This window comes from Aplidium turbinatum, chromosome 5 (genome assembly GCF_918807975.1).
Source record: "Aplidium turbinatum chromosome 5, kaAplTurb1.1, whole genome shotgun sequence".
Classification (NCBI taxonomy): Eukaryota; Metazoa; Chordata; class Ascidiacea; order Aplousobranchia; family Polyclinidae; genus Aplidium; species Aplidium turbinatum.
The window spans coordinates 27126698-27270876 of NC_137476.1; the positions used below are offsets into that span (position 1 = coordinate 27126698).

Below are 144179 nucleotides of genomic sequence, written 5' to 3' on the forward strand. Positions count from 1 at the left end.
TCAAATGCAAACAAGTCTGTCATGAATCAAACTCAAAGTTTGCACAATGCATTATTGAGGTCTGTATTGAAGACTTCCATGATTCAAACATTCTAAGGCTTAGAATACGATAATATCTACGCTATATTGTTGCAGTTTTGAGCAATCCAAAAATGGCATAGTCACTTCAACTTGGTAGGCATATCGACCTACATTCAACGCTTATTAGTTGGCCTAATGCAGTGTTTTTCAACCTTTTATGAGCTACGGAACATTTATTCACTTTTTATTCCCTTTCATACCTGGGCCTGTTTGGATGAGCACAAAGTTGATATTCAGGCAGGAATTGCAGAAAGACAAACGCGAAGCTTTAGGGATTTTGATTTTTGACACTTTTGACAAAGAGTCTTTTTGCTAAAACTTAGGTGATGTAGAGCGACAACCGACAACAAACAAATCATAGCATTACTTTCAACTGTCTATTTTTAAATTGAATGAGTGTTACAACGTTTTGCTGTCGTCAGCTTGCCTTGATCAAGACCCTATAATAACACAAATACGCAAACGATTAAGCTCAAAAATTCGATTAGCAAAGATTGACGTTTCCTCACTTGCAGTAAACACTTGGATCTAACTCAGACAGCAATTCAACCGCTTTTTACACTGATTCAACGTCTGCAGACGTTGAGTCAATGTCAAAAGCTGTTGTCTGTAAAGCTAGTAGGTGCCCTATTGCATGTATCTCCCGAGAGCGATGTATGCCAACGTGATTGCTTTCACAAGGTCTTTCGCAAAAGTTGATTTAAGTATCTTTCGATTTTGTGCTTGATCACAGCGCAAATGATGTTTTTCATTTTGTGACAATGTTTTGCAACGTCATATCAACTTGTTTGCTTCGACTTTTCTCAAAATTTTATGATCGACAGAATTCTTCCCTGAAGCAACAAAGCAAAGTTAATGTGCTTGCTACTGCGGCCATGTTGGAGAGCATCCATTATCACAGCTGTTGCCAATTTGTTTTGGCACGCTTAACAACAGCGACGTTTGCAAACGTTGATTTAACGACGTAGAATTTTACGTGTGAATTTGAGTACAAAGCTCTAGTCTAGAATATGGTTGAAAAACAGATAACTTGAAAATCAAATGAAAGGCAATAAGTTACTTCGTTGTCATGAAAAAAAAAATAGTTTGAGTAGAAATCGCCATGTTAATTGAAGTCTAAACCAGTGGTTCTCAACAGTGGTCCGTGGACCCCACGGAGTACGCGAAGCGATTTCATGGGGTCTGTGAAAGTTTCCGAGTTTGCAGTTACGAAATTGTAAAATTGGTTGTGCTTTATTTGTGTATTACAGTGATTCCCAAAATATACGTCGCAACGCACTGCGGTGTGTCGTTTGAAATTTCAAAGGGTGTACACTGTACAAAGGCTTGGTTTCCTAACTAAAAAAACACATATTTGAGTTACATTTTTTAATAAGGCGATATTGGCTATGTATTCAATTGTTCAACCTAATTCTTTCGAGACAGCAGATTGTTGATCAATATTTAACTTACAAATGCAAACGTTAGTCAGCAGTCTATTAGCACTTACAGTTTTGCCATGACTGTGGTTATAACGATTTAATATTGATTAATAATGAAAAAAGGGAGAAATTATTTTCTCTTTGCAACGGTCGCAAAGTTTTATTAATTTTGAATAAAATTGATAGAAAACGTTAAATCAGAATATAGAATTATAGATTACTGGTTTTTGATCCTTGTGTGCCAACAAAGACAGTAGCTCAAAACATAGCTTTGTCAATGTCTTCAATCGTCATAAGTGCGTCTCGAGCGAATTCTTCTAAGTGTTTCGCTTCGAAACTTATGAAACATTTGATTCCACTAGGAGACGCAATATACCAAAACTTCCGACAAATTTTTAAGGGTCTGCGACTGCTTCGAAGGCACCTAAAGGGGTCCGCCAAGACAAAAGCGTTGAGAACCACTGGTCTAAACATTTGCTTGTGGTTGAGGTTGATTTGTTTCAGCGTAAACTTCTGGCAGCACTTTCCTCTGTGCCAGAGGTTTTTTACTTGGAATATCTTCACATCCTGGTTAAATTACTATTTATCAATCGCACATGTTTTTTGAAGCAGGGAAGACGGACTGTTGCTAAAAAGCTTGTCTGTCAAGTTAAAGTTAAAAAAAATTGCCTCCTTTACCTCCCCTGACTACACCCCTGGTCAAAATAGTTTGATATTGTTAAATCAATGGAAACGAAAATGCATGAGAGTCCAGGCCTGGAATAGCTAGGGTGATTGAAAATGATCCATCGAGACAATGTCTAACAACGACAATTTTAACTTTGAAAGGTAGGCTACTACTTTGACTGTTTTAGTTTTAACTGTAGGTTTATTCATCGCAGCCAGCAACAAACCTCACTTGTTGATTTAATTGTTTGGTAGAGATCGTAAAGTGGCTTTTAATTTGGAGGCGTCCCCAAAGAGGGTTTTAACGATTTTTCAGGGGGGGCACGAGCTTTACAACGACATTAAATCTTAAATTGATTTCAATGTTCCGTCTTATCTATACGATATATTGCCTAAAACAATGAAAACTATTAATACTACAAAAAGTGCTCAATGCCAAGCAAAAAGTCAAAGCAGAGCGAATTAAATCAAATATAGTTATTACTATCTGAAGCCTTTACAAATTGTTTCACCTAACGGATCATCAGAAGGTCTTATTCAAATAGAATCTCTTATTCTTATAAGGTCTTATTCAAATAGAATCGATATATTGCCTATATGTTTTCCCACTCATTGTTACGTCAAAACTTTTTGAAGAAGACCAATTTTCGTGGGAGCTGAGAATCAATAGCAGGGTCATTTTCAGATGGAGCTTTTGTTGTGCTTGGTCCACAATCTGGCTTTGTTATAAGTGACAACACATTTAGCGTTAGTACTCATTGCATTATTTATTGCAAAGCCGTAGCGTCCAGAACTTTGTCTTCCGTGAAGCAATAAAGACTGTTCTGAACTTAATTATCGAGGTGGCTTTACAAAAGCTGGTGTCCTTAGCAATCGTTGTTGCAAGGTTTATCTTTTTAATGTTCTGCGCCAATTATCTTCTTAATTACCCACTTGTGTCAACTATATAACAGTATCTTGGAATGCTAACAGAGTTCGGCTTGTGATCATGGCATGCGATCAAACCATGCGATCATTGCTAAAGGCAGGTGTGGTAGAAAAAAAAGTTGGGAACCACTGATTTAGGATATCAATATCATGCTTTGTTGTCGTGACCATTAGCTGCAGTAAATTGTATTGTGAAGTCGCATTTTTATGTGAAATTGTCTTCATAAAAAAAACTTGACTTTATACCTTAACTACATAGTAGATCGGCTCAAATAAATTTTGAATAACTTTATTAAAAGTGTTATAAATAATTAAATATTGCAAGACAAACTAGCTGCTGCAAAATTGCAGAAGAACTTTCCTAAACGCGCAGTTTCTACATAAACTCAACGTTTTTGTGCAAGATTTGAGCAATAACCTGGACCTTATGAAGATCATAAGAGGTCTAATTGCTATTTTTGAATTGGCAGCTTAAGTTGGTGCCTGGCAACCCTTTTTTCAGACAAGAAAAACTTTTAACCTTTCAACTGCACACCTTAGCTAGAAATGTAAAGGGAATGCAAAACACACTATTGTTTATTCAATCAGATATTTAGGCCTGCGCTTCTTTTGATGAGCACAAACACAAATCCAACCTAATGAAAATCATAGTGATCCAAACTGAAGTTTATCGAAAAGGGAAATAAGAGAAACTGCAAATTGCATCTTTGCGTTGCATTTTATTTTGCAACACAGCATTGTGGTTTCCAGCCAGTAAACCACTTCATTTTTGCATTGATTCAACGTTGCAGACGTTCAATCATTATGAAAGAGAGTTGATTTGCTGGCTGAGTTGAAACACTGACTGTCCGGCATTGTAGTAGCAGGACTGTGTGAGATCAAGTTGAGATCACTGCAACGTTTAGAGATATTCTGTGTTTTATTTCAGACAGTATTTTAGCTATCCGTGTAAGAGAAAATTGAAGTGTTGAATGTTTTGCTGCGTTTACCGTTTGATACAAGTCGCAGGCTAATCCTCTACAAGCATAAATTTTTCCAGGCTGGAATTTAGACATGCAAGAGTTTTGTCAAAGTTGGCCCATTTGAGCATACTAATTCGGCAACTGAATGATTAGAACAAAGAACTTTTCACTTGGAAGACAACATCCTGCTATTTCAGGTTTTTCCAAAAGCCTTCAATAAGTTTTCATCCTTGGGAGAAGAGAATGCTGTTACTTGAATAAAGACCTTTGCAGAGTCGAAAGAAGTAAAAGCAACCTTTTTAAATGAAAAATGACTCCCGATCCCATCCGTTATTGTGGACTAGAAAATTAGACAATAAAACACATCCTTTCCAACTTCCTCCTTAGCCTTTCCTATTACGAGAAAGACCTAAAAATGTTACAAACAATGCTTTTATCTGGTTTGGACACTGACGTCCTTGTTTCGTATAAGAAGTTGTTGTTTTTTCGACTACATTTCATCGGGGTCAAGTGTCCGGTTACTCCTCGAGCCGCCATTTGATGGTAGAGTCCTTCAACATTGACTGACCAACCGCCCTTGGTGGAGTAAAAATTGGGGAGTGGTAGAGTATATGGTCTGCTGTCTGTTCCTTTGCACCACAGTTGCATGCCGCAGATGCTGATAGGCCCCACCTGTGCACCAAGGATCCGAAGCACCCAACGCCCGTACGAAGGCGATTTAGCCGCACCCAGGCAGGTCGGATGAGATTCTTTCCTGGAGGCATGGGTCCAGCGTCGGGGAGAAAGGAGTGGAGTCTGGAAGTGTTGTGTCCACTATTCTTTCCAGGTGTTTTGATCCAAGATAAAGCACTGGTGTTATGCTCCAGTACGGATTGGGCTTGAGCAACAAAGGGGCTTCTTGATTTGAGGCGTTTCTTTGTCGCCGGTCTGGTGAAGCGCATGTGGTGGCTCTAGTGACCGGCGAGCCAAGGAGAATGTGGCAGCTCTGCGGTGTAGCTCGGCTGGGGCGATACCTGCTATTCTAGGCGTGACAAACTGTAAATGAACATGCTAAAATAGAGATATTTTCTTGGCATGTTGATCTGATAACTGGATCTGTTGATTTATTATGCAATTCAAATTTCAACTTAAATCAACGTGATTATACCTTCCACTGCATGGGATAGTTTCTACAACTAATTGCAAGCTTTCGGATACACGGAATTAAGAAAAGTGAAGAGTTGAAGAAATTTTTATCATAAATATATTTTGTTTCTTGCTACCAAGGCCCAAAGCCACTAAATGGTTGCTCTTAAAAATTTGTTCCGAACAATGTGAAGATCGGAATGCTAATAAATAAATGATCAAGGTTGAACAGCAAATAAAGGAGAGCGTAGTGCTTACATGCAAATAAATTTCGTTCGTAGTTCGTGCAGCATTAGACAGTGCAATCCGAAAGGGCTTGTATTGAGAATTTTCTGTGCTTTTTTAAATAAATTTACAATCGTTTACTTTCACATAACGGCTTTTGAAGAGAAATGCTTGGATGTTTAGTTTTTCATAATTAATCAATGAGTTGAAGAGGATACAGTTGCTGGCTTGAGCCATGAGCAACTGGGTCGCAGCATAGCCCACGAACTTCCCCATGACTGAATGCAACAAATAAGAACTGTTATCAAACAAATATGACTAAAGTTTAAAAAAAAAAGCTGAAAGTTAACGACCAGATGGTATGATTGGGTAAACTAGCCTACTCTTGTTACATCTTTTCTGTGGCAAAGGCAGAAGCCATTTAAAACAAAATTTAGTTCACGATTTCCACAAGATATTTGCATCTTTATTAGACCACCTCATAGAATTGTATTCAAAATTTAGTTGTTCATAATTAACTTAGCTTAAGCTATTTGGTTTAGTAGTTTACACTTAAATTATTATTTAGCTCAATTTCGCTGGGTTAGACATTTCAGTTTTAAATTTAAATTACCGAACTGTTGAAGACGTACTATAGGGTTTAGACGAATCTGAAAACTGTCATAGACTTTATAGCCTACATTGCAGGGTTTGTATTGGTAGTTTTGTCAAATATAGGTAAAGTATAACTGCGATTTTGTTATTTTATTTATCAGCTTTATTGCAAAAGTTAGGAAGATAGTCTGAAGTAAGGCCTACTTGATTGTCGTCAAATTATTGAGGTTTCATGGTTTCTTTGCAAAGACAAATGGAAAAATTAACAAGAGAAATTTTTGCCTTTTCCTGCAGTTGAACAAGGAATATCAAATTGGATATAACTTTCAAACACAATGTCATGCTCTGAAGAAATAAGCACAATAGATGAAGAGGGGTATAGGCCTTTCACGAAGCAAACCTTCAGTGCTTTGCGGAAACGAAAGGCTCAATTAAAAAGGGACAAAGGGACAGAAAAAACGTCAGCGGCCAAACAATGCATTTTCAAAGGTAGGCAAATGAATAATTCATTTTATAATTTGTTTCTCGTTATTTTATTGGCGCAACTTTTCAGTAGTATCTGTAAGGATCATACTACGAAATTATTGTTTTTTTTATTATATAGCTGTTTAAAAATTACGCTGCTTAAGTCTTTGATAAAAGCTGTTTCTGTATTTATCTTGTTTTATGTATGAACCGTGCATAAGATGCAGCAAGGATAAAAAAGTCTTTTTCAGACTTTTGTTTTGTTTTTCTATAAATCTTTTTGCAATATTTTCCTTTTTTGCAAAATTTGTTTTGTTTTTATGTTGCAGCAAAAGCGAGCAAAAGGTTCTCATTCGATGACCCGGAATTATTAAAACTTATGTTGATAGAATGTGTGTCTTTGAACTGGCTGTGAATGTTCATCATAGGTTTTTTCATATAAAAGCCTTGATTTTGGAACCAATCGTATTTTACGTTAAGGAGACAAGATTGTGAAAACTTGCAGTCAAATTTCTTTATTAGGCTTCGAAGAAAGACGACATCATTTGTTGTGATGAAAGAAAAGCAGTTTTGTTTAGTTTTCTGCTCAAAAGAAACCCAAAAAGCATTAAAATTTTTAAAGACAAAAAGCTTTTTGGCTACATTTCGAAATAAATGACCTTGTACCTTGCAATTGGAAGAACAACCAAATATCACACATGCCAAAGTTCCAAACAAACACATGTAAAAAAAACTTAAAAAACAAACATCCCAGATAGCTAAATTCGTCATTTTTACATTGATGCAACGTCTGCAGACTTTAAATCAATGTAAAATGACAGATTTTGCTGTCTGGGATCCTAAAAAAAGATTTTTTCGTTTGTTTAAAAATCCCTTTTCCTGGTTTCATTTTGAATTAATTATTATCTATCTTGTTGAGAATTTCCTTTTATTTCGGTCAGAATATTGTCACATCCTGACTAAGATTTGTACTGTAATCAGTTTGCTTGCAATTCTTCCATACATAACTTTTCTATTATTTAATAATTAGATATTTAAATCATGGACTGTAATTATAGTAGCTGTTAGCTTCAATTAACAGATTGACCAGCTGAAGAAATTCTAGCGATTCATGTTGACTCAACGTCGTTAAACGTTGTTGGAAGGGTGTTTGCTATGTTTTTTCTGTCATTGGTGAACAAAGAAATTGCAAGAAATTGTTTTAAAACAATCGTCTGGAGACGTTGAATCAATGTAAAAACGATTAATTTGCTGTCTGGGATTTCACTAAGCAACTGGGGCAAACACATGCCTTGCAAGAGTTTGAGTTTTTAGGCCATAGCCCTAAGAAGGGCGTAGGCATTTCTGGAACAGCGTACTGTTCGTTATAATTAAAGAGATTAAGGACTTTTGTCGAAAGGGCGCCACTATGCAATCGATGGCACGCCTGTCTTGCCAAAGACACAGCCACATGCTCTTGAGCGGTGTCGAACCGGCGGCTTTTCGGACGTCGAACCAGGTTTCTCATCACTCAGTTATGCAGCGAACGAGTGCAGTGGGTACACACTTTTGCAAGCAGCAAGAAGGAAACGGTTTATTTAGGGGAATGTTATGGTAACGTAAAAATTTAAGCTTATTTGCTCCCAAGGGGACAGCATGGTCAAAGAATTTGCATTGCTTGGCAATTGTACAGGACTCCATCAATGTTTTTCATGAAAATATTAATGCATAATAATGTAAAAGAAATCGATAAATGCAAGTAACTTGACATCCTCGCTTTTGCGTAATAACTTTTTACTGTGAACTTTTTAACGTTTGAACTACATCTTGTCAAACTTTTTGTCTAGCGATGAGAGAGCATGCCCAATGTTAAGAAGAACTGATACTGACTCCCAGCATAACCAGGTCAATGTGGCATGCTGGAAGGAGGCCATGATTGGCTTCTTCGATTCTTGTCCAATTTGTCAACCCTCCGACTTAACCTTAAATACAAAAAAACAATAAACTGTCATAATTCTTGTGATTTGGATTGGTTTCCTTTTTTCTAACCATTTTTTTTATACAACATTGAGGTTTATGTTTGGTTGTTGCTTGATAGTTTGAAAGAATTCTTTTTTGGTGTCATATGGCTCATACCGTCAAGTTTGTATCTCAATAAACAAAGCTGTCACGATGTTTTTTTGTGGGACATTACAAACCTTTATTGTAATATCTTCTGCCATATTTGACCAGACTCATGGCTGCAAAATATGCGTTCGTAGGCTATACCTTTACATTTCTGATGCTATGCTGCACACAGTATAAAAGTGAAACTGCTGAACGTGGTTGCAAATGTGTGTGAGTGTATGAAACGCAATAGCCTACTAGTTGGACAATGCTGCATCGGGTTGGATGAAAGAGTGTTTTAAAAATTGGTTTCACTTTGCCTTTTTGAGAGTGATTTTTATCCCCTGTGTCAATAGGAAAGCTTAATCCACACCACGTGTTCAAGCTGCACCAGATGATCTCGCGGTATCGAATTTCTTTTCAAATTTGATTAAACTAAACATGACGTAATTTGATAGTGAATATTTCTAAAAACACAAAATCGATTGCTGTTTGTTGTCAAAACGAATTATTATTGTTGCAACACGTTGAATTAAGCGCAAAGTTATATGACTTTTTTTTGCAAAGGAAAAGCCGGTTGCGTTTTCAATGTCAAGCAATTTCGAATATGCAGCAATGTGAGCAATTAGGCATTTGAACGTTAACAAATCATTTCACAAATTTGCAATGCTATATGTATAATCGTATATGCTCATTTTAATTGCGTGTGGTGTTTGGCTACAAATTGTAAATTACTTTTAAAATCTCAACCATAACTAACTTTTGAAATTAACTTTTTCTTTCAATGCAAAGAGATTAAAATAACCTCTCGTATCAAGAATATTGCAACCGTGCCATATTTTAAACTGATGTTTTGTTTTGGTATCAAGCACGTTGCTATGTTTGGCATATATTGTTTTTCGTTGTGATGGTCAGAAGTAAAAAACAAACTAAGCTGAGCCATTAACTTACACGAAAATTCAAGATAAGTGGTTAAAAACAGTCATTAACTAAACTAAAAGGGACTGTTTGTGTTGCTGTGGCTGCATAGCCGAGTAGTGAGAGCCATGGTTCGATGTTCGAAAGGCCGCCGGTTCGACACCGCTCAAGAGCATGTGGCTGTGTCTTTGGCAAAACACATAAAGGCATGCCATCGATTGCGGAGTGACGCCCCTTCGACTATAGCCTTCGATTTCTCTCATGGTTTCGAGCAGTAAGCTGTTCTAGAGAGAAATGCCTACGCTCTTCTTAGATCTGCGGCTTGCTGAACTGAACTGATGTTGCGGAAGAGTAACAATCAATAAAATTAAAAGGGCTCAACATAAAGAAATCTGAAGCCAAATAGACATAATTGATTGCAACTACAATATGATACATTTGAAACTTTTCAATTAATAAATGCATGCATCTCGTTCGTGGTGTTAGCAATGATGTTTCATCGTTTGATTTTTCAGCGATTAACAAGTTTTGGATACCACCGGGAGTTGAGGATGAAGAGTTTGCGTCTATTCCCGATCCATCCTTGGAGGACGGACAGGAATTGCCCCAATATTATGGAAAATTTCCCAAGGAAATGAACTACCAAATCTTAGAAGATATTGACCTGTTTTACAAGCAGCGTGGTCATGAGGTAAATTACAAAGAAAATATATTAGTTCAATGACATCTCGGCTTATACAGAGCAGGATATTTGTTAAAAATACTTTACACTTTATAGGCCTACCATTGTTTTAAAATTAACATTATTTGGAGTTTTATTTCAAGTGTGTTATTGCAAGCGTGTGGCAGAAAGAGACGTTTCATCTAACTGATGTGATGTCCTTTGAAAAGAACACATTGTTGCTAAAGCTAAAGAAGTGGTTTGTTTGGCATGAATTAGTAAATAACACCTGTCCCATGTCATATGCGTATTTGCAAGCTATGTTTCTTGTATGAAGAACTCATAACGGCATTTATGAAGCGTGAAAGGGTTAGCAGTTAGGGAGAAATGACATTATCAAAGCATTTTTTTTTCACCTTGTTTTGATCTTCGCGAAAGAGATGACATCATTTTTGTCCCTGATGTATTCATCGGTATCGTCCAAGTTGAGTTAGAGGAAGTTAGCCTTGTTATAATTATAATCAACTTAAATCCGTGGAGAGATCTTTTTAAAAATCACAATGCTTACATCTTAAAGATTCTATAATTTGCATGCGGTGCAACAACAAAGAAACGCAGAAACAAAATTATGCATTTTGAAATGAACCTCAGATGACATCCATGTCTTGATCATGGTCAAATGAATTAGATTTAAATGATTGTAAGTGCAGCAAGCTAACCCAATGCTTCCTAACCGAGGTCACGCAAAGCTTATGTGGTATATTCTTTTATTATTGTTATTTTTTATTTTTGGTGAAAATCTTTATAAATTTGAGATTTGCTATCTAGCATCACTACAGCTAGCCTGTGCTGATCTGTGTAATAAAAAGAAGAAACAGATCAAAAGTTTTATCCTTAAAACGCGAATACAAAAGTGTTTTAAATTATGACTTGATTTCATCAAAGATATCATGATTAATCAACAGAAATACAGTAGTTTAATAATTTATCCAGAGAAAAAACGATTTTAATAAACCTTATAGGCTACAATACTCATTCGTGCTAATCAGCCGAAACTCAAAAACGTTAGATCAATGTTTCAGAATTTTTAACACAACCGGTTTTATTTTTAGTTAGATTCACTTTTTGCCAAAACATTGGTCCTTAGTTTTTAATTGTATGAAGGCTTTGTTACGAAATAAAACAGATCATCGCCAGCATCATTATCGTCATTTAAATGCGGTTTAGTCCCCAATAGTGGGAATGGCCGATTCTTTCCTTGCAGTGATTGCCTTCACTCCTATTCTTCATGACAAACTGAAAACAACAGAACATGAGCATCATGTTAATGAGAACATCAATGCTGGTGATTTCATCAATGACGCTGATGATTTTAATGTAGATTTTCTGCAATTTAAACTTCAGACAATAAAACAAATATCTTTTAAAGATATCAACATCAAAAGGAGAGTTTAACCCCCCTCCTTCACTTAGCATCACTCCTTCTACATCGCTGACTGAAGCGACATCAGCTGCGATTGAAAATAAGAAAACTGTGAACACCTGGTCTAGGTTCATTTGAAATTTTAATAAAAACTCTCATGGCATATTCTCAAAAGATCGACAAGCATCATTGCGGAAGTGTTAGAATTCATGAGGGTTGAGAATGTGTTCAATTCAATAAAGACCGAATAGTTTTGCATACCAAAATGCAGTCAATTGGTAATTATAGCTAGATTTTATAAATCTTGCATTAGATCATGATTTTCACAACCTTATTCAAAAAAAGTTGGTTATCTGTATATGTTTTACTGAGATGCATTAATTTTTAAACATAATTGAAGTTATGAAATCACTTAAGTGCTTTGTGAATTAATTTGGGTTAAGCCTAAACATTTTCTGAAAGCAGTTTTAATTATTTTTAGCATTACATAATTATAGACATGATCGGTGCAATTAAGTTGATATTTTACATTACACTCTCGATTTCAATGCGTTTATCGGTTGATTTATGCAAGATTATCGTATATCCGTTTTTTCTTCCAATGCATTGTGATTCATCGCACACAAGCACAATCCTTTTCCTAAAGCACTCTTGAATAATACTTGAAACAATAATTTGCTGCTAATACTTTTACTTCAATATGTATACTTTAGTAGCCTGTGTAAAACGTACTTTTTCTTTCATGGTCACTTTGGTAAATAAACCTTCCTTTAAGTCTTTCTTTGATTGGTTGTTGGGCTGGTTATCTTAAACTGGCCTTGGATACTTTATTCTTTAATTTCATTTTTTTTCTTTTTAACCACCAAAGTGAATAATAAATACATGCCATGATATAGAATAATTAACATGGAATTTTTATGTAATTTAAAATATTGACCCGTTTTTGAAACATTGCAGTCGCATATCTCTGAAACAATGTGAGAAATATCTAATTTTTTTTCATATGAATGAGTGAAAGAAATTTTAACATATGCGCTTGAAACGATTAATTTAGATTTATAATGATTTAATCGTGTTTGTGTTTAAGAAAAATTTTGTTCTTATGATATTAAACTAAGATAATATCAGAAGTAGGCCTAAAATACAGGCAATACCGATTTGTGCCTTTAAAATTGTTTTCCTTAAGAAGCAGTTTAATGATGCCTAGAAGTTAAAAAATTTAAAGAATAACAAAGCGTACTAACAAACATTCCTTGTGATGTAGTGTTGCCCAATGTAGACTACTTGAAAAGTTGTTTCAAAGTCTAACGATCTGTTTCAATGTGACGTTTGATCGATTTTTTTATATTTGATTTTACGAGCAACTTGAAGGCAATCTTAAACTTGAACCTGTAAATAAATAATCACGTCGAAATTGTTTTATATTGATTTTCTTCTTTTGTGTTCATTTTCAGACATTTTGTGTTGTATCGCGAAAGTTCGGCAAGAACTATTTGTACAGATTCAGCGCAACAAACGGATTCTTTGTCTTTTCTCCGTTTCTTCCTCTCCGACAGTGGGCCATTCGTACAATACTTCATCCGTATCCTTACTCGTGAAAATAATTTTACTAACTTTAAAATGTTACTTTTCTCTTGTAACTTATTGACCTGTTATTCCATGCAAAACGCTGGTGGTACCTAACGTTTTTACTGCATGGTTCATTTTACTATTGAGTTTACTGAACAGCCTACGAGACTCTAACAACCTACAATTTAAAATAAATCTTATGATAGTACGTACTGTAGATGTAATAACTTTAATGCCAATATTGAATTGTTAAGAACCATATCCGACCCCCTGATCTCTCGATGGGCACTGGGCAGTTGGGCATCCTTGCCTAGCGTTATGGAAGCACGACAAAAGAATCAGTCGCCCTACATAATGAAAGCATTGTCTGCAGTTTTAGGTTAAATTTTACTAGATGTGTGTTTAAACTATAGGTATGTGGAACAAATAGAAGTACTGCATTGATTCATTTGAATCCGATTTGTGGTTCAGAGTGATTAATGTTCTATAAAACCATGCTATAAACAATGTCACCAATATAATCAGTTTTTTATTTAGTTGGTAAGTTTGTTTAAAAAAACTATCTCGAAAATTTACCACAACATAAGTTACAATGTATAAGCCATGTCATGTTGTTCACTTCCTTAGCACTTTTCGTGTAGCGCGTTTGATGCAATCGTCATGGCCATTATTCTTGTAAATTGTGTTTTTCTTGCTCTGGACACCGAAATTGAAAACGCCGAGTAAGTACATAATTAACTGCACCTATCATAGGTCAAGATAAGTCGTTGACAGCTGTTACCATACTTTCATTTTTTAGGTTAAATTTGTCAATCAGACAGATTGACGCAAAATCGAGAAACGTTTTATGATTTTCTTAGATCAAATGTTGACAGAAACATGCATTTTTAATAGTTCTATCTTACTTTTTAACGTCATAACAATTCCCTCTTCCATCGTATTCTTATAATTTTCTTATCTACATTTCTTTTGCAGTTAATCTTGTACAAAATAGAAGATATTGTAAAAGGTTTTTCAATTTACACATTGATGGTCTCAGGTACGTTTTCACCGGACTCTACACGATCGAGATGGTGATCAAGATGCTGGCCAGAGGATTCATACTCAACCCATTCACTTACCTCCGAGATCCTTGGAATTGGTTGGATTTCGTGGTGGTAGTGCTTGCGTAAGTGGACATCAATGATTTCGTTTTACGTAGCTTTGTTTTTAAAAAAAGTAGAGGGTATGACACTAAATTGACAAATTCAAGTTTATTATCGAGCTTTTGCCACACAAGTATGCTGACTACATCGGTACATATTTTTCAGCAAATAGGTCATATAATAAAATGCTCTTGAATGATTAAAATAGAAGTCTGCTGGAAAAAAATAGTTTACGTTTTTGAAGCAGTCTTTTTTAAATGATCAGATTTGGTGTAAAATTACGTTTCAACACCAATCAGTAAAGCTTTTGTATACAATGATGCAATGTTTCAATAAAGTAAAGCAATTAAATTAACCACTTTAAATACTTTTTTGCTAGATATGCAGCATTTTTTGGAACAGCAAATGTATCGAGTTTACGCACATTTCGTGTGTTCAGAGCGTTCAAGTCTGTTTCAATCGTGCCAGGTTTGCAAACAAACAATTTTTTTTGTTTTTTTTACAACTGAAAATTAGCTCTGGTTGTCTCAGTAAAATTTTACAAACGTAGTTTTAAACTAACTTTTAAAGCCTACTGCATTCATGGTTTCTTTACTTTCTATTGGAATAAGATATCGAGAAAGCTATCTTTCTTTAGTGAAAACTTTGTTTAAATAAGTAAAAATTTTGTATTTCTGTTCAATCCCGCGATGGTTGAACAAAGGCTGGATGCGTTATCATCTCTCGTATTATTGCATTTAATTCTTTCCCATCCAGCACAATTTTATAAAAAAAATAATGTTTACTTTATACTAAGGTTTTGGCACTAATGAAAGTAGGCAGTTCATTTCTATGTCCACCTCTCCTGCAGCGCTACGTCTATCTAAATTTGTAAACCTTGGGTAGACGTAAGCGGTGTTATTCAACAGCCAGCAGGAGTTGAACCAGGATCATATGATTGGCAAACGAGCGCCTTCTTCGCTCATCCAAGCTATATTTTACTCGTTAACTTCATCATTGTCATCTTTGCAGGATTGAAAACCATCGTAAACGCTCTTTTCCACTCCATGAAACCCCTCGCAGAAGTTATGTTGATCATGATCTTTCTTTTAATTGTTGTGGCTCTTATAGCTCTTCAAGCTTACATGGGAGTCCTCAAAAGGAGGTGTGTCCTTGTACCTCCAGGAGGAATAAACAACATCACCATCGAATACGCCCAAAATTCTTGTATGTTAAGTTAACTTAATCATACTGTAGGCTTATCCAAAGTAAGTGCAAGCATGGAAGTAGACATTCTGGAATAAACTTACATCATTTGAGTATCTTTAATCAAGTCAGTTAAGTGTTTTTATTAGCGTTACAACAAAAAGGATATATGTCAACAGAACCATAGCCATAATTTGGGGGTAATGAAATAAAACATTAATATTTGCCCCCCCCTGCACCTCCATCTCTTACGGCTATGAACAGAGCTACATAAAAAGGTTTCGTTAATTTTACATTTTTTTTACACCTCTGCTATAATGGCATTGCGAGTTTTCAAATGCCTTTTGCAAGATATGAACCGAACAGTGTTTTTAATAATATATTACTTGATAAGTAATTTAAAACTTCTTTTGAAACTTTTGGTTTAGATATGTTGATAACAGTTGAAGTAACAAAAAAAGATTAATTCGAAACAACACATCTTACTCCCATTTTAATCCTTTGTGTGCTTTCAGCCAATTGGTATGATGCCGAAGAAGATGAAGAAGTTGTGTGTGGAACCGCCGCAGGAGCAGGGTAAAATAATGGGATAAGCGTTAAAATAAAATGGTTGGAACGCCTGGTGAATTTAATTAAAAAATAAAGAGCCCAAAGTGTAGACACAAAATTCATGTTAAACAAACGTTTCGAAAACTAGACTGTTTTCCTTTTCAAGGCTTTATACTTATATTTTATAAAAAACAACAACATATTTTAAACACTCAAAATAAACTCGAATAAAGGTACATTCTCGGTTGAAAGAATGTTTTACAGATAGAGTAGGGGTTGTTACTTAGGGGTGCTACTACTGAGGAGTGCGAGACCTGATAATAGGAGGCGGATGAATGCAAAATCATTCGAGTTGGTTATAAAATAACTTAAAAAGTTATTCTTGGGCTTACTAGATTTTTATCCAGCATTCTGAATTGTAAATGAGGATTACTTTTCGTTCATTTTAAATCGGTTGCAAAAACTTGTGGGTAATTTCAAGGTGATGCTCCCAAAAAAAAGGTTAAGGTTAGTCCGCCCCGTTGGCTCAGGGGATACGCGCCCGGCTCAAGATCACGCGGCGCTGGTTCGACTCTCGGGGTGGACGCTTGAGCAACGCATTTCAGGACTGCTCTCCATTTAGCGGCACCAAGTGAATGGAATAATTCCCCGGCAACAACACTTCAACAACCGGAAACTTCACTCTGCCAATCTCGGTAATCGGCCTTGCGTCAAGAGCCTCTACAAGTATGTGAAACTACCAGGAATAACCTAGCAAGGCTTTGTCAGTCCGAGGATAAAGATTCAAAAACCAAACCAAGAACCACTGTGATAAAAGGTAATTTATCTTCGGTTGAAACCCCTCCGCAATAGTTGACGGAATGACTGAAACTCAGACCAGAAAGAGTTGCCGAATGTAAATTCATTTGACAGGTTTTGTAAAACCAATTACGCATGTGTGGATGACGCTGGTGAAAATCCAAATTTCGGTTATACAAGCTTTGATCACATGGGATATGCCCTTCTGACTTCGTTTCAGCTGCTCACCTTAGACCGCTGGGAGAATGTATACAACTTGGTAAGAATAAAATTAATTTCACCTTAAGTATATTTTTATTGAAATAGTTTTTCTTTAAGGAAAGTAATGTTGACATTTATTGGTTTCTAATGATTTCGAAAAGCTAATGTTGCTAGTATGGTAGATGTGCTGCATGTTATTGTAATTTACAGAAGATCAAAGTTAAGGATGAAAAAGGGATAAATGTTATGCTTAAAAAGGGTTTCGAAATGGGAGTTACAGTATATCCCAAGGTTACCTTGTGAGCTAACGTAAATAACAATATTTATTAAAACATACATGCAGATAAAATGCTGACTGTTTGTGCAGTGGTATCAATATAACTATATCGTATAGGCATCTGCCTACAATGCATAAAATTGCTCACAATAAATGTATTATGACAATACCGTATGTTTGCAATTGGGCTTATGTCCGAGATATTTGTCATTACAGAATTAGAAATTTTACAGAATGGTGTGTAGCAGAAAGGTTGGCAAGTTATATCGAACACACTAAGATTAAATAATTGAAATGCAGGATATGGGCTAATGGCTAAAGAAACTATGAAGCATCACTGCAAATAAACATAATTTGGCTATTAAATCCGAGTTTGTCTCAAAACTAAGTCATTTGCAAAGCTAGCCTGTATTAGACCCATAGTCATTTCATTAGCTTAAAAACCGACTGCACAAATATTGCACAAAGCACGGGGGTACTTTACATCTGTTAATTCTTGTTCTTTGTTTATGTAAATTTCCGACTTGCCTGCTTTACTTCTTTTGGTGGTGATCAGCTGCGGTTAAATTCTTCCAGCAATACAGTAATTAATACAGAAATTACACAACAAGACAATACATGTACATTGTACAGCATTAAATAAGCAATGGCAGTACACCGAAGCCAGTGACTCTACCATTATACAACGTGGTTTCGAATTCAGCCAGTTTCCCATCACGAAGTTATGAATATTCTTGGCTTTTGTAAGCACTATTTATGGCTTAATTAGGCGTGTGACAAAGTAATCAATTCGACAAAGCAGAGTGGTTTCCATTACATCCATTAACTGTCTTTCAATTTTATTGCTATTTTGTTACCACATCACTCTGCCTGTATGCAAAAACTCGTTCAAGTCTCCTTCATAAAAAAACTGATATGCTTTTTTTTGTTACTTTTATCGAAACCGATTCAATGTGTGAGATAGTTTACCATTATAGATTCTACGAATAAAAAGAGATTTGTTATGGGTTGTTCGAACATGTTCTTGTAAAGTTTCAGTAATTTTAATTTGTTTGCGACACGATTTTTTTTTTGAGTGCTGAAGTTTGTTTCAAATATTGCAATGATGATTAATCATGAATGAAACAGTGATTGAGTTTCCTTATTGCTTTTTAAACAAATCATCTTAATTTATTAAATAAATGCATATTAAATCTGTAGATAAGTTAGGCTATGATGTCTATATGCTTTTATTCAAATTTAACAACTGCTTTGGTAGTGTTTAACTTTGTTACCCAAGGGGTTTAGAGTTCATACCAATTAAGACATGTAAGCAAAGGAAATAAATTTTATGCAATAGATTGAATTTCGCTTTTAGCAGCATGGTTGTTGCTTGCTTCACATTGTAGATCAGTGGTTCTCAAACTTTTTCAGCACTGGGGCCAAATTCAAAACCTAAATTTTGTAAAGGGCCGTATCAAGATAGGTACAATTTAATGTGAAATTTGACGTTGACTTTGCTTTTTAAAAAGTTTTTTAAAACGAGGAATAATAATATTGAAAGATGCAGTAGGCCTTTTCAATTGCTAGTTAAAGTGATGGTTCGTCAACCAGTTGTGATATCTTGATATCTTGATTTTTCATCTACCTGGCCTAGAGAGTAAATCAACTAGTTTTACATTTATTCAACGGCTGTAGAAGTTAAATCAATGTAAAAAAGGGTTTATTGTGCTGTCTGGGCTAGGTAGAAAGTGTCCCATTGATGACATTGTGCTTGAAAGGTAAAATAATTCGAAGTCCAGTGTATTGTTGTTTCAACTCGACGCGTCAATTGTTAAATTTATTACTATGAGCTAATAATTGCGTTGTTACAGATCATCAGAGCTGAAGGACCATGGAACATCTTGTTTTTTCTCCTGTCTGTATTCCTTGGGCCATTCTACCTTCTGAATCTCCTCCTTGCTGTTGTAACTTTGGCCTACAGTCGTGAGCACGATAAACAGGTCAACTTCTTTATTGAACATAAAACATAACCAATGAAGATTTAATGCCACTGTATAGCGAAGTATCCCACGGGGAAAGTGGTGTAACTTGGACCAGTGTGTAATTTGGACCAGTCCCCTAACTCAAAAAATAAAAATCGTTTTGTCAATATTTTTGAACAGCTTGAAAGAAAAAATAATAATAGCCCGGATGAGAAAAACTCAGCTCATTAGGTTTAGAAACGTGGACGGGAGATTGGAATTTTTGGTTTTGGGTATGCTGATGTTATTTTGGGGAGTTGGTTGCTAAGCGCTGAGACGTTATTGGCATGACGTTTGAGTCTGATATGATGTTGGTATTATCTTTAACCTATAAGGAGATGTTGTGCTCAATTACAAGACTTGTAACCAAGTGTGGAAGTCATAGTTAGTAATTTTTAACAGTGCATGACAGTGTGTAATTTGGACCAGTCATCTCACCTATGCAGCATCGCGTCAGTTCAAAATTCCCAAAGCTGTAGTGTTAAGACATGTCCATAACAGGCTACCAATAAATATGCTACACAAGTGTCAAAAACCATTGGTCGACAATTTGATCTTCCGAAAATATTGAAGATCAACTGGTCAAACATGTTTTGGAAATGGAGTCAAGATTTTATGGTTTAGGGGCCATAGACTTAAGAAAGCTTGCATATGACATTGCGTCTGCCAATAATATCAATACCCGTTTCAACAGTGAAAAGGGTCTGGCTGAAAAAGATTGACTTAAGGAATTCTTGAACCGTCATCCAGAAATTTCATTGCGAAGACCTCAAGCAACTTCAGTTCAAATTACATAGGCTACTCCAATGGTCCAAAATACACACCCCGATGGTCCAAAATCCTACACCATATGTGTAATTTGGACCATTTTTGAACATTTTTTATTGCCTAATTATTCTGTATTTTTTTATTGTATGTGATTTATATTTTCTACACTAGTTTGCAAGTACCTAGACTGTATCTGGTTGAAAAATAATACACATTGACCGGAAGTTGGCTGAGTTGTGCTTATTTTTCTTTAAGGGGTTCAAAATACACACCTTTCCCAACATTTATTGTACCGTGTGTTTGATAAATTTCATTTTTTTTCTTTTGGACTTATTCCTTTTGATAAACGGATTGCCTGAATTTGAATTTATTTATGTAACTTACATTGGCTTAAAAAATATTGTAGAAAGACAAAATATCTGTAACCGTTCTACTAAAGTACCTTAGCTGGTAGTAGCTGTAAATAACACGACTGCAAATTTTTCGACTAGAAAAATGTATTTTTAATGTAACGCTATATAGTTTAAAATAACTTAAAAGCATTGTTTTTTTTCAAGTGCTGTGCTGTAGAATAATAATGCAGATTAATCGTAGTAAAGTCATTATGCGGTAGTTTTTCAATAGCACTACCGAGTGTACAAAAATTCACAATTGTCTAATTGCAGGAGAAACTAGAATTGATGAGGGTCCAGGCAAAAGAGCGTGCAAGAAGAAAAAATCAAAGAAGAAAAAAATTAGAAGCGCGGAAGAATATGAGCTTAAATGCGGTGTCTCCTTCTGAAAATGAAAATCCTTCTATGCTCAATGTGGTGTCCATGATTGCCCAGCAAGCAAAGGCAGAGCAGGAAACGAGTGTTACTTACAGCAACGAGGTTGCGACCATAGCCAAGGACGCGGTATCTGCAACTTCTCAGCCATCATCTTTGAATAACACTTGTGAAAGTGAAGGAGCTAACACAAAAAGAGATCGTTTCAGGACACAGCAACAAGATGTGTCAACAGACTCTGGAGATTCTGGTATGTAGGCAGTGAAGGCTATCCTGATTTTATCTGCAATAGCTTTGTTGGCTACTTTAAGCGGAAAATGATTATGTATCACATGAACATGAATTTGCGATGAACAGCACGTATTGTTATTTTAGAGCATTTTTTTCTTAGGAAGATCGGTTTTGATGTACTTCAATTGGATGCCGACGAAGAAGATACGGTTGTCTATCACAGTCCATTTGGTTTAGGGAGCGTGATAATCACAATTCTTGTCCATACTGTTTTTTTATTGCTGCTTACTAATTTTTTATCAACTTGCTAGATTTTTTAATAATTATCTGTAAATGTATAGTATTGCAAGAATGTATTGAACAAACACTTAAATCTATAGGCTACCAGTTAATTTTTGATCTTCAGATGTAGTTTAATCATAGGCTACAAGTGTTATTCTTTTTCCTGTCAAGAACACGGTGTTCTGTCGAAAACTTTCGACCTACTTCTTGATTTATTTTTTTATTCGTTATTATGCTAAATCCGGTTGTTTTGCTTTGTTTCATAAGATACCGTCTTGATGCAGCGGAGTGAATTTACTAATGCTTTGTAATTACCTTTTCTCTACAATAAACACCTTTTATATTTAGCCAAAGAATTGAAAGGCTTTAGACTGAAATGGCACAAACTGAAGAGATGGTACTCGAAGACATTTTGCAGTTGGTACTGTTCTCCTTGTTTCTTGTTCTTTCAACGTCGTCTGATGAAGGTAGATAATAGCATTGTCTTTGATCTGTTTCTAAACAACTTTTTCAAAACATTATTTATAACATATCCGGTGAAAGGCTACAATCTATGAGAAAAAATCTTTACGACATGACTAGTATTCTTGCATTTATTTGATCAAAAATACTTTTTTGGGGAAACTTTTAGTCGTATCCGAGCAGTTTGGTGTGGGACAGTTCTGTTAGGTTTGAACCAATTCAATGCAACTTTACTTCGCCCACTTTGGTTTTGAAAATATTTTTTTAGGTTGTATTTTACAGTATTCATCTCTACAAGACAAAGTGCTGTCCAATCAGGACATTTAGGTCATTACAGAATCAGGCTATTGCACTAAATAACTGCGATAACATTTTTAGTGCTTTATTTATAATAAATGGTGGGCTATGGATGGAGTGCGACCAAAATTACTTAACTTCTGATTATACAGACCGTCTTCGCCTCTGTAAATACCAGATTTGTTCTGTCATCTCTATCCCTGACTTGGGCTATAATGTTTTATCAAGAAAACTCAAGTCTAGCCACCGCATTATTTTAACCCTATCTTACCTATAGATATCAAAAGGGTATGCCATCTCGGATAGGCAGAAATAATTCTAAGACAAACTTTTCTTTCAACTTTAACTCCATAACCCTAGTAAAATAAATAAAATTTTAATTACTATTACTCTATCTAACCATTGTTTTCTCTTATCTAGATCATCAACCATAAATTCTTTGAGATTCTTGTGATGATATGCATCATCAGTAACACAATCTTCTTAGCTATCGATTACCATCTTATCACGGCTGAAGTAGAAAATGTGTTAAACATTGGAAATCAGGTTAGTCACTGTGCAATTACGATTGCATTGCTACAATTTTTAAACGAATCATTTGCACTTGCCACAATATACATTTTTTTTATATTGAATCTTTTTCTTTTTCAAGTTTTCATATTTATGTAGCCCACTTATTCAAATGCTTTTACAGTATTTGACAAAGGTTGCATATCATATTTAAGGAGGTTATAATAATTTCTTAGCTAAAATGTTTTTTGTGAGCGATGCGAAAAGCATTGTATTATTTTGACTAATCTTTTGGTTGTAATTCTTCTGATCTAACAGCAATTTACAGCTTAAATGATCGATGAAAGCATCGTGTGACTTCTAATGTTCTTTAACTATTGCCAGGTTTTTACAGCAATATTTACTGTCGAGGCTATTCTGAAACTTCTCGCAATGGGACCAGCCACTTATGCTAAAGATCTATGGAATGATTTTGACTTCATCATAGTATTCATCAGCCTTGTTGAGCTAGGGTTGGAATTATCAGGAGGTGGATCTGGAAGCAATGGATTGAGTGTTCTCCGAACCTTGAGATTGGTAAACGCCTTTGACCACATTTTAAAAGAATCAAATTCTTGTCATCTAAATTGTTACCGTGCTTTTCAATTCATTGAAACAATTGATTAAAGAACTAAAAGTTATATAAACTTAACTACAGAGTATGAGAAAATGTCAAACAACACGCTAAACAGGTCAATTGCAGTTTTCAGCTGAATGCTGAGTTTGCTTTAAGGTCAGGTACAAAACAATATTTTATAAGTTGGCATGAACACCTACAGTATTTACTGTTGCATTGTGTTTGGTTTATCTAAACTTGTGTTTGCAGCTTCGAGTATTTCGGCTTGCCCGAATGTGGGGAACAATGCACAAACTGATGTCAATTATATGGACAAGCATCAGTGCTGTTGGCTACCTTACAGTCGTACTTTTTCTTGTTCTTTATATCTTTGCTGTGATAGGTAAATTGAAGAGTGTATTGGTTTCTTATGTGTCATAGTATGACAGGTAGTTTTTAGCATTTTTGAGTCATAACTTGTTATTATTCATGATTAAGTGTTCTTGCAACAACGTGCTGGACAGTAGGTAGGCTACTTCTGATTCGTTAGACCTCAACCGATTGATGGGATAGGTTACGAAACTCTTTCTAGAGGATCACAAAGTATTTTTTGCGCAACGTTCAGAGCATATTCAGAGCGCAAAGCGTTGCTTTCTCATATCTATTCTTTTTTGCAATTTTGCTGTAGTGCTGTAACACATTAGTAGTGCTGAGCTTCTACTACGCTTGCTGGTAGAAGTGGACTGTGAGCTAGAGGTCCGGACGGAGCAATGCTTCAGAACACACAGATCAACAAAATATGGACAATAACAATGTAGACTGTGGTGTAACTAAGGCATTGTGCCAAAGAACTAACCATGGCAAAAACAAGCCTACAGGTTGTAATAGTGACGTCAAATAAAAAGCTAAATACTGTACGTAGCATCAGCGGGGTAGGAAAGCTTGGGTTTTCGAATTAGAGCCGGATTAAAAATCTACCCCATAAAATTTAGTGTGTTTCCTACGCCATTACTCAGCCTAGGTTGCCAATGGGAGGCGTGCCTGGTCAGTTACGCTTTTTTAGTTATTGCAATGTTATTGTACGTTACAATACATCTCCAGATTTCTTAAATTGAATTCGATTTAACATCAAACAACCATTCAACTTTGAATTAAAACCTACAGGAAAGCAATTGTACGGACAAGCTTATTTAACTAGCTCGGGGAAGTTCGATGATGGTTTAATACCTCGATGGAGCTTTATAGACTTTTACCATGCATTTCTCTTGGTTTGGAGGGTGATGTGTGGAGAATGGATCGAACCTTTGTACGACTGCTTACATATAACGGACGGAGATGGCCTGTGCATAGTATATTTTCTGTGCATTTTGGTCATTGCGAATTTCATGGTAAGAATTTAAACTAATTGGTTATTTACTCGTTGTATTTGATTGTGATATAAAATGACGAGTTGATTTTAGCAAGTCTTTAAAGTTTTTTTAACGAGATTACGAGAAATGCGTAGACTTTGTAAATACAAGCAAGGATTTGATGTACCGGTAATCTTTTTTAAGGATTTAACCTTTGATGTCACGAGAAAGGTTAACTATGTTTAGTTTCAAAACTAAATTTAATCAGCATTGTAGTCGAAAAATAAAAATCTGTGTTATAGGGTCCACTGTTGTAAATGCAAAACTATATTTTTGACCCAAATAAAACGATTGAAAACACTCAGGCTCTGAATTTGAACAAACAGTGAGGTCTAACTGTTCTGGTTCGATACCACGAAATGAAGGTTGATATCATAAAAGAAGGTTGCTTCCACGCACCATATTTCAATTACTACCCAAATCCAAAGCCGTAGAGTTATACACCGCCCTTACTTCAGTCAGCTGTCCAAGCATTTGCATAAAAGCAGCAATGCCACGTTTCGGCTTCTAAACTAAATAAAACTTCTAATCTAAACTAGATATTCTAGTTCAAGAACATACACTCAGTCCCTACTAGGTCTGCTCTTATCATCTCGTCACATTATTATGTTTTTCCAAATTCAGTCAACGACGCACTTATTTTGTAAAAAGAATTAACCAAGAATTTGGTTAACATGTGTGAGTAATTAAGACAAAACAACAATACAATTCAAAAACAAAACATGTTGCTTTCAAGAATAACATCACAAAGTTAATCTCCCATTGTTTGTTTGCAAACACAAAGAACGACTACGAATTTATAAAATTTAATAGTGAAACACGATTTTTTTTGTATTTCGAAGCAAGCATTTGAAATGTCTGTTTCTTGGAGCACGAGCTGAGAAAGGTGGGCTGATTGTATTTTGAAAAGAGTTTTTTGATAAAAACTTTTGTTAAATCTTAATGTTTATTGTAGATCTTGAATCTTTTTACTGCAATATTGCTGGAAGCATTCAGCGTGGATGACTTGAAAGGGAAACAAGATAAAAACGATAAAGAAAACAAAAAAGTTGAAGCGACAAAAAAGGTGAAATTTGGATGCCTGTGTTTTATCATTTGATTTTCAATTAACACGCGCGACTACTGCTGATTTTTGCTGTTTACACAAAGGACCAAATTGAAAAACCAATTTGAAATATTTTTAGATTGACTTTACATTACATTGGTTTGCATTGCGTCATTTATTGAGCGTCTTCAGACATTGTTATTCTTACCAAGGGCCGATTTGTAAGCAGCCAGCAAGGATGAAGTATAAAACGTATATTTCAAAACAACTTGCAGTAGCCTATCTTCATTTGTTGATGCTCCGTTTCGAAATGCGCAGTTTTTTTTATAGTTTTGAGTAGGCCTACTTGTTATGCATGAGAGGTTGCGTTTTGTTGCAAGTTTGCTCTCAATAGGAATTTATAACATAAACTTGCAAACAACATTTTTATTGACGTATTTTTGCGAAAACTTTACTTGTTTGAGTCATCCCCGGTTTGAGTTTAAAAGAAATCTTTTGTACTGCAAACTTTTCAGATGAATTTACGATGATAAGTTTGTTTTAGGCGTAAATAGATCTTAGTAACAAAAATATTCATGATTAATGAATTCTTTTGATTATAGTTTAATTTTTTGTTGTTGATAATTTATTAGAAAATAATCGCTCCAGAAAAGCTAAATGCTCCCAGAGAAAGATTATTTTTATTTGAACAAAAACAAACTTACAATTGTCTGATGCGGGAAATGCTTTTATTCTGCTTCTCAGGCCGCAGAAGCATTCAAGAGACTGGGCAAGAAAGCCCATGATGAGAAAGATCCCACAACCGCGGCGAACAACGGTATGAATGGCCACGACGAATCATATCATGGTGGGTGTGCTTACTGCTCAGTCATTCAAGTTCAGTGCTGGGTGTATGCTCAGTTCAAATTTGACAAACAAAAACCAATCCGCCGAGTTCGTTTTAAAATTGTACTCGGCGCTTGGCAAAACGTGACCGAAAAAAGCTAAATTTTTGCAATACATTGTTAAATTTCACAGTGTAGATTCTAACGATCTGTTTTAGCCTGATGCTGCGAGTACGTTGTGGCAATATCGAATTTCACTAGCTTTCGGAACACAGTTTCCTACTCATGTGCTATGACGAATATGCTATGACATGTGCTATGACGAATTCGATATTGCCACAACGTACTCGCAGCATCAGGCTAAAACAGATCGTTAGAATCTACACTGTGAAGTAAGCAACGATCATGCTGCTAAAAGCGAAACTCAATCAATTGCATTGTTAAATTTGTTCATCATCCTGGAGATGACATTGGGCCGCAAAGGGTTAAGAAATAATTATCTGATAACTCTTACAAATCTACAGATACTGTTGTTTTTATATCGAAGTAAGGTAAGAAACAACGAACAGTTAACATCTTCATTAATGTTACTTTAACGTACACATACATTTGGTAGTTTGTAATTGAATTAATGGAGCACAACGTAAGCTTTATATTTTTGCAACCAGGTTAGGTTATTTTTTTTATGTCAAACTTAAATATGTATGAATGAAATACCTCTGCCAGAATACTAATATGCATATTTTATGCCAGTGCAGCTTTCATGCCAATATGATGATGGTAACTCTCTTTTAAACTTTATAACTACAATAACGACCTAAGAAGGTTATTTTTCAGGTGAAACTAGCAATTCTAACCAATCGGCAAAGGTGATTAAATCCAACTCAACGACAAGCATGTTTGAGTTAAGCAAAGTGATGCCACAGAAAGCCAGGGACAGAAATCCTACCAGTTCGATGAACGAGACATCTTCAGAAGTGACACATGAAACTAATTTTTTCGAGCAAGCTTCTTCTAGCCTGCAACAAAACTCTGGGTAAAAATGCATTTAGCAGAACGTTTTGATACTACACCCTGTATTTCTAGGTTTGTGGTCTTTGAACCTCCTAAAACTTCAGCCTTTAAACTGATTCAAATTATTTCACAAGTTGTGAAACTGTCTTCCTAAATATTGCATATCTAAAAAACTGCATTACTTGCCATCTTTTCAAGTCAACACATCCATTGCCAAGTACGTTTTTGCAATTTTAAGGAGAGTGTGATTGGAATTCTGCCTGCTACTTGTATTGTTTATTTTAGGACAACACCAAAGCTCGCAGAAGTTGTAGAAGAGGTACAATACAACCAGATGAATAATTTTTTTCCAACCAACCCTGTTGGAGAAGCAATTTTCAAAAACTCAAATGGAAACACCAATCATGAAAGACTATCTCAAGCAAGTAAAAAATCAAAATTTCGAAGAGGAAACTTGTGTTGCTGTTGCGGACCTAAAGGTCAGGAAACAGTTCCAATGAACGTGACATCAGATGTGGCTTCTATGACAACAGATGACGATGAAACAATAGTGTCTATAGTCTCTGTGGAAGAAGAAAAACAGAAAGATGATGATCTTCCGTATTGCTTTCCTGAGAAATTGCGCAGGAGGTAAGATGTTTCAATCGTGATGTATTTCAATTTCTTTTTGGTGCATGCTGAAAACTTTTGCAACATTTTTAGAAGGCAAAGTCATCCATTTTCAATTGCTGAAATGTTGTTGTTGTTGTACGCGACGTAGGTTGGTTGGTTTTGAATCTTTATCCTCGGACTGACAAAGCCTTTGATAAGTTATTTTTGGTAGTTTCGCATACTTGTAGAGGCTTTTTACAGAGGCCCGGTTACCGAGATTGGAAGAGTGAAGTTTCTGATTGTTGAAATGTTGTTGGCAGGAAATTGTTCCATCCACTAGGTGCCGCTGAATGGAGAGCAGTCCTGAAATGCGTTTCTCAAGCGCACACCCCGAGAGTCGAACCAGCACCGCATGATCTTGAGTCGAGCGCTTAGTCACTGAGCTACCTGGGCAGGACGTAGGCTACATGTGGTATAGATAAGAGTAAAGTGAAGTAGCCTATGTGCTTAAGGTTCTTCGAAATCAACATTTTTTGGTCGAAACGAAACGAAATCGTTCACATCTGTGGTTTGCTGGGTGTATATAGCACCCGCTTTCTTATCAGTTACTTGACTACATTTTCTTTCAACATTGAAATTATTTTTTAACATTTCAAACTGGGTATTCTTCTGATAAAACAAAATGATTTTAAATTTTGTGTAAGGAATGTAGCCTAATATCTAAAGTACTTAGGCTAGTCAAGCTTCATGCGCCCTAGTAAGGTGTGTCGCAGTGCTCGCTGCCACTTACACAGCCTATAAAGTCCACAACTTCATGTGTTGCACATGCTGTGAGCTTACTTGGCATTGAGCAGAAAATAATTCCATTTGTAGGGAAAATATGATTAAACTGTTGTCGACAAACGTGCTGAAATTCAACTTTTCCTTTTTGCTTTCAACTTGCAAAATATAACAAACAGCGAGATTTTTAAAATTAACCTCCGTCGCAGAGCAACCATAACCTATTTATGATTAGGCTATATTTTAAATGTGTTTAATTGGTAGATGGTTGAGAGGTTTCCTGCAAAAAAAAAAGATTTTAAAGTTATTTTGAAGTATCTTTGATACTTTTTTATCTCAACTAATTCTGTTTGAATAAGAGGTTTCTCACAATCCTATCGGAGCAAAACTACAGAAGTATGGAGATTTCTTCAAATTATTTCATCCACTTTCTAGGCTGCATTAAAGCTATTTCTCGCATTTCTTTTCTCTTGTTGTATTGACACTGTCTACTCTACTGTCCTGTCACATTATTTGTGTTGTTGCGTTCGCAAAAGGAAGTCACTGATTTGTTGTTTTTGTCACAGATACTCTTTTCTTGGACGCCCGCCGGCATGTCGTCCATACCAATTCTGGATTTGCGTCCGACGAGCTTGCTTTTGTTTGGTTGAGCACAAGTTTTTTGAATGGTTTATTCTCTTTCTTATTCTGGCCAGCACTGTGTGCTTGGTAAGACTGTCACAGTTATTCTGTTTGGCATTTTTCTTGTTATGAATAATTTATAATTTTTTGCCATTTTAAAATAGGCTATACTACCAAAATTACAGTTACTTAAGTCGTTCTCACATCTGAACTTCTTCTTTAAATGATTTTTTTTTTATTTAAATCAATGCTTGCAATTAGCTTTGATGATGTATTATCATATTATCACTTGCTAACTTACTGTAATTTCAATTAAAAAGTTCTTTGACACAAATCGATTTTAAAATATGATATTTTGGCTGAAATTGAAGACGGATAGTAAAATTTTTAGATGCAATTGAAGGTTGTTTTGACTTGCAAAATCTTAAGGCAGGCCAGCCAAAACACGATAATGAGTATTTAGATAGCTAGTATTTGTCACTTACTTACAGCAGAAGGGTATAATATTAAAATTACTTCAATTGGAATGCTCACTGTTATAGACTAAATTTAAAAGGCAGACAATAATTTTTTTTTAAACACTTTTACATTGTCCAACTTTTTACTGAATGAGTTTCGGTATCTTGAATAGGCCATGGAGGATAAGTACTTGAATGATGACCCAGTCCGCAAACATATCCTCCAAAAACTGGAGTATGTCTTCACTGCTCTATTCACACTTGAGATGCTGCTGAAATGGGTTGGAATTGGCCCGACAAAGTATTTTACAAGCGTTTGGTGCGTTTTGGACTGTGCCATTGTTGCGGTAAGTTGATCCTGTAGAACAATATTGATCAACGTTGTTTGACAGTTACGATTAAAATTATTAGTATGTCAGACTTCTGACTGTTGAGTTCAAAGCTTGAGTAGAACTCGATAGAAAATTTTTCGTGTGCATGACACAAAAAACGTTTTCAAAGAAATGGTAAACGATCGAATCCAAACCGTATTTACAGTAGTGTTAGGCCTCCTTTCTATACACAGTAATCATATAACAAAAACATGTCTTCAGGTTAGGAGGCTATGACTATTTTGCGTTTACCAATACTTTTCGTTCGTAGGCTATTGATAGTGAAAAAATCAATGTCGGCTTAGCCTAATTTAAATGATGCTTAAAATCTTGTCAGTATTAATTTTTTCGGTTTGGTTTGGTATATCAATTGTCAAGCTTAATCTAAATTAAATCCTTTCATTCCCTTCTGTTAACCAAACCCAGTTATAGGATCTCATTTTCGTCTTTTTGCGATAATAAAATTCTTTATATCGTCAGGTGTCATGGGCAGGGATCATTCTTCAAGCAGCATCCAGAGCTTCCCAGACGGGAGCTTTCAGGTCGCTACGGACATTAAGAGCTCTTCGACCCCTCAGAGCTGTTTCCCGCTGGCAAGGAATGAGGGTCGGTAACTTTCCCTTTTTGTGATAACGATTTGGATTTATTTTTGTGAAAGGGGTTGCCTAAAAATATCAAAGAATAGTTTAGCTATCTGAAGCATTTTAACTTGAGAATTTTAGCTGGTAAAGGAGAGGATCTGCTTTAAAACAAAAGCTTTTGTGGAATCAACATCATGTAAAGTTATCGGTTTATAAGCACATAGGCTGCTTGGTTATTTTGTGAGTCTAGCATCTTGTTTCAAGTTGTTTGTCATTGCGTTTTGCCATCTGACTAATGCAGCTAAGTGTATTGATGACTGTTTAAAGACATTTATTTAAGATGAAATACAATCGTTTAAAAATCTTATTCAATTCTACAATATGTGCACTTCCATAAGCACATAAGCATAAATGATAATAAAGATTCTATTTGAATTTTAATAAAAAATTTAATAAAGTTTAAATTTAAATTTTAATAAGGATTCTATTTGAATAAGAACCTTCTGATGATCCGTGTAGGTGAAACAGGTTGTTAAGGATTCAGATAGTAATAACTATATTTGTTTTAAGCATAAATGAAATATATTTTACTAAATTTGTCTTTTGCCACTGCCAGGTTGTCGTAAATGCTCTCATCTATTGCATTCCATCCATCGGCAACGTGTTGTGCGTGTGCTTGTTGATATGGTTCGTTTTCTCTATCATGGGAGTTCAATTCTTCAAAGGCCAGTTCTTCAGGTTAGCGGTAAGCCTACTCGTAGGCTACTGTACAGAGAATGCTATTGTCAAACCTACCTGTATATTAAGGTTTTTAAAAATAGCCATGTGGTCTGAGGCATGTATGAATGGTGAAAACATGAATAAAAAAGGGCACCGTGATATGAATAGTTCTCATGCGTGAAACGATTACTCTCAATTGGACTGTTTTATCTCGATTTCAATGCTCAGTACAATATTGCTCATAAGATTATCGCTTAGTTGGGAAACTTTGTCATAACCTCAATTTTGTTCCAGCGAGGTTGATTGCAGCTCAGTATTTGGTCCAATTGTTTATAATCATTGTTTGTAAAAACTAAAGCGATTGTGTACTATGAGTGATTGATTGTTATAAATATAATATAACAACAATACAAATATTCAATATGCGGTAGTTGTTGTTTAGTTTGTAGTTTGCAATTTTGCAAAGCTATTTTTGTGCAGTCTGAATTCACATCCACGATATAAGCCGAAAAGATCTTCTTTACCTTACATGAAAAAATTTCTCTTCACATTATTCTTGACTGATAGTTGTGGTTCTAGAATACTACGTCATCTACCTTTGCAGGTGCATGAATAGCACCAATGACGAGGAGATACCGTATCCAACCATTACAAACATGAGTGATTGTATCAGCAATAATCACAATTGGGTGAACAGAAACATCAATTTTGATAACGTCATCATTGGAATGGTTGCGTTGTTCCAAGTGGTAAGGAACAGTACATGCAATAGGCCTAACTTGCATGGTAACTCTGTATTCGAGTTTCATAGAATGGTGAAATTGGGCTAGCCTACTATGCTAAGTATTTCATGATATATTGTGTTGTAATTGCTGCGTTATGATATTATTTTGATAAGGTTACTAGAGTACGTTCAGTCACAAGAAAATGAAACCAAACAATGAAATTTATAATGTTACAAAAGAAAAAACAAAACCGCAACGTCTTCGGCATTACATCATCTAGTCCTCGTTAAGAATTTCAAAAACTTATTTGCATTGCATTAAAACAAGAAACACTAGAGAATAGATTAGTTAATGATCTTTTTAATTTTGGTATCTTATGAGACATACAACAATGTATATTGGCGTTTTACAGGCAACATTTGAGGGCTGGATTGAAGTTATGGGGGATGCCAGTGATGTTACAGGGGTGGACAATCAGCCCATAAGAGAGAGCTCACAGTATTACATGATTTTCTTTGTCTTGTTTGTGTTGGTTGGCTCCTTTTTCATCCTGAATCTCATTGTTGGCGTCATAATTGAAAGCTTCCAGACGTTGCGTAAAGGAGTAAGTCTGGGATTCTGTATTGTTTCAGGTTATTTACTCAAAAACACAGTAGATACGAAAGTGTTGCTGCGTTTATCAAGATGAAAAAAATAAAAAGCAGCTAGGTATTTTATATTGGGATACTTTACTGCAAAAAGTAGCTTAAGAAACTATTACAGTGTAGTACAATTTGTATTTTGAATTTCTGACTTCACTCAGGTCTACATTCGGAGGTAATTTCTTGGTTTTTTAATTAACTCTTTTGCTATCTGAACAATGTTTTTGTGTTCTGTTTCAAGACCCAGACCTCATCAGCAGTTGAAGCTTTGCTTACTGATAACCAGAAAAAATTTTACAAGACAATGAAGACAATGCTAAATCGAAAGCCCAAGAAAACCATTCCTCCCCCAAAGGTAAGAAGATCGACTAACAAATAGACTAAAGTTACTGCGTTTCAATCCAGGAATGAGCAAGCTTATACAAAATAAAACTACAAAATAGGTGTGATTTCTCAAATGTTCCTATTTTAAGATAACTGTTTTTAACTATAGACAGATAAAACTAAGCAACCACACGGCATTTAACATCATGTATTAGAGTGAACATAAAACTATAAACTACGAACGTTTTCGGCCATACTCAAGTTAGCCATTCTCAAGTAACGAAAATAACTGATTTTACGTTCGTAGCAGCTGAAAACGTTCGTAGTTTATAGCTTTATGTTCACTCTAATGCATGATGTTAAATACCGTGTGGTTGCTTGGTTTTATCTGTCTATGGTTAAAGAAAGTTATCTTAAAAACAAAATTGAACTCTTTTATGTTACAGAATGCCGTTCAAAAATTCGTCTTCAATATTGTCAACCACAGTCGCTTTGAGCTCGGCATATTTGTTCTAATTGTTCTCAATATGTTGACACTGAGTATGGAGCACTACAAGATGACTCAGGCTTGGATAGATTCCTTGCGAATAGCTGATATCATCTTTACTTCTCTGTTCGTTGTTGAAGCTCTCCTCAAACTGTTCGCCATGCGCTTTCACTATTTCAAAGACGTATTCAATGTTTTTGACTTCGTTGTCATTATCGTGTCAGTGACAGGTAACAGAGTGATATCAATGGTTATTTTTTTATCGTTCCTAAAATGTAATTGCAACTGCGGATAAACATTTGCTTTTATACAAGGAGCTTAATTCTAAACGAAGCTACGTTTTACCGGTCCACGTAAATTTTATAACAAGGAACTGTGTGCCACACAGTTGCTCAAGGCCATTGTGAGATTCAAACCTACGGGGCATACTGTCACGGCGTAAAACTTATATTTTTTTTGCAAACTGTTATGGATACAAGCATACATTTCTTGCAAGTTTTTAAGCCCACGAGATAAAACATTTTTTCTGTTTTCGACATTTCAACGCTTGCGATTGATAGGCCTATGCGACGCTTTTTACAAGAATTGTATCAAGTAATTTTATTCAACGACAATCAAACGTTGTTTCTTAAAATGTATTATTCTTGAATCTATTGTGTAAAATCACTTCTTGAATCTTGAAATGTTTTACGTTATCTGACGTTTCATACTGCAATGCGCCTAGAGTAGCCTAAAATACAAACGTACTGGTTGCTTTCCCAATATAAGGTTTATCGAGTAAGGTAAACCTCTTTTGTAATCAAGAATTTACGAAAATTTCAAACTTTCGTTTGGCAATGATCATGAAATGGTTTGGTCACCGTCGATAAATTTGAAGTTTGTAATTAAAAAGTTCCAATTAACTCTGCAACTGTTTATGGAACTGCCACTATTCAGGCCAAGAAGTGCTTTAAAACTTTAATAAGTGTATTTTTCAAAAATAATTTGTTAAAAAAAATTTTTGAAAATAAAACAAGCTCGGAACTCATTTTACAACCAGCACTCCCATCATTGATAAAAACTAACTTTTCTCACAGTCTGGGTCACACATTAATCAGGTCCACCAGAAAGCGTGTAAAAACATGCAGCTTTGTTTTTTTTTTCTCATCTATTTGTATTGAAATAATCTGTTTAAAAATACTTCCGAGTTGTAATAAAAACTTTCTCTGCAGGTTTCATTCTTGAGAATCTTGTGTCCATCCTCGTGTCACCGACACTGCTTCGTGTCGTCAGAGTGTTCAGAATATTTCGAGTTTTGAGAGTCGTCAGAGCAGCTCGCGGAATCAGAAGACTTATCATGACACTCATGATCTCAATTCCTGCTCTTTTCAATATTGCTGTTCTTCTTGGAGTTTTTCTTGTCATTTTTTCAATCTTGGGTATGTTTTGTTTAACTCCTGTCATTGATTCTAAACAAAACAAAAAAATTAAACAGTGGTTGAGGGTTTTTGAATTTTACCTTTAACGTTTTGTATTGATTGTTTTTATAAACCTACTGCTAAAAAACTGGACTGAGACTTTTTCTAAAGTAGAAATTTATCGCGCTCTCACACAAATTTTATCAAAAATGTTTACGATAAATAGACTACCGTAAATTTATGTTTTCAAATCGATATTGTTTTTAGGAATGACGTCATTCATGAACGTAAAGCAGTCCGGGGCTCTGAACGATCAAGTGAACTTCGAGACATTTGGCAACTCTTTGATGGTGCTTTTTCGATTGGTGACTTCAGCAGGATGGAATGATGTCCTTGATCCATTGATGAACACACGGAATTGCACGCAGTCCACCGAGACTGTGGTAGGAAACTGTGGCGATCCTTTACTGGCTGTGCTTTATTTTGTTCTGTTCATTTTTATTGTCTTTCTTGGTAAGTATAAAGTTATGAGAAGGCTGATTGTTGTGCCCGCGCAGTAGGCTATATATTATTATAAATGTTACATAAATGATATTATCAAAGTAACCTTTATACGGCCGGTTTCTCCCTTTGCAGGATCGTCAAAAAATACTTAACTGCTTATTCAAATTATTATTAGTTTATACAGTAATTGAATATTATACATTATATTACAGTGAAACTACATTACTTTAATTATATAAATTATACATTAAAACAATGAAAACTATTATTACTACAAAAAGTGCTTAGAAATTGGAATTGCGATGTTTTTCAAAGAATATCCGAAGTTAATCTTTTCCAGATCCATAATAACTGGATCGCAGTATCAATAGAGAGTGCTCATTATATATATTAAATTATACATTATTATATTAAATATTCTATACTGGTAGTGGTACGTACCTTAATTGAGCAAAAGGAAGTCATACACTGCATTAGCTTCTTTGTACATTGGTATACAGCATTACAACATAACTAAGCTGCGTTTGAAAAGTCAGCTCTTCATGCATATATCTTCAGACAACTAGTCAATAAAAATATACCTGCAGAAAATTTATACTCTATCTTTGATAAACACATTTCAGTTAAAGATAAGCGTAAGTTACACTAAATATTTTCCTTGATTTACACTTTTCAGTTGTTGTCAACATGTACATTGCTATCATCCTGGAAAACTTTGCTGAGATCTTTCAGCAAGATCAAAATGGAGTGTCTCAAGGAGATTTTGAGACTTTTTACATGGTTTGGGGGAGATATGATCCAAAAGCAACTCAATTTGTAACATTGGAAGCGCTTTCCGATCTTCTACATGATCTTCATCCCCCTTTTCAACTTCAGAAGCCAAACTTGGTTTGTGCATTGTACTCGTTGGCACTACCTAGCGGTGTCACAAAATTAAAGTTTATCTTGTTTGCAAAAAAAACACATTGATGCCCTTGTAATTAAACCTCGTTGGGATTAAGCAGAAATGTTCCAGCTAAGCGGATGATCCTATTAGACTAGGATAATTTATTAAAAAGAATTTATGGCCAATGAAAAAACAGCTCGATTAAGGGTGTGGACAGACTAACTAACTATGGATCTATTCAGCGGAGATAATTGGTTGTCTAAAATAAGATAGACTAAAAACTGTTTTTTTTTGTTTGTTTTTTTTTATAAAAAAAAAGTTTAAAATGTTAATGAGTAACCATATAGACTATAAGTTTTAAATTTTTCAATGGAGAGTTGCAATTTGAGTGAATTTCTAAATTAATAAAGTTATGTTTGCTTTGATAATTCAAACCTGTTGTGCATTAAGCTATTACATTAAAAACTTCACATATTTATTCAGGTAAACTTGTACGTGACGTCACTAGATTTTAATCTCTAACTTTTTTTCATCTAGGTTAAAATTGGAGCTCTGAATCTTCCTGTTCTCCATATGGACAAAGTCCATTGCTTGGATGTGCTCTTTGCTCTCGTGAAGAGGATAATGGGAGACGTAGAGATTTCCAACGACATGAGACAAGAAGCGGAAATAAGACTTCTTAAATCGTTCCCCAATCGGAAAGCCCTTGTTGCGGACACGACTACTCTTATACTCCGCCAACAATCCAGAGCGGCTAAAGTCATCCAGGTCTCTTGTTGTATTTACAAATCTTATGTTCACACATTTAAGATATCAGTTTTTAAACTTTATTGTAAAACGGTTGTGAATAAAATTTAAACAAAATTAGCAAATTTATATTTTGCACGACTGTTGGGTCATCACAAAAGGGTGTTATATCGCGTTGAAAAGTTTTCTCTTACTTGGTGACCTAGCCCTAATAAAGTACATTTCCAGTTGGGCACAGTAGAGTTCATTTTATTTTAGATATGAATAGAAGACAATCCTTTTTTTGCATGAAGTTGAAAAATGGTTGTGAAATTTGGAAAGAGCTGTCGACACGAACACAGAGTTGCTCACACCCGTGTATTAATAAAACAGTATTTTTAAACAAAAAATTAGCTCAAAACACGAATTTTTTGACTCGTGCCTTGTAATAATTCTTTTATATGTTTTGATATACCTGTAATTAATAAAGAATACTTTTGAGAAGTTTGTATCATCTAGGAGTCGAATAAGATCCAATTAACTAGATTTAAAACTAGCGTATAATGAAATTCCACATGAGTTGTTATTACGGTTATTTAATTATATTTATAGATTAATACAGTGGCTAAATGTAATTTCATTTTCTGTTGGCATGTTTAGGATGCTTGGAAAAGCTTCTCGCTGAAAAGGAAGAGAGATCTAAGCGAGTTGGGAAACAGCTCTTCTTACGACACTATTTTTTCTGCTGGTATCAACAACATGAATCATCACACTACTCAAGAATCAAATGCACAGAATGAATTTGAACTTGCTCCTAAAATAACCCTTGTAAGCCCAATGGACAAAACGAATCCTGATGGATCTGAAGTTAATGAGGAGACACGTTCTTCTGGTGCAGGTGTTCAAAATCTTAAACAAAGGAAAATGAATGTTATTGCTCGTCAAGCTTCCTTTGAGAAAGATAAGCAAGATCATGCTCTATCACCAAAGGGAAAAGAGGATGAAGAAACTTCTGTTTCAGATTCTAGCTCCAATAACAACAATTCAAATATCAAAACTGTTTATAAATTACTTCAACAGCAACAAACGGACAAGGCTGATTCAGACATTGAAGAAATTCCGATAAAAAGTATTAATAACTCAGTGGTCAAAGATATGGTCATCAAAGAAAATACGCAAATGAATAAAAATCTAGCCTTAAAGAATAGGCCAAAGTCGGGGCACATACCGAGTCAGCCAATATCCCTTGGGGCTTTTGTTCGACCGCAGTCTAGTAGTCGAAGAACTCAGCCGGACGCTTTGCCAGGGGGTTCTGATGTCCGGGACAAACAAAACGTTTCAAACTTACCAGCAAAGCCTGCTTCAAAGGAAAAACCTTTGGTTCACACGAAACAGCTACAAAATTTTGTTTCTACAAAATCAACGCCGGCGGTAATACCTAGCAAGCCTTCTGATAATTCTGGCAACGATTCTTCTTCTCAAACCAAACAAAATGCAATGAAGACATTATGACAGACTGGTACATACCATCTGGCATAAAAGCGAAAAACAGACAGCTTTCTGTTGATTCAAGGTTAAAAGGTATTAGGCCTACAACAAGAAAGGGTAAACTTTGGAAATATGTACCTTGCTAAACAGTTTACAATTTAGCCTACTCTAAACTTGGCTACTTCTCTCCTTGATGGCAAGGTTTTACTTACGGAAGGAATTAATTTGAATTTGTCTTTGAGCTATTGTAAATCACACATGAATTGTCTGTACGTAGGCTACATGTGCGGCAAATAAGATGATTTGTAGGCTATTAGGCTACATTTATTTGCATTTTTTTTTTCTTTACTTCTATTTCTGTGTCCATGAGACATAGGTGACTGTGCGTTCTTTCGTAATTAATATCCAAGTTTCTATTGAAGAAGTTTTTGTTCGAAGAGTTGCTGTTGTAGTGCAGACTACTGCTGATTGTTTTGTTTCACACTATAGGCTAAATATTTTCCGGTGGTGTAATCTATGGCAGATTTGCATTGATTTTCAAAGCTGTATTAATATGAATTTATTTTTTATATTATATTTTACTTCAGGCAACTCATTTTATTGCAACCGTTTTACTTTAGGAATTTATATAATCATTTTTTTTAAATTGGAAACTCTGAATGCAAAGCAATGCTTTGGGTTGGCTATTATTCTGTAGGTCGACCGTGTCCCATAACAAGCATTGCATTAGTTTTAATACTTTGTGGTTTCATGTTTCATTGTTTGCAAAATTGATGACTATTTGGAGAGTGGTATTCATCAAGTCAATTAATTTATTTATTTACTTCTTAAATTTTATCAGGTACTCTTTCTTTCTCACCCGTATAATCTTTGCGTGATCAATGATCATGCTACTAATCAAATTAAATAGAAGAATGAAAAATGGAGATTTTTTCTGCCGTGTTCGAGAAATTTATTTTGCAGATGTTCATACGTGTATATTGTGTATATAACTGTTTGATCATGCCCAATGCAGAATAATTCACTTCTAAGTTATTGTGCTGTTTTAGCGTTGTTAAGTTTTTGTCTACAAGTGTTACATTTTGGTATAAAATTCTGTTCAAAATTCAAGCTTGCATCTCTTTATCGATTCGATTTTGTTTGGAAGCAGGCAAATTTTTCTTTGTTTCAAAGTTCACAGACATCTGAGCTAAATAATGCCATATTTGAAAGGTTTAAAGCAAACATTTGTTTTATTTTATCTCTAGTTTTCAAATACAAGCGAAATGCACTTTCATGGTATAGTTTGATTGATTTGAAATGTAGCCTACTTAAAGTGACATCTCGAAAAAAAATTAGTAGCTTAATTTGATAAAATAGCAATACGTTTTGAGCATACGGCAATCAACTGAGTTCTGAGCATCAAACGTCAAAATTGAGAACAAATGCTTTGGCTATAGAAGGCCCAATTGCAAAGCAGCAGTTAGATGGAATTAGTTGTGAAGAATAAAATAAGATTGTGACGATTTTGTTTATCGTATCCAGGCTTACATGGTGGTTGACGATTTAGATTATATTAGGGCTACCATATGTCCTATTTTAAGAGGATTTGTCCTCTTTTTTGAAGAAAAATAAATTGTCCTCCGAGGACACCCAAAAATGCTCAAATGTCCTCTTTTTTATATTTTCAGTTTTCTTACTCATATTTTCAACAGGATTTCATTGTAATGTGACTTTTTCGCAATTTCCAATCATTTCTCTACCAATGCAACATGTTGATTTATAGATTTTCGAAAAAAACATTGGCGTAGCCTACTAAGTTATTTGATCTGTTGTTCTAAACAATCTTAGGCTTTCATTGAAACAAACTACATTGCTTTGCGATTGTCGTAGGTAGCCACATGGCGGTCAGTGATGAGTGCGAGCGAACTGCAGATCCACTTGTGAGGGAATTGCTTCATTTGAGGAGATCTGATCAACAAATTTACGAAAAATTGGGACAAACTAAAAAAAAATTGAGAAAATCAAGAAAATGAGTAAATCACAAAGAAATAAAAAATTAAAAAACGCAAAAACTTGCAAAAGAGTTTGACATGTTTACATTTTAAGGTTCTCACACTTTTACAATAAATTATTTTATCCAGATCTATTTTATATTGATTCAGCGCTTGTAGACGTTGCTGATTGCCAACTTAATGGTTTGGCTAATTTGTCAAGTGAAGCAAATCGAAAAAAATAATCCAATGTGCACTATGTATAACATACAACCTATTTCAAAATAAATCGTGGCATGGATAGTTGGATAGCCTACTTACAATTTATGTGGGTGCAAATGTAGAATAAATTTTTATCGGTGATGCGCAGGGGCGCCGGAAGCGGGGGGGCGGATGCCCCCTGCCTTCAATTTTTATGTGAATGGAGGGGCAAGGGGTTCAATGGTGCCCTTTTAAGGTCATGTAAGACTGCATATTTTGCAATATAACAATTTCTACTATTCGCTTTTAGTCTAATTATAATCTTTCATTTTTGCCTCAAAATAATATTCACGGCACAAAATTCTGCAACACAGTAGGTTACGGTACATCAATATAACGTAGCATGATGCCCTTCTTTGTATACCGGACACTCGTATCATTACTCGATAGTGAGCTGATAGATGAGCATTATCGCTATATCTTACGTACTTTAAAACTTTAAAAAAATTGGCCTTTTAGCAACAAAAGTGCCCTTTTTTCATAATCCTGCCCCCCAGTCAAAAATCGTTCCGGCGCCCCTGGTGATGCAGCAACGATGGTACAAGGAAAGAATCAGCCTTTTAGTTGAGTCTGTCCTTAGCATCTCATTAACAGCTGTATACAAAATCAATTATATTTAGTGCAAGTAATTTTATGATTTCGTTAAAGCTGATCCTTTTTTTCTGAAAAAAGTTAAAGCATGGCTACCCACAGATACTGCCTGCCTCACATTTTTATTTTGTCACACAAATGTAACAAATCGGCTTGCGAAAAACAAATTTGTCTGTTTTTTTTGTGTTTGTTTTTTTGCTGTAACTTTTGCTGCATAGGTCTATAATTATCCAAAAGGATGTAAAATATTCATACGTAACATAACATTCTACTTGTATTTTACTCGCTGGCGAAACGTGTCCTCTTTTTAGGGGATGAAAATATGGTAGGCCTAAATTAAATGGACCAGAAGGCAAGGAAGCCAATCTTCGTGTCCACCTTCAGGCATGGCTTTAAGTGTCCTGCCAAAGGACACTTAGGGTTAGGGTTAGTTAAACCGGCGCCCTTTCGATTGCCGTTCCAGCGCTCTCACCACTCGACTATGCAGCGGACGATCAAGGCCGTTGAGAGAATACTTTAGGTCCGGTAACAAAAATAAAAGAACCGGAGCACCAAGAAAAACATCTCTATAGGAAACAGTAACATTTTAAACAATATTGATTGTTTTGGAAAGGTGGGGTACGTGATCAAGTGCCCCTTGGATCGGCTACTGAAGCTATTTGACGATTTGTCAAGACTTAAATTTTCAAAAACTTCAATTCCTGTGATCTTGATCTTCAAAATCACCAAAACTGGTGATCTTGCCCGTCTCTACAAACAACACGCTCTTTACAGCAAATAGCATAAAAAACATTGAAACAGAGCAAACTCGTCAAAAAGCAAGGCAAAATTTGTCAAAACGTAGCCTAGAGTAATTTTTCTTTCCATCAAACAACAAAGTGTATACCGTAGTCCTAAGATCGGTTTGCAGAACAAAATAGTGATGATGATGATGATCACACCACAGCAGCAGATCTAAAACAAATTGGGGTTACCTGAGTTTCATCAAAGTTAAATTTGTCAAAGATAATTAACAATGTGAAAACTGGAGGTCCTAAAACGCATTTTGTTTGGCAAGAGTGGGGAGTTCTCCCCCATAAACTTTGGACATGTTCAGCTGTTGGACATGTTCATTTTTGTCTTATTTTACGCATTTAGTGCCGAATAATGCGTTTTTGTTCAAGGCGTAGGTTGCACTTTGCATCAGACAAAAATCATCAAACTAAACTAGATTTGTGTGCCTCCCCGTATCAGATACTGTCACATCAACCCACCAGTGATAAGATCATTAAAATCATATTATTTATAACGTTGATTTTACATAGTATTAGCTAAACATCCTAACTGCAAATTTAATTTTTAAACAAAAAGAAAAAACTTTTAGGCTAACCGACAAAGTTGTGAAGAGCCACGTGAAAAACATGTTGCCATAAAAAACTGGTAAGCCACTGATGATGCCGCGCAGGCTACAACAGTCCTTCATCCTTCTTTCCACATGCGAGAAACGATATCCAAACATTATAGTCTACACACAGATTGGAAAACTACAGGGTCATCAATAATTAACGTTACAAGAGATCCAATTCAAAAACTGGCAAAGGAGGCAAACGTGGCCTATGGAACCATGTTCACAGTTCTCAAGAAGGATTTGAATATGAGTCCATTCATGCTCTGGAGAGACGTTTCTCAATGGTATTGGCATTTAGCAACTGTTTCTTCATGTGTTTAAATGGACTCATCTTCAAATCCTTCATGAGAACTGTGGACATGGTTCCATAGGTCACATTCTCCTCCTTTTCTAGTTTTTGAATGGATCTTTTGGGATTTCTTCGCACCCTTTCTCTGCTGGTTGCTTTTATCAATTTTGAAGTTCTGGTGCTTCGAGGGCGATCTTGGTCAGGTCGATTTTTGGCATTTTCAGTTTTTGTGCCTTTTGGGAGTTCTCCAGACCAACGTGCTGTTAATGTTTAAGTCCTTGTAAATATCACTTCTTGACTTTCCTGATTTGAAGAGCTCTACAACAGCTATTTTTTTTATTTAAATTTTCATTCATGGCCGATAAAATTTAGGCCTAAAAATATAAAATCAAAAAATATTTAATTTATTAACATTATAACGCTAAATATTGATGTAAAATACAGTTGTTTGAAGTTGTACCGTTAATTATTGATGACCCGTATGTTTTCGTTTTCCGTTTTCATAAATCACTCAAGGTGAGTATCAGTGATTAGTTATCTATCGGATTCATCATTGTTAATAATTATTTTTACATAAACGGTATGAAACACAGTGTATTAATCTTGTCAACATTGCTTTAATTTAATGTTAGGCTACTTGTTGGATAAAACAAAAGATTTTAAAATGAAATGATAAAAAGAGCTTAAAATTAAAGTTAAACAAATAACAACGAACGATAAAGTACCACTGCAGTACAAAAAATAAAATCACGCAATTAAACGAAAAAAACTATTGGGAAAAATTGATGTGGCAACACGGCTCAATGTTCGCGCGTACCAGTGTATGCCTGAAATATTTGAGTCATTTGATTGGAAAAAGTTGAACGTTCTCGCCGGCAAAAAGGCAGCGTGTGCCAGAGGTTCGTATTTGAATACACTATAGCATGAAGCTGCCACTCCGTTGACTAATATCGTTCCGTGACGAGTTAAGGGGGCCACCAATCCATGACGAACCACTTTTCGAATAGAAAAGACTTTAGAAGGAACGGAAAGCGCTTTTTGGCCAACTTCGTTTGTGATAAAAACGTATTGGCCAGCTGAAACATCTTCTGCGAAAGTAGGCTCGGCAAGTCTTAGCCATGTTCTTACTTCTTCCGTCGAATCTTCATGAAAGGTTTTGTTTTTCTTTGATACAAACAGCTGATGGTTTGGAGTTAAAGTGAGGATATTGGTGGCTGTTGAGATTTCAATAAACTGTCCGTCGGTTTCAAGTTGCCTGTCCAACATCATTATAACGTCACTGTATATCAACTGACCAGTCAAGCGATCAAAAGCCAACACTCTGTTGCCAAGTTGAACTTCACTCATGCGTAACGTCTTATTGTTCTCCAGAATAACGGAGCTATCCGCCGGAAAACATCCACCGAGTTTTGCCGCAACGGAATCGTCTGAAAATGAAAATAGGATGCTTCGATGATTTTAATGTTCGCTTGCAGTTGATGGTCGGTGACTTCTTTTTCTCAATAGAAAATTCAAAATGGAAATACGAAACACCACAAAATAAGTTTCAACTATCATCTTTTTTTTTTTTGCTTTGGACTAAAGCTGTCAAGATCAACTATGATAATTAAAAATTAGAGTGAAGAGCACGTTTTTAAGCTTTATGTAATTTCTTCTGATGAATTTAAGCAAAGCAAGCGAAAATACAGAAATAAAATTAACAAATGATTGATACATTTCCCTTTAATGTCTAAAAATGTGGTCAGGCGCCAGCTTAAAATTGATAAAAAACATTTCCCGGCTTAAAGTGAGTTATGACTGAAAGCATGGAGTGTAGCCTACATCAAATAATATTACTAATGAATAGAGGCTATTGTTGTTAACGCCTGCGGAAAATTCGCCTGTGGAAAGCTTTTGAACATGTAAAATCCAAAAGCACACTTTGTAATTTCACAAAAGAAAGAAGACAAAGGAACACTTTTGAAAGATGAAAGAAATGATTTGTGTTTTAAATCCCTCCAAACAAAAAGAGGGCAATCTCTTGGAATAATCTTCTAGTTGAACATCAGCAAAAATTGTTTGCAAACAAACGGAAGGGCCTTTCTAATCTCTACTTATTGATTTAACATGATTGATTTCACCCACTACCACTGTACATTAACTCAACCAATCAAATAGACTTACGTAATTAGTTTTACCAAGTGAGAATTTTGTTAATGTTTTAAAAATAAGACAACAATTATCATTTTTCTTAAAACTACAATTCGTTTGTTTCGGAATAGGATGCTACTCTATACTTTATGTAGTAAAATTGATTATTAAATCGCTAAAATGCTTAGAACAAATATTTTATTGCTGTATTGCATTGACCATGGACAAGATGAAGCCCAATTTACCTTTGTCCAAAACCTACAATTTAGCAATCGCAACGCAAAATCTGTTAGTTTGAAATAGATTTTAAGGGCAAAAGAAAACATTTGTTACAGTATTCGACCTTTGTCAAAATCTTTCATGCTTTAGATTCATGTGGTTGAAAGCACTAAGTGTAAAAATGAAAGAACTGTCTATCTCGAAATTTTACGTTTACAAACATTGAAAAAAGGTATAAAAATTGATTTATCTTTTTTCTCAGAAGATGGAAGAAGCAGCAACGGCAATCTGTTTGATAATTTGATTCACTTCAAGTTATTTGTAGTCAAGAAAACTTAAGGACGTGGGAAAACTTCTCGAGTATCTCCCCAATGTGTATTGGCTCGTTTACGTTACCACTTTCATTAGTTTTGACTTAGAATGTCAGGATTTGCGCGCAGGCACTGTCTTGCATCCTTTGCAAAACATTTCACTTTAATGCAACCCAAATTTGCATCCTTTGCAAAACATCCTTCACTTTAATGCAACCCAAATTTGCACAAAAACATTTTACATTTCACCTTCCTTTGGAATAGGTTTCATCCCTAACGCTTCAACCCAATTCCAACCTACTGTTCACCTTAACGTTTCACTTTCTCTTTCAAAACGTTTCACCCTAACTGGTCACCCCCAATTCCACCCTAAGTTTTACACCAACGTTCACGTTTCCCGCTCCTTTTCAAAACGTTTTAGCCTAAGTATTGCATTAACAAGACTTCAAAAAACACAATATACAAGGATTACTATTATTAATGGAAATATCACCTGATCTCACACTGGCATAGACACGAAATCGAGACGAATAGTAGACCCAGTCAAAACCTGCTTCAACAGCCAAGCGGGCCAACATACCATATTTGGAAAGGTCTCTGTCACTTGTTGTAAAATCAACGGCTCGACCTGATAAAATGAAAGTATTGTATGTCAAATGTAACATTGAGAACACAAATAATTCATTCAATACATTATTCATATCACGTAGAGTTACTACTCCCCTAAAAACTTGACAGCCTGTTTCATCCTTATTGGGACCTTCAGACGGTTCTTATTTAAACGCATGCGGCCGCAGGCCACACTTTGGGTACTCCTGTTCTAAGCTATGCACAAAGAATATCCAACATCTTTGTAATTTGTGCATCTATTCTATACTACAGTATATCGCTAGGGCGGGCGGGACATGTAGCAAGAATGACAGACCACAGATGGGCCCAGATAACCACAGAATAGACACCAAAATATGCAAGAAAAACTAGAGGGAGACCAAAAAGAAGATGGCGAGATGACATAGAAGAAAAGATTGGTATGACCTGGATGATAACAGCAAAAGACAGAATAGTGTGGAAACATATGTGGAGGCCATCTGCCAGCAGTGGCATGACCGGCTGATGAAGATGATGATGATATCGCTAGGGAAAAAAACAAAACAAAACTAGAAGCCTAAAGTGAAAGCCCGCTTTGTTAATATCAGCATGATTTTTCACAAGCAAAAAAAACTTTCAAATTTACATTTCTGGAGCCAGGTGGACTATGGCTCTGATATGAATGTGATCAATATTTCCTATGTCATCGACATGAATGTATCTGAAATTTCATTGGACTTGCCGCCCTTGTTTGCCTTTTCGTATTTGTCAATGTAGCCTTCTACTCTATATAAAAGATACTATATTATGTGTAAAGATTATTTACATATGTTGCATTGTTAAATATTCACTTGAACTTTCATTGCTAAGAACAGTCTGGAATTAACCATAAACCTATTCTAGACGCCAGTGCAAACAGAATTTAAATATTTAATATTAATTTTTTTTCCTATCTTTTTGTAGCACACTGAAACAGTAGGCAATGAATTGTGCTTGTGGCATCATCTAACAAATAAAAAATAAGTAAAAAGCTAATTTGTTTCCAACACGTTTGACAGCCTTAACATTTGAAGCGAAACGTTTCGCTATTTTATATTCCTTTCATACAGCGATAGCCTACAATGCTTAACTGAAGCCGGAACTTCTTAGCTAATGAATCACTATCAGAATACAGGCCAAGGTTGTTGACAATGTTTTTTTTTTATAAGTTTAGAGGTGAAAGCTATTTTTTCAAGTATATCAGGCATACTTACTGCTGGTTGTTCTAGCTAATGGCATATTCTTTATCTTAATTTTTCTCTGCAAGTTTTGTGAAAACAGTAATTATCAGTTTTCAAACTTCAATCTCAGGTGTGAAGGGTACGACCATTCTTTAACTTAAGTATGATATGTCTTTGTTTTTTTACACAACGCGACATGTTTACTCTTCATAATAGACACCAGACTGTTATAAACGTAATTTGAAAGTGTGTATTTCAAAGTCTCTTTTTTGGCCTTGTAGGCTTACCTTCATATCGCAGCGAGTCTGTACCGTGATGTTCCTCCGGTTCCCAGGCGTCTATGATACGCAGGCGTACGCCGGGCCATTGATTGGCTACCAGTATTGCAAGTGTGTCAACCTTGTCTTTGCATCTCTGAACAAAAGATAAAATATCTTAAATTTACGATCTCCGTGACTTCTTCTGTGCAGTGTTGCCGCCTATAATTTTTAGATATTAAAGTTGTAAAGTGTAAAAATAGTTGTTCAAACAATCTTTGTTTGAGAAAGTATGTCATACATTTTTTTGTTAAAAATTGAGAGTAAAGTTTAACTACATAATGGTAAAAAGTTTCTCTGTAGTGACCGGTCCAGGTAATTTAACGGCCAGGCAAACTCCTGTTGCCATTTACTTACTTGCACTGCTTGTCGTTTTTTCTTCAGTTTACTTTGCGTGTTCTAGTTTATAAAGAAAAGCAGAACCCTTTGGGCAGCGTTGTTCGAGGAATTCATTGTTAATACAGAATGAAAACATTCCATTAAAATGACAAACATTATCATGTTTGTTGAACATTATAGTAAAATATGGGCTGACATTAACTGACACTTCGCCTTGGCCAAACACAAATATTTAGCTTTCGAGCATTGAAATGCTTTTGGGTCTTAATAGTATTCAATGTGACCGGGCTTTCAATGATCTGTATACGATACAGTAAAAAATATTCGATTTTGTTGATATTTCGTCATTTTCAGCTCAAGCAAGTATTTGAAAAAAAGGTAGTAAAATTTATTAAGAAACACTTTTTACTTCAAAAATAAGAAAATTGTAAATGGTTTTAGGTGCATCAACGCCAAGCTCTTCGCCCCCAATTACATAAAATCGTTAATAAGTTCCAAAATTGTAAAATAAAATATCAGCAGCAAAATTTCTGTGGTGATGTAATCTATTGGAGCAAGATACGCTTGTTGGACGATTTAACCAAATCTGCTGAAATTGAGTGCAAAAAAATATTGATGCGTAGTTGGTGTAAAAGAAAGTCGGGTTAGGCTTTCTTTTGGTGGCACTTTGATGGTTTTAAGGTGTGACTAGGTTGAATAGTCTTTAAAAATCTTGAACAACATAAGAACAAGTTTACTGACTACTTGTCGAATCCGTTAAGGACTTCCCATCTGCATTCAGCCGTGACGACGAAAGCACCTGATGCGACCGAGTTATTTAACATGAAAAGATTTAAAGGTAAATTAATGTTCCGCAGTCATCAATGTCCTTCACTTGGGCGATAATGGGAATATTATTTTAAACGCTTGGCTTAGTAAGTCAGTAAGACCATGGCTTCAATACATCAATGCAATTCTGTTTTTGTAGTAGAACTGAAAATACACAATAGAATACTACAAGAAAGTATCGCTTTCAAGAAAAAGCAAAGAAATTCACTAACAACACGAGAAAAATTCCACACTTTGTAGATCAAGCTTTTGTTAAACGCTACAGAGAATTATACTGTGCTTGTGATATCATACGAAAAGTGTTTTTTTTAGAGTACTCATTAGCTCCATTAGCTCCCGGGTAGGCTACATAAATTCTTAAATGCTAGTCGTAGTCATGTTAATTTAATTTAATGAATTACGTCAATTGCTTGACAACACAATCAGTTGAATACAATCATTTCTGCTTGTCTTCACCGCACAGAAGCTTAAACAAATGTACATGGTAATGTAAAATTTTGTTTATTTTTTGTCACCATCATTCTGATAAAAAAAAAAACGGCCATTTATGTTCGTTTGATTTTATGTGGTTTTCATTTTACGGATGTCATTTATCATTTTTGTAATCAGCAAATAGCAAACACATGGCTGAAGTGGCTACTAAATCAGTCCCTTTTACATCGATTCAGACAATGAATCGACGTAAAAAAGACTGATTTGCTGGGTAATGATTCGCAAACAATTGGCCAGTGCCCGCTCTAGTTTTATATTTAATCTCTTATTAACTGATAAGGGTTTTGGTTAAAATAAGAGAAACTAAAAACAGAGAGAGACTGTTCACCAGGCATTTGGTAATAAAATTAGTTTGCGTTCTTCTGGTGACTATATACTAGGTTACCTCGTGATGTTAAAGATGATAACTAGCTTTTGTATTTCCGACGTTTCGTCAGTCAGCACGACTGACTTTATCAAGGTGGCTAAAACAGGTTAACACAACCTGTTCAGCAACGATTATCATCTTTAACATCACGAGGTAACCTAGTATATAGTCACCAGAAGAACGCAAACTAATTTTATAAGAGAAACTGTTAGATGAATTTGTCCGTCACAAGAATATGGCGACAGCTTTGCGGTAAAATCACGTTTTGTTCTCAGCACATCACCAAATGAAAATATAACAAAAACCGTTTGAGTTCCCGTCCGTTATTTTGGCATGTGTCACTGAGTTTATTTGAAGATGAAAGGGCCACACGCGCTGTACGCAATGGCTTACAATAATCCACACTAATAGTAAACAAGTGTTACAGAATTACAAATGACCAATCGACAAATCAATTGTTAAAGAGTGGACTTTCTAATGGGCCACCTGTGGTTTTGGCCAATTGTGGAAAAAAGCACAATCAACGAAATTTCAGAAGGAATAAAAGGTACCATGTGCATAAATGAAGGGGCCAAGATTTAATTGAGAAGAAATCCTCTTAAATTTTTACAAATTTTCAAATACCAACAAAGTAAAGGGTAATTGTTTGTGTTATAAAATACGCTTAAAAAATAAAAACAACTTTCCCAATGATTCAAAAGTATTAGCCTACTTTTTAGAGATCAGAAAGAAATAAAAGGCAATGTTTGTTTACAATATTTCCTATTGTTTACTTTTTGGCTTTGGTAAAAATATTGGTCTAACGTTTGTAAACTTTATCTTTATAAAAAAATTGAAAATGTAGAAGCTGTCAAAAAGTAAACTTGCGCTTTTCAAGCGATTCTGCGCAATCCACTATTTCATAGAGCAAAGTTTCATGGGTTGTTTCTCTTTAAAAATGTAATTGTGTCAAAGAGAAGGTTTTTGATACAATACTGCGTTCAGATTCAATGCAAATGAGCAATCCTACAAACAAATAACTTTCAACAAATATTAACAAATAACAAAATGTTTATTTTTGACGAAAAGTCTTTAACAGAAGTTGCACTAAAACTATGAGCAATCATTATGCATTTTTTAAGTTTTGCCGGAGATGATTATATTGTTACAAACTCTCTCCTCTTTGCATAATTAGATAAAATTTTGATTTAGACTTAATAGTTTTTTGTTGTTGCTTGCTTCCTGTATTTTTACAAAATTGCGATGAAAAGGCTGTTTGAAATTTCCAAATTTTAGCTAAGGTGTCACATTTTCAAATAAGCGTTGAATGTACAAATGCGTTACCAAAACTATGGGCATTATGATTTTTGTTTTAGCTTGCTGAGCAAACCTCTAGTTAGTTACATGTGACCCAGATCAAGGTCTAACTGTGTAATGTTTTGATACATTAATTGCAATTTCAACCAGGACAGGATGCTTGATGTGGTCGTCAGAGCAGCTCGAACCATTGTTTGTTTAGCTGTTAAAATTGTGTTGTCAAGAATCTGTTCTTTGCCCCTGTTACACGGTGACTCATGTAATTTATGAATTTTCCTATAAAACAATTAGAGCTGCCGAATTAGGTTGACAGCTTACTACCTCTTTACATGAGATTTAAATCAACAAACCATGATTTATGACATCGGTAAATTTAAGTACATCCCCTGGATCAAAGGTTTAAATTTCCGCCCAATTTTCAAACTTTTTCGATGTTTGGTTGACAGAGCAATATTAGAGTCTGTAAATCATTCTTGGACTGATATTAGGTAATCGTATAGGCGCAAACAACGTATGATTCGAAATGTTGATATTTGCAGATTACAAAAAGCAAATTTCAGTTTTAAATGTGTATAACTTAGTAACTACACAAGAAATCAATAACTCTCTAGTAGCATAGTCAGTTTGGAAGAATTTTTTACCAACCCTTTCAAATAATATTCTCTTGTGATAAATTGTAGCCAAATAATCAATTTAAAAACACTGTTTGCAATGTTTTGTTTTTCCATACTTGACCAAGACGCTAGAATTTGTTTTGAATAAACATATCAGCTATTTTACATGTTGATTAATTATTAGTAGTAGCCAATTGCTCTTTTATTTCATGCCAAAGAACCCCCAATCATCAACCTTGCAGTTGCTGAAGTATTTGCTTTGTCCTGACAATGCAAAACGATTTTGAAAAATGTACCTACTGTAGACTAGCCTACTAACTGTTGTTTGGTCTATGAATCAGCATTCAAATGCAAACGTCACTTTGCTACAGGATTTTGGTCATTACATAGTAAAATAATGCGCCATAACTCCATGTTTCACAGATTCTCCTTGCTTTTCAGCAAATGCGCTTTCTATATAGGCCTAGCCTATATCTATGTGGAGTCCGAACCAAAAGGATGTTGTCAGAAACAGGCGATACCCTTAAAGTATTGTGATGTCATAGTGTAGTATTTAAAATCTAATTTAAAAGTCCTCTCAAGGCTATGGAGTCGAAACTGTTTTAACTTTTCCAAAGTTTCGATCACTTTTTAAAAAGTTACCGAGTCTCGTAGTTCTATTCCAACTGCAGAGCTCGGATAAATTGCAATGACTCAGCTAAGTGGGAGCTGGTAGTTGCGTTACAAATAAGGGTTGACAAGACCGTTGATAGGATAATTTGGGCATGGTGTTAATGAGATCCTCATGCCCAAGTCAAGACACTTCTAAGAAAACTACACTATATCCAAAGAATAAGCAGTAGTTTCTTCAAGATTCGAGCCCTTGGGAAAAGTTACAGCTCTCTAAAATCAAAAGTAATCCCTGGACCTCTCTATCAAGACTAATGAGTGTTGAACACAACCCAACTCGAAAGAAAATAAAAATTTGTCTATCTACTGCACTGGATCAATGTTTGGGTGTAATACTTGAAGTGTGTAAAATTGTTAGTGTTTTTATCAACGCTATCTTGAATGATCTTTCACAGGGTACACGCTTGTGTATAAAATGCAAAAACACCACTTGGTTTAGTTGGTTAAAAAATTTCCTAATTTGAAAAAAAAGGAATTTTATCTGGGAATTATGCTTTTGGTATTTTATATTGATTGAAAGTGATTAAATAAGTTAAGCGTCAAGTCAGCTTGTATGATAAACAGCCAGATGTTTTCTAGGCTAAATATAAATCTATTCCCCAAAACTCTATTTTAAAAGTTACAAAATTATTTTGAAACTTGTTTAAAATTAAATTCACTATCGACCATTGGCTTTTGTGACGGTCGATTGTAACTTTAAGAACTTGCAATTGGTTATCATGAAATGCACTAAAATAGTGTGTTTTTTCTGTTTTCTTTAGCTTTTGGCTTGAGCGCGTGAATTGAAATAATCGTATAATCGATTAATTTTTAACATTAAAAAATAACTTTCATTGAAGGCTACATCGTGTGAAAAAATGAAAAAAAAAACGCGTCGAAAGAAGAAAAATATTAAGTCTGTGGCAACTAGGGAGGTTTAGCAACCAACTTGTGCAACTTGACCAAAACCTACCTGACTCAATGACACAAGGAACAAAACTGGTTAGTCAATTACAAACCTTGAAACTGTAAATGCTTCGAATTATTGAAGGACAAGAGTGCTAACGGTCAAAATCACGGAGCTAACAATAGGTTAACGACTTTGACTACTTTACAGACAGATAAAATACAGTAGGAATTCTGTTTTCACTACCATATCAAAACTTCTCTAATTTTTTAATCTATCATATAATTATACAAAATAGCAAATAACTTTCATCTTTCAATATTCGCTGCAAATGCCTGTTAAGCCTAGCTTTAAACTTTTTTTTTTCAAAAGTGACTTTTTGGCACATAAAGCTAATTGAATTTCTGTAATTGTTTTTTTCTGCACATTTTCGTAATATTTCATTTTTGGCATGTTGCTCCTGGATGTAGTTTATAGGGAAATGCGATAATAAAATAATCTATCTACAATAAATTCAAAAAATACCTTCATAGGGTGAATCACTTAATGTGTGACTATGAACAAACTGATAGTGATATAAAAATGTCTTCAAAAGCACAATTGTTATATACAGTAGAACAGGTTTTATTACAACTATAAGGCACCATTTAGCAAACATTTTCACGCACTGTCACAAGTCGTAGAACAGTATTAAAAGGAAAGAGTAAACAAGCTCAGCTTCCTTACTTGAGTCATGATACGATCCGTTCCATCCCTCTCTTCATCGGAGAAAATTATGCTGGGATTGTAGTTGTGAAGTAAATTGGAAAATTCCGGGCTGTTCCGAGTGATGCGGCCCTCAATTGGCCCACTGGCCCCAATTGTTTTTTCAGATATAGAAGGAATAAACTGGCCACGGAGAAGCGGCGAAAGAGGACGAAGAGGATGACGGTATCCAAATCTAGGTCCGGGATTGCATGCAAAGATGCAGCTGGATAACCATAAGAAAATTGCTGCTTTGATAAACTGTCGCTTCGATAGCATATTCTTTTCTTGTTGCTGGAGGCAACTACTATAACTAACTTTGTTAGTCGTCCTTGAAGCAGTTGAAAATGTGACTTCAAAAAGGTAGTTTTAACAAGAATGCTTTTTCTCAAAATAATTTTCTTTTTTATTTTCGCAAGATAGATGTAAATCTCGTCTTGTCACTTCATAGAAATTACACACAAAGCTATATAGATTTGTTTACTCTGTTCCCTTATTTCATGTGTTCCGTAAGACGTCGAGCAAACAAAGACAAAGTATTTTTGACAACACGTCTTATTTTGTGCTACTTTTTTCTCCGACGCGACACAGCGGTCAGTACTTTTTTGACAAGCCTTTGAACTGCTAATTGAAAAGTTTTTGTTAAAGATTGTTAAGTGAACGAAAAACTTCTCGAAAACTTTGTTGTGAAATGTAAAAACCTAATCCTAACTTTTATGAGCCGACGATAAACAAAGCAAATAAAAACCGTATAGAAATGGCTGTTGCAGCAAGCACTATGCTCTGGGGACTTCTAGCGACCACATCAAACAATCTGCGGTGGACATACTGCAGAAAGCAACTTCTTCTATCATGACTAGGCCTACCATATTTATATTTTCATCGCCTAAAAAGAGGACACGTTTCGTCAGCAAGTAGAATTTTACGCTTGAAGAATCTTTTACATATTTTTAGATCATTACACTATAGGCATACGCAGCAAAAGTTACAAAAAAAAAAACAAGAAAACAGATTGACTGAACGTTTAACTTATTTTTTTTTCATTTCTAGTGCTTCTTCAAGACAACAAATGATTTTATATTTTTAAGAGTCAGCAAAAAATGAAAAAATACCTAATTTTTAGACAGTTTCAGTCAGATAGCAATGATCGCAAAAATCTGCAAAATGTGACAAATCAGGCGCGACCTCCAGGTTAAGCCTTAACTTATTTCAACTGAGGAATGGTCAGCCCGAAATTGTTAAATTATTTGCAAGAAATATGACTAAAGCAGTAGGCTGGACGTAACCGTTAAGATGCTAAAGCGGAGTGAACTAAAAAGCTGTTCCTTTGCTTGCAAAGCTGTAGGCCTATCCAATCCATGCCACCATTTCTTTTGCTGTAGCTTAGGTGTTATACACATTGCATTTTTAGACATTTGTTTCGATTTATTCCAAGAAACAAACCAACCAAACTGAGTTGGTAATCAATAACGTCTACAAGCGTTGTATCAATATAAAACGACTGTAGGTAAAAGAATAATTTTTTTGTGAAAGTGTGAGCATGGCCTTTAGAATGTCGTTTAATATCTTCCAGTGAACCAGGCAATGAACGTTCAACAACAGTTCCATAAAATGCGCCAAATTCTTGTAGAATTTATAAATCAGCATGTTACATTAGCAGAGATGGGCAAGATCACCAGTATTCGTGATCTTGAAGATCAAGATCAAGATCACCAAGAATAGGTGATCTTGAAGATGAAGATCAATCAATGAAAATCAATGAAATCAAAGATCAATGAAAAAGTCACTGAAAAAGTCACAAAATTTGCAATTAGTTTTATACTTTTTATTTATAATAAATAAATAAAAATAAACTTTGAACTGCATCATTTATTACCAAATTTTTGTCTGGTTCATGTGAGAGTTTTTATTCGTGTTACTAAGTAGTTTTAACTTTCACTGTATTATGTCAATGTTTATTGCATCATTTACCCATCTGGCAACCTTGACACTAAGTTCAGAGGTTTGCGGTCAGACAAACCGCTGCATACTCAGACCTTAAACAAGTCTTGGTCTGGTTGATTTGCTACAATAAACCACTTTACATGACCAAAGTCGGCTAAAGTCCAGATTTTTTAACACCGCCATTCTAGACTTTTGAAACATCTAAAATTGAGTCAATGAAAGCAAACATTTCTTTAAAATTCACACATGGAAATTGTGAACAAAGTTAAATCATTTTTTTATTTTACGTCAACATAAAGTACACGGAAGTTGACTTCTTTATTATGACCAACACAGAAAACTTTTTTCAATTTTGAAATGGCAACACTGACCAGATTGGATGGAGACTTTAAATCGTCTTTTGTTGGACACATATCATATTAACAGTGGCTTAATGTTAGTAGTTGCCACTAACTGCTTTGTACAGAACGAGTTCTAAAAAATGCCTCTATCTAGTAAGTAAACTTCAATTTAGTGATCTTGATCTTATTGTTCTTCAAGATCAAGATCACACAAAAAAATGTGATCTTAGATCAAGACCAAGATCACCAAAAAAACAGTGATCTTCAAGATTAAGATCAAGATCACGCCCATCTTTGTACATTAGTAGCCTATACAAAAGGTTTAGAAAACAAATAGCCTACAAGCCGTCGCTGAAACGTCATCAAGCAATATAATCCCGTTGAAAATATACGCATGAAAACTCAAATTGTCAAAAAAGAGGACATTTGAGCATTTTTTAGTGTCCTCGGAGGACAATTCATTTTTCTTGAAAAAGAGGACAAATCCTCTTAAAAGAGGACTTATGGTAGCCCTAATCATGACGAAATGTCAAACATGAATTTTCCACTAATTTCATACCGTTAACAATTTATCGTTGTTATTTTTGACTGGGTTCGACTTTCTTTTCGATGGAGCTCTAATTTTGTTGAAGGCGTGGTGAATGGTGTAGATGTCAATAATTGGTCGCTGCGTAGCTGAAAGAAGGGCTGTGGAGTCGGGTAAAAAAGGTACGACACCAATTCCTCAGTTTATAACTGGCCCACTCCGACCTCAGTATTACCAAATTTTGGAAAGTTGCCAGTTTTTTTTAATTTTTTTCTATTTTTTCTTTTTTAAACTTTAATTTCACTTTAAGTTTTCATAGAAATGGAAAAGGAGATTTTCATAATAACTAACCAGAACAATCACTTTTATTTTTCGGTTAAGTTGTAAAACTCAATACGGAAAACAAGAGATAATATTTTGAAAAAAAAAACATTGCGAAAAAAATATTGTTTTGTATCCAGTCGGAGTCAGAATCGTAATAGTTTTAACGATAACGTATATGACGTATTCTAGAAGGGTCCGGGGTTGTGCTCCTCCAGAATTTTTTTTCCAAATTACACTCAAATAATGGATGGCTTTCTGGAAACACTTTTAGGGTTATATTTGTAAGAAATTTATTAGCAGATAAACAGCCAGTAACTTATTAAAGGTAGCTCTTACACACAAACGGAAAAAAATTGCGCTAAAAATAGAGAACACCAAATACTTAGCTACACACAACCTCAAAAACTACACAAAAACCAATACAATACCCAACAGAGTAAGCGATTCTGAAATTGCTTCCACAGATTAGTTAAAAGAAACGTAAATCGCGTAAACTTTGCGCTGCTTTCTTCGTTTGTTTTTCACTTGTTTCTTCGTATAGAAAAAAACGAGAGCAATGGATGCGGTACGAATCTCTGCTTCCGTAAGCTTCCAACTTTTTTAAAATTAAAACCGAGTTAAAATCATACGGGGACATATGAGTTAGAAGCTGTTTTAATTCGAGTTTAAGTAAAGAAATTAAGAAATCGTTTTACTGAAAAATATCATCTTTATTTTTTTGAATTTTGACAGGGGAAGCAATGCTTCCCTTGCTTCTATTGAGGATACGCTTCTGTCTCCACCACTAGCCTGCAGGCCCGGATTTAGGGGGGGGACAGAGGGTGCAGGTGTCCGGAGCCCCCCTTTTAAAGGGCCCTTGACGTGAAAAAAATGTGACTTTGTATTATTATTTTTTCTTTTCTTTAAGCTTTTGAAGTTTCTAAAAAATGCTGTCCAGTTAATGCTACTGTAGACGCAGAGGCGCTCTTTCGCGCCGTAGGCGCAAAATTATTTTGCACCGGGGGCCCCCAATCTAAAAGTGCCCCGGGCCCCCAATTAGCTAAATTCGGCCCTGCTAGCCTAGCTGGGGATGTTGCTGCACTAACCATGTAGTGAACGGCAACGTAACAAAAGGGAAAATAAGTAAAACGTAATTTGCCGATGCTTGACGTTTGTCACATTAAGAACAGTGAAGCAGCTGACTTGATGACTGATGTGTTCTTTCGCTGCTTCCTGTCTGTTGTGATATCTAGATTGCTATGGTGCTATTCCATTCATATTGTGTATAATTGTACCGTGTTATTCTCGCAACAGACGAAAAAGAAGTTTTTTCGCTCACTCACTCACTCTCACTAACCGCAGCTGTGTAGCCTATGGGTGGATTACTGTCAACAGTGCTACTACAAATGCAATTAGGCTAATGCTTTCACGCTTCAATGTAGTCCATGCTCATGTTGCAATGTTGCATATCAATGTTTGTTATGGTTTTAAATATAAACATACGAAAAGGTATTAAATATAAACATACAAAAGGAACATAGGCTACACCCTACAACTGCCTATGTACGCAATTGTGTGGTATATGTTTCCCTGCGGGGAGGGTCGCTAGTCCTCATGCCCGTTGGTCGACGTTACCTTACATGCGAGAGTGGGAGCTCCAGATGTTGGGGGTGCTCAGCGAAGGCAAGTCGACCCTGATGGTCTGTCAGAAACAACTTAGGTTTGTGGTACGTAACGAAGTAAAACAAAATCCCGCAAACGGATTTAGCTGCTTCGTGCCACACCCCAAAGACGATCTATGTCAGCGCAACAAAAAAAAAATACCGTTGAAATTCTTTATTCAAAAATTTTCAACAAAAGCTTGGGCTAGTCGTGTTAAAATTAAAGCGATCTGTACCAACAAATAGTGGTTACGTGCCCGGCTCAAGATGACGTTGCGCTGGTTCGACTCTCAGGGTATGCGCTTGAGCAGCGCATTTCAGGACTGCTCTTCATTCAGCGGCACCTAGTAAATGAAATAATTCCCCGGCAACAACACTTTAACAGTCGGAAAACTTCACTCTGCCAATCTCGGTAACCGGCCCTGCGTCAACAGCTTCTACAAGTATGCGAAACTACCAGGAATAACCTATCAAGGCTTTGTCAATCCATGGATAAAGATTCAAAACCAACCAACGATCTAACATTTTCCTTGTTTGGCATTTTTTGTATTATTTTGGCTTTTAGACCCTTTTATAGTCTGGCAACTCTTCTTCTAAATGCTGATATTCAACAAGAACAAATCCAAGCTCTGATTCTGCCACATTGAGCCACGACTTACCATGCTTATTCTATCTTGTTTGAGTTTGGCTTATTTTTCACCTATTTGGCCTCATGTTGTTTGGCAGCAGTGGCCGAGTGGTTAGCGCTTTGGGCTCGCAGTCGAGAGCCTGCATGTTCGACTCCAGCCACCCGCACTTGCTGTAGTTTCTCTGGGCAAGAAACTTTACAATAATTGCCTCTACCTAGTGATCGATTTCGAATAATGGGTAGTACTAAATTTAAGTCATAAGTACAGTAGAGTAGACAACCGGAAACAGACATTGCCGTCGGCTGCAGCGTGGGTCAGGTGTAGGCTAGGCCTACGTCGGAAGGGGTACACCGCTGCATAGCGCTCAAGTCCGGTTTTCCGCAATGCAGGATAAAGATATGACAAACAAACAAACAATGTTGGCCTATTTTTTTGGTAAGTTTGGCCTTTTTTTCAAATTTTAGTCTGGCAACTCTGGCCACGATTAAATATTCAGGTAGCCACTTTAACAAGGAAAAATTCTGCCACTGCAATTGACTAGAATGCACCGCCAACCAATCATAAGCTACGTTTTCTATGACGCGAAAAAGAGCGAAAAGATGATGATACAAAGCAAATCAAGTGATGGATTTTCTGTCAGCTGGTTGGCTTAGGGCAGGAGTGCACAACCTTTTTGCTATTGCCGGCCGCATTCCGATTAATTCTATAAAGCACGGCCGCCAGTGAGTTTTAAATGATCTTTTTTTTCAATTTGCGTTATCTAAGAGAAGAATTTATTCGTTAATATTTACTAAACTTATCATACTTAGGCTATACCCAATAGTACCATGAAATATCAAACATTTTGAACTGAATTTATTCAATAAAAGTCTGCGACATTGCAACTCCCTTGATTTTGCATACGAGCACCGGTTAAGACACCAGTCTCAGTTAGCCTGATTTGTTCGGTACTCGTTTTTGTAGGTAGCCTACTTCATTCGTGAAAAGGCAGACTCACACTTTTCTTCAAATTTTCGACACAGATTTTCCTAGACTCGCCTTCCAATTTTGCATAATGGTGTGACATATGACGACAAAAATGCTGTTTTGCATTATTTCCTTTAACAGTTTTAACCACTTGACTGCATATTAGACACATCATAGTATGCGCTGCCGTCTCCATCATGAAATAACTCAACTCCCATTTGGAATTGAATACCCTTTTCTCCTCTGCTAGTGTTCTTTTTCTTTTTAAGGACATAATGCAATGTAGGCAGTGCCGGTCTTAGGGTATTTCGGGCCCTGTGGGGAATATGCTTTGCGGGCCCTAATGACAATGATCCAATTCAGTAGCGTAGCTAGGTATTTGAAAGGGGAGGGGGTTTTGACGGCGTGTTCGCCGAAGGCGACACCCAGCGTCTGGACTGGAATACCTCAGAAATTTTTGAAAAATTACTTTGAATTTAGTGCATTCTGAGAGCATGTTCAACAAAAATTTGGGTATGAATATTACTGTAAAATGGTGCTTGCCTCACCCTCAGCACTTGCCTCACCCTAAAGCCGCAACTATGACTTCAAGGAATGGGCTACCGGTACTTGCTTGCGAATCGAATTGAATCTTTTTCCATTGGAAATGACAAAAATTACTGCATTTTTTGAGTAGCCTAAATTGCGGGGTCCCCTAATTTTCGGGCACTGTGCGATCGCACGATTTGCACACCCCAAAGACCGGCACTGAATGTAGGCTACCGTTACAATGAAATTAGGTTGAGGAAAAAGTTTTGTCTCAAAACGATTTTAACAATATAGCCTAGCTTCAAAAACTTATGATGAGAATGTTTTTCAAGTTTTAAAATTTGAAATATTATATATAATTACAAGCTACAAGGGTATCCAGTGGTTCTAGATATCCCTGTATAATATTTAAAATACATTTCATTTTTATTAATGAAATAATTTTTTTATTTTAAAAACAGGGCACGGCCGCCAACACATGCTTATTAAATTACGTGTTAAAGGCCGCATGCGGCCGTACGGCCGCAGGTTGAACACCGTTGGCTTAGGGGTTAGGGCTAGAAAGTAGTTATTTCGTTGACGCGGGTTCGATTCCCACCATTGCTATTGCCCTTTTTTCTTCTGTAATTACCAAATAGAGTTCAAAACAAGCATTAACTCTGTGGCTGAGTGCTAGAAAGATCACAAGTGGACGGTAGCCTCTTATAACATGTTCTGATTGGTTGGCGGTTGCATTCTAGTCAATTGCAGTGGCAGAATTTCTACTTGTTAAAGTGGCTATCAAATATTCAAACCTGTGGTTTATCTAAGTTGACACTTCACAGTGGCCTAGTTTTTCTTCAAACAGTCCAACTAGGCTTTTTACTTTTTGTCACGTCACAAACAATTTCTGGTTCTTATCCCAGCAAAAATACTTGTTCCATAACCTTGGAATACCGGTACACTGAAACCATTGATAAGTTGCACTGATGAAGAAAACTACATAATAACTAGTGTAACAAAGCCATAATAAGCAGCAAAACAATAAAAAGTTGCAATAGAGTTTTTAAATACCCAGTTCCATACGTGTATGCTTGTTTAATTGAAGATTATTTCACTTCATTATTTATTTCCGATTCTTTATAGTCCTTACTAATTTATAAATAAAAAGAGACTTCAAAAGCCATGTACGGTTACCAGAAATTGATTTATCACTATGACGACTAGTTTGGCAAATTTTGCCTAAAATTACAGCTCAAGGAAAGCCTGAGAACTTAAAAATTCAATTCAATTCAATTCTAAAAAATATCTATTTGTTGTTTGCGCAAGGAGTATAATGATTAAAAGCATGTTTAACACTTGACAGAAACGCTAATTTGATTAGGCTGCACTGGATCTGAATTCTTTTTGATTGTATTTTGACAATCACAGATTGACAAAGTAAGCAGCAAAGATTTTGCTCTCCAGGTCTAAATATATAAATTGGATTAAAGAAAAACTTAGGCCTGGAGAATAGGTAATTTTAGACATATTAAGAAAGGAATTTAATTGTGGTCATTTCAGTCCAAAAATATTCGAAATTGATAAAGAATTCACAAAGACAGAACAATTCAAAGAAACCCATGTCAAGAATCCAAGTCTGCGGTTGCCGCATGTAGCAAACAAGCAATTGACTCGCCAGCCTCAGCTCTGAAAAAATAAGGATGAGGAAAGTAAATTATTATCCAGTGAAGCAATTGAAGTACAGTACGGTAGAAATTGATCAAACAATGATTAGTAAGCCATGTGGATTAATTGTTTTACCGGTACATTCTATTGTGTAACATCTTGTTTGCTGCCCATTATCAAATCCGTTCAAAGTTTGTCCTAAAATTTTTTGTTTTAAATTCAGTTGTTTTTTAAACTTTTCTCTATTAGTGTGTGTTGTATCAGTATAAATCAATTTAATTAAACCAGCGCAAGAGTTTTTAATGATAAATTACTTAGTTTTTGACATAAAAATCGAACGTTGGCCAGCAATCAAGCCTAGTCAGTTTTTAAGCAGGGCTGCCAGACAAGTTTGGATCAATCGCACATAGCCTAAATCCACAAAAGTGCTTTTTTTTCTTGTTTTTATTTGAATGCGAAGTGTTTGATTTTTTTTTAATTGATTTTAAATTTTGTTGCTTTATGTCAGTGGAAAAGTGACAAAAATTGTCATAAATTGTTATTTTGGGCTCAAACTTTGTAATGATACGTCGCCTGGATTTGATTTGTTAAATTTCGTCTGAAGAAAACATTATTGACCTATTGTGTTGTTCGGTTACACTCAAATCTTTCTCATTTACTAGTTTCAGGATTGTTCGCTAGTTTCATGCAGCCTAACAGGTCACACTGAGAGTCACTCAGCCATTTCTTTTATGACAGAACAATAGGCCTATACCTTTTTTTAAATTTTGATTATTTTTGTATTGTAATACTGTTACTAAAAATGTTTTTACTCGTATAGTCTTGTACTATTTATTGGCTTGAACTTTTCTCTGTTGCACTGAAGTTTAAACGCCCTTGCTACAAGAGTTTATTGATTTTAAAAGTTTTTCCTATTTTTAATCACGCGGAATAAAGTTTATATTTGAATAAAAAACCACAGGACTTCACTTGAGGATCGCAGCAGCACATGATTTTTTTTTCTTTCATTAATATTACTCAACATCAGCCTATCTTGTTTCAACGTAATTTGCCGATGCTTGACATTTGTCACATTAAGAACTGGGAAGCAGCTGACTCGATGACTGATATAGTCTTTCGCTGCTTCCTGTCTGTTGTGGTATTTAGATAGCTATGGTACTACTGTATTTTATTCGTATTGTCGCAATTGTCGCAACAGACAAAAGAAAAGATTTCTCTCTCTTCTCTCTCTCTCTTGTAAGCTTAGTTTAAATGGCAAAATCGTCATTTCCGTAGGGTGGCAATTGACTTGTAGACCGTATGGTCGTTTCGTTGTCTCCCAGTCGGTATGGGAACTTGTGTAACTTTGCATTGTGTACATTAATTGCATATTTCAAACATCTACCTATGTTCCTGTTACTGACAAATAAAACATTGATTGATTGATTGATACTGTCGGACAGGCTAAACTAGCCGATATTTTAAGCCAGGGCTACTCAACTAATGTTAGCAAAGGTCCATTTTGACAAGTTGAGTATTTTTGTGGTCCGGTGAATATTTCATATGCAACCACAAAAATTAAACAACCAGTAGCTTACGAGCACCAAAACACTCGTCAGGTAGTATGTAACACGACTTGGATTTTTGTTTGACACAAACAAAGAAATAAAAAGGAAAAAAATGTAATTGTGTTTCTTTGTAGTGTAGCTGTGTGTAGCGTTGCGGGGTCTGGGGCGATTAACGACTAACGATTAACCAAGCCCCCAGCTTCTTGGTTAATCACAAAAAATTGCTTTTTCTTAATGGAAATCTGTTTTAAGAGGCTCTAAAATATGGCAATGAGGTTATTCTTCCAGAAGCCCAAGGTCCACCTTCAACACCCAGAAGGTCCGGATTGGGACCGCGGTCCACCAGTTGAGTAGCCCTGTTTTAAGTCATCCATGCAAGGTTGCCAGCCTATACAGTAATACAATTTGGGTAGAGAGGTAACTCTTTTAAACCATAAACAGACATAACTCAGCAACAACACTACATTTAACATTATAAAAACAAAAAACAAAAAACGAACGTTTTCGGCTAGTCATATAGCCCTTTTCAAGCCTATAAGAAAATACATTATTAAAAGAAATGCTAAAGAATCATATAGTATCACAGCAAAAATATGGTCAAAGCTAAACATTTGAGAAACTGCCTCGCTCACACAAAATGATAACTGAAAATTACACAGCACAACGGGTCAAGTATTTCAGAGGTAAAATTAATTGATTGTTCAGACAAGGACTCAGGCAAATTACGCAAGAAAGACAGAAGCACAAGAGATAGTGGCACAAAACAAAGTAAATGCGAGAAACACAAGACGTGATAATTCAATCAAAAAACTGCTAAAAGGTAAGAAGCTCCGCAAGCAAATAATTGCCTGTTGAGCCCTGGGTTTAAAGATTTGATGATCAATGCCTCGTGAATCTTGGTGTCGAATTCGGACAAACACTTACGAACAATTTTGAAAGACTGCAAAGACGGTTCATTGTTAGAGCACGATTGGCAGTTTCTAATATGGTCTTTAATTGCACTGTTTTTATTAAAATTAGCTAAATTCAAATGCTCTCCCACTCTCGTCACCAAATGTCGTGTGGTCATACCAACGTATGACGATCTCGCATCATGCGAGCAAGTGAACTTATACACGACGTTAGAACATAAGCGGAAAGGAGTTTTAGACTTCAACTGAAAATAATAACCAGCTTTAAATGTTTTATAAACGGGAAAAATCTTAACGTTAAACTTCAAGGCAATAAATCTGGACAAACTTGTGGCAAAACGTTTGGATTCCTTGCCAACAAACGGGATTGTTAGAAAGTTTTTGAAATCAGGTTCCTCAACTGGAGGCGTAGTGGAAACCGAATTCAAAAATCCTCTAAGAACCTTGTTAAAAAACCAAGTCGGATAATGAATAGCACCAAAGTATGAGCGTAATTTATTAATTTCATTGTTGAAACAGTCATTGTTCGAGCAAATGTCGCGAGCTCGCGAGATAAGGCACTTGATCAAAGCAGATTTGTAATTAGACGGGCAAACAGCGCTGAAATTAAGGAAAAGATTAGTGTTTGTAGGTTTACGCCAGACCCAAGTATCAAATCCATTACCATTTATCTTGATTTCTACATCCAAAAAAGGTATAGTCTCCGTTGCTTTTTCTACAGTAAAATTTATGTTTTTAAATTTTACGCAACATTAAATTTTACGCAACATTTTAAATTTTACGCAGTCAATACGCAACATAAAAACATAAATTTTACTGTAGAAAAAGCAACGGAGACTATACCTTTTTTGGATGTAGAAATCAAGATAAATGGTAATGGATTTGATACTTGGGTCTGGCGTAAACCTACAAACACTAATCTTTTCCTTAATTTCAGCACTGTTTGCCCGTCTAATTACAAATCTGCTTTGATCAAGTGCCTTATCTCGCGAGCTCGCGACATTTGCTCGAACAATGACTGTTTCAACAATGAAATTAATAAATTACGCTCATACTTTGGTGCTAATCATTATCCGACTTGGTTTTTTAACAAGGTTCTTAGAGGATTTTTGAATTCGGTTTCCACTACGTCTCCAGTTGAGGAACCTGATTTCAAAAACTTTCTAACAATCCCGTTTGTTGGCAAGGAATCCAAACGTTTTGCCACAAGTTTGTCCAGATTTATTGCCTTGAAGTTTAACGTTAAGATTTTTCCCGTTTATAAAACATTTAAAGCTGGTTATTATTTTCAGTTGAAGTCTAAAACTCCTTTCCGCTTATGTTCTAACGTCGTGTATAAGTTCACTTGCTCGCATGATGCGAGATCGTCATACGTTGGTATGACCACACGACATTTGGTGACGAGAGTGGGAGAGCATTTGAATTTAGCTAATTTTAATAAAAACAGTGCAATTAAAGACCATATTAGAAACTGCCAATCGTGCTCTAACAATAAACCGTCTTTGCAGTCTTTCAAAATTGTTCGTAAGTGTTTGTCCGAATTCGACACCAAGATTCACGAGGCATTGATCATTAAATCTTTAAACCCAGGGCTCAACAGGCAATTATTTGCTTGCGGAGCTTCTTACCTTTTAGCAGTTTTTTGATTGAATTATCACGTCTTGTGTTTCTCGCATTTACTTTGTTTTGTGCCACTATCTCTTGTGCTTCTGTCTTTCTTGCGTAATTTGCCTGAGTCCTTGTCTGAACAATCAATTAATTTTACCTCTGAAATACTTGACCCGTTGTGCTGTGTAATTTTCAGTTATCATTTTGTGTGAGCGAGGCAGTTTCTCAAATGTTTAGCTTTGACCATATTTTTGCTGTGATACTATATGATTCTTTAGCATTTCTTTTAATAATGTATTTTCTTATAGGCTTGAAAAGGGCTATATGACTAGCCGAAAACGTTCGTTTTTTGTTTTTTGTTTTTATAATGTTAAATGTAGTGTTGTTGCTGAGTTATGTCTGTTTATGGCTATACAGTAATACTGTCTAACTTATTTTGTGACAAAAATTAGACTTGAGTTTGCAAAATTGATTGCCTTTGGTAGGTAATGTTGATCAGTTGTCACAAAGATTTGTTTGAAATTAAAACAAAATAATACCGTGTAGACCTCGTCATGTAAGTTTCTGTTTTGATTGAGATTTTGACTGAGATATAGTTTAACAAAAAACTTAAATTTAAGAATTATTTTGTATGAAAACAGTAGACATTAAAATAAGATTGAATTCATGAAATTTGTCAAAACTATTTAGAAACATGTACGGTATGGTAATCCTGTATACATCAAGATACTAAATCATAAAAAATACATTCGGCTAACTTATTATGGATGCTTTAAACCAAAAGATTGAAGTGTTAACTTATGTTTACTTGTGGCCACAAAAATAAAAATTTCAATTTTTCATTTTTATTCATTCAAATTGTTTGCAATAAGGTCACTACCGTATATATATAGTATAAATAACCACAGCCTCATGTAGGTGATAACACACCATATTACATTATTACAACCATAAAAAGATAAAGGTTGTTTAAAAGGTTTACGGTATCATAAGGTTTGTCTTTTTTGTTTAGTTTTTATATCTATAATTTTTTTGTATATTTTGTTATATATAAATTTAGGGCATTGAGAATCGCTTGCCACCATACACTCATAAGTATGCCAAAGCTGATTTTTCATAGATCTAAATTTCATCAAAACTGTGATAATATCCTATTGGACGATTAGCCTATATATACACTGATACTTTGACTAATTTTTTCCAAGGTTATTTTTAACTTATTTCAATATTATTAAATTGAAGTTAACTATAATAGTCGATAAATTTGAATGTATGAAAATGGTTTTGCATTTGCTTAAACTAGTTATTTAGCATCAAGCTAAGTTAAAATTATTTAAAAATAACTATGTTTAGAATAAAAACATTACTCTATTAAGCTTTTACTTAAAACTTGAGAAACAAATTTGCTTATAACCTTTTTAAAGAGCATGTTTTATTTTCAGTTTTCTTGAAGGCCGCATTGCGTAGTGGTGAGAATGTCTATGCGACATTCAAAAGTTTGTCGGTTTGACACCGCTCAAGAGCATGTGGCTGTGTCTTTGCAAGACACTTAAAGGCACGACTAAATAATAAAAGCAGCTAACTCAATGACTACAACGTGTGTATGTCTTTTCGCTGCTTCCTATTATGTCGTATTATAATCACAGTGTAGCTACAGCATACAGCTGGGGTTTTTTTTCGGTCATTTGTCGGTCATTGACCAATTTTTTAGCAAAATGTTCAAAAAACATATACTGTAGTCAATTCTGTCAAAATGTCCGAAAAAAATATAATTATACCGTAGTCAATTCGGTCAAAAAGGAAATACTTTCATCAAAAAAAATGACTGAAATAAATAAAAAATGACCGAATTTTACAGTATATGTTGTTAGGATGGGCACAAAATAAAGCATGATTATCATTATTAGGTTACAGCTCATTTATCTTCAAGGGAGATCACTTCAATAAAAATGCTTATTCTCATTTTTCAGGGTTTATTTACTTTTAATGTCATCCTTGTCATTTCTTTCTATTTTGTAGAAATTCGCTATGTGGTCTTATTGATGTTAGCTTAAAAATGGCCACGTTTATCAGATTGCTTCAGGGAACTTCTAGAGACATAGTTAAAGAAACGTATGAAAGACATAGACATGCAGACGAAATCAGGGCACTTGAGTATAGGTCAGCAGTGATGATCCAAAAATGGTATCGAGGAATCACTACAAGACAATACCTCAAGTAAGTATGGTAGCAGATGTTTTAGTTTTCTGGTGACGTGTGTTACAAGTTTCTTTATTTAGCTTGATGAAGTATAGGCTATTGGGTGCAATAGTACAAAATTTTTGCAGTGGAGTGAAACCCTAAAATATGAAATTCGTTAGTTGCACTGTCTTTCAAACACTGAATGCCTGTTTAAGTTAAACACTATTTGAGACATTATTATACCAGAAAACTGACATTTTTAACATTTCATTGAATTTTGATTTAGATTACATAAATTTTTATCCAAACAAAATATGAAGAATTTACCAAACTTTGAAATTTTATCGGAGGTTTTAACAGTTTGACACTTTTGAGCATATTTGACCTCATGCATTTACCTACACACTTGCAGATGTTCAGCTGAAGTTGTGCGAATTTTTTTTATTATTATCCAACAGATTTCCTGTACAAAAAAAGCTTTTGTGCTGTTATTATTTGTCGACATCATCATATGCATCAAAGCCGATGCAGCCTTTGACAAAGTAGATGTTCAGTTAGTAGATTTTTCCAGCGTTCCCTACGTCATGTACTATTGCACTGTCCCAAGATGTTCTTGGTTGGCTAATTGATTTATTATGTTTAAAGTTAGATAGAAATGTTATTCATTGTTTGCCATGTGCCAGTCTTCTGAGAAGGCGACTGTTCAAATAGAGATATTCATTTTTTCCTGATGATTTGTCTGAGAAATTTGAATTGCCTTTCATTTATATTGTTCATCAGTTTACATTTGTAACTTGATCTGTGTATAAAATTTGGAACATTGGTCTGTAAAACTACATTTTAGCTGCTTAATATTATGCCCATTGTCTTTGGTGAAGATCAATGCCTGGCAACCATGCTGGAGAACAGACCACACTAACAACATACCACACTGGTGTCGAAATATCGGAGGAATGTTTATACAGTAATAGTTAATTAGTAATAATATAACTATTACAACTGCATAGTCTAAATTTCTAGTTTTAGCCGGTGTGTCCAAACTGCAAGTCCTTGTTAACTTTTTTTTTTGAACAAGGAGCAAAGTTGCTTATATTGTGTGTCTCACTGAAGAATTTTGATTTACTTGCAAATTTCATCTCTGGATCAGTAATCTCTTTGTAGAAGATTCCGAACTTTGCAATCTTATTCTGAGTAAAATAGAACGTCTTATTGAATTGTCATGCAATATCGCACTGTTGTCCAAGCATGAAATGCAATCACTGTCATCATTCTGGACATCACCTTGATGTCGGTACAGTACTACATTGCTGTAAGGTTTCTTTTGAATAACTCCTATCTCGCATATTGTCAACGAACCAGCAGAAAGAAATCCCACTGATATCGAATTAAGTAACTTTTTGAGTATACCGTACACCAACATCTATTTTGTTTAGCAAGGTGTCATGGATTAGAAATAAAAAAATCTCATTTTTGAACATCATACTACTGATCTGTAATTCAATTCCTGGAGGTTTAACGGTTTACAAGCACAAAAAAACTGGTAACCACCGAGTTTGTTTTTGCCAAAAATGGCAATGCATCTGTTGTAGAAATCTATAGTGTCACTTGTCATGCACAGTTTTAGATAGAGCATGTAGCCTCCCGTATAACAACATTTGTGATTCTTTTGAGTCTATGATGTAGCCTAGATTGAACTGACTTTTGTGTGTTGCAACGTGATGGTTTTTGGTTCACTTTTCATTATGGTTTTAAATAAAAATAGTGAAGTACTTGTGTTTAGTACTTTTTTGGTATTGTGTCATTCAAAATAGGACTTAAAATTTTAGCAATAAAACTGTATCAACTTATCGTTAGGGTGTATCAACATAACTCTGAAAGAAGGTTTCAATTTCAAAAATTTTGCAAGAGATCTTGTAATACATATTGTTATATCCTAAAATCTGGAATACATTTAGATTTGAAAAAAATGCCTATCCTCCTTCCCCTTTATCAGTATGGAAATGTTGTAGTCCGTTTTTTTGCTTATTAATATGATGACTCTTTTTCAGACACTTGCACATGGCGGCCGTTATGATACAAAAAATATGGCGCGGATACCGAGGCCGACTCTTCTGTAGCATCCGGATTAGGAATCTTGTCATGATATTCAGGATGAATTTTTACAACTCCAAGGCTGTCGCCATTCAGAAGCGGTGGCGAGGATATTACGTCAGGAAATACATTCATAATTTCTACGCGAGAAAACGCTACTTGGAGGCACTTGTCATCAAAAACCAAATTATCAAGAGTGAGCTGGATGAGATTAAGGAGCAGCTCGACATGGAGGAGAAACGGCGTGAGCATGAGAGACTGGAGAAAAGTCTCCAGATTGCCGCAAGGAAAAATCACTACTTGGTCAGCACTTTTCAAAGACCTGGTGTTTATAATTCTCCGTTTCGTGAATATCCCCACGAAATGGAATTCAGGCTTCGCGCCGCGAAACCTCTGTCAATGAAGCCTCGAGTTTTCCCGAAGTTTAACTCTACAATTGTCGATGATTCCGCTCCTCCTATGAAACCCACTCCTCCTAAAGATGGCCTTCCTCCTCTTAAGGAAAAAATCCAAGGTCCTTTTAAATCTTTAGAACAAGTTCGAAGACAAAGGTACCAACCTCTTAATCCTACTTTGCGGGTGTCCACGGAGTTCACATCGTTGGATGATGCAAGAGATAAGATGAAACGGGAAGAATGGATAAAAAGAATCAGTGATCGCCCATTTCTTCCTTTTTCTAAGACTAAGATCGAGTACGAACCTCTGCTTCATACCCAATCTGATTTTGATCTCATTGACCAAGGAGATAAATTTTTTGTGCGAGAAGAGCGACCGGAATTGCACGTATCGAAGACACGGATGAAGACCGTTGTTTCACCCATTCCTGTTTTCGACAGATTCGGACAAACTTACACTAAAGGGACGGTCCTTTTACATTGAATTCACTTTATAGCACTTTTTTTGGCTAGTTATGTTTTTTCCTGTAATATCCACTCATTGATATGTCTTTCATCAGTTAGGAATGCATTACGAAATTTTTATTCAAAAACATTTCACATTTCATTAAATTGCCCTTTATAGATAAACGATTGGAAAGCTTTTTCAAATTAAACATATTGTTCATAAAAGTCGTCATTCTTTTTACCTTACAGACACTTTTGGCTACAGACTTGCACAAACTTGCTCATTTTTCATTTTCTTATCCCTCACAGCAAAACTCGTCATTTTTACATTAATTTAACGTCTGCATACGGGTTTTGCAGTCAAGGATGGCATGGCTTCGTCTTACTTTGCACAGTGAAGTCTTGTACCTTAGATCGATCCTTTCGGTTTATGGAGGTCTCGTAGAAATTTACGTGTGAGTGAATTACGTTTCATTTATTTGTTATTTTTTGAGTGAAAGTACGATATTGAGTTTTGCTTTTAATTTCTACAATTATGACAAATGTTTGTTACATACTTATACTGTATCATCTTGAATGAAATACATTGTTTTACTCCTTTTCTGTTAAATTACTTTTAATTCTATACATCAATGAAAAGCTAAACGAAAGTAGGTAGCCTATCTACTTTTGTAAAGGATGTAGGCTAAGTTTTCTTCTGCATCCAAATTTGTGTAGTAATGAAATACTTAGTATTGCAATGAAAAGGGGTGTGACGAATGCTCACCACGCCCTCAAACCTTAGCGTACCCCTTGGCAAAGCGCTTTACATTCGTAAAGTATTCCTAAATGTTACAATCAGGGCTGTGGAGTCGGGCGAAAAATATACGACTCCGACTCCTCGGTTTATAACTGGCCGGCTCCGACTCAAATCCGGATTCAGTGTGGCCATTTAATCTTGTTATTTTTTTAAATTTAATTTCACTTAGGTTGTGATCGAAATTGAAACAGTGACTTTCACAAAACCCACAAAAGCAAACACTTCTATTTTCTGGTGAAGTTTTAGAGCGTGAACAAAAAACATATTTTGAAAAAGATTGCAAACAAAATTTTATTGTTAATCATTTTGTATCAAGCCGAAATTGGATCGGCTTTTTTAACGACTCCGGATACGCCAAAATCCCTCCAACTCCACGGCCCTGGTTACAATTGCCCGATATTTAACCAATTTTATTTCTTGGATAGAGTAAGCGATTTTGTACAATCTTATCCTTTCTTATTGATAGATCCGGAAGAGTAGGCCGTGGAAACCTGCTAATGTACGATCACGCAGTTTGTAGTTTTTGTTATGTTCGTGGCTAGTCATTGTGAACATAGTTAAATGTGACGACAAATTATTTCAAACGTATGTTTAAAATTACGTTACAAAGTGACAAATTACTTCAGCACTCCACGCCCACACCGTGTTGTGAATTTTTTTTGTCTCATTTTTTCATTATTGCTTCACCGAATATCTCATAGCGGTCCATTTAAACGAGTTGTCTACAGATTGGATAAACCAAAAAAAAAACAAAAAAAAAACAGTTTAGCGCTTAGCATAGTAGACTAAACTGACCCTTGTTTAACGTTGTTTTAATGTTATTTCAGTATTTTTTCCACTTTTAACGTTAGCCTGTTTCTTGACAAACAAACAAAGTCTTTAATTAAGAAACCTGGCATTACTGCTGGTGCGGAATAAGCCAAAACACCACAAGATGTTGTAACTGATAGTCGTACATATTCTGACGTTTCGCCAGTAAGACATGGCTGACTTCTTCAGGAAGCTGGATGTAGGCCTACACCAAGCGACTTTTTTGTAACTTTTGGAAAGAAATCATCATCAATGTATCCTACATATAGTTCACAAATGGCTGCAAACTCAAGGTATTCGTGTAACAGTCTGAGTTTGTAGGCTTATGTGCGATTTCAACTGCAAATATGTTTCAGATATTTTTATTCATTTTATTGATAACGTATGAGTGTAATGTATATTCTATGATTTCTGCAACATTTCAATTCAAGCAAATGCATAACACACGCAACAAAAACTAATGGGGAGTATTCAATAATTTAACGCGCATTCTTTGTTGTTTGAATTCGCATCGCTACGGCAAAACTGCGATAAAATCGAGTCTTTAATCTTTTGTTTGCGACTCGGTTTAAAGCTTGTAATCATTTCATTGCTTCATAAATAAATCAACACATCCTGCTAAAAATGGGTCACGGGAATACTCATTACTCAGGTCAAGCAAGTTTAGACAGAATCGTTGTGCAGGAACAGCCGTCAGGTAACGTGTAGTGGTCACTGCAATATCTGTTCGCAAATGCTTTTCAGCCGGTCTTTGAGTGCATCTATAGAAAGAAAAACATGCTGAAATACTTGGTTATAAGTTGGTTCAAAAAAAGAACCTTGCCGTTAAAATTAATATTGACTTTAAAATACCATGCTGGTTCTGTATGCTTGATCTGTATTAGCCTACATTTCTACATATTGTTATGCATAAAAACTTTAACATTATGAAGCTCTCTGCTTTTTGTTTAGCAACAATTAGGTCCAAACTTACTGTCACGCATACAATTGGTCACTTGGCCTAGCTCTAAACAGAGACGTGCAGGTTCCTAGTGGAATATCTCTCGTGTTGAGGGTTTCCATTTCAAACTCCAAGTTTTTTGTTTTGTTATGCGCCCAACATATGAAGAGCTTGTTTCCAAAACCGCTTACATCCACTTTCGGTGATTTCGAGAAAACCACGAAAAACGTTTATGACAGTTTCGCTTGGTAAATGTAATGCGCTTTTGATGTCTAACGATGTATAACTACCTACTGAATTGAGCCATGACGTTTGTCCAGATCTAAGGAATATTAGAATGCTTAGAATCGCCTTTTTATAAAATTAGAAATGTGGATATAAGCGGTTTTAGAAATAAACTGGAGAATAAAAATTGCCAGAATGAAAGAAACCAATTTTTGAAACCATTTTTCCAAGCTGACCACCACTAATTCATCACCACAATCCAAATCCACTTTAAACAAAGCAAAAAACACAGTTATAAAGCTCAAGTAGGCTACTAAGCAGTCTAAGCACCGTTGGTAGCTGCAACAATAGGCTGCAAGCCTACAACAGTGCTTATCAGTGTTGCCAGATAGTAGATGCTTCAAACTACCAAACACATTTCAAATTTTGTCAAACTGACCAGAGACTGACTGTCAACTCACCAAAAATGTTTTCCAAAATTCTGCCAACTCGAAATTTTACTGCCAAACAACGTAAAATTCTGCCAAATCTCGAATTTGGTAGTGAAATTTACCAAATGGCAACACTGCTGCTTTTCACAAAACGATGACGATAACGGTTTAACAATCAGCGATATGTCACGTGATACAATGGCTTAATATGATTGGTTAACTGTGGATACAAGTGGTTTTGGAAACAAAGTGTGATGGCGCGTAAGCGGTTTTGGAAGAAAACGCAATATTTTGTGTCGAATTTGAAGCAGAAAGAGAAGGTTTTGGAAAAAAAGGAATGGATAGTAGGTACCTATGGTAATACTCTACCTAATGACACTCTAAACTCAATTTTGGTAAAAGTGGCGCCTAAGCGGTTTTGGAACTGGGCTCTTCATATAAAGGAAACGCATGAGAGTCTCAAAATGCTGAACAAATTCTAAAGTTAAGCTTTGTGATAGATTATTCAAAGATTTAACCTAAGGGTTCCAACTGTCCCAAACAGAAATATTTTGAAATAAAATTTTGATTGATTTAAACGCACAACTCTTTTGTGTTAATTTCGTTTCAAATATATTCACTCATAGAAGAAATTTCTTTGACCCAAATAAATTCACTTCGAATTCTCCTTAATTTAATGCGATATATGTTGCCATATTGTGAGATATAATTATTTACCATATTAACTTTAATGCGATATATTTATGACTAGGCTACGTATTCGTTTTCAAGAAAATCTCAAAAAATCGTAATGTGATCGTAATGAATGTGATCTAAATCCATTTCGTCCGGGCCATCTCAACACGTTAGTTTTTAGGCGTTCATGTTGAGCGTGTCTTAAATCTACGTTGTCAAAGCCTCAATTGAACGTGGCCTACCCTTTAGGCAAAAAGAGGAAACCTTTAAAACTCAAGCTCATGAAAATTTTCTGTGTGGGATACACCACTGAGATTAAGTAGGCTAGCATTTCTGGTTTAGGAAACCCAAGTAGGCTTATACTATGGTCGCTGATGACAGTAAAACTTGGTGATAAATAATTGATTGAAGGTAAAAACTAAAATATTTATTTGCAAGGTAGAGTCGGTGGCATAGCTATGAGGGACATCTGTAATTCTCTGTATTAGGAGTGCCAAATATTCGCTCTAAAAATTGATTGTTTTGAAAAAGCATCATGCTTTGTTTTCTCGAACACGTGTCGTGCGCCATTATTGTATTGTTTCCTTACCAGCACAAAATATGAACTTCACAAACCCTAACGCTGAGACAATAAGCTAGTTAGGCTACCCTACTTTAACTGCTGTCTCATAAGCAGAAAGAAGACTATTGTCATCAAAGAGCAAAAAAGTATCCTACCAAGCTGCAAATGTCCCATGGCGATAAAAATGCTAGCTACGCTACGATGTAACAGACTTTTTATTTACGGTACTTATGCTATAAACCATAGATTCCAAAATGAGGCATCAAATGACTGAAAATCTGTAGTTAAAAACTGCCTTAAGAGTATTCCGAGCTTAACTTAAGCTTTTTATAAGAACATGTAAAGAGTTTAGAAAACCGTTTGAAAATACGGTACGCCTAATCACTTTAAGGTTTTGCCACCTTTTCCTTTTGTTGGTTTTGTTACTGTATTTCTTTTTCACAATATCATTTCTTTTGCATTCTGACAAAGAAAAATAAATTGAATTGAATTGAGTCCAGAGGGATTTGCGTCAAGCGCTGAATTTCATTATTATGACTTTTTTTAAGTCAGTTCACCACGCTTTGTTTGGAGTTATGGTAGTTCAGTTGTAGTGTCAGTTTAATTTATGTCACAGTCATGATTTGATTCCGTTCACCACGTTCTGTTATAGTTAAGCATTTTTCGGTTGTAATTCCTTTTGAGTTAATGCGTCCTGATGGTTTGAAGATTTGTTTTTTGCAATATACTGATACATGTAGACATGCAGACATCATTCTCGGTCCTCGGATCATCCCCACCACTGATGTGCTCGGGATGTTGCTGAAATAGCTAGGTATAATTGCAGGTGCTTTGGACTACTCGACGTCCGCTACAGACCGTTGGTGGAGTTTTACAACTAAGCCAGATAGCCTTCTCAACCGCTACATGTGCATTGTAGTGATATTGCGTTTTGACTTAGCTACATTAGAATTAATAACCTAGGCTACTTATAGGTAGTTCAGCAAAAATATTTTCTAACCTGCAATTACAATCAATGTTGCATCGTTTATTTCTTCTGGTGCATTATTTAGAGAGGCTTCTCTTGACCCCATATTCCGTTTGCTTAACAAGTGATGCAAACTATGATCATGATCTTCGTGGTCTCCATGTTCGTCATGATGAAGTTCTTCTGCGAAACCCCAATCATCAGCAGTCACGGAACGTTTTCCCATGAGACCATAAAATCCATCATCTTGTCTCTGGAAAAAATTTCACAAGTTTTCAAAGTGGCATCATGATAAACTTATTGCAATACAATGCGCAAAGAAAATTAACCTTAAGGCAGAGATGGGAAAGATCAAGATCATTAAGAATATAAGTTATGGTCGAAGATAAAGATCAGGTCACAAAAACGATCACGGCTGTAATGTCGGCTTAGCTTATAAAGTGTGTTTTTAGTGAAAAATCTGAGAGCAGTTTACTCTTCCCTGAAATGATAAGTGTGAATTCATCACTAAAGAGCCCACTAGTGGATTTGGGGTGGAGGAGTCCAAAATAGTGCTCACACGGCCCTGCCCACTTGTTTTTTTTTGGAAAAATATATTTGGGCATAAGAACTACTAAAATTTGTTAATAAAATCTCTTCTAATGGGTTGGTTAGTAAGCCTGTTTGCAATTAAATTTTTGATACGTTTTACTACAACACTCTGTTACCTTCTCGTCTTCATCTGCAGGATCAGGATTCATAGCTTCATCCGGGTTGTCAATGTCTGAACTCTTTGCTCTGGGCACAGCCAATACGGCCTTCAGTAAGCGCGCTCTTTGTGGTAGAATATCCTAAATTAAAAATATGTAGGCTATGTAGTGTATTACGGGGGTGTATTAGCCTGCAAATGACATGTCAAGTTGATATTAAAGCTACCATAGACTATAGCGTAAAATAGCAAGTAAAACGTTTTCCAAAACCTTATTTCGAAAGTTTAGTAGCTTATTAGCCTACGTTAACACTTGGTTAGCAGATGCTTTGTCTACTCTATAGCTGGATCGTCCCTCAAGGTTACTTAAAAACAGTGACGTTCGGTGGCTTAAACCGTTGGGAAAGCAAAGTGGAAATATGCTGCAGCAAGGTATTAGGCACGAAGGGCGTAACCGTCGGGCGAAGTCCGAAGGCGTGTTGTCGAAGGCAACACTTCCAGCAGGGGTCTGTGGGGCCTCCCCCAGAAATTTTTGAATCTTTTGAATTTTTTTGAAATTTTTGGAATTTTTTTTGCAAAACGGGTGAGGATTGGATAAAACGAAGGCGTTTTTTGACGTTTTTGAACGTAGGGAAAGCAACTTTGAAAGTTGATTTCCCTAGAGCCTTAGTGGTGGTTTCTGATAGGAGCGTTTGCGTTAATTGGCACTTATAGGCAAGACATGCAGTTTGGTGAGGACTTAGACTACTCACAAGCGTTACGAGTAATTCTAGTCACGAACACAATAATTTTCCAGTTAAAATAGACGTGATAAAAATAATATGAAGTTAAACCTAGAATTTAGTCATTATATTTTTCATAGTTTTCGCTCAGGTAAGCACTGCTTTCCTTGCTTTCCCTCACCGATCGTCACTGCTTAAAAATTCTTTCAAATTTAGGAAGCTTGTATCATTCAAGTCTCCCTATCCTTTTCTAAGACTTCTTTTAACTTTTTGAAGCTTATTTGATTTTCTTTTTAAAGGAATAAAAATAGTTCTTTACAAAAACCAAACGATAGCAGCAAAAGATCTCAGCCATCCGGACGGCATTAACAAAAAACTGAAGTGATTAAAATAAAACAGTGCAACGATACTGGCTTTACCTTTGAGTAGGCGCCTTCCCGCAGGTAAAGCGCTAACGAATTAGGTGACGCGTGCGCAGAAACAATTAAGCAAATGAGCCTCTGGAAAAATAGCCTAGGCTACATGCCTTTTCATAGGAGATAGCCTAGGCTTAAAATACACCTAGATTTGCGCATTTACACTTAAAATTGCTTAACTTAAACCCTCAAATTTAACAAAGTCTTTTTAAAGTAAATCCCCTTTTCAAAAAGAAAAAAAGTTACAAATTCAGTTAAATAAAATTCAAAGAGAATCACGAAACACCATCTTTGGCAATATTGTCTTCTGGCGGCTTGCAAGCATCAAAATTCATGTTGAATTTTTTTATGAGTAAAAATTACTTTCGCCTACTGTTGTAAAAGTATTTTTTTCATGGCCTTCTATTGGATTTCAGCTTCATGTTCAATATTCCTGAGCAGGTTAGGGAATTTATATAGAAATTAAGCTTATAAAAAGCAAAGCGGTTTTAGAGCTGCAAAGCGTGCATTTGGGCAAGGCCATAAAATTCCCTGCATGTTTACTGCAAAACTTTAAAGAAGAAATTAACTTGCTCAAGCTAGCCTAGGCTATACTTTACTTACAATGCTTGGGTTGACAAGTAGTTTGCAGAAGGTGATAACATCCACTTCGTCATGGTTGACTGCACCTGCTCGGTTCTGGTTGGTTAAGTGGGCTGCTTGAGAAGAACAACAGAACAAGGATAGGATCACCGCCAATGATAACATCACATTCAAAACTACCATTTTATTATATCACTATGTTTTGTCCAACAAATTAAGCAACAATAAAAACAAAGGAAGTTGAAAAATTAACTTACCTACCGTAGTTTAATTGTACCGGTAATAAACTTGTCAAAGCATATGCCTACACAATGTTTCAATTTGCCACTTAAAGTTATTTAAAATGGGTTTGCTTTTCGTGGAAAAGAATAACTTTTTCTGCTTAAAAAGCTGTTCAAAATGAAGTGAAACAAAATTCTTCACAAAGATACTCATTCCAAAGAAAATAAAATTGATACAAAGAATTGTGCATCGCATTTATAATTTTTTTTGTTAAAAATGTTTAAATAAATACACGTAGGCTTACATACAGCAGCGTAGCGTCTCCCTTCTTAATCATTTTGAAGTTGCAGTAAAAGCTTTCATTTTTATTCGAAAAAATTTTTTTTTCATAACGTTGATTAGAAAATTTTCCGAATTATAAAGTATCAGGTAAGTGCTGAGGGGTGAGGGATGAGGGGTCCGGCACCGGGTCACGTAAAACGGGCAATTCCTGCACTTGAAGCTTTCTGTTTTGAAAATTGAATGCAAGTGAAAGAAATAGCAGTTACATTCCAAGAATACGTCACTGATGAAGTTGCAATTTTTAAAAACATTGTTACCAAACAGGGATTCACAAACGCATTTATGACATCATTAGGCCCTATCGTCTTTCAGTCACATCGGATTTTGTTCGATTTTCGTCTTTCGTTTGTCAGCTGAAGCTAGTAAGTTGAAAATTACAGTAGAAGTTTGCTCTTTTACGACGTGCAGAGTACTAATTTTAAAGATGAAGGTATTCTAATAAACTTCTGCATTACTAAAATTTTATTCTCGTTAGTTTGGAGATCAACCACTTAACACACCCATTGCGCTTTAGTTTGCTGCAATGTATAGGCCCATCTGTAATGAAAGCATCTTTTTTCATTTTTTTCAAGCTAAGCTGAAATATTTAATTGAAAAAATTCTTGTCAACTTTAAAAGAAGTAGGCTACCGGTACTCGTTTTAGAGTATATAGAATAACTTCATTCTAAAGTGAAAATTCCTCCACTGAAATAATGCATTCTATGCCTCGAGAGGAATTCCTTTCTTGTTTAAAACCACCACTGTAGATCAACGGGCCTATCAACTCCAGAATTAAGCATTCAAGCCCATTCCTTGTTGATCAACACTGTGGCGTAGCTATCTCTAAAATTTCATCGATTAAATAAATCATTCTTCTTCGAATGATAATCCCATACAAAAACTTTGGCCACATCTATATTAGTGTATTGGCATCTTCTTTTTTGTATTCTTGTCACGATTTGCCTAAAAGACATAACAAATTTAACGATTGAAATTTTTTCTCTTATCTGAAATCTATTGCGCTTTGTATTCCCTTAGGTTTCAGTACCTTTAGAGAGATGACGTCAAAATTCATTGCTTGAAAAGTCTTTGAAAAGTTTTTATTAAAGATTGATTTTAATTTGGTCACAACGAAGACAAAAGTAATTTAAGTGGCAGAGCTGTGTTTAAATTCGAAATGTGTAACATCAAGGTAACTAGAGAGTCGCTAGTACAACGCATTTAGTCAATTTCATTTTTCGATTTTGCAGTTGCTTTTTTGACAGGAAAGATTAATTGAATAGTCAACGCTTATGACAACTGCCAGATCGAAGCCAAAAGTTTTGTCACAAAATTAAAAACTCTAAATTAAGTTGCGGCGTACTCTGGCGCTAAAAGAAGCTTTGACCATACTGCAACAACAAATGTGTCAAACACAATATCACACCCAAATGCTTTTCAATACTATTTTAAATGCTCAATTCCATTCGAGGTAGCCTTCTACGTTAGTTTTAAATGAGCAAGCCTCCTTTTTTAAACAGCTACACAGGTCACTAAAAGTCCCTTTCAACTGCGTTTTTCCAGGCAAGTTTAGTTTTAAAACGAAATAAATAGCAAACTCAGGCTACAAGCATCACAGTATACAAAAAAAAAAATAAGTTGATATCAATGTTAACCTGGCAACCACATCAAGTCCTCTACTTTTCCTTGCAATCCATTTTTTGAAGGTAGAAATCTGACCAAGCGTTTATTTCAGTTCTTACCCTATATAAGTGTTGCATGATAACAAAATGCCCGAAACCAAACACATGCACATTAAACAAAAACGTGAAAAAACACAACCGTTTCGGCAACAACTGCGTCTATACACAAACAAATGAACTGTTTTTAAGATTAAGCAAAAACACTACTTTTGTTTTATTAAACGCTAAGCTGACATGAAACGTGGGAGTAGTCGTCCATTAAAACTAATATAACCAAAGTCATAAAATTTCAATGACCTTGTTTGTTTATAGGCATTAAACATTCATACAGTGTCACACAGTCATTTGTCTATGAATAGCAATGCTTCAAAATAATCGTTCTAACTTCTAGTTAATGCAAACTCAACACATTTTGGATTAATATTTGATAATGCGGTCAGCTTTAAAATGCCGATATTGCATTTTGAACATAAACAAATTCCCCCAGCAATGTGTGTTGCATGAATTGGGCAAGGATCGAAATGCCTACTCAATGAAATTTTCAAACGGGAATTAAGCATTAAAATGCGTAAACTGAACATTCAAGAATACATTTAAAAAAAATTTACCGAAAAAAATTTGTCTTCAATGGCGCTGGCAAGGCCCAAAGTCCAATGTTTCATTTATTTCATTTTTTTTCAAAATGACCAAAAAGTGGAAACACTGCTCGAGAATATCAAGCCAAAATCATTTTAGAAACTAGCCTAATTCATGTTTTGTAGGAAGTGTTTTTTAGCTTGCGGCGTTAAGTGACTGAATAGCAAGAGACTGAGAACATCTGGCTGAAGTGTGACCGTTTATCAGTTCGACAACCATCAATAGCACGCGCCATAGCTTGCAAAGGAACTTGGTGATATTCCTTGTAATGAACACGAAGAATGATTGTCTTACGTTCCCGTTCGATAAAATAATCATCACCAAGCTTAAATCCAGAGTTGAGATCTAGAAAATTTGCTTTCATTGTAACGTTTTTGAGCTTTCAAAAATTTTTGCTAAAAGTTACAAGTGCAAAAAATTCAATTCAAAAAAAACTTTCTCATCAATTTATTTTGATGATTACAGAAAAACGACAGCACGGTTTGGCAACATTCATCCAATCAGTGGCGTAGCCAAGGGGGTTGGGGGGTGGGGGTTTCAATCCCCCCTTTGGCTCATGTATGACGTCACGATATTGAGAATGATGCTTTCAGTCTCTTTATGTGTCTAAAGCAAAGTTTGCCTAATTTTAAATGAAACTGCAATAAAAGAGCGAATTTTGCCAATACCAAACATTCAAATATCTCAGCCAGGAATTAGCAACAAGAAAACATAGAGACTTAGCTTTATTTCCAAAAAATGCCGAAGAAAACATGATCTTATCCTTTTGCTATGCCATCAAAAAGCACCATTTTTCAGGAATATTCATACCCACATTTTTGTTGAAAATGCTCTCAGAATGCACCAAATTCAAAGTAATTTTTCAAATTTTCTGCGTCGTTTTAAGAGAACACGCCGTCGGGCTTCACACGCCGGCCTTCAAATCACCCCCTTTCAAAATTCCTGGATACGCCACTGCATCCAATCATGGTCTGCTATTTTGCAACAACCTAAACGCCAAAGGATGCTTTTGTTAACACAAATGGTCAAATTTTACAGCATTTCGATTTTTTGTTGCAGCTTATTTAAGTCTCCAGCGATTACACTCACTTTTTCTAAGGTCGAATCTTAGCGTAACATTATCTTATAGAAATCTGTTCATGCTAAGACAATACAGCCAAGCAACTGAACAAAAACTGATCTCAGTTCGACTACAGTTCTTGAGTGCTGTGTCCAATAGCGAGTAAAGCAAGCGAGATATATCTAGTCAACAACAATCAACATTTTTGCTTCACTTTTATCAAAAGTGGTTGATCCTTTTCAACTTTGCAGCAAAGTATAAATTATTACTGGTTTGTTGCAGCTTTTATAGTGAACGCAAAATGCAGGGTTGCCAAATGTGATTTAAAATGTTTCGTGGTTTGTAACTGAATTTTTATTTATCTTTGAATGACCCAAATACATATCAGTACATCTGATGTGACCTGAGATGTTCGTTTATAATTTAGAGCATCATTATTCACCGCTAAAGCTTTTTTTTGTGTTTTTGTATAAAGCATTCTATAAATCATTGATGTTTTACTGGCAGAGGGCAATGAATTTTTTACGAAAATGCTTCCCATAAACAATTCAAATTTTACTAAATGAAGTTACTAAGGAAGTGCTTCATTTAAAATAGACCATTAAACGGGGCCAATCATGACTCAACTGGTTCAGCTTTTATATCTCATGCGATTGTTTGTGCTAAAAAACAAGACTTCATGTTAACCTCAGCAGTTTTTCAAAAAAAGAATCATATTTTGCTGTCCTGCAAATATATAATAGCCTATAGTTTATAATGCTAAAAATTAAAAATACAAACCTATTTTTTACGTATCAGATCCAACAGACCAAAAGTGCAGAAGATTTAAACCTAGTCTGAGTAAGCAGCTTCTCATTAGTAATCTAACAGTTGCAGTAAGAAAAACAAACGCTTACAACGATACAAAAAAAAATTCCCATGCTGTTGACTCAATTATAATTAATAATTCATACAGTTTATGTTTAGCGAGTAATTTTGATAAATCTATTTTTATTGCTGGGGAAAATTGAAACAAATTTCCGTCTGAAAACAAATATCCATTGCTTTTCAAACAAACATTATTTTACCTAAAAATTATACAGAAGCCATCCTTTTGTTTGTTACGAAGTTTTTATATAAATGGAATACCTGATGCAAATTTGTTTGCTGTTCTTTGGCATTATATATAAACCATCACACCATTCATCTGCTTCTAGAAATCCGCTTTCTGCACACAGTTTAGACGTGTACGTGGGTTTTATTTGCTGAAAAGAAAACGTAAAAACTACGTTGCTTTTATTTGCTGAAACATCTTAAGAAATTTGATTCGAAACAAAATAAAAAAAAGTAATTATGAGTTGAAAAAAATACATTTTTTTAATATGAAAATTACTTACTAATTCACTAAAACCTTAACCGGATTCTATTTGAATAAGTCCCTTTTCATGATCTTATTGAGGTGAAACAGATTGGGTTTTTAGTGAACTAATGACTTGTTTTGATGCAATTCGCTCTGCTTGGCTTTTCTCTTGACAATGAGCACTTTTTGTAGTATTAATAGCATATATTTTTTTAAATATTTTTGTTATGGAAGGTGCGATTTGCACAGCCTATTGATTTCACAATAAAAAAAAGATGAGGCCCATACTTGAATCCAAGAATCGGGGATGAGAAGATAAGGTTCTCATTATACGAAGCCATCGGCACTAACAAGAGTAGGGTGACCAGTTCCTTTCTCTCGGCCGCCTTTCCTTCAGCAACTAAGCCCACCCAAATTATTACAGCTTTGGGTATAGAGGTAAGCGGTGTTTGTCCACAACCAGCATAAGCCGGGAATCGAACCAGGATTGCATGATTGGAAAGCGAGCGTCTTCCCCGCTGCGCCATCCTACCGCGTGAAAAACATGACTTCTTTTTTGGAACGACTCAACTCCAAACTTCACCCGCACAACAATAGCCCATTACTGTCATAGCTTCAAGTTATCGAACATGTCTTCGAGTTAGCACGAAGTAAAGTCTGAGACTCTGCCGCTGATAAGAAATGGAAGATGTAGTAGCTAGAAAGGAGGTATAGGACACCTTTGGTGTTATGATTTACACCGACGAGTCAGCATTAGATGGTAATGCAACACATGGTAGGGAAGACACAGACAGTTGGGCACTACCGGCTATCCAAAGTACTATAAAATCCACAGATAGGCTACAGTAGGCTACTTTGGGATTTCTACAAAAAACTGGTGTGTTCCTCTTTCTAAGTTGAGACCAAACCCAACCAGAAAGTTCTCGGAGTAGTGCTGACAGAAAGAAGATGCCTCTAGAGTCGATTGGTCAGTGACAGCCTGTCTACTTTGCAAACGATCCAAGTAGCTTACCTGTCATTTTCACCACCATCCGAACGTGACCGAAATATCTATCCTTTTTCCAAACCTCATAAGCTGCAGATGTCAGGTCACTCTTAATTATATTGTGCTAGCCATTGCGGCATCCTTGGCAACATCTTGGCAAATGAAAGACGAGAAGAGCAAAGAAAGGACAAGAAAGAATCAAAGGGAAACCTACCACGTCTTTTACGCAACGAAATCAGAGATCATTCTGGAAATAAAACCACTTTTGCAAACACATGAAAGTGCCAGGAAGATTTATAGAAACCATGGAGAGAAGCAAAGCCAACAAGCAAAAAAGTTTCTTACGAGGCAATAACAAGTAGGCGATGACATTGGTGCAACGCTCGAGGGGGTACCTATTCATCTTCATGTTCCTAATCAACCCACTTTACAGTACTGTATAGGCTATATGAAAAGCAGCTCTGCCCCGATAGCTCAGTTAGTTAGCGCGTGACTTCGTGGACCAAGAGGCTTCAAGATCAAGCGGTGCTGGTTCGACACTCGGGGTGTGCGCTTGAGCAACGCATTGTAAGGATTGCTCTTCATTCAGCGGCACCTAATGGATAAAATAATTCTCTTACAACAACACTTCAACAATCGGAAAAATTCACTCTGTCAATCTCGGTAACCGGCCCTGCGTCAAGAGCCTCTACATTACAAGTATGCGAAGCTACCAGGAACAACCTACCAAGGCTTTGTCAGTTCGAAGATAAAAATTAAAGATTCAAAACCACAACCAAACCAATCAGCAATAACAAAAACACATAAAATCTAGGCAAGAGAAGAAGAACAAGTATGAATCACGGAGAACCACTCTGTACTCACCACTACACACCACTAGCCTTACAACCAGCATGAAAACAATTTGAGTTCGTTAAACAAGAATTGAGGCCTACAACAGTTCTTTGTAACTAGCAGAAAATAAAATGCTATTATTTGAATTCATTGCGTGAAGCTTTTGATTGATAAATCGAGTTTTAGAAACAATCGTTTTTTTGTAATCACTTTAGTTAGATTTATTTATAATATTAAGAACATTAACAATAATTTGATGGGTTAGGACAGTGGTTCTTAACCTTTTTTCTATCAAGCCCCCCTTCAATAATGGTCATGAGCCTCGCGCCCCCCTAGATTTTAAATAAGTATCATAACAAAAAAAATGCATTTTTGTCTGTTTATTGTACACATCAGTGAGATACTTGACACTGCTTCTTTGCAACTAGATTTTTAATGCGAGGTTTAACTCCAGAGAGTGAACAACGTAAGTCTCCTTCAACTCTCAACCTGTTTCTGTACTTGGTCTTGATGGCAACGAGAGCAGAAAATGCAGCTTCACAAAGATACGTGGATCCAAACATTGTTAGAATTCGAAGAGCCTGAGTTGCGATAAGAGGGTAAACAGGAAGGTAATTGGCCCAGAACGTCTCAAGTTCCAGTTCTTTGAAGTCTTCTTTAGCTGTGGAGTTGAACTTCATCTCAAGAAACTCCTCTTGTCCTTCTTCGAAAATATCAACTACTTCGCATTGAAACGGGTTTCTGATGAACTTCCAGGTTTTACGCTTCTCATCCAGATCTGGAAAGTATTTGATGAACTCCGCTTTCGATTCATTAAGGTGGATTTCTATTTGTTTCTTCAACTCAGACTCAAAGTTACCATCTTTGAGAGCAGAATCCAAGTTACTGAAGCTCGCTGGATTTCCTTGTTCAATTTGACTCTTCCAGAGGTCAAGTTTAGCTATAAAAGTTCGAATGATGTCATGATGCTTAATGATGTTGATGTTTTTCCCTTGAAGCTAAAGGTTGAGAGTATTCAATGCTTCGCAGATAAATATAAAATAAATACAATAAAATACAAAATATGACAAACAGCATAGGTCCTAGGACATTAAAGTAATTAAAAAAAAAAAATTGTTGTAGAGCTCGCGCCTCCCCTGAGAGAGGCTTCGCGCCCCCCCGGTTAAGAACCACTGGGTTAGGACGACACGACGAGTTAAACTTAAATACTTTGCTTTATGTTCATACGTTAGCTGGCGATAAAGAGCATGTTAAATTTAATTTGTCAATTACAATTGATGACTTGATCGTGAGTATCATCATTCTCGGACTGCAAACGTATCTTTGAAAGCTCGATTCTGGAATTTTACTTGCTTGTAGAGGCCTAGAACCATTGACGAGGGGTCCGGGTCCGGTCACCGAAGTTGATTGTGTAGAACTTCGGCTTGTTGCTGAAATGTTTGTGTCGATAAATTATTCCCTTCATTTGGATGTCATAGGATGAAGATATGACCTCAAAGGACGTTGCTTGAGAACATAACTAAGGTTAAGTCATTGTAGTTTGATATTGTCGTTTCTTCCTTGCGGAATTGTTTTTAAAGAGCCAAGGAACAAACGATTTGCTATAACCCTGGAGTTGATGGGGCCAGGCACGTGATTGAACTGTCGCCTTCGACTTGAAAACACACCATTCACTCAGTTGACTATTTGATTCTTTATGATTGTAGGCTTGTAGGCTAGATGAATAAGTCAAATGTTTTAGCCTGACATTTAACAGCTTAATTGATTTGTAGAATTTATAAAAACCGCAAAAACTGCTTGACAACACTGCGGAAGAGAGTGTTAACGAGTCTGGAAACTTTCTAGTAACAATTTAAATGTTTTAAAAATCTGTGTCTCGCACGACCCAATCCCACTGTTAGCCTACAGGAGCTGCAGTATTCATTTAACCTTGATAAATACATATTGAGTTTTCAAACAAGAAAAGGTTTAACTGCAGTCGTTTTAAAATGGCTGCCACGACAGGCACAGTTCGGAAAAAAAAAGAAATGCTAAACTTAAGACCTCCACTGCAAATGCAAAGTTATCAAGCACTGACCACATGGGGGCGTTGTTTTGTTACAAGAACCAGTGATTAGCCATCTATATTTTTCACGGTTGTATCTCAGTTGAGAATACTCGTAGTGTTCCACACCCCTTCAGGAAACAAAATCACAGCTTTACAAGGCTTCATCTTTTGAATAAATATTTGCAAATTACGAGCAGATGAAATTTTTAGCAACTCAGTTGTTAGTTTAACCAGAGCTGTATTTGTTTATTTATTTATTCACTTTATGAGCTTGTATTGCCTAAACGCTTGTTTCGAGGAGCGATTTATTGACTCTCGAACAGTGAAGTAACAGTTGTTAAAAAGCCTGTTATATCAATATTGTCTGAAGGTTTCTGGAAGTCCTCAAGATCAGGTGGCGTTGGTTTGACTCTCGGGATGTGCAGCTGAGCAATGCAGCAAAGACAGCTCTCCATTCAGCGACCCTTAGTAGATGGAGTAATTCACAATACAATTTGAGTATAGAGGTTTATGAAGTAATTTACAGACAACAAGTAATTCAACGTTCGGAAACTTTACTCTGTCAAACTCGGTAAATGCGTCAGTGGTTCAAAGCCTCTACAAGTATGCGAAACTGCCAGGATTAAGCTTTCTAAGAAACTTTCTCAGGCCGAAAATAAAAATTCAAGCAATAACGATAACTCTACTACAAAAAAATTGTAGCAAATATTGTATCCGTTGAGACATTTTTGTATATAAATTCTAGGTGTATGAGACTCTAGCTAACGTATGAAAACTTCCCTTTTTCAAAAACATGGAGTTTTTTTTAATCGGTACTTTCATTGGTCGTAAATTTAAAACGAACCTTGATCAATTTAAATATAATACAAGTAATCCTGCTACAAATCTCTGATTTTTAAACTTTCAATCAGCGCTAAGCTTCAAGTTAGTGTCTACCACACCTCAAGCAAATATCGTATCCTTATGAGATTGCTACAAATTTGTGACCGTTAAAGTGTAAATCTATCTGATAAAAACATTTATTAGAAGTTGCTTGAACAGTTATGATGGGCGTGAGCCGTGAAGACATTTTAGCGTAATTGCACGTCTCGATTCAGCTTGCACATTTGAATTCCAAGGCGTTATCGCTTGATAATCTGCTTTAATCTGTGTTTACGTTTTATGTCATATTGGGTACGAGGCTCGGTAAGAATTCTTAAGAAGGGTGTACCATCTGAACGGATAAACCGAAAAAGTATGCAGATTTCTACATCGCCGTAACGTTGTGTGATCTCAAATTAATGTAAAGCAAAGATCTAGCTACCTCATTGAAACTATCTCAACTTGTGAGAATTGCATATTTCTGAAAAAACAAGCTCAACTTTTTAGCCGGCTCATATTTATTAATTAATTAAACAACCAAAAATTGTGAAACTTAAGTTAATGGCAAATTAACGTCAAAATAACATGACTCTGTTTATAAAGAATAAGCCAGATAGTAAGACACATTTTAGTTACTAACATACGAATAGGCAAGAAGAGAAACTGCAAGAAATCCAAGCAAAAAGCATTTGTGTCCTATTCAGGATAAAGAGGACAGGGGACAGTTTAAATAGCAAAAAGCACATTTTGAAAGAAAGGGCGTGAAGCTATCATTTTTATAAATACAGTACACCTAAAAACAACAATAAAAATCCACTCTAATAAAAATTAGCAGAGTGCCAATATAAAACATAAATCAAAAATATGGATTTAGATTCAATGCGAAGCTTCAAAAGACCAATGTTGTCTTGTCATATCTTTAAATGGGTTATAAGATTGCAGCGTTATTATAAATAAAAGTACAAAAGAAGTACTTTTAGACAAGAATGTGTGAAAAATAGACTTTCAAATACCATTTTTTTCAGATTTTATTTTCGATAATAGCAACATCATAAATAATTCGTTTTTTAGTGTAAGCAAATTGCAAAAAAAAATACAAAAGTGATAAATGTACTGTACAACGTGGAAAATAATGTACAATGTACAAAAAATTGAATGTGAACAAATGAAATTATTTCGCTGCTATAAACGCAAGCCCAACAAATAATTCCCCAAAGACGAAGTGAAGGTTTGTCCCACCTTTGACTTGTCATTAGTTTGTCCCACCTTCCTGTGCAGGAACCACGGAAGGCTTAGCGTGTGTTGTAAACTGCTGATTGAAAAACAACCACAGCCCATTTTGTTAAAATCGACCTTAAAACTCCAAGTGTCACATTCTGTGATAGATTGCTTGTGGATTACCTGTGCAGTGCCTGTAGCTGTGTGTTTTACCTGGCAACGTGTTTAATTAGGCTACTTTGTGAGCTTCGGATGGAGGTGGTAGTGTTGCCAGAGGAAAACCAAATCAAAACGAAATTATCCAAGTCAAATTCTAAACAAATTTCAAATCACCATAAATTTTTTTTTGTATTTTTATTTTTCGTTTTATTTTTACGTCAAACTTTCAGTGCTGGAAGTTTCAGAAATTTGATGTATACATTATTTATTTCTTACGCTGTAGGCTATTCGCAAACCATAATGAATCTATGTAGACTACTGTACTTTGAGTAAAACAAGCATATAACTACGATACTGGGTGTCATGCATGACCTTAAATGTATTGGATAAAGATTATCATTTGCAAAACAAACAAAAACATCTTAAAAAAGAGTTAATTAAATTTGCAAGTCTGCTTTTACAAAAAGGAAGCCTTACAGGTATTGTTAACAAGTAAAGTTTATTGCTAACCGTTGCCAACTTTATTCTTTCATAAACTGGGTAAAAATTAAAAACGAACCAATTAAAACATGAAATTTGGATAAATTTTACCAGTTTAACTTTTTTCCCAATTATTACTTTGGCAACAAATTCAAAAGTTTGCAAAAACTTCAAATCAAAATTTTTGCACTAAATAAAGCTTCGGCCGAACATTATCGAGCACAAGAAGATTTGAACGAGACTGTTCACGGAGTCTGCTCAAATTTAAAATGATGATGTTCTTTTGGCAAGAATTAAGCTTAGCTAATCACATGAAATCTGGCAGGCACCTTGTATATTGCAAGCGCCTTTTGCTTGACAAATAGTATTACCCTCTATCAGTCTACCCGATTCAGCTCATCGCCCAGTTAGCAAAAGTTGTCCTTTTCACATCGTTCAAACATTCAAAGACGTTGAAACAATGTAAAAAGAACAACTTTTGACGGCTAAGTGAAGAAATCAGTTGTGTGTTACGAAACGTCAAAATAAGTGCACCGTCAGCCTAGACAGCAAATCAACCGTCTTTTACAATGATTCAACGTCTGCAGACGTCTACATTATAAAAAAAAAAAACGGTTGATTTGCTGTCTGGGAGGATAGGTTGTGATAATCTAGGTTTAGACCAACAGAAGAACGGACTTTACTTTTAAACAAAAGGCAATTTAAGTAATCAACCTCATAATATCAAAGTGCAGTTTGGGTGGAAATTGTTGATGTTGCAAATGAAGCAAAAAATGGTCATAAATCAACAATTTAAAGGTATTTAAAATTAAAAGATACAACAACCAATCTTGCTTTTTCGACAAACCAAACTCTATGGTGGACCAAAACTCTTTGCTACGCTTGAATATAATATGTATATGTTAGTTTATTGTATTGTTTGAATTATGTTATTCAATTCTATTGATTTGTTATCAATTATTATCTGTTCGTGATATTGCAAAATTATTTCTCTTTCAAAGTTATATTAATGGTTTGTCTACTTTTAATCTCAGTTAAGACGCCAAGCATTTATGGCGCCGTTGTAGCCTATATCGGCAGTGTTCTATGCAATGATATGCTAAAGCCTTTGATTATAGTTCTAAAATATTTATCAGGTCAAAGTTTAAAAAAAACGCAAGCTAAATTTGCGTTAAATAATGTTACATTTGGAGATAAAGTTTAACATTTTACACTTACAAAAATTTACCTCGATAAGTGAATCCGCAAAATGTATTTTAAGTGAAACAAAAAATTTCCATTACGACATGCTTTTATTTTTAATTAAAAAGAACTAAGTAATTAATAAATAGCGTTAGATTTTAAAAGAACATCATTATTCTTCTAAATCTTTAAAGAGAACCCATTAAGCTATTGTCAAAAACCGTATATACAATAAAAGCAAGCTTAACGGAATCTGAGGTCAACATAGTTGATTTTCACAAAGTCTGCTTATGCTGTGATGATATATACCGCTGTGAAGTTGTTACAGATCGTCGCATTGCAGTCTACGCTCCTTGTTCTGTATGACGTAGGTCTGACGTGCAATGATGTAGTTTGACGTCACTCAACCGTATAAATTTCACGAGAAAGATCGCACAGGACAAAGGTCATGTACCGTTACTTTGTTTCCTTTGACCGAGACCTAACTCTTAGGTAAGTTCATTATAAGTTCAGTCTCGCCAACGTCACAAATGTATTTCCACTTTGAGGATATTCTCTGGCGTGGACCAACGGAGTTGTAAGGGATGTTGATTCCAATATTGTTTCGCTTTTCTCTCTTGTCAGCTAACTTCCAAAAGTATGCACCTTTGAAGAAGTACACGGCCTGATGAGCGTATGAATAGTATGCGGAATCGATGTTGTTTGGAAGCGATGGATGTCCTCCCCAACCCGGAAACGCTTGGAAGATTGGAGTGGAATCGACAAGTCGTCCTCTTCTCCAACTGTATCGGTACACCTGCAAAAAATTTAGTAAAATGACATTTTATTTCAAGATTTTGGTTCAGTAAGTCAAATTTATTTGATATTCTTCTTCTTCTTCTTCTTCGTTTGAACCTTCTTCGCCACTCCAAGGGTCGAGGGGCTCTGCCTTTTACCACCCTTGGGCAGTGGCGGCGACGCGGTCTAGATGTTTGGGCAGGTGTCGAGCAGCCATTCAATTGATTTGTCATCCAGTTCACGCAGACCACGCACACCATTTGGCGCATGGTAGATGGCGCAATTACAAATGGTGTGGTCTACGGTTTGTTCCTCCTTGCCACACTCACAAATCGCGGATGGAGCCATCCCCCATTTGTGCATGTTCGAGCGGAATAGTCCGACGCCAGTACGCAGACGGTTGAGCCGCACCCAGGCCTTCCTTGGCAAATGCATTCCGGTTGGGTGGTTGCTGGTGTCGGAGATGAAACTTTGGAGTCTTGAGGAGTTCTTCTTCCACTCCGAGCTCCATTGGTGGTCCGCCCAGGTAGCCGCACTGATGGATTGGTCTTCAGCAGTTTTCATCAGGAGTTGTGCGGCACGTACAAATGGGTGTCTCGATTTCAGTCGCTGAGGTTTCTCGTTCACAGACTCATAGAGACTTGAGTAGAGCAAGTGGTTGGGGTTCGTAGCGCGACGAGAAAGAGATTTCTCGAGAAAGAAGAGAAAAGAGATTCTATTTGATATTCATTTGCACCCATAATCACAGAAACAGCAAAATAGTAATTATTGCAGCAATCATACGACAGTCTTAGCCAGTTGAATCATCAAATAACCGATAAAGTTTACATGCTACTTTGCTACACGCTACATACATATACATGCTACATGCAATGTTATTTCTTACAAAGTACCCTAACATAAAGTGGTTCCCACTTACTCTATCATCCTTGAAAAAGTAAAGCAGGTCTTCTTTAAAGTTGTAGAAAACAGTGTTAATGGGATACGGAATTCCAGCAAAATCATCCTCTATTCTTCGTGGATAAGAGCGACCGTACTTATCGAATTTTCTTGTCTGATCTTTCAAGCTGTCGTATTCAACATAATGTGCGCCTGGAAAAAAAAGAATTATATGCTAAGATGCTTTGGCAAAATATTTATTGGTTAAAGCCAACAGTCTAAAAGGTTCAGACTAGCTATCTTTGATTGTCCCAACACATGCAAACGAGTGTATTAAACACAAATAAGATGGTAAGATTTGTAAATATATTTACTTTTACGACACATATAGCAAATCGTGGTTGTTGCCACGATAACATTTTGTTTATGCATACACACTTTTTGCTTTCGTTTGACTATTTGCTAAAGACAATGAACTAAACTTTTCGGAAGAGCAAACTTCCCAAGGTCACGTGTAGCCCACTCAAAATTTCTTTAAAAAGATGGCTATGGTTTAATTACTTTTTCCGTGTTGCCATTATTTATGCCAGGCCCGTAATCGGTTACATGCTAATAAGGCAGCAATAAACACAGAGGTGCATTTCCTCGTGATAAACCAAAACATAGTTCCTCCGTCGTACTAACTTGTACATCAAGCCTGTAACCACTAACCCAGAACTTCAAAACTCTACTGAGAACAGAAATTGAGTGTTTTCCGCTTAGCGGAACCGAATGTTTACAAAGTTTTAAAAACTTGGGTTTGTGTTTTGGGTAAATACGGGCAACACACAAACGCAAAATAACGAAAGAGATTAGTGGAATTTTCTAAAGTTGAAATTTTAAAATCATTATTTTCGCACCAATCTTTTAACACACAAACAATTTTGTGTCTGTTTGACAATTTTAAACTGATACCAGCAAACAACTCACAATTTTTATTTCCGCACCAGTGTTGCCATATAACTTGCGATAACTCAAACAATTATTGAGAACAATTTAAAATTTTAAAATTAATTTTTCACGCTGGTATACCAATCTGAATTAACAACTTTTATGTTATATTATAAGCTTAAAGCTGTTAATAAACAAATCCTTTAAACCATACCATTCAATGTCACACCAATAGGCATAGGCTTACATGTTCAACTTTTCACTATTCTACGAAGCGTAATGAGAAAATTGTAATTAAAATAGGTAACACACAACATTTTGATGCTAAGCTACGGTTGAAAAACCAGTAAAAGGAACAAATTGTTTTATCCCCTATCAACCTTGCGGCGACCTAATTTTTTATAACTCAAATTTACCTTTGAAAAAGAATGTCGGGCCAGTAGGGCTCCTCCAACTCCTAATATGAACGGCACCATCAATCTTCTTGTGAGGATCATCTGGATACTCCATCAAGCCTCTCCAGTATTCCGCTGTTAACTTGGGATCTCCGTATCTTGGCCTTTGGGCTCTACAAAAAACAAACTTGACACTTTAGACCAAGCTACTTTGTATATTAAATCACTGCAAACTTACTATAAGCTGCAAAAAAACTTGTATTTTGACAATGCGCGTTTGTGTACTAACGGCTTTAAGTTAATTGGGGTCAAACCTAATTGCGAGGTTTTCTAAATCAGTACTAACTGGTACAGATGGTATCAGTTTCTGTAGAAATCCCCCCTATTTTCACTTAACCTTATAAAGGCCATAAAAAGTTTTTTTGACTTTTTAATAAACCAGCAAAAGTGCGCTGAGTATTTTCGGTAAACCTTAAAGTGCTAGTTAATTATAATTTATGAAACAAGAGTTTCTTAAGCTGATTCGTATACAAAAATAGAATGAGCAGGAAGACACCACTGTTGTTTGTTTACACCAGTAAATGCCAGACTTTAATTTCAGCCAAAGTAAGCTATGGAACTCGAACCTAAATTTCTAACTCTGTCACCAAACTATTTTGTCTAATAAGCTGTTCCAGATTTTTCAATTATCAAGAATGTTGTGACTTTTCAGAAACTTTTATCCAGTAATCGTACTTTGAAAACAAAAAAATATATAAATCTTGCCATAAATTGTGACTACTGTCTATTCAACTGATGATTGAGTGAATATACTGGCGCTATATGTATTCACAAATTCATTCACTGATAAATTCTGTCAATGAGAATCACTTTTACTTTGTTATGTTTGCACACTAAGGCAAAATAGACGAGTTTGTATTGTAACGTAATCAGTTTATGGAATAAATCGTACTGGTCTGTTTCAAGCCAAAATGAAATCTTCAGAAAATACCGATAATGGTGATATCGCCTATTTATATTACAGTGGCCCACTATAAGCTTTCTTTAGCGTTACGCTTGGCATTGACTACTCTACTTAGGCTATGGTGTTACTATTTGTTGTAAAATGGATACATACAAGGCGACACAACAATATAAGTCTGGCCAGAAGGAATTACAGAAGCGTAATTTTTTTTCTGCCTTCTTATTATAACTCAACACCCAATAATTATTTGGCAAAACAAGCTACTGGCATCCGTTTGTGAAAAATAAGGCACTTAAACACAAGGAAAGAACTAAATATTATTCGTCGTGACATGACTATGATGTGACAAAGTTGTTTTAACATCTCATGACATATAATTATAAGATTGGGTGAGGTTATAAATCTTAGCTTTAATTAATTACAACTTCTCTGATTGCGAAAATTTTATTTCCGCCAATGGCTGTACGTTACTGCATTATTTTATCGTTACGTTGTTTTTTCTTATTGACAATTCGCACCACTCCAGCATTTTGGTTTTTAATTGATATTATTCAAGGATATTATTGCATTGAAAACTATGTAAATCACACCTTTGTGACATTGATGCAACAGCAAAAGTTCTTAGCTTCGAGCAAAGCATGCAGTTTGACCAACAATCCTGATTTAAAGCTAAAACTGCAAGAGCTGCAAATATGCTGTCTGTGTTTCTGTTAACTGTATGCCAGCAGTCTTGATGGAATCTTATTTGTTGGGCTAGAAAAATTTTTGTGATGGGCCGAATTTTCATTGCGGGCCGTAGTTTTTCTCCCGAAGTTGAAGTTACCAAATTTAAACTTTAAAAAAAATGTTCAATTTTGTGAAAAGAAAACCTCAAAAACAAATGCAAAAGTATCAAAGCCGTTTAAATTGAAAAAAATATAAACGACTCAACAAGAATTATTGATATTGCTATTATAATATTAAGTGATGCTTTTTGTCTACTTCTCTTAAGAGCTGAAAATGTCGCCCTAATGAGGTTATGTAAATATAGATATAATATAAATATAAACAAAAACATATAAATATAGATATAAACATGCATTAAGATTAGGAAGTTTGTTCATAACAGAACACTTATTTGCATACTATGAGTTAGTAGTTAGAAAGTTTGACATTTTATTGCCACTATAAGTGCAAGTTTTTAGAAAAACACAAAATTCTCTATACGTTGTTAGAGGTGGGATGAGATTGCGGTTTGCCATTTGCTTGAATCAAAAACTAGAAAACTGTGTTTTATGTTTATTTTTAATGAACTAAAAAAGTAACACAAAGCTAGTATGAAAAGCGCGCTAATTCTGCCTTCTTCAATAACTTGCTAACTCCCTTTTTTAAAATAAATTCTGCATTTTTTCTCATAGAATCGTGCATTCGCTCTTTCGTGCAATAAGTCATTAAGCTTAGTTATTATTAAACCTATAACAACACTTTATTGATAACGAGATATGTATACATTTTTGTACTTTTATTATTTATTGGCTCACTTTCTATTCTACAAATAAAATAACTAGCTTATCTCATTTATATATTTTATTATGCTATTTTGTATGGTGAATGCTGATTCTCCGATTCTCCATTCTCCTATTTATGTGTGGTACTGGTAATAATACAATTAATCGTACTCAAAAAATACATATAAATTATTTTAAGATTATAACGCTATCTTGAAAAATTAAAAAGAACTTATACTGTAATTCTATAACCTAAGTGGATACCTGTTTTCGTAGAGCCAGTACCAAGTCTTTCTGAAGAAGTAGGTGTTATATTTCCAATAGAGCATTCCGTTGGATAATCTGTCCTGTCGCACCCAATCAAATACAACATCAAACGATACTTCACAGGTTCCTGAAAGTACAAGGTGTTTGAACTTTTTCTTGTCATTAAGAAACTTGGTTAATGAGCAATTGAAAGTTACTCTAAAATAGACATTTTTTAAGATAATAATTTGAAAACGAAAGGTCTAAATGGGTTTTAGATCTAGCGTATAAAATTGATCAAAAATATCAAATGTATCTTAAGGAAACGGATAAAGACTGAACGGGTTATATCCTTCAATGCAAAAGCCGGCGTTTACTCTAATGATCACATCGTCATGTCCTCATCCGAGGATTTAAGGGAAATATAAAACTACCAAATTGTAAAGCGGATTGAATTTTTCATTTTTGAATCCCTTTCATGTGACAGTCACACTTTTTTCTGGGTTGATAAAACGAAAAATATTAGTTACAGAAAAGCTCGTTAAGTCACTAAAATGGCAAAATTACATGTCAGCGCAGAGTTGTCACAACACTGCAAATTAATTATGGATTTTAGCTGCTTAAAATTTGCTTGAGCAGTAGGCTAAACCTGCTCTTTGGGGGAAACCCACTTCCTGTATTTTGTTTAAGTAAACTTCACGACGTAATATTACGACCGTATCTGCGATCTTACGCCCTTTAATTTTCAGATTTCAGCTTAAGCTGCTCCATTGTCGCGTGCCATATCACCTCAACGGTATTTATCGTTCGCTTGAAAACACGGGTTGTCTTATCTTTCGCAGCTGCAGTATGTATTAGACCTTTCGCACATTGGCATTGCAGAAATATTTCAACTCTTGCAAATAGCTATCATGGCGTGTCAGATTATCAATCATACAGCAGTGCGCATACTTAATGGCTATATGCTCATGTTTTTTTCGAAAAAGTTCAAAAACTTTAAAATATTTTGAAGAGGGCGCAGCAGGTACTCGCGGTAACCACACCTTGCATTACACCTCGCTAAAACATGATGGCTAACCGTAAATCTTAGCAAAAAGTCCAACGAAAAGCGTAAATTAGTGAGGTGGTTATCACGTTTGCAAATTTGAACGAATGTAGTCTTACGGGACCGAAAATCTTGGAAACTTTTCATACAAGAGGCTGTCAATGCTTAGAATCAAGTACGACCATGAAAGAAGAAGTCTTACCATGCAAAAAGTCTTACTTTGTGGCCCACGTTTACGCACTAATGTCAACAACACTAACCATAAACGTCTTTAATGTTTTCGCGATCTGTAACTCCAAGTTCCACCAATTCCTTGCTGTGTTGAGCTTGATAGAAGGGATTCATAATCGAATACCTTTGTTCGTTGTGTGGAAGACCTAATGCATGGCCGATCTCGTGGATAGCCACCTACAAAAATTCAAAATTGATATTCTATGTACTTTATTGACCATAATAATCAACAACTAGAACTATTTCATTTTCTAATGCACAAAAAACATCGGGGAACGTTTATTGGATGTTACGCTGAGAAACAGCCAGCGCCATACACCTCAATGTTCTAAATTTCAGTTTCTTAAATAATTTTTTTCGCAGACGTCTTTTCGAATCTAAAACAACGGCTACTCTGTACTCAATATTAGCTTTTTCAGATACTAAAAAAGAAAAGAAAAACACGCTAAGGCAAAGCAAATTAACCACAAACTTTTCAAAAAACATAACGATTGCTTATCACGTTATGCTTAGTATATGATTATTTTTGTAAAATTTAAAATATAAAATAGTTTGGCAAAAAAAACACGTTTCAAAGACACTTTTTTTCGAAAAACAATTGCTCTATTGGACCAACATACAGTATAAAAAAGTTTACTCACTTTCAGAAGACTGATAGGATAACTTGAAGAGGAACCTATTGTTGAAGCACCTCCGTTGGCAGCTATCCAGCTCACTGGGACGAACGGTTGGACGTCGTTGAAATGTACTTCGGCCTTGGGTAAGGGCCAAGCATGAGCGTATTCGCGCATGAAAGGGCCATCCAAGAAGCGAACAGGACAACGGTTGTGCAACCCTGCAAAAAAAAATAGAATTTTAAAGTTTTAGTTTTATTTAGCAGGCTCATATCATTTTTTTAAAAAAAATTTGGGTAAAATGATTTTAAGTTTCAAGCAACGTTGTTTGCAAATCTGGAGTATTTGAGTTGCAAGATAAATTTACAGTTAGATGTTAAGACTTTTCTGGGAAACTTTTATTAGTCAAACCGATATGTTTAATAAATAAATTTAATTCAAAGTTGAGGAAAAGATTAAAAGCAAAGACTTTTCCGTCAAAATAATTTTTTTATAAAATTTTAAAATATTTTTTTCGATTGTTCCTAACAAGTAGGCTATAAGATTCAAGTGTTGCATAGTTTGTTAAAAATATATTTTAATATGCTTTCTTAAATTTTGTATCAATAATAAAGTTTTATGGGCGTATAGGCTAACCTCTCACGCAAGTAGAGGGCAAGTTAGTCTAACGAATTACATTTAAATGCATTTAAATTACAATAAAATAGTGTCCATCTGTTCTTATTGCCAGAGTAATTGAAGATTTAAGTGGTCTATGAAAACGAAGAAGCCAACAATTACCACCACAGTGATAAGTTGCCTACTTTTTAGTTATATTATCCTTGTTGATAAAAGTATGCGGAAAAGTTGATTGCAATGATTCGGGTAAAATATATTTTAATTTTAGAAGATTTATTTTCTTTGGTTTAATAAGATTTATAAAAATATTGCTTCAGCTTTTTCAAGTCAATTTGTCATCAACAAAAGTGCTTACTTAGATAAAAACCTACGCTGTTGGCGTTTTGTAAGGAAATCAGTCAAAAAATGATGTAAACTCTAATACAGTGCTTCTCAAACTGAAGTTGGCGACCCACTTTTATTGCAATTTTTTCGTGCGACCCACGATGATCTATCACTAAACGATAATAAAAAAACTAATGAGAAAAGAAACAATGTATCCACATGCAATTTACTATGCGAAACTTGAGCTTGCATAAGATATTATCAGATATATAGTTCTACTGTAATTGTTACATTTTTCTTACATTGTTGCATAATTGTTACGCAATCATAATGCAATAATTTCCTGATCTAATAGAAAACTGTACAATTTAGAAAAGCTTCGTCTTCCATCTGAAATAGCTTTGCGATCCACTAGTTGGGAAACACTGCTCTAATACATACCTAGCCTACAGGTAGATCTAATTTCTAAACCAACTCATCATTTTTCTCACTGAAACAATCTTGCAGCTGTAACACACCGCACTTTTCACTTTCATAAGGTTATTAATGTGTTGCAGGGTACATTTACATAAATAAAGCATGTCCAATATGTTTACTATTCGTATTTAGTGGATCATCATGTTGTCAGGTTTGGCTGTGTTTTACCATCATGTTTTCAGGCTTGGCTGTGAATCATGGCAGAAATCGTTTGAACACCCTTGGCCTACACTATCGAAAATATCCGAGACAAAAAAACTAACAAGTCTAACTCTGCTGCGTAAGCATTCCTTAGAAATGTAAAACAGAAAACATTTCAAGTGAAAATAAATAACAGAGGCACACCTTGTAAAACACCAGCAAATTTCTACATGTATGGCGTTTGTGTTGAAATAACACTGCGGTGAACCATGCGGAGAAAATAGCTTTCGCGGTACGTTTGGTGGCGCGGATTTAGTTTAAATTGTCATACAAACACACTCTTGGATAAAAAAAAAAGAAGATTATAAGAACTGTGATATAACTAAAAAATTATAAGATTACGATTATTATTACGATTACCAAGACAGAAAATGTCTTAAGAAAACAAAGCGAATACGAGCATATTGATCAATAACTGTTATGTCATATTTAGTAAAAATGTTAAAGATTTTGCTACAAATTTGTGGCTTATCTACTCTCCATTTTGCTTATTGGGTTTTGTGTCTTTATTATTGTTATTTCCTTGTGTTTTTTTGTGATCTAGAAAAATATGGAACATAGCCTACTTATGTCTGGGACTGACATTTTCAATTGCAGTTTCGTACTATAGTTTGTAATAAGAGAAAAACTGATTGATTTCTGAAAGGGTAACGGAAAGGGTAGTGCCAATAGGCAGCAGGAAGCCACAAGTAATATAGACCAATGGTACCCTTAGCCAAATTTTGTTCATCGAAATTTGGCATTTTTTTACTCAAAATATAAACGGCTTGGAATGATTTCAAGATTTGACTTGTTTGACAGAAGATCATTGCATCTTATTGCCAATCAACTATCGCGCTTACTGAAGCAATAGCAATGCAATTCGTAATCTGACTCCAGATACTAATCTTTAAAAAAAAACAATACTATGGAACCAAGATCAACCAATCTAATCTTTTTTAGAAACTTGAAAGATTAATTACTATTACAATTCTTCAAAGGTTGTAAAAAGTGCAAAAAGCGTAAAACGTGGAATTAAAAATGAATCATAGCGCCTTCGCATCTAACCGACCAACTGCTCTTCAACCATGACGCTTTCCCAGAAAGATAACTTACTCATGTCACAAAAATGTTAATCAATCGAGATGAGATTTTTTGCTTGTTAATCATTATTATTTTGCAATAAATATCACAGTAAAAATAGAAGAAAATAAATTTCTAGGTGATACATTGCAACTTTTGTATCATGGTACACGTTTACTTCCAAAGAACAGTTCAGCCTTAAAATGTTTTTCAGACGACTCTATAAATTATGACGCAAACTGCATCGCAGATGATATATCAACTCAATAAGTAAAAAAGCAAAATTGATACCGAAATAACGAGATAGTTCTGTATGTTGGGATGGGATCAAAAGATAATGTTACAGTAGATACGTGAATTGTATCATTTGTAATGGTAGAAGATTCACCCTTCTGAAATTTCGTCAGTGCAGCGTGGATTCTTACCACAAGGTACAAGTTTTCACACAGTTTTCAACTACAACCAGTTAAAAAAGCACGGAAATAAACCAATTCACCGTTATACAAAGCTATTAATGCAGAAAAAAGTCTTCGAGCTAGGGTATCCCAGTAAGAGAATGTTATGGGTTATATACATAGATTTGCAAGTAATAGTTAAAAGCCACATATTCACTTGAAAGGAGACAAAACTTTTTACATTTCAAAGTTGCGATTTTAAAACAATATTTTTTGGGTCGTTTGCCTTCGTATTCAAACAAAGCATACCAGTGTCTACTACTGTACAATGACAATATTTTCCTACTTAAATACAGTTTGTAAAAAGAGTAAGATTTTTATCCTCCATCAATTATATCGTAGCAAGTCATATACAGTACAATAAGATGTTCAAAAGTTGTGTTTCAGATATTCGATATTCTCAACACCCCAGAGTGTCTATATTTCAACCCTCGGGCACATACAGTACTTCAAGCATAGAATAGTGGGAAGTTTGCTTTTGACGTTTTCCCTAACAAACTCTTCTTAATCTTGGCAAAAAATCACGATCATTTGCATAAAATACTTAAAATGCAATGAATCTCAAATGTTTCTTGTAAAAAGTAAAGGTAAAACTTGATTGTACAAATCAGGCTAAAACTTTTATATAAAAGTAAAATAAAATAAGCAGAATAGATCATAAAAAACGAATTTGCATTTATTTGATTAGCAGTTGCAAATTATTTGAACAACTGCATTGTTACTGTGTCAACAGGTTTGAGCATTTGTAATTGTAAAATTTTGGACAAACCTGTCCCGAACCCAATGAGAACATCCACATCACTGACAGGAGAAGAGTTATCTTCCCTGAAGACCCTTGGAAGAACCTCACTCCACATCCTAAACGCCAGCTTGACTGTGAACCAAGCCTCATTGGAACTCATCAAAGGATTGGAAAGACTTGGCCATTCCTGGACCTGAGACAACAAAAAAATCACGCTGCTTGAAGAAATTGAGTTTTTTTTGAATTTAAAGTAATTTTAAAAAAAATTCCGAGAATTAGATGATACCAAAGAAAATCTTGAAAGTTGACCTCAGCAGTTAACAAGAGTGTGTCTCAATTGGTTCTAATTAAAACTGAAAACGTTTTTACCAGTGTAATTTTAATGAACTACATAAACAAAGCACTCTTAAATTGTAGAACACATTGTAACTTTTCAACTCAAAATGCAATGCGTTGTCAATTTATTTGTTACGTAATTGAAAGAGGTTATTAGCAAAAACTGTTATCTCAGTGTGATTTATGTAACGCACAGGAAGCAGTAGAAAGACTACAAGATACAACTGGCTATTTCTTTGCTCTAAGTTAAAATTATATTTCAATCGCTTATTAGCATAAACAAAAAGAACATTGTTTTATGGCGTGAAAACCATGGGTCAACCGTGTCTAGTAATCAGGGCATCGCGAATTTTACTACGACAACTACTAGTAAACTAAAGATTTGACCACAATAATTTGAGTAATTTTCAGCAATTAGATTGATTTTTTGTCATACCTTTTCTCACTTTCAAAATGATGTCTGTGAACGTGTAAACATAGTGAACTGATGTCGTCAAACATAATACTGGTCTGTCAGAAATTGCTCTTGTATGGAAAATAATTTTGTGCCACAAGAAAGAAATCATAATAGCTGCTTGATCTTTTTTTTTAGCAGTCCCAATCATGATAGCCTACCGTCAATGTTTCTCCAAGTTTTAAGAACTGCATCAGGTTATTCTTAATTAAAATGTCTGAACAGTATCAATTAATTTTTATTCAAATAGAATCGTTGAATGTAGTTTGCTGAAACAATGCGAAAAAGTGTAAACTATTGTTGCTTGGAAATTTCAATTTCACAAGCAACAAGCATAAAAAAATCACCCTCACCAATCTCCATGTGATGACGTCTTCATTATAAGCCAATCCCCATCCACTTTTCTCTTTAAAGTGTTGATAAACTGATGATCGCTTTTTACGTCGTTTATGCATTTGATAGTCGTCAACTGCGTTCAATATTCTACCGAGAAAACCAGTATCATCAGCATTGTAAAGAGATTTATCCTTGTTGATTTGTTTCCCGTCTCCACCATCCATTTTTTCTTTTCTTAAAGCAGCAAGAATTTCTTCCATGCTTTCCACTCTAATATAAAACAACGATATTATAAATTAAAAGTGGCAACTCTGAATTAAACGGAACATTCATTGTTTGATTAAATTAATTCTGACATGTCAGATTTGAAGTGGATGACTTTAAAACATGATTTACTTCTGTTTGAAAGCGTATTTTTTGTAATAAACAAGTCGGCAAATTCCCCTTATTTTGAAGATCGAATTTTAATGACACTGGCTGTCGGAAGTCCAAGCACAACACAATTTCCAAAATTATTTTCATATTTCAATAGATTGCAAATCTTTCGTACATTATATTACTTGAGTCTCAAACTTGAAAGTTAGATAGCTACTGAATGTTTCCATTCAATTGAGGTCGTCGGAAATTAATTTACTACGATGATATTTTCAAGTCTGCTGTGAAGTGCCAGCATTGATTAAAATAGCATAACTTCCTCCATTTAGGTTACAAATGACCCCAATAAGAGCATCAGCCAAGATTTAATAAAAATTTATATGAAGTGTAAGCTTATTGTTTTTGTTTTAATTCCGATCAAATTGATTCTAGTAGCGTAATTAGGTCAGTTAATTGCCAAGAGTGAGAGCAATTCGATGTTGTATTGGCTTGGCTTACATAAAAGATATCGGTTCGCTCCTTAGGCAGAGAGGATGTGGAATGGTGGATGTAGGCTATTATGGTAAGACATAACATACATAAGGGCGGACAAAGACTGGCTTTGCAGTTTCCTAAATTCAAATCTTCAACCAGTTGGTCATTGCAATGAATGCCACAACAATAAGATAAAGGTGAGTTCCGCGTTGTTATCGGGCGTTGGGCATGAAAAGTGAAAGTTATCATTTTGCCATCCCATCTTAGCAAGCTTTTAACATGCGAAAGTAAATGCATCCAAAGACAGGTTGCATTTGTGGTAGATTTTAAAGCATATCGCAAATCATTGGCAAATACTCGCTTCGATAGCAACCTTCATCATATTCTTACACCGTTGCCGAACTGAGAGTTGTAAATTGCGTTGAGGCTAAAATGTTCAATAATTACAGGGTCGCCAAAATCAGACATCGTTCCAAATTGAAAACAAAATATATTAAAAAATACATTATTGTCATTGAAAATCTACAGCTGTGATAGAAAGCACAAGATTGATATCACAATCTGCTCATTTCTAGTAATAAGCTTACCACCTCTCAAAAATATAAGCGCCCTGGCCACAATAAGTATTCTTGATGATTGACATGATAATCAGGTATTCTAAAAATAGAAGAGGAATGTCTTCCACGGACGGTAAATTTGTTGCTAATTCGTGTCGACCAAACCCATGCGGTTCGAACGCGCAAAAATGCTTCCTGCAGCTAGTTCCAATTATTTTTTAAAGACAGAAGCAACTTTTATTTAAAAGTATAAAAAATCGGTAAAAATGTTTATAAAACTGGGTTATTTTTGACTAGGGAAAAATTATCAATATTCTCTTATTTTTGTTCCGAAAAAAACATATCTGATGCCTATGACGAACACTAATTCTAACTTTTCAACTAAAAAAAACTTTTTTAAACAACGAGATATGGCCAACAGGCTTTCCGAGCTTCATCGAAAATCCCCTGCTTAACAAACCCTACATTAAGTTCAAATAAAGTTGAATTGGGCCGAAAATTGCTGAAAATTACGTCTTATTCTCCAGGTGTTTCGCACTAAAATCTACGAAGACCATTTCTAAAGGAAGAATTGGTGCATCATCTTTAAGCCTCGATGGTGACAATAGCTTTTTAGTTGATCAAGCGATTGTTTGTTTTAATCATTATGCGAAACGAACGATCTGTAAAGATACAATCTACAAACGCAATTAAATTTTAAAAAGTGAATTTACAAAAAACGTAAAACAATGGAAATTTAAAAACTTTTTATCAAGGTTTCAAGGTGCCACTTTAGTACAATTTAAATTCACCTGCTTTGCTCTGGAAGTTCACCCTCTGAGATGACGTCGTTCAGCTCAATGTTCTCTTGCAAGCGAGACAAGAAGGTGCTTTCCCCAGTTATCTTTGGAAAGTAATTGAACCTTTTTGTGTAGGGATCATATTCGTCAGTGTCATGCCTTTTTCTTCTTAATACTTGAGCAATAGTTGATGATGTTGCAGGTACATCAGTAGGAGTCGTTTGTGCTTCATCACCGGAGAAGTCCGGAATGTCAGGCAGCGAAGCAAATGCGTTTTTGGGGATGTTTGAATTGTTTTCAACCACTTCAATGGTTTTGTTCGATTTCTTTGTCTGATCAGGAACGCCACACCTGATGAATAAAACAAGGAATGATCACACATCCAGTAAATGCAAGTGTGTTGCCTGGTGAAGATAACAATAAAATAAAATTTGGTAAAAGATAACAATAAAAACCTCAGAAGGATGCCATACTTTCTCAGATTGAACTCCAGCGACTAACAATGCCTCGAGAATATAATACTACGTCTTGAGACGTTAAAAAACAATGCAAAAATAGCAGTTTTTATTGTCGGGGTAGGCTCAAATAGTCATTTTTTGCAACTGTTAAGCGGTTAAGCATTAGGCTTACATTTTAGTGTTAAACTGAAGTGATGCAAATAAGGTGGTATGATGTTCAAACGCAGATTATAGTTCCATGTAACGACCGGTATTTGTTTTCACTTTGATGTATTTGTGCAAGATGCCGGATATATCAAAGTGCTGTTCAGCAGCAGCAAATTCATCTAACAGTGTCATGCTAAAAACAAACTGAACAACTGCGTAATGGATTTATTTTTCCCTCTTTTGCGAAACTTTCAGTTCTTTCCTCCTCTTTTGAAACGTACTTCCGATTTTAATACTGATTAACGTGAAACAACAAGATAGATAGAAAATAACTATTGTACAGACCTTAGTTTCGACATTATCCGTAATGTGTCTTCGTCTAAAATTCCAGATACTTTAAGTTTGTTTGCTCGTTGGAAATCTCTCAAAGCACTTGTAAAATCTTTGTCGGACATTGTCGTGTCATTATCACGTGACTGGTAGAGCTGTTCACTGACCAATGAGGATACAGTGGTTTCGTTAACTCGAGGAGAAATGGAAGTCCAGTCTGACGGTTCTATCCACCCAAATTTTCCCAGGTATTGCTAAAAGAACGATTGAGCATAGATTAGAACGTATTTTACGTGAATGGCAACACGGATTCAAATGGAAGAAACATGAATTTTAGAATTGCGATGTAGCCAAAACTTTTCCGTGTGCCTCTCAATCTAGAGCAGTGATCTTCAATCGGAATGCATCACAAGTCACAACAACCCCAGAGGTGCATAAGTAGAAATGAGTGTATAGAGGTTCGTCAAACCCCACTTACAAGAGTGCATGAAATAGCAGTAGTAGTTTTATAAGAAGTATGAAAGGAAAATGGTTGGAAATTACTGATCTTGAGTAGCCTACTTATGTGGCCTGGAAAACAACAACACACATAAAATTCACAAAAATAGAGAATTAATTTTTTTGGTAAAAGTTTTGAGTTTGGTGTTAAATGCTATTTGTTCTTGAGGCAAAGAATGCATCTTTAAACATGCACGTTCAGTTTCCACGAGCAGTATTGAGTGCTTACAATTCATAAATTTAATTTGAAACTAAGTGACTGGTTAAACTGACCATTTCAATAAATAGTTACACATTTTCGAACATTTTATAACATTAGCCTACTGAATATTGTATGGTGAAAACAAAACTAATGGTAACAAAAATTTTGTAACTATTTTATGTGTTTAAATCGAAAAATCCTGTTTTTATAAATTAAGCAACAAAATGTAGACATACATCCGAAAAGTATAAAGAACTTACAGTAGCGCAAGTGCTACGCAGTGCAAGGAAAGTTATATATAAACATTAGCCCGTTGCCAAAATAGCTGAAAACATGAATTTATCTGCTACTTATCTACTTCTCCTTGGTTTTACTTTTAGAATAAAATTAGATCGGCAAGAGCGAATTTTAATCTGATCAGAATCTAAGAAGCTTAACTTATAGATTTGTCTTTTTGAACTTTCTCATTTGAGGAGAGCGCTTAGCAATTTCTAGCCTTTACTTAAACTCTTTAATTACGACTTACCCTGGCGGACGTGATAGGATTTGAGAAATTCCCATGAAGTGTTGTCGATAAATTTGTTATCGAAATCGTTCGTGACCCGTACCTCGTATTGAATCGAGGTTCGCAAAATGTCATCGTCAAAATCAGACACAATACTGAAGCATAAAGTAAAGAACTCTTGTACCAAACCATTCTGTTTGGTTCTTGTCTTGTATTCTTGGCGTATGCGGCTACAAGCAGAGTTTGTCAGTCTTTCAGAAGTGCTCAAAGCAATAACAGGTCCGAGGATTTCGTATCCAATAGCTTTTTGATTATGCAAAGAGAACCCTTCTTCTAGCACAAAAGTCTTTCAGTTAGCATCAAATACTTCTATGCTTTGTCGTTCAAAAACTTCGTCCAATCATAGACAGTAAGATAATGATGTCTGAAATCGATGATTCATAAACTGATATATGCTGGTAATTGCTTGTGACAAACCTGAATAAAATTGCATTGCTTTACTTTATAGCAAAGTAGGCAAACAGAAAGTTGGTTGAAGTAGTTTAAATGTCACATCTATTCATCAACACTGGTGCAAGCATCCACAATGCAAAAAAAAAAAAAAAGAACAATAAAGCATTAGCTGGTTTTTAAGCGTTTGAAAAGCAAGTCTTCAATTTAATAAAGCATATGTTGTATTTATAACTGATTTTTTTTTTAAACTTTGCTGTAGATATAACATCTCTATTGCTCATGAGGAGTTTGTTCTACATTAGTTATCTTGCAGCCACCTTGCTCTTGGTAGCCTACCTGAGAACCTACCACCAAACATTACTAGCTAAAGTAAGACACATTGAGATTTTTTTTGGTGTGTTCTTCTGCGACACAGTTTTTCAACTGAACAAATTTTAGGTTTCTTTTCTATTTGAAGGGTTTACAACAATTACTTGTAAACAAGCAACAAAAATAAACAATGAAATACAAAATATCGAAACATGTCGTAGGCCTCTCCATGAACCAAAACCGATCAATGGGTTTTAAATTTTAATGGTTTAGCTTTTGAACAAAAACTATTAATAGTGTTAAAATACAGGTTTTGTTTTCATGCAACGCGTCAAGCCTTTCATTCATAGCCAGAGTGGTAGCGAAGTGTTACTCACGTTCATGGCAATACAAATGGGCAGTGTTGATTAACTGAGCACGCCGCGATATATTTGAATGTTTGAAATTGTGACCAAAATATTCAGTTGTTGTGCTTTCATTTGAAAACACTTCAACAGAAAAATCAAAAAAATTCTGCCTTTAGTATTGGTCATAAATTCTTTTTTTTTTGGTAAATTAAAGGCTAGTAAATTAAATATATTATAAAATCGCAAATTGTACAATAAGTTTTATCTCACATATATTAAGGTTATTTTAATTTAGTTATTCATATTAAATTGTAATTTTATTTTACTTAAAAAAACTGCAACTAACTGTAAACGTGACTTGCCAATAATACTGAAAAGTAGTTAGTTCTGAACATTTCTTTTTTAAAACATGTTAACAGCTATAACAGCTATAACTCGTCACCGGCTTATCTATATTATTTACTGCTCTATTAACTCAAATTTTATACACAATCAAAAGTCTGTTCTTGTGATTATAGAAATAGTTAAGGGTTAAAAAACTACAACTGCTTGTGTTCAGAACACCAGTCCTTGCACTTAACGGAAAGCGTGCAGGCTAAACCTTGCCCGCGGGAAAGATTGAATTCCATAGCGCACAATTCAAACATTTTTTCTCCTAAAAATCTGTGGTTCTTCGTCTCAGCCACCTAGGTGGTTTTTTCATGTTGCACGCGTAGTTTTGATTATCATGTCATTGACATTGTGTAAAACAAAAAAAGTTTTTGTTTCTTCACGGAGTTGTTTGCGATTATTCAGCAGCACAAGGACCCTATTGTGCAACGTGTAAAAACTCTTCAGTCTTTATGAATGCCTTTTTATTCACTAACTGTTTTAACGATTGAATGAAAACTGTAACAACAGAATCCGAATTCGGCACGTTATCAAAGATCAATAGTAGCAACCTTTGGCTTTGGCTCTTTCATCGTTCGATTATTACGTTCGGAAAACGTTTAAAAAAGTTAATTTAAGGTCAACAAGGCGCTTAGTCACCCGGCCACAAGTAAGGTGCCACCTTGTTTCTCAATTTACAAAAATCCGACTAAAACGATGAGTCAAAACGGCTGGATTTGATAAACAGTTTACAGGAACTTGTCTTGCCAAAGAACTTTCCAGTGTAACCGAACTTGACTTTTTTGTGTGTGGCATAACTTTTTTTAAAGTCTCTACCGAAATCCTAACAACGAATTAAAGTTTAAAATATAAGGGTCAAGTTTAGAAAAAAAATGTTTTGCAAGTTTAAAGCTTAAACTTTTACGTACGTCATCATACACTGTGATGTCATGGATTTTATAGATAGCCTAAGGCAACTGTAATCCTAACCTGTTGCCTATAGACTAGATAGACAAAAAAGTAAACTATCTCATAATTTCTTTTTAGAAATATCACCTAAAGATTTTACGGATTTATCAGAAAAAAGTATGTTCATTTTTTTTTAAAGGCATTTGAGTTTTTCGTTCATAGCTTTGAAAAAATAATGTTTAAAGACATAGAAGGAAAAATGAAATAGCGCATAGCAGTTCAAGACAACAGTCTTTGTTTCTGCAAACCTATCTGCTCATTCATCAAAGCTCACAAACCGAAAGAATTTTAATTACGTTTGAAAGTCTCTTGGGCTATATGTCTAAAAAAATAATTCGAAAATAGACATGACATTTAGCCCAACATGCCGTCTGCACGACTTGTGGATGTTATAAAATACATATGCTCTTAGATATCAACTAAATATCCTTCCCTGGGATTTTTTGTGAATTTTGCTTGCTTTATGTCTCTAAGATTTAAACAGAGTTATGACGGTTAAGTTGCGACTAAAAAGAAACTTACCGTTAAAATGTTATTTAAAGACATGCTGTTCTGTTAGATCTTATGGATATTTAGTGTCCCATACTCATGAACAGCTATGACCTTCAATATTTCCTTGCTGTCAGTCTCACTAATAAAATACTTTTTGTAAATAATTTGTCATTTAAACATCCGTTTCAGTTTTATTCAAAATGTGAAAATCAAATATTTTTTTGCAGTTTTAATGTTTTGATTTCATTTTAACAACTAACCAGCATCCAACACAAAAACAAAATAACAAGATATTAACTTACCAACAAGTTCCAATTAAACTTTCGTTATTTACTGATATATTCCCGACAATAGTCGTTCGTTGATAATGAAAGAAGATATTGGACCCAAGTAGTTCGAGTCGTCGTTGCAAACTGATCCTTGCGTCGTTCTCCCTGGGAAATATATGAACACTCAAGCCGCAGAATGAAACCTTCGCAAACGGCCGCCTTTTTCTTATTATTATTGATGCTTAGTCGTCACCGCTCGAGTCGAAGATTGTTTTTGCTGTAAAACTGAATTATGAAAGGATTAAAAAAACGAAGATCTAAAGTCTTTTACGATTGCGTTAGATTTTTGTCAAATTGTTTGAGAATTTAACAAAATGTGTCATAGAAAAGTACATGATTTGCCTGTTTATTTTTTATGCATCAATTAATTTCACACCACCTAATGGAGTGGAAGGCCTGCGTGTCTTGGATGATGAAACCAAAAACTGGCTGCTCTTTAGTAGCCTTCCAGTGTAGTCCGGGAACATCGCGAATCTGGGGAGGCAAAAGGATAGAACCTCGATCCTATACTAGAGACTCACACGGCGACAACGACGACGATTGCTACTGAATGAAATAACAAAATTTTGATTATTAGCTTCAATTGAATATAGAAAAGGTTTTCATCTATTGATTAAAATTTAAATTAAGTAGCCTATGTCCTATTTTTGCTGCTGAAAAGAAATTGAACCTTTGAAAAGTGAAGTGAAAGACATGAGATGTCATTTAATTTTAACTTAATCTTTTCCAGGAATATGTGGTGTTTCCATAAATGGCTACACAAAGAATGTGTAAAGACCTTTAGATGTAAATTTTGATTACGTTTCTTTCTTTATAGCGTTTTCCAAATGCACAGTGTTGGCTGTTGTACCAACTTGAAGTCTAATTAGGGATACATCGTAAAACTTGGAAACGTATTTTAATTAGAAGGTCCTGTACATGATTAATGAACCACTTGAAAGTACTGTAGTCTTTAATGTACTTATTTCTATGTCTTTCTTGTTCAACTTTGAAAAAAGCGGTTTATGTTAAAAATAAACAAACAATGCCAGAAATGGTGCCTCAATGTTTAGACGCTGCGGTGACGTCATCTCAGCCAGGAAAAGTTTTCTTTTTTTACATGGTTTCAACGACCGGCGACGTTGGAACGTTGTAAAAACGGCAGTTGTTACCGACCGGGATTCAGTGCTTTTCTTTTCTGGTAGCTCTACGACGACAACCACCAGTGTTTCACTGAAAAAACTAACTTCAATTAAGAGAAGTAACGGCTTGATGAGACGATCTAGGCGCCAGCACAAGTATTTCAAATACCTTGTGAAAAAGTGTCAGTTTTTGCACGATAAAACGCAAAAAGAACTTATTTAATTAATCATCAAAATGTTTACACGGACAACGAAGTGTAGGCGGGGCTCTGTGACCTTTAGTTGGCAAACTTTGTGTCTTACCGCTGAGAGAAACTAACCCATTAGAAAACTTTGCGCAGTAACAAACAGCCACATTTCAAATAAACATGTTTCCCCAATTTTTACCATGAATGTTTTGAAGGATTTTGTATAAACGAACACATTAGTCAGTCAAGTCATTAAATCTTAGTCAGAAAATCTTATACAAACGAAACTTTTCGTATTTTTAATGTGGCTATATCTATGTTAAAACATAACGTTAATAGGCGTATTAGTTTCAATAGGTTAAGAACAACGGAACTACATCTTATTTAGTTCAAAGATAAACTTTAATGCTTTATCATCATATTCAAAAAAAGAATAAGAAAATATTTCCCTCCGATAACCAACAGCTGACCTACGTGATGGGGGTCGTCCAGACCTCCGCAGCAGAAAATTGTAAACTCATTGTGACTTGGGGTTTTGTTATTGCAAAAGGGCTGACTCCTTCAAAGAGCTTCTTGTACATTATCGCGACTGTATTACGAAGATATTGCTCAGGGCGTGGGCTCTTGCTCTCTTATCTATTGCTCTACTTGTTGATAAACTACAATTCTTTACGTTGATTTAACGTATGGTGGGCATTGTTTTCATTTAGTAACTTTTTTTGTGTGCTTGCGAGACTGTGAACATCGAGTCAGCAAATTCTTGCTTGCTTCATTGGCTAATGTTATTCTAACTGTTAACAGAAAAGTTCCTAATTTCGAAAATTGTATTTACTAACTTTTTACTTTAGAAGCGCTCTGTTTGGATTTCAAACGTGTTAAATTTTGGGAGAAATTCTTCAACTACGTCAAACTCACGTTTGTGTGCCACGAAACTTTCTATTTTGATTGGCAGATCACGTAATCATTTTTGACAAATCGCACAGCTCGTATTTTTCCGTTCTTCACACGTTTCAAGCCAATATAATCCAAAGTTTAGAAACCAATTTGTTTGTGATAAATCTTTACAACAGAACTGACAAATTCTGATTTACAGCCAAGACAGTTTGAACAACAAGCAGCGGCTTTGAGAAACAATTTTTAATCACGGTTTTACTGCACTTGTCATATCAGTGATAATAATAAATAGTGCAGATGTATGAACAACGCACGGATTATGCTGTGGTTTAGTATAGGGTAGCACCAGGTAGCACAAACAGGCCAACAAAAACAGGGCGACTTTTGTAAAAAAATCTTCTGCTATGCTTTTCAAACAAGAACCAATTTGTACTTGACCCTGTTGATCTACTGAGTGGTGTGTTACATATTCCAAGACCTAGAAAAATGTTCTTTTTCAAATTTTTGTCGTTGTTTTTTAACTTTCCAGTGGTTTCCTCTAGAGGACACTTTTCTCCCAACTGTGCATGCATGATAGTTTTCCAAACACAGCACAACTTTTTATTTTTGTCTCCTGGCATCCGTGAGATATTACCTGCCAGAAGTAGTTTTCTTTACAACACAATATTTTTCATTGATTCTTATTTGTCAAGTTACAATGCATCTCTGTTGATAAATTTAATCCTTTTTCTGTTGCAGTGCTTCTCTGTGATTCACTAAGCAGTTTTTTGCTGCTTGTGTAATCAAAGAAATTTTTCCATCGCTAATGAATTTGGTAAATGCATATTGTAGCTGGCCTTGAATGCAGGTTGACAAGAAATAATTTAAACTTGGATAATTTGAATGCAATTTTATTAAACACACAAATTACTCTCGGGTTGTTCATTCAGCAAGCGCAGTTCGTGAACAGCCAATTATATTTGACGCGCCTGACGTTGGAAAGGTCTCAGTTCTGCCACACACGTTCTCACTGGCGTTCAATCGACTACATAAAAATTTGATACACTTTGCAACAGCAAATCAGTTCATTTCACCTTTCGCTGTGAAAATGCAATGGTTTCGACTGAGTGACCGAGTTGTAAGACACAATGTCTGATGATCAAAAGGAGGTAGGTTCAACTCCCACCATGAGCACGCGTTTGTGTCTGTTTGTCTAGTGTCTGTTTGTGTCTAACTTATTGAACCGTATTACCAAGCAAAAATAACTCTGTAGCGAGACGATTCACATCTCATAAAAAGCTTAAAAAATCGTTTTGCTTTAACTAAAAATTGTTCATTTGATGTAGGATTTATTGCGTTTTGAAATCCAAACTATTTCGTTGATCTACCAGTCACTCAGGTTTGCACATATTCTAAATAAAATATTTCGAAAAACAATTTCAAATAAAACATTTTTTTCGGCCAAAAGTCTTTTATCGTTTTTTTTTGTTTTGTTTTACTTTGAAGTATTTTTTTAAGGTAAGCTATTTAAAATTTTCACCTGCTTTTTTTTACAGAATTTTATAAATTCACATTTTGAAGAAAAAATTTCCGATGCTTTCTTTTCAACCAAAACAAAATTCGCTTTGAACACCCCTACAAACAACCCAGACAGCAAAAGCAGCCATTTTTATAGTGATTCAACGTCTGCAGACGTAGAATCAATGTGAAATGCCGTCTGTGTTTGTGTTTGCTGTCAATGTGTTTGCCGTCTGGGAATGTAGGCCTACACAATGTTGCCTAGTTGAATTTAAAATTGAAGAGCAGAAAGTAGCCTATTGTGTGTGATTGAATAACACAACTATATGCTGAAAATACATTTTTGGTTGCTGAAAAAATAGTCTGATTAAAGCTAGTTCATTAAATACTGTACCAGCAAATTATTACATTCGTCTTTATTTAAAGTACCCCCAGCAGATACTTTAAAATATCCTGAATCAAAATTATTGACATCACTCACGTAGCGACAATACTTTTAATGATAGTAAAACCAATCAAACATAAATGTAACTTCGAGCCGATGAGTAAGTTGTAGTTAGACAAATTTTCTAAGTTCTGCTCAGGGCTGGGATATTTAAAAACCATCAATTGAAAGAAAGAAGACACTCTAAAATCAACATTAAGGAAAGACGAAGAAATGAGAACCCTAAAATCAGCACAGATCGGAAATTCTCGATTATTCTTATTTTTCATATTGGAAGCAGAACAAGCAAATTTAATCACAATCAAAACGGCGCTTGGCCGACTAATCAACATAGTTGTAACAAACGAACACTTGGAAGCATTAATTACGTCGAAAAGCACTTCAGTCAATTGGCAGGCTGTTCCTATGATGCAATTTTTTGAGAATACAAAAGATTTGAAACGGAAGTGAAAACTCGAAAGCAAAAGCAATTAAATTCCTACTTGAATAAGAAGATTTATATTTACGGATCTAAAACCTAAGAAGGGAAGACAAATAACTCGACACGTGGGTATGCACCACTGATGATCCCATACAAGGATGAAACCTGAGTGTGGTATCTTCCATTGAGGTCTTAATGACAAATAAGTCTCGTCTTGCGTAGTAGCCTATGTTATTAGTAATCAGGAAAGGGCGCCAGCAATGAAACTCTATCCAATTTTCAATAGCCCACAGTAGCCTACAATATGGCATATCAATTTTTGTAACTTTGAAAAACTTATAAGTGTCATCGCTAGCGTCAATAGAAACTACACTACAGTGGGCTTGCTTTCTGCTATAATTATAAAAATGTATTTTATTTTGTAACAATGACATCTATTTCTTAGATATCTCTTTCAGAACCATTAGTAGATAGACGACTAAGTCTGATGTTTTAAAAAAAATATACAGTAGATTGGAAAGATGTTCGAGTAAAAATAAGTGTTCTTCAAAATTTGGTTATTATAGTTTGAGAACTACATAAGTCACAAAAGACTGTATTTGAGCAAACGAAGGTTAACGTTTTGCAATGTTATAAAAAACCACGTGTGAAACCATATTATTTAGCTGACGTGAGAAAATTAACTCCTTACAAAATGAACTATTATCGCACACCAGAAGGCTTTTACGTTTAAACCACGATTTTAGCACCGTGTCAAAAATATAACTTAAGTAGCCTAACTTTTAAGTTTCAAGTTTATAAATGAGATCTAAAACTTGATCTTTACAGATTAAACATATCGGAAATCGTTGATCAATTAGTTTTTTATTCTTCGATGCTTGCTTGATATCTAATTTTGATCAAAACGTGAGAGGAACCTAATCGGTTTTAAATGTAAAATGTCTGTGAAGAAGAGAGTTACAAAGCAGTTCACTTAGGGTGAAAGCTAGTTTTATACCAAACCACTTGACGTTTTCATGACATTTGACAGATGATGCGTTTTGCGTGTTGATTTGGCATCAATCACACGTAATCGTTTAGCCAGACTATCCACTTGTGGTGACGTCATTTGTCACGGATCACTGATCAATTGTAGGTTTTGCGTTTTCTGCGTGAAAATCCAATGTATTCAAACATCTTGGCTGCGCAAATCGCAGCCAAAGGGAAATTATGTCATTGGAAAGCTACTTTTAATGTTTAAAATAAATAATTAACATATAAAGGTTTAAATTAGCAAGAACATGAGCAGACAATCAGGTTGTATCATGTTTTTTTAAAAGCACATATTATGAAACTCTCACGTGCACGACGCAGAAGAAAGAAGATGGAACATTCAGTTCTCTTGCTTAGGTGTATTCTAAACAAAATTTTAATTGAAGCCTCTTATCTTAAGGCTAGACTGATGACATTTCAATATACAGTGCCTCTATGAACTTGATATTGAATTTAGGACCTTTATACAGTTACAGAAACACTTGTATGTGCTTCTTATGAAAAGCAATAGACAAAAACTATTAAAATGTTTTTTTTTAATTTTTGGTTTAACATTAGTTAAATTAACATAAAAAAATCTGGCCATTAACCGTTAGTTTTTTAATACCTGCATTTAATTGATCCTCCAAATGAAGAAAGCAAGTTAAAGTCCCTTCAACGTTGTTTAATATTTTGTGTATACAAACACCAGCGTGTGTTATAGCGAAATTAAGCTGTATATTAAATTAAATTTTGCGCCGAGACAGGCATTGACCATCACACAACATATTTTGGTGATAACTCAATTTTCACAAAATGTGACTCAAAGTAGTTCTACAGTACAACTTAGGTCTTCAATTGCTTCTGCAAACGCCTACACGAGCTTTCGTTGGTAGCACAGATAAAACTAATGAATCAGCTACTTCAGTCTCAGTGCCAGGCCTTCATTGTCTGAGTTTTGAAAATTCAAACACTAATTGTCGCTTGTCAAAAATAATTTCACTCCGGTTAACAAGGTCACACAAGTTCAATATATGACGTCAGTCACATGACGTCATGAGACCAAGTCAGTAGCCTGCAGCTTATTTTCACTTTCCATTTCAATCCCAACCAGATGGATCAGAAAAAAAAGTCTTCTTGTGTGAGAGAATGGATCATTCGCGCACAACCGCTACATTTAAGTTTTTCTTTGGAAAATCGGTGTTAAGTGTTTTTTGTAGTAAAATCTCATATGGAGTATCTGGGTGCTGTGAAGTTTTGTGGTCGATGACGTCCGAGACAAGCAAAATGTGCCTTGCGGTCACTATAATCATTGATCATTAGCTAACCTTTAAGCATTAGGATATAACGAAGATCAAAAGTAGCCTAATTATAAAGCTTCTGCAATCCGATTCAAAAACTGTAGGCTACATTTTGCAGAGATAATAACAACACACGACTTCCTTGATTTACTTCCTACGTCGAATTCCCACGGTTCTCACGCCTGCGCGATTTGCCTACGTAGAATTTGTCACAAAACAGTTGAGATTTGTGTGGAAGATAAACGCATGAAATTGATGTGTGATTGAACAAATTAAACATCGCTTGTTTGAATTTTCCCAAACAAAAATCAGAAGTTGGATGATATTTTGATGGGTCATGTACTAAAGTTGCAGAACAAAAACTAAACACAATGTAGCCTACATGTGTGCAAAGTGGTAATGCATTTTTGTTTTGCTTAGCCACAATAGGCTACCAATTCATTGTCTCAAAAACATCCAGACATTTCACCACCAATGTCTTTTGGTCTATTATTTTAGATTGTTCTTTACTTTTTTCTGACAAACCGACTTTGTCTAAAACAAATTACAATAGTGAATTTTCCTTTGCACTTAGAAATAACTTTTCTGGACAACAGTCAATCGCTAATCAGTCAAGCTATATACATATTACTTGCAGACAATAGACGTATACTGTATTACCATACAAAAAAATTATGATGACATGATTTTAATTAGTAGTAATGCTAATTTACGATTACATTGCGAATCATAGTAGAGATTTTTCGTGGAAAATATACATATTACTTTGCCTGCATGGTAGCAAGTGGAAGCTTCTGGTCCAAAGATCTGTCGGGCATGTTGTGGCATACTATACGCACGTTGAATTCCCTTTCTTTTTCTGTAAATAGCCTACCCTACATTGCATTATACTGTATAATAAGTTTTATTGGCTAAAACCGTACTTTCGAGCAAATTTGTAAAATGAAAATTAGTAGGCTAATCCACAAATTCATAAATTAAGGATTAGCGTTAGAGTTTAGGGTTTGGTTTTAGTCACAGTTTAACATTGGTTTTAAATTTAATCGCAGCTGAAATTAATTGACACTCGACCGCTAAAACATTTTGCTGTAGGCTATAGATCAGTGCTTCTTAAACTTTTTTAGTTTTGTTTACCCCTAGCATCTATCTCCAGATTTCATTCACCCTTGTCTCATGATACCGGTATGATAAAACTATCTCGTCTATATATAACAGCACAAAATGAGTTAGGTTGTTTCGATTTTTGTTAAGATCAACTCAAGCTAAGTTTTACCATAGCAATCTACAATTTCTCGAGTCCAGAGATATAAAGCTACAAAACACAGTCACCAAATTTTTGTTCTTATACACTCAGAGCAAAACAACTTCACTATAATAATAAGCAAAATAACAACAGTTCAGTAGTCGATTTACTGCAGAAAATTGTTTACTAGTGACTAGAATGCTCCTGAACTTTCGCAAGTAGTTTTTCAAATCGCGCCTAAATCAGTCCTTCTAATGCAGGGGTTCTTAAACCTTTTTTTTAACGCGGAACCCTTAAAAAAATGGTTTGCGTGGAGCCGTGGACCCCCTTTATAGCCTAGTCTGAGAAACATTTTTGATCAGCATGAATTGGACATAACGCAATAAAATTAAAATGAATTGGTAACAAAATTTATTTCTATTCGAATAAGGACCTTCTGATGATCATCCTTTTTGGGTGAAACAGGCTGTCAAGGGTCAGAGAGTAGTAACTATATTTAATTTGAGGTAACAAAATTTTTGTTTTAATAAATTTAAGAAATAGCGAATGCAGATTGTTTTTCAATATCTTTCATTTAATTTCATTAATTTGAAGGATGCTGCTGTTTGTCTTCAACAAGAACATATGAAATTGTGGCTTCGTCTTTGATAGGGCAACACGCATGTCATTCTTTGCATCCAACCGGTTTCGACTCTTTGTTTTGATACTTATCAAGGATGAAAATCCTGACTTACATAAATATGTAGTCGCAAAAGGGATTATAGCAGCCTTTATAGATTATAGCAGATTATAGGCTGTCTTTACCAAAAGAGGATCTGCATAAACCTTTCACTATCTTAACCTAGCCTAGCTGACGTCTAGCTTAGCTGCAACTGATAAAATTTTGCAATGTTTAAATAGCGGAAAAAACAACAATGTGTAAAGTGACGTATGGGCTAATAAACGTAGGCTACGTAACAAAAAACAGTAGCCTACAATGCGATAACAATTATCTGGAAACGCTAAACTAGAAATCATCAGCGTTGTTTGAACTTAATCTTTTTTCTTTTGAAAATTTTATTCCATTTTTGAAATTATATGATATATACACTAAGATTTCCATTGGGCCTTCATGGACCCCAAAAAACTAGTCCGCGGACCCCAGTTTAAGAACCCCTGTTCTAATGCCACTCTCATCGATGAGTTCACACATTTCTCATTTTAGTTTTCAGTTAGTTTTTTGAAATTTATAAAAGAATCAAACAATAAAAAAATGTGAAGAAAGGCGTTCTTCCCGGCTATCAGCACAAGGCTGATTACTCACTAGCACAGCGAGCAGCAGTAACGCTTCGCTAACCAGAACGGTGTAGCTTCCACGCTAGCCATAAAGACCTCCAATTAAACGTTTAAGTTATTTTGGCAGCCTCATGGGCGAAACACGTGTCTATCGCTGTCTATTCGATGCTACAATCGGCTGCCAAAATAACTTAAACAATAAAAAAATATTGAAATTTATAAAAAACAATTAGTTTTGATTAAAAAATGAAAAACTTGGAATTGATTTTGTTTTTGGAAATTCTCACCTGTTCACTGAACAGGTGAAACAATCGGAATATCCGCCCTGCTCGCAAGCTATCATTCATTTCTGACGGTTCACCCTTATTCACCCCTTTTGGTTGGTTCACCCCTGCAAAAATTTTATTCACCCTGGGGTGAACCATTCACCTGTTTAAGAAACACTGCTATAGATGACAAATTTTCTATCTTGAAAATCGTGAATATTGCGTTTGTTGGTGTGAAATGGCAGGACTGAATATGAAATCAACAACATTTGCTGAACCCTAAAAGAAGTTCATTCTGGTCTGTAAGATACACGCTAATTTTTTGATTCAAGAGCGGCATTCTGACGCAAAAGATTAGCCTATAATAAAATGAAACAAGTTTCGATATAGGCCTACATCTGATTTTTTTTTGTTCACAATGACCAAAACTTATAAACAATTTTGTATTTATTGTAAAATGCTTAATTTGCGCTCACACCCTTAAATCGTTGTACATTACATGTATTTTGGATATCATAAAACATTTGCGGCAAACTTGGAGTCCCTTTGGTGTGACGTCAGCAACGTAGCACGGCACAAAGTGATCAAAATAAAATTAATTAGGCACCAACTTTTCAAGAAAAAACGTAATATTATGTAATTTCATTAAACTTTGGTAAAAATTACCTATTGGAGTACGTTAGTCTTGTCATCATTTCTTACTCTTGAAAAATTGACTTTGGCAGAAGAATGTTATTTCAACACTTCAATCAATTGCATTCCTGGAGACGTGCTTTCCTTAAAAGAGTCATGGTCGTCAGAAATGTGCTAGTACTTACGGTAGATTCCAAGAGAAGCAATTTGCATTTTTCTGTTGATGATTTTGTAATTATGATTGATGGTTATGGGTGTAGGAAGTGAGTGATTCCTCGAATGAAGACATCGCGACAAGAAACCAAAAGCACATTGCAGACAGGTGAAACTATCCCACCGTATTTTACAAAAATCTAGAAGTCAAATAGAAACCAGAAAAAAAGACAAAGGTGGAGAACGAAAAATAGGCATCCTAAGGAGAAAAATTTTTTGAATTTTTTTAATCTCATCAGAAACTTAAATAAAAAAAGCAGCTCACTTGCCACCGCCCTTTTCAGCAGCCAACTTCTCGCTATAGATTTATTACCGACTGTTACCTCATGAAATATTCTTTAAAATATATTCTCGTTTTGGACACGTTAATGATGATAAATAAATGATATGACATCTTCCTCATTTCATCTCTGAAAGTGAAGGTCTATCTTTTTACCAACTCAGGGTGTCGACGTTTTCTCAGTCCAGGCTATGCTGAGAGGAGCATCTAATATTTGGTATGGTATTGTCATATAAAATACCCCGATCTTTTACTCGATTTCGTGGCCAAGAAATGGTACAATCATTGATGACATTGCAACATGGCACTAGGTTGTGTCTCCACTCCGCTTTTTGTTAATGATTTGCCTAATTGTTGTGTTTGTCAGAAATGAAAAGTTGTGTTTGTCAGTTTTTCTGAGCAGAAAGTTGAGCGGCTGGCACAAATGTGTATCTCGACTTCAATTAAAAATAGGCTATGCATGGTATCGATGACAGATAGCTTAAATGTCCAACTGTCCTGGTAAACTTATACATTGTAATTTAAAGAAAATATTCCGTATCTTCGATTTCATCAAAAAATGTGGGCGGGGTAAAAGCTGTTGTAATCAATTAGGTTAGCGGCATAACCAGTAATTTGCAGTTGAAAAGTTTACCTGAAGCAACTAAGCCGCTGCAATCCACATTACTTCAATAAACATTATGAATTGTTTGTTTAATCAGCCTTTCGTACATTATTTCAATCCGTAACAAAGCCTTCCCAGTTTGACGAGCATTTCACCGGTATTATGTCACTCATGTTTTTGGAAACTCAAACCTCGCGCAATTAGTTGCAGCATAAATTTGGCAACACGAAACTGTATTTACGTCTTGTTCGCACTTGGATGCGCTAGCACGTGTGCAAGCAAACTGATTCCACAACACGCTTGGTAAATTTTATCACTCAAGATCATTTTGATAAGAGGGATAATGATTGATTTAAGAGCGGCAAGAATCTGCAGCCAAGATGGTTATCAGCTGTCACCTGAAAAAACACATCTTGCTTGAAGCCATGTTTGTGCTTTAGTTTCCTGTCACGCGACCTTTCTCGTAACGTTATTTTAATGTTAATTTAAGACGCAAATTAACGGATTTACTTCTGGTGCGTTGCAGTGTTGATGATTGTTTCATTCTGGCACGTTTTCGTCTATTAAAAGATAACCTGATATTTCTTGTTTAACACGTTAGTCTCCGGAGTTAAGGATGCTTCTTCTTTCGTATGACAGATTCGTCGAAACTGAGGTAGCGAACAGTCAGGTCAAGGTTGCTTCTTCCAATGTTAATTGATCAAGTATTTCATTTTTGTAGAAAGGGAATCTCAAAAAGAAAAAGGCCAGCAATTTGTTTTGTGCGCCATATTTGCAGGCGGCTGAGGAAGCAAAACTCCACTTGTATATGCTGAAATAAAAACAGGGCTACTTTTGTTTGTGTTTCGTTGAACTTGACCAAAGTCCGGGCCACACCACCGGGTGAAGGATCAAAACGTGAAGTCTGGCGTCGGTGGTACACCATGCTGCAATTTCAAGTATCTTCTATCTTGGGTGCTGCGCTGGTATATTATCATTGCTTGCTATCAGTTTCAAGCGTATCTAGCAAAAACCCAAGTTGGGCTGATGAAGAAAAATAAACGATAACGCTTGAAAGCCACAATAATGTTAGACTGTATGTATCAAGCTTAATGGAGGGATGATCTACAAAGTCCCTCCCACACTTCTGCACCCCTATACGATGGTTCCTAACTCAAATGTACAACAAAACACTGAAACATCGTGTGCCCAATAGACTTTATAGGCTAGCTTGCTGACCCTACTACTTCTTTGCATCTTGCATGGAGATACTGCTGCATTGCCGTCAGTACGTAATCTGAAAATGTGGTAGGCAATCAAATACGATTTGCTCAACAAACGAAGCCACCACTGTGTATCAGATTTTATTAACGCACCTTTGGCAAAAGAGCTACTCCAAAAAAGACACTGGAAAAACTTGAGTCAGTTTGAAAGATATAAAACCCATATGAGCTAGGGAATTTCGACACTCTTGACAATAGCCAAAGAAACGTCAAAATCGAAGTGTCGACTTCTTTAAGGGCTTATGCTGTTTGTAGTTTTAAAATACCATAAACTCAAAGCCCGATTGCTTTTTTTCTTCGTGATCAGCCGCATCAATTACAGAATGTGTAAAAACTGGGTAAGCCCAAAATACAAAAGGCTTTACATGAGAGAAAAACTTTGCAATAGACTAAAGCGTCAAAAATAGGTTAGAACTGTTTGGTCGAAACGAATTTATATCTAAAAAAACGACTAAGTATTTCTAGCCTAAGCCTAAATTCACCATTTGATTTTCTGCTCTACAAAACATAATTAATTAATTAACCTATCAGAGACTCGGGAAATATGAACAATTTAAAATCAAAACAATGATAAGTTAATAGGAATTGAAGTCGGGAAAGAAATGATTTAAATTAAACTTAAAAAGCAACGTCAAGTTGTCATCTGTAAGCAACGCATCGAGATGAATTAAACTAATTTTTGATAAAACGTTCACAATAGGCATTATGAGAGAATCGAGTAAAAAAGACTAAATCGAGCAGTACAAAGGAAAGATGAAATGAATCTAGGATTTGCTGAGAGAAGTCTGAAGCGCAGTGCATGTCTTCAAAGCGTCGCCTAACAGCATTGATGTGTTTGGCTTGTAGAAGACTGGGTTGTCAACAGCCGCGTATCCGACGCCAAGGGATCTCTTCATGACCACGACCTGTCGATTAACAGAGAGAAAATTCTTGAAAATATGCAAAGCCAGAGCGATTGAAAGACTGCATTGAAGTTCTAGAAAGATGGTAATATGAGACATAATAAAATTATTTGAAATAAAACTAACGAAGGGGAAGGCAGACCCTTTTTGCACTGCCCAGCCATCAAATCAGTCGTTTTTAACATCTGCAGACGTTAAATCAATGTAAAAAGCGATTGATGTACTGGCTCGCTGCAAACAGATTCAAGGTTGGCAATATTTCCACGGACTGATCATTGAAGTGACGCAACGAACGTTATTGCACGTAAATGTAACGTAATTCAGTCTAAAATCAATCATTCTGTGGCAAACCTCTCGCTGACCAATGTTTAGACAAAACCCGATAAAATAATGACTGTCCGAACGTTACCTGCTTGGCTTTCCAAACTTCAAGCACAGGCATTCCGGCGATGATGGAGTTGGGATCTTCCTGAGCCGCGGAGTTCACTGTGTCGTTAGCTCCGACCACCATCACTAGATCCGTGTCTGGAAAAAGAGGAAACATTCATCAAAATTCAAGAGGAAGAGAGTTTGCAAAATCGAATGATTTTATATAAAACCTATACATAGCAAAACTGTTAGAGCACATTCACAACAGCAGTCACTTTAGTGCCTAAGGTTCAAAACTGAATAAGCAGGACAATGTTATCGTTGAAATCTCTTTTGAGTTTTCTTCTATATTTTGTTTGGGAAATAAGAATAATGTGTATTTTAAATAGCGCTGCTATCAATCGCAGATATGCGTTTCTCCTCAGCGCTTTAGAAAGCAGACAGAGTCAATGCAGCCGTATATAGGCGCAGCCGAGTACATTATTACCCGAATCCATTCCATTGCTGAGTGCGAAGCAGGAATAAGATTCAGTACCATTTTTAAAAACTCTGGAATGACCCAACAGAGCATCGAACCAGTGTCTACCGATGCAGATGCGAACACAGTAAACCCATCGAGTCGAGAAAACTGGCAATGAGTGGATGTGCTTGGCTTGCTGGCTAACCCTAGCTTCTTTCAAGGCAAAACTACTGACAAAGAAAAAGCATCCACGGTGACATCTCTGTCTGCTGGCAATCAGCAACAATGAAGAACAGAAACTTGTATCGATATGTGGCTCCTCGTGCCCCATCCTGTGAGTAACATGTGCAGTTGTGCACCCAAGCAGATGCCAAACGAAACTTGTCAACCAAGAGCCTCCACCCGGACGGCAGAGCTGCAAGGGGCAATGGACAAGTTCAGACGCCCCACCATTCTGCAGCTCAACATAGAAGGCTACACATTGGAGCATAGAAATGTAGAGAACAAAGACGAATTAAACTTCCCAGCACGTACTTGCGAAGTCATCGTTGATCTCGTCCATCTCCAATACTACGTCATAGGGCACTCCGGCGTCGGCAAGTAACACATTGAGCTGGCCGGGCATTCTTCCCGCTACAGGGTGAATTCCAAACCTGAAGAAAATAAACATCTTATTTATCTATTCATTTTTTTTCAGGTCGTCATGCAAAAAACTTTTTCCAGCAACTAGAGTAGGACACTGGAGTGCGAAACAGGAACTGTCGAATTTGATGATGGATAGGGATGTTTGAAAAAAACTATGTTAATTATGTCCGGGTATGCTCGAATAGATGAGGAGGATAGTGGAGGATCTACAAGTACTCAAAGCCTCTACAAGTATGCGAAACTGCCAGGATGAAGCTCTGCAAGAAGCTTTCCCAGTCCGAGGATAAAGATTCAATTAATCAATCTATCGCCAACCTGAGGTAGTTAAACGAAAGACCCAGGACCCACGAAAAGCTCTAACGAAGAAGGCATGAGAATAACGATATTGTTTACGATATTGTTTACGATGCGTATTGTTTACACAATAGAAACAAAAACAAACAAAAGTTTTCATGACAACACAGAGCTCATTGAAATTAGGCAATAAACCCTGAAGAGCTTTATGAGCCACCTTTGAGATACTTTGGCATCTTAGAGATTGAGATCGCATGTCTTGGCTCAGTTTTTCCGGTACAAGATAATTTGATATTATTATTATTACATTGTTCAATTGCAGCAGGCCAAGTTTTCTAAGTGATTAAGCAATCAATTTTAAAGCACACCTGACATTCTTTCCGGCTTTGGTTAGGTCGTTCACCATGGTGGCGATGGGATATTGAGCATTTGCAGCGCATAGTCCATAACCTATAAAAAGAGATAAAAGAAAATTGGTAAATATATTGAAAAATATAAACCTAACAAAAACCACTTAATAGCTTGCTAGAGTGTACGACCACTGTGTAAAGACCAAATTGCTTATCAGTGTTGCCAATTTTGCATTAACGCAGCTAGGACACTATTTTGATTTTTTACCTCAATGAGTCTTACCCAGACAGCAAAATCCGTCATTTTTACATTGATTCAACGACTGCAGACGTCTGATTCAATGTAAAAATGACGGATTTTGCTACCTGGGTAATTATTTAGTAAAACGTAGGGAGAGACCTGGCACGATGATGATGTCTTCAGCTTCTTGTATCATCTGCACTGTGTCGTCCACGTTGACTTCAGTGTGTGTTCCGGTGATTTCCATCGGCTTCCCGGTGCCTGTTGAGCTCGTCCCGTATCCTCCCAGGATCACATTCGCGAGAGATCGGTTCATAGCCTGAGGAGGAAAACGGGTGACAAAAATATTTGACAATGATCCAACAATGGCAAATCGACACAAACGTAAACACAATTCAACCCAGCCAGAAAATCAATTTTTCTTATTAATTCAACATCAGCAGATGTAAATATATAATACTAAAGTTTATGCCTGCAGCTAGTGCAACCAGAAAGCCATGCAATAGCCAACTAATTAAATTCTTCACATTTCTACGTCAAAACACAAAAAAAGAACCCACCACTCCGCCAGGAATGAATGTCAAATCGATCTTGATCTTCAAACATGTAAGTCTGCCTCAAACAGGTTGGTTCAACTCACCACACACATAATATAGGACAAAATGGCGCCGGATGAACCGATAAGAGCTCCCACGATGGTGAGCAGGTTGTTGTTCAGAAGGAATCCTTCAGCGCAGAGAGCCCAGCCGGAGTAACTGTTGAGGACGGTGATGACCACAGGCATGTCCGCTCCCCCAATAGCTGCAGTCAAAGTAAAGCCCTGAAGAGGAAGACACAAACGTCAGTGCATCCATTATTTCAGCGGATGTAAAAGATCTGATTGTCGGGAACAGACTTTTGTTGATGCCAAATTGAACTGCAGTGGAGGATAGGATTTTTAGAAAATAAACACAATTGAATAGGTGTCGGTTGGTATAAAATATTTGCCAAGAATTGTTAGTCACGAAGTACATATTTCCGACTAAAAGATTGACATCTTCAGTTCTGTTTAGGTGTAGAGAATACACCCATGGAAGCATGGTTTCATGCTCAAGTATTGGCTTCAAAGCATACGCAGAGCTTGTACTACGTCTCATGCAATTCATATAACTTTTTGTCGTATCCAGGTTAACCTGGTGGTTGAAGATTTAGATTAAGTAAACGGAAAAAAAAGAAGGCCAATCTTCGTGTCCACCTTCAAGCATGACATTAAAACTCTCGCCAAACACTCAGCCGAGCGTTTTTGATCAGTATTGAACCGACGAGTGTCGTGCGAGGACTCTCACCACTCGGCTATGCAGCCGATATACTGGAAATACAAATGGACATTTTTAAGACGCTAATTTTAAGACTTTCCTCAATAACTTTCCTATAGAGTTGTTTTGCTATAAACACGTACCATGATGGTAGAGAGAGTCGCAGTAGTTCCAAGGCACATCAGACCGGTCTGGTATGAGCAGTCAAGCATGAAGGGAATCATTGGAGCAAAACTGCCAGCAAGGAGACCAGCATTCAAGGCATGACGCCCTGGGAGGAAGAGTGGAGCAGAGTCCAAGACACCTGGAAAAAAGATGATGAGAAGTTGCAGTTATTTTCCATCAGTTTAAGTAAAACGAACGTGATAAATTCACCAGTTCACGATCGGCATAGGTTAGTTTGTTTCGAAGTTCAGTTCAGTTTGTTTATATTTCTGACCATCACAACAAAAGAACAGTACATGACAAACATAGCAGAGGTCTAGAAAAAGGTAGAAGCGACAAAACGCGGAAAATAGCATAGAAGAAGCAAGGTTTTTTCATACAAAAGACAAAGAAGTTTAGCAATGAGTACAGTGACTCAAACAAAACTAAGTTACAAAACTCATTAGTTTTCGTGTGAAACATTCCAGTTCAAACACTAATGAAACGTGTGAGTTAGCGTTTTGAAATACAAGTTTGAAAGTAACGTTGTAATAGCATCGTGTAGCATTACTTTGACGTGTAAAACACTGCTTTTGTTACCTTGCAACTTTCCGTAAGCAACCAGAGACCCGGTGAAAGTGACACCACCAATGTATGTTCCAAGGTAGGCGACGAACTTAATCATCTGGCCCATCTCGTTCTCAGTTAAGTGGGGGTACTCGATCATGAACTCGGCCACGCACGTCATGACTGCGGCCAGGCCCACGAGACTGTGGAAAGCTGCCACAAGCTGCGGCAGAGAGGTGATGGCAATGGATTGCGCAATTCCAATACCTGAAGAAAAAAATAAAGTGGAAACAACAATTTTAAAATTTATTTAGCCTCACATAAATAAAAATTTAAACCCGATGCAATTTTGCACGCATGTCTACTAAAAAGGCATCACTAAAAATTAAATTTGGTATTGCAATGATAGAAATACTAACCAATGGCCCCACCAACAGACATTGCACCAATCATCTGAGCAAGCAGTTCAGGGGAGGGTGCAATACTTCCCAAGGTGGCAGCGATTCCCCCAGACACACCGATGATCCCTAGTGCGTTCCCAGATCGGGCTGTGGTTTGCTTAGAAAGCCCGCCGAGCGCTCCAACGCAACACAACCCAGAGGCGAAGTACATCATCTGCGTGAAAATAGGGTTGAATAATTTAAATCATCCCCGCATTCACGTTACAATTCAGGAAAATTTGCCTGCACTAGGCGCAATGACATCTCATTCATCATCATTTTCAGCTTGTGGTAGCCACTGCTGAGCAAAAGCCTTCCCCTTTACTTGCCAATCCAGTTGATGGCTTGTTTTTGTAACGGCGGTACCAGATTCTTGTTCCACATTCGTTTTCAATCTTGTCTCTCCAGTTAATATATGGCTTTCCTCGTTTGCACTTGTTCTCCCAGGGTGTTCAATATATTAATTTGTTAGTCCATCTGTTGTCCTGATATCTTACTATTCGACATTTTATACAGCAATGACATCTAATAAACGTAAAATAAACCTATTTGCAACTTTACTACCTGGTGGAGGTTAGATGCTCCGTTCATGGAACCGAGGTAATACGCGGCAAGATAGGAGGCTGCTGGGATGGCGTAGAGATAGTTGTGCTCCGCTGGGTCTCCTGGTCTTTTGAACATGTTCAACATCCTCTGGGTGACGAGGAAGCCTCCGAAGATGTTGACAGTTGACACAAACGTGGATGCCACAGCAAGACCCTTGTGGAGATTGAAAACAAGTGAATTGTGGATATTGTGATAAAAAAACGTCTACTCCGTATTGAAGCGATGCGAGACATAGCAGGAGGATAAAACCTTCACGTTACGGGCCCTGAATGCTATTCCCATATCAGAGAGTGTTAATAATTGTTGAGATTGCTCAGTGTATGAAATTACGCACTATGTGAAAAGACGTGATCTTCCTGGCTGTTAGCACAAGGCTAAGTGCCCACTAGAACAGCGAGCAATTGCGATTTGCTAACTATACCGGCTTATCCTACACGCTAGCCACTAAGACTATCCAATCAACTATACGTAGAGTGCAAAGTAGCAAGAACTGACAGCGATAGAAACGTGTATCGCTCATGAGGCTAAGCTCATCAGTATCGCTCATGAGGCTAAGCTCATTAGTATCGCTCATGAGGCTAAGCTCATCAGTATCGCTCATGAGGCTAAGCTCATCAGTATCGCTCATGAGGCTGAGCTCATCAGTATCGCTCCACTAATAACATTCATGCCACAGAATAGCGAATGCTTTACTGGTCAGATGACCACTTGAATAGTGAGTAAACTACTGCACACAAGCTACTCCAAGTCAGCTCATGGTGTTAGTCGGCCTACATAGTCATGATCAGAAACGCAGTAAAAGTATAGAACTGTGAAGAACCAAAAAGGATACATGAAATGCACGTAACAATTTATAGAAGATTCAAGATTAGTTTAATCATATTTTACAAAATAAACAAGAGTGGCATACCTGAGGGACGGTGTCGGGAGTAAGGCCACCACCCATCAAACTGAGGCCACCGGCCGCAGTGAGGCCAGAAATAGCATTTGTTACTGACATGAGGGGTGAGTGCAATGCGGGAGCCACATTCCACACAGTGTGGTAGCCAACAATCACGCTGATTCCGAAGGTGGTAAGCATTTGGGTCACAGCAGGATTTGGGGAAATAACTCCAACACCCACAAGCGCACCCAAGGCTGAAAAACAAAATTAATTCATAACTGACTGCCCAGACAGCAAAATCCGTCATTTTTACATTGATTCAACGTCTGCAGATGTTATACTAGATTGAGAGATCAGTATTTGATGCTAGAAAACTGCAGATTAACGTCTTCAAGTAGCAGCTTCCTTTTGGAACCGTAGTGGTCTGTTTTTATAAAAAAGCTCGTGCAGTAAATAATATCTTAGATGAAGTTTGTAGCAATACTTTTCGAGAATAGAAACTGTAAAGTTTTTCGACTCTTGTATTCATGAAACAATTAGAACACAACAAGTTCCGGAAACTTTGCTCACAACCTTCGTCACAACTCAGTGCACTTCGTTACAACCCAGTGCACTTCGTCACAACCCAGTGCACTTTGTTACAACCCAGTGCACTTCGTTACAACCCAGTGCACTTCGTCACAACCCAGTGCACTTCGTTACAACCCAGTGCACTTCGTCACAACCCAGTGCACTTCGTTACAACCCAGTGCACTTCGTCACAACCCAGCTTGCAAAAGTTCTCTTCAAACCTGTTGTTGCGAGTGCTGTTTCACGAGCCTTGACGTTGAATGGGTTTGGGGGTTCCACGACAGTCTCGGCCACAGGGGCAGCGCTGGCGGTAGTAGCCTGGGGCATGTTCTGGGGCTCAGGGCTTGGGAATGTTATCTTGCCATCATGAACCACGCAAGAACCTCGCACCTAGGTACAGACAATACCGATTAGAAAGAACAAAAACAACCTTTGATTTTTTATTGTGTGAAAAACTGTAGCTGCTCACAGGGTTTGAAAGAGGCATTAGGTTACACACAGTTTGAAAGGTGATATTTTCAACAAACAACATGTCAACTATAAATACATCTTCCTTTGACGGTATTTCTTTAACCACATTTTCAAGTAAGATTTTTTAAATTTGTCTTTTAGTGTGAAATATTGACTACCGGTAACCAACGTAGCTCAAACAGCTAAAACTATACACTGGTTGTTAACAGTAGAGCTGTTCGATTCCCTATGACCAACCACAAATTTATTGAACCAACTAAAAAACAACAGCAGTTTGCTTCAACAGCAATCATTCAAAAACACTTGGGTTAAATTTTAAAATCATTGTGTGATGTCATCAAGGTCCAGTGAAATGAAGCAAGTCCAAAAAAATATTGAAGCGATCCTTACTACGTGATCAATATTTCCGTATCCATAATCATCTTTGAATTCATAGTCAAAGACTTCCTTGTCAGGACTGATTGCTTTGATCAGCTTGACCATGTTGTTGGAGTAGAGGGTGGAAGATTGGGCTGGAAGTCTGCTCGGAATATCCGTGTATCCGATTATTGTGACACCCTGTGTTGGAAACAATGTTTCAGAGGAATTGTATCCTAGAACAAAAACTAACGCTAGCTAAAATTACTACAGTAAAAAGGCTGAGGCATAATGCCTGCAACCCCACTGCAGAAAGAGATGAACGGCCGTACTTTAGTTTTTTCTCCGTTTTTTTAACTGATGTTATATAGAGAAGTAAAATCGATTTCAAGTCGTCCGTTCACCTAGCACTCAACTTTAACCTCTTGCTGGACAGGCAAGCACTGACAACACCGAAGCTTGCAAAGTCGGACAAGCAACGTGAGAGATAAATAATTTGATTATTTGAATATTGCATTACTCCAGAATAAATGTCGATCCTGATAAGCAACTGTGGCCTTTGGTCACGTTTTCGAGACAGAGCCTCTTCAGAGTTTTTTTGTCGTAGTCTTTTGCCTTATCTGCTTATTTTTTCTTCTCTGCTCTATTTTACGAAAACGAATTGGAAAAATTAAACACACGAAATCATACACTAGCTGATCACTCACGATTCAGCCAGTTCATGTGTACGTTTCACAGACGCATAGAAAACTCCATCGTGGTTTATTTTTCCAAGCAAAACATGCATGGCTGGCTTCAAGAAAAAAAGTCTGATTTTCAAAGCACCGTTCGATGTCCAAAAAGAGCAGAAAGTTTAACTTTGAAAACACAGTTAAAATGCTTAAAAACTGACTTTTAAAGCACCCCATAGTTGTGACGGTACACGACTTAATGCCGCGATCCGAACGACGCCATCCCTAGGCCGCAAAGCACAGATGACGCAAGGCCCGAATGCCGCGACACATGAATGACGCGAGCCTTGGTCATTTCTTACTAAAATTATTTATTTTTTTTTTTAATACGATAGTAATTTCATTTGCTACGGCAGCAAATTCAATTTGCATTGGTTACACAAATGAAAATATTACAACCGCTTTTTTTTGCACTTCGCAAAAAATAAAGATGAAGGTGTGCGACGAACTCATGTGTTGCTTTTTACTCTTAATGGACACGTCTGCAGAAAAATTTCACTAATCAGAAACGTCTGGCAAACTCGAAGTGCAACTTTCCGCTTTCCGCATTTAATTTCGTTTAATCTAGTAAGCTCCCTTTATTTTGAAGTTGCAAGATCTAGAAAAATAGTCGTTTTTGGTTTAAACTTAAACATGCCGGCATTCCGTGAGACTCACCCCGTGTTTGTACAATTCTCCAGGCCTCGTCAGTTCGCAATTTCCACCTGTTTCTGCGGCAAGATCAACAATCACGGATCCATCCTTCATTGATTCAACCATCTCTCTGGTGATGAGACGAGGAGCAGGTTTTCCTGGTCAAGAAGACGGTTATTGATGGATTTGTGTGTAAACCGTTACGATTAAATTCAACAGAAGAAAAAAATAGTTTTAACAAGCTTTGCTGTGAGAGATTACACCGATTTCGCTTGAAGACAATTTTTCAACAACATTTGGATGAAAATGAATACTGAGAGCGTGATCATGCTGAAAAGTCTCCTGGAGGATTTTATTTACCTGGGATGAGAGCAGTAGTGATGATGATGTCCACGTCTTTAGCTTGTTCAGCAAACAAGGCCATTTCTGCTTCAATGAACTCCTTCGACATCTCCTTTGCATATCCTCCGCCACCTTCACCCGACTCCTCAATTTCCACCTGGATGTCATGAGGATGAGATACAAACCAATGAAAACATCACAAATGGAATCTAACTTTGCTTCAAATTCCTTCTAAGAAAAGTCTATATCATAATGGAAGGAGCACAAAAGTTGAAATAATGTTGCTGTGGAAACCTAACGTTTTGCAACAAAAATATAGTACATATGTATTGACTCCGGGCTTCCAGTTAAGACACCTAAACGCGCTTTGAAGGTCATTCGCTGATCCATCTTTGTTTTCAGATTCACAACGAGAAGTAAAAGTTTAGAAAAGCAAAACATACAAATTTTGGAACAATTTTGCAAAATTTAGACCATGCCTAAATGTTTAGAGCTGATATGAAATGGCTTTGTTTCAGTACTTAAAGTAATAACTACAGTTTTAATTCAAGCAGCTTCAATTTACAGAGCTATGAAAGACAATTGTAAACAATTTGGACAAAGTGACTGTGACAGTAAATAAAACAAATTAAAAGAAAACTGTCTCTCATCTAAAGGCATAGAACAATATAGAAAAAAGATTAAAGGTTTTAAAAAAAGGATTCATTATTTACCCTTAAAGGCTCAGCACGAAGTGACTTGAACTGTTCCAATGCGGCTTCTCTAGTGTCAAAACCGCGAACGATAGCTCCCATTGCTTTCGCGGTACCTGCTGATGCCAAGCCTGCGACGCCACCACCGATCACCAACACCTGAAGATGATGAACAGAAGCTTGAAGCAAACAACAAAAGCAAAAGTTACAGAATACGACTTTATGTTTGATTAAGTAGACTACGGCTGCCTGTAATATTCGTTTGATTGGCGGAGGCAACACTTCATGTCAGACTAACTAATTCAGGATTTTTAAACACTGCATAAAATGTCTCCAGAAAAACGACTTGCATTGAAAAGGCTATAAAAATTACTGCTGGTAACCAACATCGCCCTACGGAAAAATGAAATCAATGTTCGGACACAAACTGGAGCTAATGGCAATCCTTTTTCACAATACAAAATTAAATACCGTATGTACAGCGTTTTCAAGACTATGAAGCAATCAATTTTTCTAATTTGCTTGTAACATTAAAGACTGAAACAAACACAACTCAATAGAATAGACATCAGACAAACCTGCACTCATGCCAAGGTTAAGTGCCGCATACTACACAAAAATTAAGCAGCAAAAAGCAGATGTAGACAAAACCAGTTAATCACATCATAATCAATTTCCTCAGCTCTTTCATGCGTTTAAAGAATGTATAATATATTATTATATGCGATTATTCGAGTTAAATTTTTTATGGCTTGGGAAGTAGAAATATTATGCAATAAAACGGTTTGTATATTTAATTGGGATGTGATTAACCAATTTCGAGTGCGCTTACTTTTGCAGGAGGGACTTTGCCGGCCGCCGTAATCTGTCCAGTGAAAAATCTTCCAAAGTGATTAGCTGCCAAAATGACTGCTTTATAGCCCGCTATGTTGGCCATAGAACTCAGCACGTCAAACGCCTGGAAAAATAAATATAAATGCAACACTAAATGAAAACAATACATGTAAGTTTTTGAAAAAAGGTCATATCATTGGTTAAAAAGAACATATGCTATATGCAAAATATATGCAAGTTATATGCAAAAATATGTTTTTTTATTCATTGTCATCATTGAGTTTTGTCCTTCAACATGCAGGGTTTACACTCAGTCATTTTTTTACTTGTAGGCCCAGTGGCCCACTGAAGATGACTGACTAGCTGCAAGCATGGCAGATTTCACACCGGATCTCACTTTCTGATTGAAATTCACTAATAATTTGATATATTATACATTTCTACTCATGAAAGCAGAATGTTAGTTCAAAAATCCCACAAATAGTTTTGTGAATTTCAAAAATATTGAAAAAACGAATAAGTATCTCTATCACTCAACAAAAACCAAGACGCTACCGCCATTTTATCTAATAATCTACCAAGTTCTTAAACTTATATATGAGTTTTATGACTGTAATCTTTAACCAGTTGAATTAAAAAAAAAAACCACTGATACTGCACAATGCACATTCAATACTAATTGAAACTGTTGCTAAAAGTTTGTTTCAACTATCATTACAACATTGAATTTTGTAACATAGGATACTTTTATTATATATACAATTATACATATTACATATATAACAAAAAAAAATTTACTTGAGCAATGGTAACACGAGGAACTTGATCCATGGCAAATACTGTGAGTTTCTTATCAGCAAGTTTGGTCAATAAATCTTGATTTTGAGCAGGGTAGATGTAGCTGAACAGCGTACTATCTTGTTTCATGGCATCAATTTCTGCTAATTCAGGAGCACGCACCTAGAATAAAAAATGTTGATAAAATACACAACAACTTCTAAACCATGAAAAATTATTTGGTACAGATTAGCCATGTTTTTCAAATTGTAGCCTAAGTATTCTAGAATTATTTTAATGTTTTTTCAAGTGTTTAACCACACACAACTGACACCTAAAAGGAGGTAATGTAGACAATAACCACCAGTTTGGTATACGGCAGTTGGTACAAACTACTGCAAACAACAAAACAAGTAAAATCGAACTTACAAAAATACAAAATGAAAAAAAAGGCATTCAAAAACTTGAAAGCATAAAAGAATGATGAATGAATTTATACGATAACACGCTTCTAATCTGACGATTATGTCTGATAGCAGCAAGAAAGGAGGGTATTAGTTACAAGTGTGAATAGTGGTTGAAAATTATAGTTTTTGTATAAATTTGGGGCCACTTTTATGCTGTTGTTACCATAAAAACATGGAATTACACTTTGACACTTGTACTGAAAATCCAAACAATATTTGATAACAAAAGATTAGCTATTTTTTTAAAGTGAAACCAAGACCTTTGTGGTGATTCGAGGACCGAGGTACACTTGGGTAATTTGATTTCACATGACTATCATTTTAAAGAGATAGGCTATAAAGTAGGCTACCGTACATTTAGCCAAAAGACAAAACCAAAAGTATATCAGCCTCCAGTCAATACTGTGGGTTTGTTTGGCAATACCTGAGTGTGGACTGTGTAGGTTGATATGACTAATTGACTATAATAACTTATCAATCAATATTCAAGAAAAAAGATATCCTAAACAAAAGTTCGCTAAACTGCTGGTTGAGATGGAATGAAATAAAAACTGAAACACCAAACAGAAAAAATAATGAAAATAAATGTTCACTGTTAGGTCAACAATCAAAAATACAATTCTAAAAGTAAAAGAACTACAAATTTTAACAAATATTCTTTATAAACCTTGAGGACAATGTCAGAGGCAAGTGCGTCATTTCTGTCGGTGATTACAGCCCCTGTTTCAGCAAACATCTCATCTGAAAATTTGGCCTCATTCCCAGCGCCTGATTCAACTTTGACTCCGTATCCAATCTTTGACAAAATTTTTACACCGGCTGGGGATAGAGCCACTCGTCTTTCATTATCGAGAATTTCCCGGGGCACACCAACTGTGATATTTTTGTATTCCTTGCCTGGAAATAAAGAGTACAGTACCATTATATACTTTAATTAGGCTACATATTTTATAAGACTATCATAGCCTGCAGTAAATCTTTGTAGATCAATTCAATTGGGCTGAATAAATTTTTCATATTTTCAACTTAGAGTACGCGACTTTGCATTAATAAATATAGCCACTCTCTTAAAAACTAACAGCCCATTTCACCTTTACTGAAATCTTAAACTGTTCTAATTCAAACAGAATGTATTTCAACTCTTAAGCTAATAATAATCCAAGGCTTTGAAGTAAGATGTCATTATGGCCATGGATGGATCCAAGGGGGTGGGTGCGCATGAATAAAAGACACTGTCCGCCCCAAAATTTCAAACTGCTATTATTTTAATAAACTAAAGGTGTTAAGATCTACTAGTATAATATTACTTTATATTTTGATAGATCATAGCAGTTTATATCAGCATGTAACAAATTGATGCTGTGTAGATAATGGAATGTGTACCAATGGAAATAATCATGTGTTTTGTACTGCTCATGTTTTTAAACTTTAGAATATTTCCCAAAATTTCATCACGTTCTTGAATTTTGTTATACAATACCATAAGTGTTTTTCATTCATGCTTGTTTTTAAGACTTGATATTTCATGCACACTTTTTCCGTTTTCAGATCTTTATTAATATTAAAGTTTAAACAAAAACATCTGTATTAACAACATGAATGCTTATCAGTAGCATATGCCAAATACAGCAAAGACACATTTTGACAGTGCCACACTGATGAACCTCCTTGAATGAAAATAGATTTCAGCAGCACTCCCCCAAAAACTAGAGGCTGGATCCATCCCTGATTATGGCCATTTGAGTAACTGAGTAGGCTATGGTGGCACATGATTGCATCATTTGGACCAACATGATAAAGACTCGCTACTTTACAGGAAAGGCTTTGTTAGTAGCAACTACCGTACATAATTTCCCTAAGTTATACCTATATGTGATATCCGTAATCGAGAGTTGTACACTATGTACAACCTGATCAAAAAATATCTTACTAACCTTTCTGAAAATGACGAGTACTTCTACTTAAGGTTCTGGAACATGAGCTTCGAAGCAGCTGGCAAGCATGTGACGTTAGAAATGAAGAGGATGTGAAACGAAGCGCAGTAGCCATATTTCAACTTGTCAAACAAATGCTGCTAATATTCCAATATGGCCCTGAAAGACACAAAGCCGCAGCCCTTCTATTGGCTAGAACCTATAAAAAATAATTACTGTACGGTAGTTATAACACAACTGTGCTGCATGAGAGCTTTTATTATTTAACGAAAGTTACTTTGATAATAATTTACTGAATATGATAAAAAGGTTTGACCATATTGCAAACAGGCATATGCCGCTAGTATATCTACAATTAGTTGTATTGTGCATATATACAGTACGGTAATTACGGTACAAAATTTGAAAACAACATCATTTTCTTCTCAACTTTTCACAATTGGTGGAATGGTGGTCGGTAAATTCTGTGAACTGAGAAGAACGGTACGATACCGTATGTAACAGGTTGCAAACACACTACCAACTACAGAATCTACTGTATCCAACTGGGTTGTAGTCTAAGCAGTTCGGATGTCAAAGCAACACAACGGCTGCTTAACACCTGCCCCAACATTCAGTCTGGCTACTGTCTTAATTAAGGTAAACGGCAGAGCAACTTTACTTTAGCACTGATAAAGAAACAAAAATAGAATGTAACAAACAATGCATAAAGCCTGTTTTGAACAGTTTCATAAAATTAAAACTCATCTTGATACTTTAGAAAACTCTTTGTTATAAATTTGACTTTCATTGCTATGCCTTTTTGCAACACTAAAATATCAAAACAAAGCCTAAAAGGTAATGGTTCTTTTTTATGGTAACTACCTGTATGCAGCTGCAAAATTATTAGGCTACCTATAGACATCAGGTTAGGCTTGCATAAGAAAAATAAGTTTCCACACTAATCATGTCTTTAACTTATCTTTACATTGGCTACATGGCTAAGTGGTGAGAGCGCTGATGCAACATTGGTTTAACATGCATAAACATGAACATCCAGAACATGGAGCTGTGCTGTGCCTTTGCAAGACACATACCGTACTGATAATGCCATGCAAAAACAATAAAGAGCTGACTTAATTTCCCTTTGCAGTGTACAATCTTGTCACAATCGGTGTAAAAAAACAAAATTTATTCATATTGTAAATTATGCAAGATTCTTAACCTCTTGATCAAGCTGATTTTCTTTAGGCCTATGCTACACCTAAAAATGTCAGGCAACAAACTGTGCGAATCAGAAAACTATCCACTGATAGTAACAAGCAGGTTATTGGTCTAATAATAATAATGTTATGGTTTTATTTATTGTCGCTCTACAACAGCTAAGGTCTTTTAGCGACAGGGCTCATTTTTAATTTATATCAGGTTTACGATGTTATCACATTATTACCCGACTCATTCTCACTGCGCTATGCAGGATAGAACACAATCGGTACCGTTTTTAAAGTCTTCGGTTTGACCCGACCTGGAATCGATCTCAGATCTACCAGCACCAGAGCCGAAGGCGAAACCACTCGGCCACTGAGCTGGTGGTTATTGGTCTAACCTACTAAGCTTCACTGATAAACAAAACTAAACTAGGTCAAACTCACAAGCTTCAGGTAGGTAATCAATTTTGTCCTTTGCTCATTGCTGCATTGTTTCTGTCTGTCCTTGCCGGAAAACCCTGTTGCCAGATTGTTGTCCCAATTCCAAGCAATTCCTATTTTGAAGTGCATTCAAAAATTGCATAATTTAGTTCAGTTTATTTGTTTTCTTGGCAAACAAACAAAATGATACAAAAAACAACTAACACAAATAATTAGCACAACAAGGACGGAAGCGAAAAGCCAAATGGCCACCAAAGTCAGCTATAATCATAAAAATAATTAAAACCAGAAAAAGCACCAACGTCAGTTTCCTTTGTAAAAATCAATCAATCAATCAATGTTTTATTTGTCAGTAACAGGAACATAGGTACATGTTTGAATTATGCAATATACACAATACAAAAGTTACACAAGTTCCCATACCGACAGGGAGACAACGAGACGACCATACGGTCTACTAGTCAATTGCCACCCTACGGAAATTACGATTTTGCCATTCAAAATAAGCTTACAAAGAAAAAATAAAATAATTAAAACGTTCCCGCGCTTCAACAACAACATACGCACAAAAAAAAACATATTGATGATAACGTAGGCCTAAACACAAAATTCCATGAAGCAAGCAGAGAATAATCAAGTTTCCGAAGAAACTGACAAGTTGGTTTCCATAACATATCACCAGAGTGATATCACTTACGATGCACTGTAGCTTTGTAAAATTAACGTTTTTATCTCTTTTTTGAAACAATGAAATGATAAGTTTTTTATTATGTATTTTAAGCAGAGATAAGCGCGATTTTACAAGATCATGATGTGATCTTGACGTAATTATTGAATAAAGCACTCATAACCGTTTTTAAATCTGACAACTGATATATTTAGTTGGCAGCATCATAAAAGATACACCTGAGTGAGTTACGCAACGCAACATGGCCATGTGAACCGTGACATGAAAAATAAGGGAAGCGATATATGCTAGGTTGGTTGGTTTTGAATCTTTATCATCGGACTGACAAAGCCTTAATAAGTTATTCCTAATAGTTTCTCATACTAGAAGAGGCTTTTGACGCAGGACTGATTACCGAGATTGACAGAGTGAAGTTTCCGATTGTTGAAGCGTTGAAGTGTTGTTGCTGGGAAATTATTCCATCCATTAGGTGCCGCTGAATGGCGAGCTGTCCTTAGTTAGATTAGAATGCGTTGCTCAAGCGCACATCCCGAGAGTCGAATTAGCGTCGCTTGATCTTAAACCTTCTTCGTTTACGAAGTCACGCGCTAACCAACTGAGCTATCGGGGCAGAGCTACTTTTCATATACCCTAAAATGGGATGAGGAATATGAAGGTGAATAGGTACAAATTTTGAAATGAAATTGTTTTACAAATATTTTTTGCGCTGATGCAGCTTGATAGTTTTATCAGGTTATTATTTCTAGGCATACCAAAGTGTACCGAAGTAAACACTGCTCACTTAAATAGCCTAGTTAATTAAAAAATAAATTGATAAAATTCGGTGTTGATGGAGATAGGCTAGAAAGGAAAGTATGTTGTGAAAACAAAATAGTAGGTTAGGTGAAGCGAAGGTGAGACCATCTCAGATAGATTTTCAAAATTTTAGACTGATGAAAATCTAGGTAGCTTACAACATAGGCTACTAGGCTATAGCCTAACTCAAAGTTTTCCAGAAATAAATAATCGAAATCCTTCCATGGTTATGAATGTAGTTTTTTTGAAATAGTAGCCTATAGCCCAGGCCAACTCAAATCTAAATTTTCTCCCCAAATCCAATCTTAATATGATGAATTTGGTTAGCCTACATAAGCTGCAAAGTGTGGATCTTGGTGAAAAATAAAAG

At 35.8% G+C, this 144179-nt stretch overlaps 6 protein-coding genes across 6 annotated transcripts; 2 read left to right on the forward strand and 4 right to left on the reverse strand.

Annotated features, from left to right (window-relative positions):
- The first annotated feature begins 6278 nt into the window (after positions 1-6278).
- LOC145771084 (sodium channel protein 1 brain-like) lies at positions 6279-40054 on the forward strand. The gene is made up of 33 exons (XM_082582825.1): positions 6279-6490; positions 9985-10160; positions 13008-13135; positions 13764-13844; positions 14162-14290; positions 14647-14735; positions 15279-15473; positions 15968-16028; positions 16914-17058; positions 19131-19259; positions 20714-21065; positions 21677-21795; positions 22508-22633; positions 22982-23173; positions 23463-23595; positions 24357-24580; positions 25557-25667; positions 26391-26493; positions 27308-27506; positions 27770-28114; positions 29422-29563; positions 30108-30281; positions 30786-30911; positions 31503-31624; positions 32211-32355; positions 32744-32935; positions 33214-33327; positions 33743-34013; positions 34995-35201; positions 35448-35693; positions 36361-36572; positions 37108-37338; positions 37957-40054. Exons 1-33 carry the CDS (start codon positions 6337-6339, stop codon positions 38806-38808), a joined length of 6225 nt encoding a protein of 2074 aa, XP_082438951.1. The 5' UTR covers positions 6279-6336; the 3' UTR covers positions 38809-40054.
- Positions 40055-42369: 2315 nt separating this feature from the next.
- LOC145770514 (sonic hedgehog protein-like) lies at positions 42370-54707 on the reverse strand. The gene is made up of 4 exons (XM_082582183.1): positions 54288-54707; positions 48041-48167; positions 46439-46573; positions 42370-44712 (listed from the first exon to the last, which is right to left on the reverse strand). The coding sequence occupies exons 1-4, from the start codon at positions 54582-54584 to the stop codon at positions 44033-44035; spliced, it is 1239 nt and encodes a 412-aa protein (XP_082438309.1). The 5' UTR covers positions 54585-54707; the 3' UTR covers positions 42370-44032.
- A 14117-nt stretch (positions 54708-68824) lies between these two features.
- LOC145770762 (spermatogenesis-associated protein 17-like) lies at positions 68825-74254 on the forward strand. The gene is made up of 2 exons (XM_082582476.1): positions 68825-69133; positions 71146-74254. The coding sequence occupies exons 1-2, from the start codon at positions 68973-68975 to the stop codon at positions 72065-72067; spliced, it is 1083 nt and encodes a 360-aa protein (XP_082438602.1). The 5' UTR covers positions 68825-68972; the 3' UTR covers positions 72068-74254.
- On the reverse strand, positions 74251-80030 carry LOC145771085 (uncharacterized). The gene is made up of 4 exons (XM_082582826.1): positions 79869-80030; positions 78147-78269; positions 77473-77692; positions 74251-74400 (listed from the first exon to the last, which is right to left on the reverse strand). Exons 1-4 carry the CDS (start codon positions 80028-80030, stop codon positions 74351-74353), a joined length of 555 nt encoding a protein of 184 aa, XP_082438952.1. The 3' UTR covers positions 74251-74350.
- A 10316-nt stretch (positions 80031-90346) lies between these two features.
- On the reverse strand, positions 90347-110118 carry LOC145771309 (matrix metalloproteinase-21-like). The gene is made up of 11 exons (XM_082583054.1): positions 109794-110118; positions 108583-108821; positions 107645-107983; positions 105465-105717; positions 104349-104514; positions 100470-100663; positions 99858-100005; positions 98571-98700; positions 95877-96028; positions 94571-94743; positions 90347-93670 (listed from the first exon to the last, which is right to left on the reverse strand). Exons 1-11 carry the CDS (start codon positions 109962-109964, stop codon positions 93356-93358), a joined length of 2280 nt encoding a protein of 759 aa, XP_082439180.1. The 5' UTR covers positions 109965-110118; the 3' UTR covers positions 90347-93355.
- Positions 110119-125759: 15641 nt separating this feature from the next.
- Positions 125760-141158, reverse strand: LOC145770061 (NAD(P) transhydrogenase, mitochondrial-like). Its single transcript, XM_082581651.1, has 20 exons — positions 140699-141158; positions 139432-139661; positions 138319-138480; positions 137519-137644; positions 136708-136845; positions 136013-136151; positions 135677-135810; positions 134322-134489; positions 133682-133850; positions 132918-133144; positions 131966-132160; positions 131381-131576; positions 130995-131228; positions 130394-130554; positions 129596-129775; positions 129115-129274; positions 128733-128814; positions 127960-128078; positions 127006-127121; positions 125760-126599 (listed from the first exon to the last, which is right to left on the reverse strand). Exons 1-20 carry the CDS (start codon positions 140811-140813, stop codon positions 126459-126461), a joined length of 3192 nt encoding a protein of 1063 aa, XP_082437777.1. The 5' UTR covers positions 140814-141158; the 3' UTR covers positions 125760-126458.
- Positions 141159-144179: the final 3021 nt, after the last annotated feature.

What these genes read in the sequence shown, in the direction of transcription:
- LOC145771084 (XM_082582825.1), top strand. Translation starts at nt 6,337, where the DNA reads ATGTCATGCTCTGAAGAAATAAGCACAATAGATGAAGAGGGGTATAGG. An exon ending in AAGTTGAAGCGACAAAAAAG is followed by an intron (nt 25,668 to 26,390) that starts GTGAAATTTGGA and finishes TCTGCTTCTCAG; the next exon opens with GCCGCAGAAGCATTCAAGAG. An exon ending in AGCCTGCAACAAAACTCTGG is followed by an intron (nt 27,507 to 27,769) that starts GTAAAAATGCAT and finishes TGTTTATTTTAG; the next exon opens with GACAACACCAAAGCTCGCAG.
- LOC145770514 (XM_082582183.1), bottom strand. Translation starts at nt 54,584, where the DNA reads ATGCTATCGAAGCGACAGTTTATCAAAGCAGCAATTTTCTTATGGTTA. An exon ending in CGGATCGTATCATGACTCAA is followed by an intron (nt 48,168 to 54,287) that starts GTAAGGAAGCTG and finishes TCTTTTGTTCAG; the next exon opens with AGATGCAAAGACAAGGTTGA. An exon ending in CTATGCCAGTGTGAGATCAG is followed by an intron (nt 44,713 to 46,438) that starts GTGATATTTCCA and finishes TTTCATTTTCAG; the next exon opens with ACGATTCCGTTGCGGCAAAA.
- LOC145770762 (XM_082582476.1), top strand. Translation starts at nt 68,973, where the DNA reads ATGGCCACGTTTATCAGATTGCTTCAGGGAACTTCTAGAGACATAGTT. An exon ending in ACTACAAGACAATACCTCAA is followed by an intron (nt 69,134 to 71,145) that starts GTAAGTATGGTA and finishes ACTCTTTTTCAG; the next exon opens with ACACTTGCACATGGCGGCCG.
- LOC145771085 (XM_082582826.1), bottom strand. Translation starts at nt 80,030, where the DNA reads ATGGTAGTTTTGAATGTGATGTTATCATTGGCGGTGATCCTATCCTTG. An exon ending in CTGCAGATGAAGACGAGAAG is followed by an intron (nt 77,693 to 78,146) that starts GTAACAGAGTGT and finishes AATTTTTTCCAG; the next exon opens with AGACAAGATGATGGATTTTA. An exon ending in AACATTGATTGTAATTGCAG is followed by an intron (nt 74,401 to 77,472) that starts GTTAGAAAATAT and finishes TTCTTTCTATAG; the next exon opens with ATGCACTCAAAGACCGGCTG.
- LOC145771309 (XM_082583054.1), bottom strand. Translation starts at nt 109,964, where the DNA reads ATGGTTTGGTACAAGAGTTCTTTACTTTATGCTTCAGTATTGTGTCTG. An exon ending in TCTCATTGGGTTCGGGACAG is followed by an intron (nt 100,664 to 104,348) that starts GTTTGTCCAAAA and finishes TTTTTTTTGCAG; the next exon opens with GGTTGCACAACCGTTGTCCT. An exon ending in TACTGGCTCTACGAAAACAG is followed by an intron (nt 96,029 to 98,570) that starts GTATCCACTTAG and finishes TGTTTTTTGTAG; the next exon opens with AGCCCAAAGGCCAAGATACG.
- LOC145770061 (XM_082581651.1), bottom strand. Translation starts at nt 140,813, where the DNA reads ATGGCTACTGCGCTTCGTTTCACATCCTCTTCATTTCTAACGTCACAT. An exon ending in GAGAATTGTACAAACACGGG is followed by an intron (nt 134,490 to 135,676) that starts GTGAGTCTCACG and finishes TTTCCAACACAG; the next exon opens with GGTGTCACAATAATCGGATA. An exon ending in AACAGCACTCGCAACAACAG is followed by an intron (nt 133,145 to 133,681) that starts GTTTGAAGAGAA and finishes TTTGTTTTTCAG; the next exon opens with CCTTGGGTGCGCTTGTGGGT.